This window comes from Salvelinus fontinalis, chromosome 5 (genome assembly GCF_029448725.1).
Source record: "Salvelinus fontinalis isolate EN_2023a chromosome 5, ASM2944872v1, whole genome shotgun sequence".
Classification (NCBI taxonomy): domain Eukaryota; kingdom Metazoa; phylum Chordata; class Actinopteri; order Salmoniformes; family Salmonidae; genus Salvelinus; species Salvelinus fontinalis.
In genome coordinates, this window is record NC_074669.1 from 37,114,765 (window position 1) to 37,258,943 (window position 144,179).

The 144,179-nt window shown below is 43.4% G+C and overlaps 4 protein-coding genes across 5 annotated transcripts; all 4 read left to right on the forward strand.

Moving 5' to 3' along the window:
• Positions 1-3,405: 3,405 nt before the first annotated feature.
• LOC129855535 (tyrosine-protein kinase receptor Tie-1-like) lies at positions 3,406-39,764 on the forward strand. Of its 2 annotated transcripts, none has more exons than XM_055923307.1 (23): positions 3,406-3,700; positions 4,505-4,813; positions 4,910-5,020; positions 5,270-5,425; positions 5,778-5,909; positions 6,233-6,373; positions 8,115-8,243; positions 8,422-8,567; positions 8,782-8,926; positions 9,196-9,354; positions 9,562-9,699; positions 10,024-10,314; positions 10,606-10,896; positions 11,415-11,608; positions 12,988-13,198; positions 26,267-26,380; positions 27,112-27,302; positions 29,144-29,257; positions 30,585-30,655; positions 34,079-34,119; positions 34,556-34,652; positions 34,904-35,003; positions 37,068-39,764. In XM_055923307.1, exons 1-23 carry the CDS (start codon positions 3,658-3,660, stop codon positions 37,137-37,139), a joined length of 3,396 nt encoding a protein of 1,131 aa, XP_055779282.1. In that variant the 5' UTR covers positions 3,406-3,657; the 3' UTR covers positions 37,140-39,764. The 2 variants fall into 2 exon arrangements, with proteins under 2 accessions (XP_055779282.1, XP_055779283.1); XM_055923308.1 differs by having other exon boundaries at positions 26,270-26,380.
• Positions 39,765-42,951: 3,187 nt separating this feature from the next.
• On the forward strand, positions 42,952-48,227 carry LOC129855542 (thrombopoietin receptor-like). The gene is made up of 12 exons (XM_055923317.1): positions 42,952-43,152; positions 43,788-43,908; positions 44,050-44,225; positions 44,433-44,584; positions 44,823-44,988; positions 45,090-45,201; positions 45,328-45,488; positions 45,761-45,903; positions 46,096-46,255; positions 46,345-46,423; positions 46,539-46,626; positions 46,804-48,227. The coding sequence occupies exons 1-12, from the start codon at positions 43,029-43,031 to the stop codon at positions 47,314-47,316; spliced, it is 1,995 nt and encodes a 664-aa protein (XP_055779292.1). The 5' UTR covers positions 42,952-43,028; the 3' UTR covers positions 47,317-48,227.
• Positions 48,228-55,669: 7,442 nt separating this feature from the next.
• LOC129855543 (pre-mRNA-splicing factor 38A-like) lies at positions 55,670-59,439 on the forward strand. The gene is made up of 10 exons (XM_055923318.1): positions 55,670-55,883; positions 56,315-56,474; positions 56,645-56,766; positions 56,868-56,953; positions 57,036-57,146; positions 57,299-57,408; positions 58,438-58,464; positions 58,668-58,753; positions 58,935-58,983; positions 59,151-59,439. Exons 1-10 carry the CDS (start codon positions 55,754-55,756, stop codon positions 59,194-59,196), a joined length of 927 nt encoding a protein of 308 aa, XP_055779293.1. The 5' UTR covers positions 55,670-55,753; the 3' UTR covers positions 59,197-59,439.
• Positions 59,440-76,347: 16,908 nt separating this feature from the next.
• On the forward strand, positions 76,348-110,221 carry LOC129855544 (protein O-linked-mannose beta-1,2-N-acetylglucosaminyltransferase 1-like). Its single transcript, XM_055923319.1, has 21 exons — positions 76,348-76,503; positions 80,240-80,501; positions 80,607-80,709; positions 80,899-81,014; positions 81,252-81,317; positions 81,957-82,070; positions 82,283-82,400; positions 83,634-83,732; positions 95,273-95,400; positions 95,512-95,582; positions 95,736-95,811; positions 95,936-96,019; positions 96,236-96,277; positions 96,373-96,431; positions 100,075-100,147; positions 104,285-104,413; positions 104,546-104,671; positions 104,864-104,973; positions 105,243-105,378; positions 106,636-106,745; positions 106,963-110,221. Exons 2-21 carry the CDS (start codon positions 80,367-80,369, stop codon positions 107,042-107,044), a joined length of 1,977 nt encoding a protein of 658 aa, XP_055779294.1. The 5' UTR covers positions 76,348-76,503; positions 80,240-80,366; the 3' UTR covers positions 107,045-110,221.
• Positions 110,222-144,179: the final 33,958 nt, after the last annotated feature.

Below are 144,179 nucleotides of genomic sequence, written 5' to 3' on the forward strand. Positions count from 1 at the left end.
ATATCCTACACTCTTGGGGGGGAAAAACTGCTATCTAAGAACATAAAAGGGTTTTTCGGCTGTCCCGGTGGGAGAACCCTTTGAGTTCAAAAGAGTTCTACCTAGAACCAAAAAGGTTTCTCCTATGGGGACTGCCCAAGAACCCTTTTTGGAACCCTTTTTCTAAGAGTGTACTGCTCTTTACAATAACAGTAACAGAATACAATCATCATGTGATATGAGCCAATGTAAACTCCATAAACGTGATTGTTTGCTCTCCCACCGATGACCTTGTGCGAGGTAAGCGGAGACCGGGCGCTTTGCCTTTGTCTGGCGGTGCCATCTAAAGCAAACCGAAGTAATCAGCAGCCATCGCTCTTACAACAAACACTACTGATAATTACCTCAGGACAACAAAGAGCTCGCTGGACAATGGACCATGTCTGAGGAGGGCCTGGTTTCCACCCTTTATATCCCCCTAAAACACGCACGGAGGAAAGCACACACGTACATGCGCACCACACATACATGTAAATGTATGGGTGCACACACACACGCAAGCGCACACACAAACACCCTGTCTCATGCTTCTTGAAGCCTCACTGCAGCCAGCAGTCAAAGTAACTATGTTGACACAGCATCCAGTCTTTTCCCCTGTGGGCTTCCTCTCAGAGTCCACTCTCCCTGCAACTCCCAAGATGTCTGTTTGTCTGTCTGCCTGTCTGTCTGCCCATGTGTTCTACCCTCGCTCCAACTACCTCTGAGAGCACACAATACCAACTTTTGCACAAAGATTGCACGAATTTCCTCCAAAAAAACATGTATGAAAAGGATTTATTTATTTGCATTTTTATTTTCTTCTGGGAACTAGTGGTGCAACATGTTTCATTCTTTCTGGGAACAAGCAGTGTAAACTCAGTACTGATGCAAACAAAAGAAGTGTGGGAATTCAAGTGACCCTGAGAGAGCCTAGTAGTGTGACTGATTAGATGAGTCTCTGTCCTCATTGTCTTCAGAGATAAGTCAGTCTTGCGAGCATCATTTTTGTGACCTTGTGTAGAGGAAATAGGAAGGCCCTCTTAAGGTGATGGTCTATTTACATTATCAGGGACATGGAGGTCTCTGTCATGGAACCGAAGAGCCAGCAAACCTGAACCAACATGGTATAGTCCTCTGTTTGGACTGTATCACAAAGGAAACATTCTGACCTGGAGACATAACAATAGTCTCCTGCTCTGGGCACCTCATCATAGTCTTTGCGTAGCAAAGTCTTTGTATTATCCTTTGTGTGATCACATACAATGTTACAGTGAAATGTTGTTTCCTCATCTATTTCAAGCTGTTTAATACAATGACATAAGACAAGCGTAACAAGTGAATTGTAGATTATATCGGAAGAGTATTTATCTGAACCAAGCCCTCCAAACCCTCAGAAATAATTATGCTCTGTATAAAACCAGTTAAATGTAACTAAATGCAATTGAAAATGTAATCTACGTAAATCCCCAAAAGTAACTATTTATCATGAGAGGGCCATAAACAATAACTAGTAATTCTGCATACTCCAAGAAAGGTTAAGATCTCACCTTTCTGGAAAAGATAGTTGTAAATTGCTGAAGTGTACCGGTAGTCACTTTTGAGGGACTCAAGCTCAAGTGCACAGTACAAATATTGTAAAATATTTTATGATGTATTTCCTATTTCAACAAAACTTGTATGAATGAGGCTTGAAATTACTTATATGCTTTTTAAATATAAGATAATCAAATTATAAAATGACTAACTACAAGATTTCACCTTCCTTATAACTGTAAAATACATATTTGTATGTTTAGTGTTAGAGAGAATGTGCATGTTTTCTGAAGGTCTCTCTTGTTCAAAACGTCTGCCTCCATCGCTGTGAACGTCTCACAGAGCTCTAGCTTGGCTTCCTGACCTCGTTAGGAACTCGCCTTTGATCTCATATTACTTTTGTCCAACAGAAAGTGTTTTTTTGTTTAAAATCGATTCATTGTTTTAGATTACTGGTTCTAAATCAATCTGAATGTGCTACAGAGACGAAGCTACTCTCTCCTGCTGTGGTATGATGTAAGGATTCCAGGCATATGTGTTGTTAGTGGCTGTGATGTAGGGTTCAGCCAGGAGTTGATGGACAGTTGGAAGAGCGAATGCAAAGGTTGGCGTCAAGTGGTGTCAGATTTCGCATCCTGCTTCACACAGGCAAAATAGACATAATCCTGTATCCATGAGAATCAGGGCTCCCGCTCAATGCAAGCCATTTCGATCTATGGTGTCCACAGATCGATCTATAAGCGAAAATGTCGGTTGGAACCGGTACCAGAACATCACAGGTCCCCAAAACAGGGGATTTTACATCTAAGAGATTGTTAAAGAAAATCTTGAACTCTTTCATCGAATACAGGACATTTCAAACAATTAGAAGTTGGGTCAACTTCAATTGTCTGGGGCCATCAGGAAACATTAAGAAAACATTACATCTCAAAGCCTGCCCCTCCAGAAATGAGAGAAGTGTGTGGTGCTTTTAAGTTTCTCATAATGAGTGTTAAAAAGTGAGAGAATGGACCTGATCCATCTGATTGCAGCTGTGAGTATAGATACAACAAGCAGAATGTTCATAATCTTTTGGACCCTAACCGAAAGGTTGCTGGATCGAATCCCGAGCTGACAGGGTACATTTCTGTCGTTCTGCAAGGCAGTTGACCCACTGTTCCCCGTGCGGCGATGACGTGGATGTCGATTTAAGGCAGCCGACCCCGCACCTCTCTGATTCAGAGGGGTTGGGTTAAATGCGCAAGACACATTTCAGTTGAATGCATTCAGTTGTACAACAGACTAGGTATCCCCTTTTCCCTTCCCTTTCATCAGACTGGTTGGAGCAGTGAAGGATAGGCCAAATGACCACAATCTGCATGGATCACAACTAACTTACTTGAGGGAAAGAACACAGCTATTACATTACCCAGCTGTTGTTATTTCATAGACTTTGAAGTTTCAGAACATATCTGCAGAAAAACAAAATTGTGCATACTATTAGCATGGCAAAATGACGTGTCAGCATTGTGCATGTAGAAGCAGAACGTGATAGAATTATGTCTGAGGGAAATGAAAAAGGTGCATTTTTTTTGTTTTTGTTGGGCATCTTCAAAATAGTGTGCAAATACATAAAACAATGAAGACATTTGTTGCTAGATCATTTTTCAATGATTGACTTGGCTAACAATGCATTTGGTGGACAAATGGAAATCGATTGTGAAAATAACTCCAATTCTATGACAAGTATAAAGTCTACCCTATAAAATTGTGCAACATTCTCCTCCAGATCCTGAAATCAAAACCAATCTTGGCTGGAGAGTAAAAGCGACCTCTTTCCCCTCATGACGCTCTTCCTTCCTCTCCCACCCAGAGTAACCCAATTTTACGAACAACAGATTCACAGAACACTCAGATTGGAGAGGAGAATGTGAAACGGTCTGGAAAAGAGACAGGGACAGAGGTATCGTTAAAAACAATTACGGGAATCTATGGAAGTGCCCAAGACGCGCGCGGTTCTTTGGCACACTGGGGACCATCGATGGAATGTAGAAGTGTCTACTTTTAATTAAACAATTGGATTAGACACGACTGATTTCGGAAATCGTCGCTGCGTGGATTGCAATTATGATATACGTCTTATTTTTGTTGTGCCTCATCCATGTGTCAGGTAAAAGTCAAACTATCTTATTTGTATCCTAGAAATAATAGGTCAATCAATTGTTATTTTCTAAAAATACAGTACATGGCTCAAGGTGCTTGTCCTTATTATATTAACAATGTCTACAGAGAGTGTAACCTCTAGTAACCCCAGAAAGTATAACTTTTGCAAGGCAAACCTAACTACGATTTCTGAACATCAAAATGAATTTGGCACAACAAATGACGGGCTACAATAAAAGTCAAAGTGGAAAGCAGAAGGCAGCAGCCCCTTGAGAGAGCAGGAGCTCATACCAGTTTCCTGCCATTGTTCTGTAGATCAGGTCTAGAATGCCACAGAACAGGAATGTCATTGGATTTAATGGAGCAAAATGACCCACCATATGACTGGTTTTGTTATTTAGCTCACAAGGATTTAAGTTGGGGGAACTGATCCTAGGTCAGAATGTAACTGGAATGTGTCAAAAGGTGGTTGTGTTATGCCCGGCCTAAGACCTTCAAATTAAATTCTGGACCTTATTTTCATTATTTCCTTGAAATCAGGGACGGATTTAGACCTGGGACACCATGTGGGTGCAATTAATTATTAGGTAGAACAAAAAAACAGCAGTATTCTGGACCTGGTAGTCGTAGGGTAAGATTGAACTACCCTTGCCCTAAGGTCTAGTAATGTTCATTTGGATTAGAGTAGATAAACTGATTTTACATCAGATTGTAATAAACAATAGGTCATTACAGTAGCTGCCCTTTGTTGTTTTACCTCATAACAGTTTAGAATGACTATCAAATGAGTGGCGCCATCTCATCCCTACAGGTGCGGTGACAGACCTGACCGTCATCTCCAACGCTGAGGCCTCCACCCCTCAGCTCTTCTCCATCTCCTGCCTCACTGGGGAGCGGGATGCAGCAGAGCTAGACCTGGACATCAAGAAGGACAACAGCATCCTCATCCTCTCCTCACGGCCACGTTACAGAGTCAAAAGGCCCAAGACCAAGGAGGTGGTGGCGAACGAGTTCGTGGGTGTGATGGACCAAACAGGCATCTTCTACTGCCATGCGTCCCAGGGAACTGATCCTCTTATAAACCTGGGTAAAGTGACACTCATCAACAACTTTGCCAAAGGTAAGGAAGAGGCTCTAACTGAAAGATAGAGAGTGTGTGTGTGTGAGAGAGAGAGACAGAGAGTTAACTTGTCTTCTTCTGTATTGCTCCTATCAGCCCTGTTTGTCCCGGCCCACCTCACGGTGACAGCAAACAGAGGAGACACAGTTCACCTGGCCATGCAGGTCCTGAGCTCCCAGAGAAGAGACGTCACCTGGAAATACAACGGTGAGTCACACAGGGATGGAGGGAGGCATGGATGGGTGGATGGATGAAGGGCAGGCATTTATGTGTGAGCAGGGCATTTATGTGTGAGCAATCGATTCTTCTAAATGAGACGATGGCAATATAGGCATTGTTTAATCGTTCCCTTTGTATTTTATAACAAGTATCAAGTAGCCCCACCATGTGGATTATAACGTATTCACATTATTAAGAGCTTGTCCTATGTGCTGACTCGCTGTGTCGTGAAACCAGGTAACTACTTCTACACGACCCACTGGGGTGATGTGTCCAACAGTACGGCTGTACTAACCCTGGAGGAGGTGGCTAAAGCCAACGAGGGCATCTACAGTGCCAGCTTCGTGGGAGACAGTCCCATCAATGGAGCCTGGATGAGGCTGATTGTCAGAGGTACAGTAGGGCTGTTCTCATTACACACACTTCCCACAAGACGTACACACTTGATATGTGTGGATGAGGGTGTTGATACACTTTACTGAGGGTATACTAGTCCGTGCTGTTGTTTATCTATTTTCCATCTGGATATGAGCTTGACCAATACATATATATTTTTTTCTTCCTCTGAAACATTTTGGATTGGTTGTATCTTTGAATGTACATTGTTAGTACTCAGTTAATAGTGTTATTAACTTATTTATTACTGCTGACCATTACAAGAGTATGTATGATGATTCACATATGGATGAAGGTGCTTGTATTTGGTGTGGGTTGGCCACTGACGCTCCTCCACTGTCCTGCACAGACTGTGGCAGTAAGAAGTGGGGTGCCGACTGTGACAAGGACTGTCCAGAGTGTCTCAATGGAGGGGTGTGTCACCACCGGGACGGGGACTGCATCTGCCCACCGGGGTTCATGGGGATGCGCTGTGAGACAGGTGTGTGTGTGTGTGTTTGTGTAAGGAGGGGGGGGGGGGCCAATATGTTTAAGCATAAGATTATAGTCGTTGAAGCTGACACATACTACAAATTAGCAGTAGTGTGTGTGTGTGTGTGTGTGTGTGTGTGTGCGTGCGTGCGTGCGTGCGTGCGTGCGTGCGTGCGTGCGTGCGTGCGTGCGTGCGTGCGTGCGTGCGTGTGTGTGTGTGCGTGCGTGCGTATAAGTGCATGTTTGTAAAGACAAGTATATTATATTGCCAAACTGTCTGAAGTAACTGTACCAGTCCAGTACTGTATCTATGTGTACTGTATTCCCTCTCAGCCTGTAGAGAGGGAATGTTTGGGCTTAATTGCCAGGAGTCATGCAGGGCAGAGATGGACTGTAGAGGGCTGAGGTTCTGCCTGGCTGACCCTTACGGATGCTCCTGTGCCAGTGGCTGGTCTGGGAACCACTGCAACAGACGTGAGTTCATTTGTTATGCAGTGCATTCGGAAAGTATTCAGAGCCATTGACTTTTTCCACATTTTGTTACGTTACAGCCCTATTCTAAAATGTATTTTTTTTCCCCTCATCAATCTACGCACAGTACTCCATAATGACAAAGCAAAACAGGTTTTTAGACATTTTGTGAATGAAGCTCCTGTGATTACAGCCTTCTTGGGTATGACACTACAAGCTTGGCACACCTGTATTTGGGGAGTTTCTCCCATTCTTCTCTGCAGATCCTCTCAAGCTCTATCAGGCTAGATGGGTCGCTGCACAGCTATTTTCAGGTCTCTCCAGAGATGTTAGATCGGGTTCAAGTCCGGGCTCTGGCTGGGCCACTCAAGGACATTCAGAGACTTGTCCCGAAGCCACTTCTGCGTTGTCTTGGCTGTGTGCTTAGGGTCGCTGTCCTGCTGGAAGGTGAACCTTTACACTGAACCTTGCCCTGAACCTTTGCCCTGAGCGCTCTGGAGCAGGTTTTCATCAAGGATCTTACTTTGCTCCGTTCATCTTTCCCTCGATCCTGACTAGTCTACCAGTCCCTGCCACTGAAAAACATCCCCACAGCATGATGCTGCCACCACCGTGCTTCACTGTAGGGATGGTGCCAGGTTTCCTCCAGACGTGAGCTTGGCATTCAGGCCAAAGAGTTCAATCTTCGTTTCATCGGACCAATTAGTCTTGTTTCTCATGGTCTGAGAGTTCTTTAGGTGCCTTTTGGCAAACTCCAAGCAGGCTGTCATGTGCCTTTTACTGAGGAGTGGCTTTCGTCTGGCCACTCCACCATAAAGGCCTGATTTGTGGAGTGCTGCAGAGATGGTTGTCCTTCTGGAAGGTTCTCCCATCTCCACAGAGGAACTCTGGAGCTCATTCAGAGTGACAATCGGGTTCTTGGTCACCTTCCTAACCAAGGCCCTTCTCGCTAGATTGCTCAGTTTGGCCGGTTGGCCAGCTCTAGGAAGAGTCTTGGTGGTTCCAAAATTGTTCCATTTAAGAATGATGGAGGGCACTGTGTTCTTGTGGACCTTCAATGTTGCAGATATTTTTGGTACCCTTCCCCAGATCTGTGCCTCAACACACTCCTGTCTCGGAGCTCTACGGACAATTCCTTTGAACTCATGGCTTGAATTTTGCTCTGACATGCACTGTTATTTGTGGGACCTTATATAGACAAGTGTGTGCCTTTCCAAATCATGTCCAATCGATTGAATTTACCACAGACCGACCCCACCAATCAAGTTGTAGAAACATCTCAAGGATGATCAATGGAAACAGGATGCACCTGAGCTCAATTTCGAGTCTCATAGCAAAGGGTCTGAATACTTATGTAAATAAGTATTTTGTTTTTTATTTTTAATACATTTGCAAAAACTTCTAAAAACATATTTTTGCCTTGTCATTATGGGGTATTGCGTGTAGATTGATGAGGAATTTTTTTTATTTAATACATTTTAGAAAAAGGCTGGAACGTAACAGAATGTGGAAAAAGTAAAAGGGGTCTGAATACTTTCCGAATTAACTGTATGTAGGGTTATGGCTTATCTTAGATTGCCCAATTAATATTGATTGTAATTGTACAACCAACCTATCAACATGATTGCATGTGTTGAAATAGATACATAGAGTACATAACATGATTAGCCATATCAGATAGCAATTCCATCACGACAGATCCAAGCACCTTGGTTTTCCCATCCTAATGTCACCATTTCCCCAGTCTGCCACAGGGACATGTACGGGGCAGACTGCAGGCTGAGCTGTAAGTGTAAGAACGGCGGAGTGTGTAACCACTTCAGTGGATGTCAGTGTCCCACTGGCTGGAGAGGACGGCACTGTGAGAAATCAGGTGGGAAGCATTACTTCCTCTTCGTCCTCCTCTTCCTCCCCTTTTTCATCGCCACTGACACTACCAACATCAATATTAATAACATCATCACAAGTAGCAGTAGCATCTTCGTCATCAACATCATAATCATCACCTTATTTATCATCCTCCTCTTCATCATCTGTTTTTCAACCATCAGACCGCGCCCCCCAGATCTTGGACATGGCCAGTAGTCTAGAGTGGAACCTTCACTCCAGCCCCAAGATCCTGTGTTCTGCCACAGGCAACCCCCTGCCCAGCCACACCAGCATTGAGCTGCGCAAACTGGACAGCACTGTGCTCAAGGTAGAGGCAATGGAAGGATGGGCAGTCATTTTTACATTTGATTATCCATTTACTGGGAAACAAACTGTGATGGTGTAGTCAGTGAGATTTGTGAAATTCAATGTTTTTGTAATAGTGAAAATATGTCAATATTTCTTATGATAATGTCAGTTGGCTCAACATTACTTCAGACTGTAAGCAGCCTTACCGAAATATTTTTGGACCTCTAATTCAGGCGTCTCGTACCACCATGGACTCCAATAAGAGCACAGCCCAGTTTGATATTCCCCGTCTGTCCACTGAGCATGCTGGGTTATGGGAGTGTAGGGTTTCCACCAATGGGGGACAAGACTCAAGGAAGTTCAACCTCATTGTCAAAGGTGAGAAGAGAAAAGTATTTTACTGGTCTATATCAGTCAAGGTGAGGTGCTTAACATTGAGGGCAGCTTTCCCAGACAAAGACGAAGCCTAGTCCTGGACTTGAACATGCTTTTTAGTCCAGGACTAGGCTTGATTTTCTGTCTGGGAAAACCAGCCCTAAATATACACTGAGAAATGGTCTAGCGATAAGGATTTAATGTTCTGGTTGAGACTCATCAGATCACCCATTACTCAAATTCTCAACCACTTTACTCCCCTCTCTGGCCAGAGCCGCCGTGCCCCAGCACCCCTCCCAGGCTGCTGGAGAAGAGGAGTAAGCAGCTGGTGGTGATGCCTGTGGAGTCCTACAGAGGAGACGGACCCATCGACTCCACCAAGCTCCTCTACAAGCCCATGGAGACAGGAGACTCCTGGTCCTCCATCATAGGTGCACACAGAGGGCGTTTGATCTCATGTAAAGTCACGGGAGTTACAACGACTATCCTGGCAACGTAACATATCATCCATTTCACAGGAAAAATGGCCTTGCCTCAAAACAATGCAAGACAATTTGCCAATTTGTCATTATCGATATTAGATCCCTACTCTCTGTGGATAATCCTGTCTGATCTCTCTCTGTTTTCCTGTCTCTTAGTGTACAGTAGAGAGCCTATAACGCTGATGAATCTGAAGCCATCTACACGCTACCACGTCCGTGTCCAGCTGAGCCGCCCTGGGGAGGGAGGGGAGGGGACTCTGGGGCCTGAGGCCATCATGGAGACTGACTGTCCAGGTGAGCAGCAACAGTACGCCGGGATTCGTTTTTGCGGTGTCGAAATGCAATAGTCAGAGCAGAGGTTTGTAGGAAATTGGTGATGTTGCAGGTGGGGAGTGTGTGTGTGTGTTTTTAAGTTGAAGTAGAGATTTGTCCAAGTGGACAGCTGAGTGCGGGTTCTAAATCTGAAGGAATGGTTCTTTAATTCTATCTAGTGATCTAATCAGAATGTTCTTTGCCCGTCTGTAAACGAGAGGTTGTGTCTAAGTAAATAGGAGAAGGAGAAAGTATCCCAGGCTGGAGGACCTTTCCATGACTGCGTGTTCTGTGTTGCTGCTGTAGAGCCCACTCTTCGACCAGAGATTGACTTCAGCTCGCTGGAGGGCCGCAACGCCACTGTGCGCTGGCTGTTGCATGGCAACGCGGACAGGGCCAGCGGGTTCTTAGTGCAGCTCTTCGGGCCCTCTCCCTCAGGAGAGAAGCTGAGAGAGGAGACCACCCTGCTCAATGTGCTCTCCACCAAGTTCTACAACCTGCAGTACCACCAAGACTACACAGTGGTCGTCAGGCTGCTCAACTGTGGCAGTCTGGGGCCCGCCTCTAAGCCGTACAACGTCCGCATAAACAGCCAGGGTAACTAACAAGAGCTCCTCCTATTGGCTTAGCAGTGAGTGTTGACGACTGTCATTGGTGGATGGATGGTGGATGGTTGGTGGCTCCTCCCTGCCCTCATATTGTGTCAGGGTTAAAGATGGGTGCATAAAGGAAAGGACATTTAGGAATGGATGACTTACTAAGGAAATCCAGAAAGAAATTCAAGCACTTTAATGGTACAGTTTGGCAATAGCCAAGCCAACACCTTCTGACCAATACTAACCCCGCTGATGTCTCCTCTCTGTCCCTGTCCTCCCCTCTTTCCCCCAGGTCCCTCGTCTCCTCGGAACGTCCAGGCCCTGCCCCTGTCTGTGTCTGCGGTGCAGGTGAAGTGGCAGCCCCCTGAGGACCCTAACGGGGGCATAGTAAAGTACATCATAGAGTACCAGCCGGTGGGTCAGGGCAGCCTGCACCCCTGGGTCGACACAGACGATGGCAACAAGACAGCTAAAGATGTGACAGCGCTCAACGGGAGTACCCTCTACCAGTTCAGAGTGAGGGCCTTCTCTAAAGTACCTGGGGAGTGGAGCAAGTTTGTCCATGCCAGGACCCAGGCAGATGGTGAGAGATGGTTTAAAAAAACAACATGTATGGAGTAAAAGGTGTTAAACAGGTTAAAAAAAGCTTCAAAGTACATGGGTTTAAAGTTTTCCACTTGAAAATCAATTTTGTTTTAGACCTTTTCAGAAATCAAAAGCGGTCAAATGTCGAGGTTTGTTTGAATCCCACACGATCTGTTGTTGAGATCAAGCAATGCTGTAATCCCAAAGGAATAACAAAGAAGGGTACCTCCATCTCGTTTAATCACTTTAGATGCCAATCTTTCCCACTCGTTTGGGATTGAAGTGTAAAGCTGGATCTAAACAACAGATAGTATGGGACATGGACTCATTTTGACATTTGAACACATTTGAGGTCTGAAAATGTCCCAAAAACGTTGAGTGCAATTTTTGAGTGAACATATATTTTTTTTGTGAACTACCACTTTAAAACGTGAGGATACTTACATAATAAATAGGAGATAGTCAATGTTCATCTGCATAAGAGTGTGCATCTCCTCATATCACCTCTCCCTCTAGGTCCCCAGGACTTCACTCCTACCACCCAGGGTGTGGGGGGGCGTCCAGGCAGTGAGGGCTACCATTTGTTGGTAGCTGTGGTGGGGTCTGTGACGGTCACCTGTGTCACCATCCTGATGGCCCTGCTGGCTCTCTTCTGCATCCGCAAAACTCTGCTCAACCGCAGACGCACCTTCACTTACCAGTCTGGATCGGTGAGAGAGAAAGACAAACACACAAATATGCCATAAAAACACACCTAAACTACAGTACCAGTCAAAAGTTTGGACACACCTACTCATTCCAGTTTTTTTCTATATTTTTACTATTTTCTACATTGTAGAACAATAGTGAAGACATCAAAACTATTAAATAACTCATATGGAATCATGTAGTAACCAAAAAAAGTATTAAACAAATCAAAATATATTTTATATTTGAGATTCTTCAAAGTAGCCACCCTTTGCTTTGATGACAGCTTTGCACACTCTTGGCATTCTCTCAACCAGCTTCATGAGGTAGTCATCTGGAATGATTTTCAATTAACAGGTGTGCCTTGTTAAAAGTACATTTGTGGAATTTCTTTCCTTCTTAATGTATTTGAGCCAGTCAGTTGTGTAGTGACAAGGTAGAGGTGGTATACAGAAGATATCCCTATTTGGTAAAAGACCAATTCCATATTATGGCAAGAACAGCTCAAATAAGCAAAGCGAAACAACAGTCCATAATTTCTCTATGACATGAAGGTTAGTCAATCCGGAAAATGTCAAGAACTTTCTTCAAGTGCAGTCGCAAAAACCATCAAGCGCTGTGATGAAACTGGCTCTCATGACGACCACCACAGGAAAGGAAGACTTACCTCTGCTGCAGAGGATAAATTCATTTGAGTTACCAGCCTCAGAAATTGCAGCCCAAATAAATGCTTCACAGAGTTCAAGTAACAGACACATCTTAATATCAACTGTTCAGAGGAGACTGCGTGAATCAGGCCTTCATGGTCAAATTGCTGCAAAGAAACGACTACTAAAGGACACCAATAAGAAGAAGAGACTTGATTTCTGCCAAGAAACACGAGCAATGGACATTAGACCGATGGAAACCTGTCCTTTGGTCTGATGAGTCCAAATTTGAGATTTTTGGATCCAACCTCCGTGTCTGTGTAAGGGGTAGAGTAGGTGAACGGATGATCTACACATGTGTAGTTTCCACCGTGAAGCATGGAGGAGGAGGTGTGATGGTGTGGGGGTGCTTTGCTGGTGACACTGTCTGGTGACACTGACAATATCAAGAAGGACAGTGATGAAGTGCTGCATCAGTTGTCTTGACCTCCACAATCACCCGACCTCAACCCAATTGAGATGGTTTGGGATGAATTGGACTGCAGACTGAAGAAAAGCAGCCAAACTGTCCAAACTTTTGATTGGTACTGTATATTTCTTCACTAACAAGTTGGATAACCTGATTAGATAAATAAACATTCCACACTATCTCAAACTTTACATATAGACATGTTATGAGAAACACACCTCAAATCTGATCACTTCTATGCTTTGATAAAAAAAAATCTAAACAAATATATCACTGCAACCCGTAGGGAGAGGAGACCATCCTCCAGTTTAACTCTGGGACCCTGACCCTGACAAGGAGGCCAAAGCCTACCTCTGAGCCCCTCACCTACCCCATCCTGGAGTGGGATGACATCAAGTTTGAAGATGTGATCGGAGAGGGCAACTTCGGCCAGGTCATCAAGGCCATGATCAAGAAGGACGGGGCCAAGATGAGCGCTGCTATCAAGATGCTAAAAGGTAGTAGGTACCACACACACATGTACCAACGCATGCACGCAGGCAAGCACTCACACACACACCAGTGGCGGTCGGTGATGTTTAAGATGGAGGATGATATATTTTTAATGAGCATGGCCTTATTTCTATTACAGCATATTGGATGACTGTTATTCATATTCCATTCACCCAGCTCAATGTAACATCAATAGGTTTAGGCTACTACATGATTCTCAAATGTTCCCTATACCCATCATGATGTTGCTACAACCTAGTCTATGAATGACAGTTTACAACGTAGGTGCACAGGTTGAGAGAACATTTTGAGTAATCATGGTGACAGACAGTGACACATTCAATACCAGCTTGCACACTATTGCTTGCATCTAGCTGATCTAGGGTGTAATCATTAGTCCAACAGTTGCAAACAAGAGTTTCTATTGGACAAATTCAGGTATGTTTATCTCAATTTTGTTCTGTTTGCTTCCGTTTAAGAAACTTTTTTCAACAGAATCGGCAGAATGAATACACCCCTGATCACACGCAAACACAGTTCACTTTCATAGCAGCCACAGACAAACAGTATGAACATTTTGCTCGTTGTATAATTCCTTCTCGCATCTACGCGCTCTCCTCTCAACTTTTCCCTTCACTTGTGGACTTCAGTGCACAACACATCAGCTGTCTGTGACCAGGGGAAAAAACCTTTCCAAGCCAAACCTAATAACTGCTAACCACTAAACACAGCCTACATCGTCGTCACCATATTAGCTAACGACGTTAGCAATGTCATAGTCAACATAGCTAATAGAACTAATGTTTTAGTAAACCCGCTACAATCATGCAGTACAGTATACAGTCAGCATCAGTTTAGCAGTTACACCAGCGGGCCCCGGTAGCAATAAATTAATAAAACCAAAAGCTTACCATGACTTGGAAGAGTTCCAGTGTTGGATAGCCGTAGCCAGCTAGCTAACATAGCATCACTCTCTGTTTGAGCTGGGTGTTTGAGTAGGCTAAACTAGCTAGCTAAGTGAAAGTAAAAAAAAATTATCTCTCTCTCTCGCTTCGCATTAATTTTTAAAGAAATGAATAATTTGTTAAAAACTGTTCAACTATTGTTTTTCGCTCTCTTTGCGTCACCTACTGACCACATTTTATGCAATGCGGTGCTATCTGTAGCTTATCTTCTACCGATTCTAAAACCCGGATCCGGGAGCACCCCCCCCCCCCCCCCCCCCCCCACTGATTAGCATCGCTAGCATAGCGTCACAATTAAATAGTAGCATCTAAATATCATTAAATCACAAGTCCAAGACACCAAATGAAAGATACAGATCTTGTGAATAAAGCCACCATTTCAGATTTTTAAAATGTTTTACAGGGAAGACAAAATATGTAAATCTATTAGCTAACCACGTTAGCAAAAGACACCACTTTTCTAACTCCATCAGTTTCTTACTCCATCAGGTGCTATCACCAATTCGACCAAATAAAGATATAAATAGCCACTAACCAAGAAAAAACTTCATCAGATGATAGTCTGATAACATATTTATTGTATAGCATAGGTTTTGTTAGAAAAATGTGCATATTTCAGGTATAAATCATAGTTTGCCATTGCAGCCACCATCACAAATCTCACCAAAGCGACTAGAATTACTACAGAGAGCAACGTGTATTACCAATTTACTCATCATAAAACATTTCTTAAAAATACACAGCGCATAGCAATGGAAAGACACAGATCTTGTGAATTCAGACAACATTTCAGATTTTCTAAGTGTTTTACAGCGAAAACACAATAAATCGTTATATTAGCATACCACATATGCAAACGTTACCCGAGCATTGATTCAAGCCAAAGAGAGCGATATCGTTATCATCGCCAAAATATATAAATTTTTTCACTAACCTTCTCAGAATTCTTCCGATGACACTCCTGTAACATCATATTACTACATACATATAGAGTTTGTTCGAAAATGTGCATATTTAGCCACAAAAAAACGTGGTTATACAATGAGAATAGTAGCCAACCTGGGCCGAAAACGTTGGCCGCCATCTTTGACAGTGATCTAGTCTAATGCATAACTAATCATAAACTTTACTAAAAAATATAGGGTGGACAGCAATCGAAAGACAAAGTAGTTCTTAATGCAATCGCTGAATTACATTTCTAAAATTATCCTTACTGTGCAATACAGGGTTCGCCAAGCGAAGCTACCCCAAAGAAAATGGCGGAATATGCGTTTAACATTTTTCTACAGAACAACGATTTATTTTTTATTTTTTATTTATTTCACCTTTATTTAACCAGGTAGGCAAATTGAGAACACGTTCTCATTTACAATTGCGACCTGGCCAAGATAAAGCAAAGCAGTTCGACACATACAACAACACATAGTTACACATGGAGTAAAACAAACATACAGTCAATAATACAGTGAAAAATAAGTCTATATACAATATGAGCAAGTGAGGTGAGATAAGGGAGGTGAAGGCAACCAAAATATATATATAAATAAATAAAAATATTAAAAGGCCATGGTGGCGAAGTAAATACAATATAGCAAGTAAAAAATAACACTGGAATGGTTGGTTTGCAGTGGAAGAAGGTGCAAAGTAGAGATAGAAATAATGGGGTGCAAAGGAGCAAAATAAATAAATACAGTAGGTAAAGAGGTAGTTGTTTGGGCTAAATTATAGATGGGCTATGTACAGGTGCAGTAATCTATGAGCTGCTCTGACAGCTGGTGCTTAAAGCTAGTGAGGGAGATAAGTGTTTCCAGTTTCAGAGATTTTGTAGTTCGTTCCAGTCATTGGCAGAAGAGAACTGGAAGGAGAGGCGGCCAAAGGAAGAATTGTTTTTTGGGGTGACCAGAGAGATATACCTGCTGGAGCGCGTGCTACGGGTGGGCGTTGCTATGGTGACCAGCGAGCTGAGATAAGGGGGGACTTTACCTAGCAGGGTCTTGTAGATGACCTGGAGCCAGTGGGTTTGGCGACGAGTGTGAAGCGAGGGCCAGCCAACGAGAGCGTACAGGTCGCAGTGGTGGGTAGTATATGGGGCTTTGGTGACAAAACGGATGGCACTGTGATAGACTGCATCCAATTTATTGAGTAGGGTTTTGGAGGCTATTTTGTAAATGACATCACCGAAGTCGAGGATTGGTAGGATGGTCAGTTTTACAAGGGTATGTTTGGCAGCATGAGTGAAGGATGCGTTGTTGCGGAATAGGAAGCCGATTCTAGATTTAACTTTGGATTGGAGATGCTTGATGTGAGTCTGGAAGGAGAGTTTACAGTCTAACCAGACACCTAGGTATTTGTAGTTGTCCACATATTCTAAGTCAGAGCCGTCCAGAGTAGTGATGCTGGACAGGCGGGCAGGTGCAGGCAGCGATCGGTTGAAGAGCATGCATTTAGTTTTACTTGTATTTAAGAGCAATTGGAGGCCACGGAAGGAGAGTTGTATGGCATTGAAGCTCGCCTGGAGGGTTGTTAACACAGTGTCAAGAGAAGGGCCAGAAGTATACAGAATAGTGTCGTCTGCGTAGAGGTGGATCAGAGACTCACCAGCAGCAAGAGCGACATCATTGATGTATACAGAGAAGAGAGTCGGTCCAAGAATTGAACCCTGTGGCACCCCCATAGAGACTGCCAGAGGTCCGGACAACAGACCCTCCGATTTGACACACTGAACTCGATCAGAGAAGTAGTTGGTGAACCAGGCGAGGCAATCATTAGAGAAACCAAGGCTGTCGAGTCTGCCGATGAGGATGTGGTGATTGACAGAGTCAAAAGCCTTGGCCAGGTCAATGAATATGGCTGCACAGTACTGTTTCCTATCGATAGCGGTTAAGATATCGTTTATGACCTTGAGCGTGGCTGAGGTGCACCCATGACCAGCTCTGAAACCAGATTGCATAGCGGAGAAGGTATGGTGGGATTCGAGATGGTCGGTAATCTGTTTGTTGACTTGGCTTTCGAAGACCTTAGAAAGGCAGGGTAGGATAGATATAGGTCTGTAGCAGTTTGAGTGTCTCCCCCTTTGAAGAGGGGGATAACCGCAGCTGCTTTCCAATCTTTGGGAATCTCAGACGACAGGAAAGAGAGGTTGAAAAGGCTGGTAATAGGGGTGGCAACAATTTCAGCAGATAGTTTTAGAAAGAAAGGGTCCAGATTATCTAGCCCGGCTGATTTGTAAGGGTCCAGATTTTGCAGCTCTTTCAGAACATCAGCTGACTGTATTTGGGAGAAAGAGAAATGGGGAAGGCTTGGGCGAGTAGCAGAGGGGAGGGCAGTGCTGTTGACCGGGGTAGGGGTAGCCAGGTGGAAAGCATGGCCAGCCGTAGAAAAATGCTTATTGAAATTCTCAATTACAATGGATTTGTCGGTGGTGACAGTATTTCCTATCTTCAGTGCAGTTGGAAGCTGGGAGGAGGTGTTCTTATTCTCCATGGACTTTACAGTGTCCCAGAACTTTTTTGAGTTTGTGTTGCAGGAAGCAAATTTCTGCTTGAAAAAGCTAGCCTTGGCTTTTCTAACTGCCTGTGTATACTGGTTTCTAGCTTCCCTGAAAAGTTGCATATCACGGGGGCTGTTCGATGCTAATGCAGAACGCCATAGGATGTTTTTCTGTTGGTTAACCTGTCTAGGATCAGCGTGGCGCTAGCGGCACACCCCCCCCCCCCCCCCACTGAAAAACCAGTGCCGCGAAATTCAAAAAATTTTTTTTTTTTAAATATTTAACTTTCACACATTAAAGTCCAATACAGCTAATGAAAGACACAGATCTTGTGAATCCAGTCAACTTGTCCGATTTTTAAAATGTTTTACAGGGAAGACACAATATGTAAAGATGTACATCTATTACCTAAAAACACATTAGCATAATCCACCATCTTTTATTTGTCCACCAACACCAGTAGCCATCACCAATTCGACTAAACTAAGATATTTATAGCCCCTAACCAACAAAAAAACTCATCAGATGACAGTCTGATAACATATTTATGGTATGGGATAGGTTTTGTTAGAAAAAAGTGCATATTTCAGGTAGATGGCATTGGTTACAATTGCACCCACCGTCACAAATGGAATAGAAAAACTACTTAGAGCAACGTGTTTACCTACTTACTAATCATCAAACATTTCGTAAAAATACACAGCATACACGAATCGAAAGACACAGATCCTGTGAATACAGACAATATCTCAGATTTTCTAAGTGTCTTACAGCGAAAACACAATAAATCGTTATATTAGCTTAGCACATAGCAATTAGCAGCCCATCATTGATTCTAGCCAAAGTGAGCGATAAAAGTCAACATCGCCAAAATATATTAACCTTCTCAGAATTCTTCCGATGACACTCCTGTAACATCACATTACAACATGCATATACAGTTTGATCGAAAATGTTTATATTTAGCCACCAAAATCATGGTTAGACAATGTGAAATGTAGACAAGCTGGTAAAGAAAAAGTCCTTGCGCCACTTAGACAGTGATCTACTCTTATACATAAATACTCATAAACGTGACTAAAAAATATAGGGTGGACAGGGATTGATAGACAATTTAATTCTTAATACAATTGCGTTATTACATTTTTTAATTTATCCTTACTTTTCAATACAGTTTGCGCCAAGCGAAGCTACGTCAAAAAACATGGCGTCCTAAGCCACTAAAATGTTTCGACAGAAACACGATTTATCATAATAAAAATGTCCTACCTTGAGCTGTTCTTCCATCAGTATCTTGGGCAAAGGATCCTTTCTTGGGAGGAATCGTCTTTTGGTGGAAAGCTGTCCTCTTGCCATGTGAAAATGCCAACTGCGTTCGGGATGAACTGAAAGCGTGCCCACCTATTCACAGCGTTAAAGAAATAAATGTCCCAAAATCGCACTAAACGGATATAAATTGCTATAAAACGCTTTAAATTAACTACCTTATGATGTTTTTAACTCCTATAACGAGTGAAAAGATGACCGGAGAAATATAACAGGCTAAACTAACGCTTGGAACAGGAGCGGGTCGGTGTCCAGCACGCGCGTTACGCAGCAAGGAAAGACTTGCTAGCTACAGGGTTTTTTGATTTATAGGGCCTGTGAACGCGCAATCGACCCCATTGGAATCGTCATCACGTAAAGGCATCCAGGGGAAGACGTAAGAAGTGTCCGTACAGTCATAGCACTATCAGTGCCGTTTTAACTGACTTCAGAACAGTGGCCAACATTTCTGAAATCTGAATCCATGTCAGGGAAATTGCTGTAGAATGGGCTCTGTTCCACTTAGAGACAAAATTTCAACTCCTATAGAAACTATAGACTGTTTTCTATCCAATAATAATAATAATATGCATATTGTACGATCAAGGATTTTGTGGGAAGCCGTTTCAAAAATTAGCCAAATTAGCATAAATAGTCTAAACAGCGCCCCCATCCCCAACAGGTTAAGGGCAGTCAGGTCAGGAGAGAACCAAGGGCTATATCTGTTCCTGGTTCTAAATTTCTTGAATGTGGCATGCTTATTCAAGATGGTGAGGAAGGCATTTTAAAAAAAATATCCAGGCATCCTCTACTGACGGGATGAGATCAATATCCTTCCAGGATACCTCGGCCAGGTCGATTAGAAAGGCCTGCTCGCTGAAGTGTTTCAGGGAGCGTTTGACAGTGATGAGTGGAGGTCGTTTGATCGCTGACCCATTACGGATACAGGCAATGAGGCAGTGATCGCTGAGATCTTGGTTGAAAACAGCAGAGGTGTATTTGGAGGGCAAGTTGGTTAGGATGATGTCTATGAGGGTACCCGTGTTTACGGAATTGGGGTGATACCTGGTAGGTTCATTGATAATTTGTGTGAGATTGAGTGCATCAAGCTTGGATTGTAGGATGGCTGGGGTGTTAACCTGTTTGGGGTGCAAGCCCGACCTCGGACCGAAAATGACAACAGCTGCAGAGCGCGAAATTCAAAATCTATTTTTTAAAAATATTTAACTTTTACACATTAACAAGTCCAATACAGCATTTGAAAGATAAACATCTTGTCAATCCAGCCAACATGTCCGATTTTTTAAATGTTTTACAGAGAAAACACCACATATATTTATGTTAGCTCACCACCAAATACAAAAGTGGACAGACACGTATGAATTATGATTATGAAGTATGAATTATGATTGAAGTAGCATGCACAACCAACCGAAATAAACTAAAACCAACCTAAAGAGCCCAGAAAAAACGACCTCAGATGACAGTCATATAACATGTTACACAATAAATCTATGTTTTGTTCATAAAAAGTGCATATTTTAGCTATAAATCTGTTTTACATTGATGCTACCCAAAAATGCTAATACATAGCTACAGTCTGAATCCAGCCGGGAGTAGCCAGAGAAAATACATACACCAACGTCGGCTACTAATTACACCTCATAAAACATTTCAGAAAAACATATGGTGGATAACTAATGAAAGACAGATATCTTGTGAATACAGACAACATTTCCGATTTTTGAAGTGTTTTACAGCGAAAACACAATATATCGTTATATTAGCTAACATCATAAGCTAGCATAAGGCAGCATTGATTCTAGTCAAGCGCTAGCCTAGCATAGTTAGCAGCGTTAGCATTCAACAGTTCGACATATATATGAAAAAGCATCCCAAATTGGGTCTTATCTTTCTTGGTACTCCATCAGAATGTTGTAACGGGGTCCAATGTCCAGTAGAGTCTTTAGTTGGGTTCCAGAACGAATGATTTCCCTCTTTGGTTAGCTAGCACGGTAGCATTGCTGCGCCAGAAAGCGTTTCTTCAAAAAATTCTTCCGTCGTTTCACATCTAAAGTCCAGAATAAATTGCAATAATATAATTAAAGTATATTGAAAAAACAACCTTTAGGATGATTTTGTGACATGTAGCAAATAATATCGTAGTCAGGCATCATATTCAAAGTTATCTACCTTGTTCCAGAAGCCGAGATCAAATTATCCTTCGCGCCCGGATTTTTATTTTAACTGCGCATGTCTCACAAGAAGTTCTGTTATTCAGTCCAGGGACGAGATATTCGACCCCTTTCAATTCTCACTTCCGCATTACAGTCTGACGTACGCCTCTGACGTGTTAATATGGTCCCAAGTCAAATGGCCTTTTATAGAGAAGGTCTTAAAGAGACACATCGCATTTTGGGAAACTCAATTCGGCTGGGAAAATGGCTGTAAAAATATTTCTGTTCGACTTAGAGAAACAATTCAAACCTTTTTAGAAACTACAGACTGTTATCTATCCAACAGTAGTAAATATATGCATATTGGAAAATAAAAAGTTTCTTAGGAGGCCGTTTGAAAATGTGCACACATTTTCCAGTTTTTTCAATATTCAGCGTGCAGCCCAAACAGGTTTTAAGCATGTTCCAATTTAGGTCGCCTAGCAGCACAAGCTCTGAAGATAGATAGGGGGCAATCAGTTCACATATGGTGTCCAGAGCACAGCTGGGGGCAGAGGGTGGTCTATAGCAGGCGGCAACAGTGAGAGACTTGTTTTTAGAGAGGTTGATTTTTAAAAGTAGGAGTTCAAATTGTTTCGGAACAGACCTGGATAGTAAAACAGAACTCTGCAGGCAATCCTTGCAGTAGATTGCAACACCGCCCCCTTTGGCCGTTCTATCTTGTCTGAAAATCTTGTAGTTAGGGATGAAAATGTCAGAATTTTTGGTGGTCTTCCTAAGCCAGGATTCAGACACGGCTAAAACATCTGGGTTGGCAGAGTGTGCTAAAGCAGTGAACAAAACAAACTTAGGGAGGAGGCTTCTAATGTTAACATGCATGAAACCAAGGCTATTACGGTTACAGAAGTCATCAAAATAGAGCGCCTGGGGAATAGGAGTGGAGATAGGCACTGCAGGGTCTGGATTCACCTCTACATCACCAGAGGAACAGAGGAGGAGTAGGATAAGGGTACGGCTAAAAGCTATGAGAATTGGTCGTTTAGAACGTCTAGAACAGAGAGTAAAAGGAAGCTTCTGGGGGCGATAAAATAGCTTCAAGGAATAATGTACAGACAAAGGTATGGTAGGATGTGAATACAGTGGAGGTAAACCTAGGTAATGGGTGATGATGAGAGAGATATAGTCTCTAGAAACATCATTGAAACCAGGTGATGTCATCGCATATGTGGGTGGTGGAACTGAGAGGTTGGATATATAGTGAGCAGGGCTAGAGGCTCTACAGTGAAATAAGCCAATAAACACTAACCAGAACAGCAATGGACAAGGCATATTTACATTAAGGAGAGGCATGCTTAATCGAGTGATCATAAGGGTCCAGTGAGTAGAGGTTGGTTGGGGTCACGGCGATCCAGACAGCTGGCCGGGTAGCTGGCTATCGGTAGCAAGATAACATAGGATGGAGGTCTGTTTTTTTTTTTTTTTTTTTTTTGTCACCTCGTTCGTTTCCGTCAGTAGATTAGTGGGGTTCCGTGTGGTAGAGGGGATCGATCCAATTGGCAAAATAGATATAGTGACCCAGGAAAAAAAGAAAAAAAAAATTGTCCGGTATATTTATTTAGATAGCAGCCGATAAGACAGCTAATAATTAGCAGATGGGTATTCAGAAACGTCGCAATGGAAAAGCCTGTTGAAACCACCTCGGACAATCACGTCGGCAGACCAGTCGTAATGGATCGGCGGGGCTCCGTGTCGGCAATAAAGGGTCCAGTCCAATTGGCAAAAGAGGTATTGTAGCCCAAGAATTCGCTGGTAGGCCTCTTCGGCTAGCCGGCAGATGGGCCTAGCTCGAGGCTAGCTCAAGGCTAACTGGTGCTTGTTTCGGGACAGAGGTATTAGCCAGTAGTAGCCACTTGGTTGCAGCTAGCTAGCGACGATGATCCGGTGTAATTGTCCAGAGCTTGCGTCAGGAATCCGGTGATGTGGTAGAGAAAAAGCAGTCCTATATTCTCTGGGTTGATATCGCGCCTGCAGACTGGCAGGTATTGGCCCGAGCTGAAGCTGGCTGGTGTCCGAGTTAAGGGTGAAGACCGCAGCAGTGGCTAACTGACTACTAGCTAGTAGCTAGTTATCTGGCTAGCTTCTGATTGGGGTTACGGTTCTAAAGTATAAAAAATAGCAGATCCGTACCACATTGGGTGAGGCGGGTTGCGGGAATGTATATTCAGTTCCAAGATGGAAAGTGAAATTAAAATATATACGAAATGTATACAAAAAATACGAGGACTATTTACGCGGGACAAGACGGGACAAGACAAGACAAACACACGTCCGACTGCTACGCCATCTTGGAAACATTATCATCATAAATAGTTCTTACTATGAGCTGATCTTTCATCAGAATCTTGGGCAATGTATCCTTTCTCGGGTCTAATCGTCTTTTGGTCGAAAGATGTCCTCTTGTCCCATCGAAATGGCCACTAACGTTCGACCGGTACTGGAAACGTGCCCAGCGCTTCAAAGGTCATCACAAAGAAATGCCTCAAAATCGCACTAAACGGATATAAATTGCTATAAAACGGTTTAAATTAACTACCTTATGATGTTTTTAACACCTATAACGAGTAAAAACATGACCGGCGATATATAAGTGGCTAAACCAAAGCTTGAAAAGAGAGCCAGTCCGACGTCCATCGTGCGTCAGGCGCAGCAAGAAAAGAAAGCTACTTTCGCCTTGTGCTCTTTTATACAGGCCCTGATTGCGCAATCGACTCCATTCAAATTGTCACCTCTTAGTGACATCTAGAGGAAGGCGTGGGCAGTGTTTGTATCCTCATAGCATTTACAGGGACATTAAAACTGACCTGGGACCAGAGGCCAAGATTTCTGAAATCTCACTCCCTGTCAGGAAAAGTGCTGTAGAATGAGTTCTGTTCCACTCAGAGACATAATTCAAACGGCTATAGAAACTAGAGAGTGTTTTCTATCCAATAATAACAATAATATGCATATTGTACGAGCAAGAATTGAGTACTAGGCAGTTTAATCTGGAGACCAAATTTATGCTAATGCGAAACAGCACCCCCTATACTCGCATGAAGTTATGATTTCAGTACTAGATTCATTTTCTGATCCTTTGATTGGGTGGACAACATGTCAGTTCATGCTGCAAGAGCCCATATAGGTTAGAGGACGTCCTCTGGAAGTTGTCGTAATTACTGTGTAAGTCTATGGAAGGGGGTGAGAACCATGAGCCTCCTAGGTTTTGTATTGAAGTCAATGTACACAGAGGAGGACGGAAGCTAGTTGTCCTCCGGCTACCCTATGGCCTTACCCTACAGAGTGCTGTTGAGGCTACTGTAGACCTTCATTGCAAAATATTGTGTTTTAATTAATTATTTTGATTATTATGTGAATATACAGTATCGTTCAAAAGTTTGGGGTCACTTAGAAATGTCCTTGCTTTTGAAAGAAAAGCTAATTTTTTGTCCATTAAAATAACATCAAATTGCTCAGAAATACAGTGTAGACATTGTTAATATTGTAAATGACTATTATAGCTGGAAACTGCTGATTTTTTTATGGAATATCTACATAGGCGTTCAGAAGCCCATTATCAGCAGCCATCACTCCTGTGTTCCAATGGCACATTGTGTTAGCTAATCTAAGTTTATCATTTTAAAAGGCTAATTGATCATTAGAAAACCGTTTTGCAATTATGTTAGCACAGCTGAAAACTGTTCTGATTAAGGAAGCAATAAAACTGGGCTTTAGACTTGTTGAGTATCTGGAGCATCAGCATTTGTGGGTTCGATTACAGGCTCAAAATGGCCAGAAACAAAGACTTCTGAAACTCATCAGCCTATTCTTGTTCTGAGAAATGAAGGCTAATCCATGCGATAAATTGCCAAGAAACTGAAGATCTCGTACAACGCTGTGTACTACTCCCTTCACAGAACAGCGCAAACTGGCTCTAACCAGAATAGAAAGAGGAGTGGGAGGCCCCGGTGCACAACTGAGCAAGAAGACAAGTACATTAGAGTGTCTAGTTTGAGAAACAAACGCCTCACAAGTCCTCAACTGGCAGCTTCATTAAATAGTACCCGCAAAACACCAGTCTCAACGTCAACAGTGAAGAGGCGACTCCGGGATGCTGGCCTTCTAGGCAGAGTTGCAAAGAAAAAGCCATATCTCAGACTAGCCAATACAAATAAAAGATTAAGATGGGCAAAAGAACACAGACACTGGACAAAGGAACTTAATTTCTCAGAACAAGAATAGACTGACGAGTTTCAGAAGAAAGTTCTTTGTTTCTGGCTATTTTGAGCCTGTAATCGAACCCACAAAAGCTGATGCTCCAGATACTCAACTAGTCTAAAGAAGGCCAGTTTTATTGCTTCTTTAATCAGAACAACAGTTTTCAGCTGTGCTAACATACTTACAAAAGAGTTTTCTAATGATCAATTAGCCTTTTAAAATGATAAACTTGGATTAGCTAACACAACGTGCCTTTGGAACACAGGAGTGATGGTTGCTGATAATGGGCTTCTGCGCGCCTATGTAGATATTCCATAAAAAATCTGCCGTTTCCAGCTACAATAGTTATTTTAAACATTAACAATGGCTACACTGTATTTCTGATCCATTTGATGTTATTTTAATGGACAAAAGATTTGCTTTTCTTCCAAAAACAAGGACATTTCTAAGTGACCCCAAACTTTTGAACGGTAGTGTATATGAATATATTTAGTACAGTTTTATCTAAAAAGGATATATTTTTTAAATGTTTCACTATTTTTACACTTACACTACCACACAAGCATGTACACACATGCACACACATGCACACACATCCACACACACACACACACACACACACACACACACACACACACACACACACACACACACACACACACACACACACATACATACATACATACATACATACATACATACACACACACACACACACACACACACACATCACTAACTCATACTCACACATATAACAGTCAAAGAAACAAAACACACATTCTAACACATTCCTACACACACATGTAGTCAGTGATATAATGTAACAAAGCCTCTTTCTCTGTACATGTTTGTAACTTGCTGTGTGTGCTGTTTTGTTTTAAGCAGAGTTTGCCTCAGAGAATGACCACAGGGACTTTGCAGGAGAGCTGGAAGTGTTGTGTAAACTGGGCCAACATCCCAACATCATCAACCTCATAGGAGCCTGTGAGAATAGGGGTGAGCACACCACCTACTGGCCATGCTGGGCAATGCTCTTAATTGATACTATACTAAAGTATGGACATTGTAATCTCAAGGGAATACTTTTAAAGTACTGTATCTCTTTAGGAAATATTTAAATAAATAAGTCTGTAGTCTTATATGATAGCTATAGTATGTTGATAGTGATTTTAATATTTAAATTTGAAACTCAGTTACACTACATTGTGTTAACGTATAGGCTTACTTTATATACATTTGGACCAAGCTCTGAGCATGACATTTATTTTTCCTAACCACTTCTGACAGTTTTGGGAAATAATTGAATTGCCTGTTTCTCTTTGTATAAAGATCTACGATTGATAACATATTGTGGGGAGGAAGTTTAGAGTGGAAAGTACATTACCGGAGATAAAAAAAAAGACATCCTACTAAACCACTGTGTTTCACAATCCTAATGGTTCTCAAGTAGCCTTGACTTAGCATTGGTGGCTCTCTCTCTCTCTCTCTCTCTCTCTCTCTCTCTCTCTCTCTCTCTCTCTCTCTCTCTCTCTCTCTCTCTCTCTCTCTCTCTCTCTCTCTCTCTCTCTCTCTCTCTCCCTCTCCCTATACAATTATGTATAGGGAGACCTCTCCATGGCAAACTTTTATGCAAAGGATATCTCGCTCAACAACCTTCTCCATACAGTGTACCAGTAAATTATAAACTTTCTTTACTTTCCCCTAACTGCCTCTCTATACCTGTGTAGGGTACCTGTACATTGCTATTGAGTACGCCCCATATGGAAACCTGCTTGACTTCTTGCGTAAGAGCCGAGTCCTAGAGACAGACCCTGTCTTCGCCAAGGAGCACGGCACGGCCTCCACCCTCACCTCACAACAACTGCTGCAGTTCGCTGTCGACGTGGCTACTGGCATGCACTACCTTAGCGACAAACAGGTAGAGTATACACACAGGCATAGCCGCGGGAAGTAGGGGTGCTGAGGGTGCTCCAGCACCCCCTGAAAAATCAGAATAAAAAAATGTATTGGGAAAAAAAGGGGGAAAGAATTGTGTACTTGGTCTTTACAAGTCTTGTATTAGCGGAACAGTAAAATAAAGTATATTACCAAACTTGGATATAAACAACATAGAATTGGAACGCGCCTCCCCCCCCCGCAAACTACTTTCCGCGGCTATGATTAATAAACATACGGTTGAAGTTTACATACACTTAGGTTGGAGTCATTAAAACTCGTTTTTCAACCACTCCACAAATTTCTTGTTAACAAACTATAGTTTTGGCATGTCGGTTAGGACATCTACTTTGTGCATGACACAAGTCATTTTTCCCACAGTTGTTTACAAACAGATTATTTCATTTATAACTCCCTGTATCACAATTCCAGTGGGTCAGAAGTTAACATACACTAAGTTGACTGTGCCTTTAAACAACGTGTAAAATTCCAGATAATGATGTCATGGCTTTAGAAGCTTCTGATAGGCTAATTGACATCATTTGAGTCAATTGGAGGTGTACCTGTGGATGTATTTCAAGATCCTACATTCATACTCAGTGCCTCTTTGCTGGACATCATGGGAAAATAAAAATAAATCAGTCAAGACCTCAGAAAACAAGTTCTATATCGACATAACCTGAAAGGCCGCTCAGCAAGGAAGAAGCCACTGCTCCAAAACCGCCATAAAAAAGCCAGACTACTGCACATGGGGACAAAGATTGTACTTTTTGGAGAAATGTCCTCTGGTCTGATGAAACAAAAATAGAACTGTATGGCCATAATTATCATTGTTATGTTTGGAGGAAAAAGGGGGATGCTTGCAAGACAAAGAACACCATCCCAACCGTGAAGCACAGGGGTGGCAGCATCATGTTGTGGGTGTGCTTTGCTGCAGGAGGGACTGGTGTACTTCACAAAATAGATGGCATCATGAGGTAGGAAAATGATGTGGATATATTGAAGCAACATCTCAAGACAATCAGTCAGGAAGTTAAAGCTTGGTCGCAAATGGGTCTTCCAAATGGACAATGGCCCGAAGCATACTTCCAAAGTTGTGGCAAAATGGCTTAAGAACAACAAAGTCAAGGTATTGGAGTGGCCATCTGTGGGAAGAACTGAACAACCGTGTGCGCGCAAGGGGGCCTACAAACCTGACTCAGTTACACCAGCTCAGTCAGGAGGAATCGGCCAAAATTGACCCAACTTATTGTGGGAAGCTTGTGGAAGGCTACCCAAAACGTTTGATCCAAGTTAAACAATTTTAAAGGCAGTGCTACCAAATACTAATTGAGTGTATGTAAACTTCTGACCCACTGGGAATGTCATGAAAGAAGTAAAAGCTAAAATAAATCATTCTCTCTACTATTATTCTGACATTTAAAGTAAAATAAAGTGGTCATCCTAACTGTCCTAAGACAGGGAATTTTTACTTGGATTAAATGTCAGGAATTGTGAAAAACTGAGTTTAAATGTATTTGGCTAAGGTGTATGTAAACGTCTGACTTCAAATGTATGCCTGTGAACTCTAAGTTGCGTACTTGAGTTGGGAGGGTGGTTGCCAATTCTATGTTGTTTATATCCAAGTTGGGTAGTATCCATTATTTTTTTTACATCAATGCTATTCAATACACAAATGATGATTGATAAATATGACAGGGAATCTACAGGAACCTACATCAATGTAGATTTCCTCCCAGCATAAATTCACATGATATTCCCAGATGTGAGCTTCATGTTCTCACCCTCTCCTCTCTCTCTCTCTCCTCCTCTCTCCCTCTCTAGTTCATCCACAGAGACCTGGCAGCGAGGAACGTTTTAGTGGGAGACAACCTAGTGGCCAAGATAGCAGACTTCGGTCTTTCCCGAGGGGAGGAGGTTTACGTCAAAAAGACCATGGTAGGAGCTCAGCCACATACAGCACAGCACATTAAGGAACAATCGCTAGGATTCTAGTCTGTATCATCATTGGTCAGCCAACATCAAATAGAACATTCTGAAGAGAATGTGAAAGTGTTGCACGGTGTCTCACACAATAGCACTACATACACTCCCCTTGGTATGCGTTTGGACACAGAAGCTACATTTTTATATTTGGCTAATTACTCCAGCATTTTAGATTTGAGATGAAATGTTTAATATGAGCCGACGGTACAGAACATCACTTTTTATTTGAGGGTATTTTCATGCATATCTGTTTTACCATTTAGAAATTAAATCACTTTATGTATCTAGTCCCCCCTTTTGAAGAAGTCCTAAGTATTTGGACAAATTCACTTATAGTGTATTCAAGTAGTCAAAAGTTTAGTGTTTGGTCCTATATTCCTAGCACACAATGACTACATCAAGCTCGTGACTCTACACACTAGTTGGATGCATTTCCAGTTTGTTTTGGTTGGGTTTTGGGTTATGTTTTGCCTAAAAATAACTGAATGGTGAATGATGACTGGAGTAAGTGAGTGGATAGAGATAGATAGAACACTTCTAAATTAATCCTGATAATGCCATGATTAAGTAACAGAATTAATGAATCATGAATAATGATGAGTGAGAAGATTACAGAGGCTACAACAAAACATTGTTTACTGATATATTGGGCGGTTGATCTTTGTGCCTCTAACTTTCTCACTTGTCATTACTCACAATTCAGCCACGATTATCCATAACCATGGTAGCATCCACATGAATGTAGAAATCTTCAGAAACATCTCCTATTCTTACTTACAATCAAATGGACTCCAAAATGACACATTATTCACCATTTTGTTGCTATTTGATCAAATATAATCCAAAAGACAACCAAAACAAACTGCAAATGTATCCAATGAGTTTGTGGAGTCACAAGCTTGACGTAGTCATTGAGTGCAAAAAATATGGGACCAAATACTAAACCTTTTGAAAAAGTTTGCTGGAGTATAGAGCCAAATGTAAGAATGTAGCTTTACTGTCCAAATACTGTACATATTGAGGGGAGAGTATGTCAGAAATGGGAAATAAGACTCATGTAAAAGTATCAACTGAAGAGGGCAGTAGTGTTTGACATGGCAACAAGTTACCTTACAAGACCAATGTTCCCTTACAACTAGTAATAAGAAGAGAGAAGCACAGGACTTTTATAATTCTGTACCAGACATACTCCATACTGTCAGTTAAAACCACATTTTACAACTGAATTATACCACGCTTTCTAATGGGATGTCTTGGCTTTTTCCTCTTTGCGTTGCAGGGGAGGTTGCCAGTGCGTTGGATGGCGATAGAGTCCCTAAACTACAGTGTGTACACCACCAAGAGTGATGTGTGAGTATCTGACTGGGAAACGTATATTCAACTATACTGAACAAAAATATAAACGCAACATATAAAGTGTTGGTCGCATGTTTCATGAGATGAAAGAAAAGATCCCAGAAATGTTCCATACGCACAAAAAAACGTATTTCTCTCAAATGTTGTGCACAACATTTGATTACATCCCTGTTAGTGAGCATTTCTCCTTTCTCAAAATAATCCATCCACCTGACAGGTGTGACATATAAAGAAGCAGATTAAACTGCATGATCAATACGCAAGTGCACCTGGTGTTGGGAACAGTAAAAGGCCACTCTACAATGTGCAGTTTTGTCACACAACACAATGCTACAGATGTGTCAAGTTTTTAGGGAGCGTGCAATTGGTATGCTGACAGCAGGAATGTCCACCAGAGGTATTGCCAGATAATTTAATGTTATTTTCTCTACCATAAGCCACCTACAACATTTTAGAAAATTTAGCAGTACATCCAACCAACCTCACAACCACAAACCATGTGTAACTACACCAACCCAGGACCTCCACATCCAGCTTCTTCACCTGCGGGATTATCTGAGACCAGCCACCCGAACAAACTGTCAGAAACCGTCTCAGGGAAGCTCATCTGCGTGCTCCTCGTTCTCACCAGGGTCTTGACCTGACTGCAGTTCGGCTTCGTAACCGACTACACACTGGAGAAGTATGCTCTTCACGGATGAATCCAGGCTTCAATTGTACCGTTTTAGATGGCAGACAGCGTGCGTGGCGTCATGTGTGCGAGTGGTTTGCTCATGTCAACGTTATGAACAGAGTGCCCCATGTTGGCAGTGGGGTTATGGTATGGGCAGGCATAAGCTACGGACAATGAACACAATTGCACACATTTCACCCATTGAGCATGTTTGGGATGCTCTGGATCGACGTGTACGACAGCATGTTCCAATTCCAGCCAATATCCAGAAACTTTGCACAGCCATTGAAGAGGAGTGGGACAACATTCCACAGGCCACAATCAACTGATCAACTCTATGTGAGGTAGTCACACCAGATACTGACTGGTTTTCTGATCCATGCCCCTACCTTTTTCTTTTAAAGGTATCTGTGACCAACAGATGCATATCTGTATTCCCAGTCATGCGAAATCCATAGATGAATTTATTTCAATTGACTGATTTCCTTATATGAACTGTAACTCAGTAACATCTTAAAAATTGTTGCATGTTGCGTTGATATTTTTGTTCAGTATAGAACAAATCTTTAATTTATCTTAAACACTTATGCCATGTCTTACACAGCTTCCAGTAAGGGCTAGAAGATAATACAATGCCAGCAGTCACATATTTATGCTCTCTCTCTCTACCCGGCTGTCCAAAACAACAAATCATGTTCCCGTGCTTCCTCCTCCCCCCTAGTCGATGGTGAACTGCTAATTTAGTGCAGAGGAACTGATAACAGAACCCAGGAAGCCTAGAGGCATGGCCGGCCCACTCATTAGGCAGGATTAGGATTAGGCTTTTTAGGTGAGTGCTGATGCCACCCTGTGATAAGCAGTGCCCACTTTGTCAAAGGCAGGGGCGCAAAATATTTTGCTTGTCCATTCCCAGCTTTCCTCTCCAGGGTGCTGTTGGAGAGACACATTGCTCCTGCGTTCCACCAAACGTTCTGTCAAAGACAAAAATCCTCTAACAGAAATCATGTAGCAGATCAAGGATGTGATAGAAAGAGCATGTGGCCTTTTCTGTAGTCTACAGGCTGGAGATAAAATGTATGACAATGGAATGAGACGGACACTTTTGACATCATGCGGGTTTCTCCGATCAAATAGCGTAACCTAAAATGGCGCCTAATAAAATACAAAATGTGCTGTCATGTTAACAAACAACATATCCTAAAACCAGGACTGGTCAAAGTCAAATGAACAACATGGAATGGACAGTTACAACTGTTGTCAATGAGTTTCACCCCATTGTCATGATTAGTGGTTTCAAGTTTGTACCTGTACATTTTGGACAAGCTGATCATAGCGAAAAAGAAAATAGGCCTACTTCTGCATTTCCTTCTATGTAAACACATTGCAAATAGGCTCAAGATAACTCCTGATAAAGGTTGGGTAGCTGATATTCTGAGCTTAAATAACCACGTTGATTAGTCACAGGAATAAGGACTAACAAAGCCAATGCAACAGCTTGTTTTACAAATGGCGGGCCTACCACACGGATGGGCGTTCATAACATTTCATAGTGAGCGACATGGTAGGCTACACCACAGTAAGCACGAGTCAATATCTTTTTTTTGTGTTTTACAAATGTTTGGCCTACCACATAGATGGGCATTCATAAAATGTTATTTCAGGCAACACTGTAAGCACGGACCAACACTGAAGCTTTTTGGATGTCTTTTTTTTGGTGCGGTCCTGACCGGCCTTGATTTCTACATCCACGGTTGTTAGTTTTTGGTCTGGTCCGTACCAAATCTGAACCAATCATAGACGTTTATCTGGAAAATATGTATTTTCTACTTTCATTCAGAACTTAAAAGGAACCTAACTTCATTGTCTGGAAAATACGTATTTTAGACGTCTTTGACTTAATTTTGCTTACTGGGACTATTTTAGTTTTGCAGGGGCACATTTGTTGGTCTTGCCTAGGGTGGCACAATGGCAAGGACCGGCCCTGCCAAGAGGAACATAGAGCTAGTGGACGGCCACACTACCACATAGAGCCTGTCAAACAGACTATTTATACCCGGTTCAGAATTGACTGGAAGGCCCTAGGACAGCTACAGGAAGTGGAAAGAACGAGGCTGGTTAGGTTAGCAAAGAGGAGAGACGTTTCTGTAGTAAACAAGTTGTTAACAAGCTAGCTACAGCACTAAGTGTGTATGTATGTGTGTGTGTGTAGAGCCTTGTTTTGACTAGAGCAAAGGCACTCATTTTGTGACACACCACAGAATATAAACAAAGATAACCAGACCGCTACTCTGTGTTTATGTTCTAGAGAAAGGTAGAGAGAGAGAGAGAGAGAGAGAGAGAGAGCAAGCCATAGAGGGAGAGCAGGAGAGATTGTTTACCTCAAGCTGAGTCAATGGGTTCATCATTGTATTTGTACAGAATGACTGACAGTTAACTGATTAACTTGCAGTGAGTTGGCTACATTATCTTGTTAGTTGACAATCACATAGTCAGATGGTGGCTCTGTACAGATAGTGAAGAGTACTTGTTGTTTCTCTCTCTGCTTTTACAGTTGTGAGGCTGCTACAAAGTCATCTGATTCTCCTGTAATAAGACACGAGGATGTGTATACATGTCGTGCTATTACAAAATTATTTGGTATCAGTCAATTGCATTATCAAGCTAATGCAAAAAGATGTAATTAACATATATAAATAATTTAATTTTCCCTCTTCCTCTTTCCTCTCCCTCTTTCTTTTTCTCAGGTGGTCTTTCGGTGTACTTCTATGGGAGATAGTGAGTTTAGGTAAGTTGACGTATAGTGATGCTGTGTGAATGTTATACATATTATTAAATGAGGAACAGTAATAGCCCATATTCCTAGCAATGTGGGTTGTCACAGTGAGAAAATATATAACCAGTTCCCCCACAGCTTTCACACCAGAGAGAGAGAGAGGGGGAAGGTTCCCCAGCTGAGAGTTAACAGAGTAGGCATGCACAGAGAGTCAGCAGAACATCCCCCCCTCACTCTGGGAAATATACTGTATCACATGAAAGGAAATAGTTACTTTGCATGCCCGCCTGTTGATGATGATGATGATGATGATGATGATGATGATGATGACAATCATGACCATGACAAAGAATGACGAAGACAAAGATGAGTCAATCAACTCCTTTCTCTGTGTCATTGTATCAACGTAAAAGTGACCCGCTCCCCCTGTCCTCTCTTTGTGTATCAGGTGGTACTCCCTACTGTGGGATGACCTGTGCTGAGCTCTATGAGAAACTCCCTCAGAGCTACAGGATGGAGCAGCCCAGGAACTGTGACGACGAAGTGTAAGTGATGACCTGTGCTTGGACCTGTGTGTTTGTGTGTGCATACATGCGTGTGTGTCTGTGTCTGTGTGTGTGTGTGTGTGTGTGTGTGTGTGTGTGTGTGTGTGTGTGTGTGTGTGTGTGTGTGTGTGTGTGTGTGTGTGTGTGTGTGTGTGTGTGTGTGTGTGTGAGAGAGGGAGGGAGGGGGTGTGTATATGTGTATACTGTATGCGTGCACCGTTATAGCTGATTCATTAGTTGTTTTTTCCCAGGTATGAGTTAATGAGGCAGTGCTGGAGAGACCGGCCGCATGAGAGACCTCCTTTCTCTCAGATCTCTGTACAGCTCAACAGGATGCAGGAGGCCAGGAAGGTAAGGAGACATTCACCTACAGTTTCACTTAGGACTCATCTTTTCAATAAGCTAGCAATTCCCTGATCTATCCCATAGGGCACAGAGGTAACCTGGTTCCAGACCTGTTTGTGTTGTCGTTCAGGAGTTGGCTGAGAGGGTCCTAGTTAGATAGAATTCCTCTTCAAATTGCATTCCTCACCCTAGTTCTCTAAATCATTCTGCAGTCGTGGCCAAAAGTTTTGAGAATGACACAAATATTAATTTTCACAAAGTCTGCTGCCTCAGTTTGTTTGATGGCAATTTGCATATACTCCAGAATGTTATGAAGAGTGATCAGATGAATTGCAATTAATTGCAAAGTCCCTCTTTGCCATGCAAATGAACTGAATCCCCCCCAAAACATTTCCACTGCATTTCAGCCCTGCCACAAAAGGACCATCTGACATCATGTCAGTGATTCTCTCGCTTACACAGATGTGAGTGTTGACGAGGACAAGGCTGGAGACACTCTGTTATGCTGATTGAGTTCGAATAACAGACTGGAAGCTTCAAAAGGAGGGTGGTGCTTGGAATCATTGTTCTTCCTCTGTCAACCATGGTTACCTGCAAGGAAACACGTGCCGTCATCATTGCTTTGCCCCAAAAGGGCTTCACAGGCAAGGATATTGCTGCCAGTAAGATTGCACCTAAATCAACAATTTATCGGATCATCAAGAACTTCAAGGAGAGCGGTTAAATTGTTGTGAAGAAGGCTTCAGGGCGCCCAAGAAAGTCCAGCAAGCGCCAGGACCGTCTCCTAAAGTTGATTCAGCTGCGTGATCGGGGCACCACCAGTACAGAGCTTGCTCAGGAATGGCAGCAGGCAGGTGTGAGTGCATCTTCATGCAAAGTGAGGCGAAGACTTTTGGAGGATGGCCTGGTGTCAAGAAGGGCAGCAAAGAAGCCACTTCTCTGCAGGAAAAACATTAGGGACAGACTGATATTCTGCAAAAGGTACAGGGATTGGACAGCTGAGGACAGGGGTAAAGTCATTTTCTCTGATGAATCCCCTTTCCGAGTGTTTGGGGCATCCGGAAAAAAGGTTGTCCAGAGCAGACAAGGTGAGCGCTACCATTAATCCTGTGTCATGCCAACAGTAAAGCATCCTGAGACCATTCATGCATGGGGTTGCTTCTCAGCCAAGGGAGTGGGTTCACTCACAATTTTGCCTAAGAACACAGCCATGAATAAAGAATGGTATCAACACATCCTCCGAGAGCAACTTCCCCCAACCATCCAGGAACAGTTTGGTGATGAACAATGCCTTTTCCAGCATGATGGAGCACCTTGCCATAAGGCAAAAGTGGCTCGGGGAACAAAACATCGATATTTTGGGTCCATGGCTAGGAATGTGCCCAGACCTTAATCCCATTGAGAACTTGTGGTCAATCCTCAAGAGGCGGGTGGACAAACAAAAACTCACAAATTCTGACAACTCCAAGCATTGATTATGCAAGAATGGGCTGCCATCAGTCAGGATGTGGCCCAGAAGTTAATTGACAGCATGCCAGGGCGGATTGCAGAGGTCTTGAAAAAGAAGGGTCAACACTGCAAATATTGACTCTTTGCATCAAATTCATGTAATTGTCAATAAAAGCCTTTGACAATTATGAAATGCTTGTAATTATACTTCAGTATTCCATAGTAACATCTGACAAAAATAACTAAAGACACTGGATCAGCAGACTTTGTGAAAATGTATATTTGTGTCATTCTCCAATCTTTTGGCCACGACTATACACAATTAGAGAAAAAGGTGCTATCTAAAACCTTAAAGGGTTATTTGGCTGTTCCCACTGGAGAACCCCTTGAAGAACTAGTTTTGGTTCTAGGTAAAAACCCTTTTGGTTCGAGGTAGAACCCTTTTCGGTTCCATGTACTGTAGAGCCCTTTCCACAGAGGGTTCTACCTGAAACCAAAAAAGGTTCTACCTGGAACCAAAAATGGTTATCCTTCGGGGACAACTGAAGAACCCTTTTGGAACACTTTCTTCTACGAGTGTACTATCTAACTACCATCATTTCTCTTAACCTCCCTCCCCAGGCCTACGTGAACATGGCGCTCTTCGAGAACTTCACCTACGCCGGGATAGACGCCACGGCCGAGGAGGCCTGACTACCAGCCCCCACAGCCCCCAGGAGGTCACGTAGCCCACGGGAGAGGCCCCGAGGCTCAGCCCTGCGTTACTGCCGCCCCCCTGCTGCAGCCCAACGTGGGGACCGATGGAGTAGCAGACAATCCACCTGGACCACAAGGGTATAGAGGGAGGACTGTGAAAGGACACTGTGGAGGTCTTATGGGGGCTGGGAAGGGAGATGTGGAACTGGACACTGCAGTCCTTTCTGTAGGAAAGTACAGAAGAATAAGGGGCTGCATGATGTGCTTAACAACCCTGCCAGGTAGGTTGGCGGGTGGGGCTGAGGGTTGCCTTTGGGCGTGTTTGGGAGATGTGACACTAGACTTGGGACACGTTGCGGTCCTTGTTTGAAGGACAGGATGGACAAGGAAGATGCTCCATGACATGATACTACACGGCCGGAGTCACATGCTATTACACTGCCAGAGTCTGATGGGTGCTCGATGAACTTTCAGCCCTTCATCCAAACGGAGAGAGGACTCTTTTTGCGGACATATGCTCACACGTGTAGTTAGCTGTCCATTCTGAGATGGATTGAGATGGATCCGACTGGGGGGGAAAAACTATGTAGCACGTGTCTATTCACTTATTTCTTGTTTTGTTGTAGGGGAGAGTGGGGTAAGTTGAGCAATTTTTTACATTCATCATCACTCCGTTAAGGGAAATATAGTATCTTTCCATCAACGATATTTACATATATTTCAGGATGTTGTGTATCCCTGGAAATAATAAATATGCATGTAAACATTAGTTTTGAAAACATAGCATGACAAAAAAAGTGGTCTCTTGGTGCCATTTACCTCTGTACTGAATTGACTATTAACACTACGTTTTAAAAAAATCATCGTAAGCATATTTTAACACAGGCTTAACACCTAACAAACACTTTTGACACTTTTAACATAGGCCCTGTCGCTACCTCATATCCCAGTGATAATGCCATGTATTATGCCTGGAAAGAAAACACTTGAATTTGCTCAACTTGCCATTGGCTCAACTTAACCCAAGGCAAACATTTTGACTATATTAGCCCACACAGCTACAAGGATGCACTTTCATGCTAGGTTTAGGCCCTCATATTGACGCTCCCGTAGGGTGGTGCACAATTGGCCCAGTGTCGTCGGGGTTAGGGTTTGGCCGGGGTAGGCCGTCATTGTAAATAAGAATTTGTTCTTAACTGGCTTACCTAGTTTAAATAAGGGTTCAGTAAAATGTTTTTAAAAATCTAGAAACCCCAACTGATGCATAGAACAATCTTAAAATGATCTACTTTGGTTTAGATAAAAGCATCATGAAATCTCTAACACAATAAATGTATTTGACTTGGTGAAAATCCGTTTTTTGGACCTAACTTGCTTATCTTTTTTTCCCCATGTGGTTTCTTCCTTCACAGACTCCTTGAAATGATGACCTCTTCCTAAATATTAGGTCAAATTATGAATGTTGTGTATTGTTTCCTAGAAACAAGGGTGGCTCAGCTTACCCCTTTGGCTCAACTTACCCCACTGTTCCCTATATCGTTTGCATTACATAAGAATGTACCTACTGTACTGTATTTGTTCCTTAACGTGTCCTTATAGAATATATCATCCTCTCGTAAAAGTGTAGTATAAATCTTATATACAGACCATTTGTTTACCTTTGTGACATACTGTATGCTACCTGTATCCCTTTGGATGGTGTATCTACTGTATCTACTACTCTGTGAGAAAAAGTTTTGTTTTTAGTTTTCTTAAATAAAACCTCTCAGTGGTGACTGACTGGACTGAGGCACATAAATAACTTGAGCTTTGAATCGAAAGTAGTACATTTTACTCTTTAATTTATCCCCCCTGTTGGATCTAACCTAGCATCGCCGGGAACCCGGTTTTGTGACAACGATGTGATTTTTGGAGGTATGGCAATGCGAGACTAGATCTAACCCATCAACAACGCCCCTATTGCCACTGTTTCTCAGAGTCCTAGAGTAAGGTAGAATAAAGTGTTGTTTTTACTCATGGTGGAGAGTGGGGGCACACTATTGGCTTACTATTGTCTATCTGAATGTCAGCGTCTTTGGTATTCAGGGCTAAACCGCAGCCCAGGCTCTGACCGGGGAGGCCTGAGGTTGACAGGGCCCTGGCCTCTTCCCTGGTGCACAGAGCTGATCTTTTAGGACAAACACCCACACCAACACACACACACACACACACAGGGCATGGCCTCTTCCCTGCTGCAGGGAGCTGATCTGTCATTGGATTTCCTCCTGCTGACAGGCAAAGCACTGAGGACTGACTCGCAGGGCCCCGCTGACTTGAGCTTCCTGACAGCAGAACACATACACACATACCGTAGACGGGCACACACAGACGAATATATACACACACACATGTTTGTTTTAACAAACAATTGATTCCCATTCAAACCTCACCTTAACCCTGAACCTAACTCCTAACCCTTAACCCTAACAGTGAATGTGCTTTAAAGATGGCGACTCCCATGTACTTACCACAAATGCCTAGTTTTCTAAGTCCGCCCTATTCTACATTGCTCTCCATTAGCACAGTATGCATTATCTAAATTATAGCTCCAAGATGGAGTCAGTAAAAAAAAAAAATGAAAAAGTAGATTGTGCTGATTTACTGGCACATTGAACCAGAGCATTGTAGTTGAACTCTGTGGGTAGTGCTAAAACGATGACATCATATCTGAATTCCTCCATCTTTCTGTACCTTTGCCATTCTAACCCTAACTGTAACCCTAAAATAGCCTTTTTCCTTGTAGGGGCCTTCAAAATGTCACCACGAATTTGCCTTGTTTTAATGTCCTTAGGACTTCTGTCCCCACAAGGCTAGTCAAACCAAAAACACTATAACATAAACTGGACCTAAGAGACAGTGCACACAGGAGAAACGCACAGCTGTATCCTGCTATCTACACAGATGCCCCTTTCAAACTATTTAAGATTTCAGCCCTTCTACCAGGAAATAGGAACTGAATAAGGATGCAACTTCTACAGAAGCACCTCTGTCTATCATCGCTGTCTGCGGTCCTCTTTGAGGCAATGCTCCAGCAGACCTAGCTGTCTCCGGTCAACTGACCAATAGACTAGTTGGAAGAGATAGTTGCTGAATTGTGGTCACAATGTGTTGACACAGTGCCTTCAGAACGTATTCACACCCCTTTACTTTTTCCACATTTTGTTATCTTACAGCCTGAATTTGAATTGGATTACATAGGGATTTTGTGTCACTGGCCTACACACAATATCCCATAATGTCAAAGTGGAATTATGTTTTTAGAAATGTTTACAAATGAATAAAAAATGAAAAGTTGAAATGTCTTGAGTCAATAAGTATTCAACCTGTCTGTTATGGCAAGCCTAAATAAGTTCAGGAGTAAAAATGTGCTTAAGAAGTCACATAATATGTTGCATGGACTCACTTTGTGTGCAATAATAGTGTTTAACATGATTTTGGAGTGACTTCCTCATCTCTGTACCACACACATACAATTATCTGTAAGGTCCCTCAGTTAAGCAGTGAATTTCAAACACAAGCTGTGTTCGAATACCCATACTAACATACTGTATACTACATACTATATACTATTAGTTCATTTTAGTATACTGTACACGAACGGTATCTTTTCAGTTGAGCGTACTAGCGCTACATCTGTCTTCCAGAAGTTGATGCTGTTGCAATGCAACCTCTTGCTAGCATGACAAATGACTAGCTAGACATTTTACAACTTTGCGTATGTTTCGTAAATTCAATCTGGAGTGCCAGAGTGCGCTCTGAGCGTTTGTAAATTCAGAGCGTTGTCAGTTTGTCCATTCATGAATTCAGAGCGTTTCGCTCTCGGAGCATTCAGAGCTCACACTGGACGCTCTGGCGGAGGAGTAGGACCTCACAACGGCGGTCAGGCACTTAAGCTAACTGGCTAATGTTGGCTAGCGAGAGAAAACCTCAGACTGACCATTTTACTCACCCTAGTATAGCTGGTTAGGCTGTTTTCATGTTATCAAGAGCGTTGGGGACTGTAACTGAGCTGTTGGCAACCATTTAATTATGCTTTTTTTACTGACACCAGCCATATTCAACAGATGTTGAGCGTGCATAAATTCAGCAGTGATTCTGCGCTCTGGCGCACTCAGACGAAAGTGCTCTGAAACCGGAGTAGATAGCCAAAGTGAATTTACGAACGCACCCGAATGTTAGCATATAGTTAATATATTGGCAAGTTCGATATATTAGTGGCCAAAAAATTGTCAGCCAGCATGACATGTAACGTATTTGAAAAGTCATTACTTTATTACATTGCTCAACATTTTCTTAACATTTGTCATAATTAGTTAGCAATGAAGTTGTATCCACTCTCGTCGGACTTCGGCTGTATATTTTCCACCATTTTCTTCAAATCTGAAAATGTTATGAAGCCACGTCCATATTCGGAAGAAATGCATTATGGGCCTAACTGTCCACTGCTTGTATACTTTGTATTTAGGCGAATGTAGTACGACATCCGGGAACTTTTGGCATAATAACTATATCCATACTAGGACCAACAAGCATACTACATACTCAATTTACTTCACAAATAGTAGGGTTAGTGCGGCTAGTATGAGTATTCGAAAACAGGTACAGATTCAACCACAAAGACCAGGGAGGTTTTCCAAATCCTTGCAAAAAATTATTAATTATACATTGGATGGTGTATCAGTACACCCAGTCACTACAAAGATACAGACCTCCTTCCTAACTCAGTTCCTCCTCAGGGATTTTACCATGAAGCCAATGGTGACATTAAAATAGTCACAGAGTTTAATGGCTGTGATAGGAGAAAACTGAGGATGGCTCAACAACACTGTAGATACTCCACAATACTAACCTAAATGACCGAGTGAAAAGAAGGAAGCCTGTACAGAATAAAAATAGTTTAAAAAAAACATGCATCCTGTTTGCAACAAGGCAGTAAAGTAATAATGAAAAAAATGTGGCAAACCAATTCACTTTTTGGCCTGAATACAATGTTTTTTGTTTGGGGAAAATCCAATACAACACATTACTAAGTAACACTTTCCATGTTTTCAAGCGTATTGGTGGCTGCATCATGCTATCGGTACGCTTGCAATCATTAAGGACTGGGGAGTTTTTCAGGATAAAAAAGAAATGGAATGGAGCTAAGCACAGGCAAAATCCAAGAGGTAAACCTTTTCACCAGACACCGGAGTTGCTTAGAAGTAGTCAGTGAATGTTCCTGAGTGGCCAAGTTAACTTTTGATTTAAATCTACTTAAAAATGTATCGCAAGACCTGAAAATGGTTGTCTAGCAATGATCAACAACTAATTTGACGGCTTGAAACATTTTGAAAATAATAATGTGTGGAAAGCTCTTAGACACTTACAGAGAAAGAATTACAGCTGTAATCGGTGCCAAAGGTGCTTCTACAAAGTATTGACTCAGGGGTATGAATACTTTCTGAAGGCTGTATGTGTCATATAACTGACTTTTTCTGCAGACTCTGAATAAAGGATGACATGTTCAAAGATTTCCATTTGATCTAAGATTTTTGGTGAGAGAGTTTAGAGTAGCCATAATGGCTTATAGTGTAAGAGAGGTATGTATTGAGTGTGTGAAAATATCAACTAAGTTTACAATGTGTGTCAGAGGCCAACCTCTCTTTCACCCCCATCTGGACGACTGACTGGCTCAATCCACACAACACACACTTCCTGTAGCATGAGGACCTGTCAGATAGGGCCTCCCCTCATTACTAACCCCCAGACCACAATGCTATGTTGACACACAACACACTGACACTCTCAGACATAGAGGTTCATGGATAGTGATGGGGTAGGTTAGACATACCTGTGGATGTATATGTCATGGATCTCAATCTCACCCGGAGGATACTCTGCGTCTGGCTCTGGACCATAGCATGCTGGGTGAATGTTCTGGGGCAGGGGACCAGGCCTGGGGATGGGGCTGTCCCTCATCTGTCAAAGAAAGGTATGACATTGGAGCACCTGTTTTATCTTAAACAACAAATCAATAACAATAGTAAACTGTCCACCAGTATGTACAATATCTGAAATAGTGTCACTGTCAGAGCTACACAAATCAAGGCAATAATGTTGATCCTCTCACAGATGTCGCTTGTTCTCTGCTGAGGATTTATGCCAATTTTTCTGTTAAACACTGATATGACATGTTCACAAACAAGTGCATCAGTAGACTAAAGGAAAATACCACTCCAAAACAATATTTTGGTATTTGTTTCATTAGTCCACTGTTGATAAAGTACCAAAACGTTTTGCATGTCAGCAATCAAGTTTTCAAAATATAGAACTTTCAAAATACAGAAAGTGTCACAGTCTACCACAGAAAACGCATCATACTGTGACACTTTCTGTATTTTGAAAGTTCTATATCTTGAAAACTTGATTGCTGACATGCAAAACGTTTTCAACAGTGGACCAATAAAACAAATGCCAAAATGATCGTTTTTGAGTACTATTTTCCTTTAACGACCTGGGATTCTATGTTAAAGTGTTATACTAAGTGTTATACATTATATGCATAATGTTTATGAATGTATATTTCATGAAACCCATCCTATCGGTATGCACTACACTCCATAACAGATGTTCTACTGTTGGCGGATGATGCAGATCCAAAGTGTTTTACCAGGACACAGTATGACTTCACCTGTTTCTGGGAGATGCCAGACAACAAGTCTTATGACTTCTTCTATAGTAACGATGAGTATGTTCAGTGTATTCTGGTTATTTACAAAACAACAATATTTTCAGCAAGAAATTAAATACACTAACAGTTGAAGTGGACCTGACATACACTCCAGTCTGCCAGTCACCGATGCCAGTCATATTCTCTCTGTCTGTTCAGTCGGGAGGAGAAGAGGTGTAATCTGATTCTACAGAGGACAGAGGAGGGGCAAATCCTCCATGTCTGCTCCTTCCCCCCCTCTGATGTCTTCCTGTTCACCTTCACACACATCAGAGTGATGGAGAGCAGCTCCAACTACACACTATATGCACGCACTGTCAGCGTCGAGGACCAGGGTGAGAGAGAGAGAGAGAGAGAGAGAGAGAGAGAGAGAGAGAGAGAGAGAGAGAGAGAGAGAGAGAGAGAGAGAGAGAGAGAGAGATAGAGAGAGAGAGAATGCAAATTTTAGTTGTTTGAAATCTAAAGTTCTTACTTTCCCGTAATGGCATATCCTCTCTGCTTCATTCTTTATTCTCTCTTATTTCTCCTCCGCCTCTCCTCAGTTCTCCTGGACCCCCCTGTGAATGTATCCCTTCACCCGACAGGGCAGACTGGGCAGTTCCAGGTGGCGTGGCACACACCCAGAGAGTGGGAGAACAACATGCAGTATGGGATACGTTACTCTTCCCAGAGCCTGAGGGAGAGAACGGAACTGGTAGGCCTACTGAAACACGAAATCAACACCAATTCAAACAGTCAGATTAGCTGCTAGGGGAAAAAGACAGATGAACGGTTGGTAAAAAAATCTATCATGACTGGGACATTCACTATTAGTTTGTCTACTCAACTTGATAGTTGGCTACAGGGCATCCATTTGTGTCAGAAAGTCCTCATCACCCAAACCCCATGCTGGTGTAGAACTCCTATGATTTCTGTACCCTCCCTGTCCCCAGATAAAGCCAGTGAGGTCCCAAATCCACAGCCTGGTCTCTCTGGCGCCAGGGGAGGTGGTCAGCGTCCAGCTGAGGGTCAAACCCAACGGCTACAGCGAGAAAGAGACCAGCGGTCATTGGAGCGACTGGTCGGTCACCAAAACTGCCATGGTTCCCCAGAGTGCAGGTCTGTGGTAGTATTGCTGTAAATGTGGCATAGAGAAACTAAATATGGTCACTTTACATTACTGAGTTAGGTGATCGAGTTTTACTATAATTTTTCCCCAGCTGATATCTCATTGTTGTGCCACACTTCTGACCTGCAAAACATCACCTGCCAATGGAATGGGCAGGCCTACAGAGATGATACTTACACCATATACTACAAGCTGGGACCCAGGTATTAACAAATTCATTTCTCCAATGAGCTTCCTGGAAAACCCTCCTCAGAGTCATCTAAATGTAGTTTTACAGCCAAAACATGATCATTGGCTATTTAACCTCTCTTGTTGTGTATTCTCTGCAGTGAACGTGAGGGCTGGAGAGAGTGTATGCAGAATGAGAACATCTCCTACCGTTGCAGTTTCCATGGAGCAGAGTCCAGTGAGATACGGGTCAAACTCAGCGCTGGTCCTGCTACTCCCAGGCGGACCTTCTACACTGAGCCTTTCAGACTCAACAACAGCAGTGAGTCACACTGATAAAATACCAACTGGCAGCTGTGAAATCCTCCCTTCATTTAAAAAGGAGGCCAAAGTCTACCGGTATACTACGTTTCCATTGAGTAAAAAATGGAAAGTGGTCGAGTCTAGCATGCCTCTTACTGTATTGCTGACAATGAAGTAAGATATTGATAGTCATCTGTAACAGACAGTACACTCTGTATTGCTGGACATGCACTAATCATCTCTGCAAAACTCCTGTTATGTCTCTCTCTCCTCTCCCTATGTTGCGGTCAGTTCAAACAGCCCCTCCTGGGAGGCTGAGGGGACAATGGGAGAAGGGCAGGCTGTGTCTGAAATGGGACACCCCCCTATTGGCCCTGTCTGTCCACCTGATGTACCAGCACCGCTACCAGCCTCGAGAGGAGACTGTCTGGAAGGTACAGTATTATCTAAATGATCTTCTTCTGTTTACTTCATTCTGTTGTGTGGTAGAACCCTGCCTCTGTCCTTATCGCATGTAAACAGAGAACTACATGTTTTGTCACGAGTTTGTATTTTGCAGTACAGTACACATACCAATCACCCACCAATAACTGGGTGCAATTGTGTGTGTTGTCCTCTCTCTCCAGCTGGTGATCCTGCAGGGCCCAGAGACCAGTACTTGTCTGGACATTCAGACTGGAGTTCAGTACTACATCCAGGTCAGAGCCAGACCCAACGGGTCAGTCTACGCTGGCTACTGGAGCGACTGGTCACCCCGACTCACTGTGGACACGCCCTCCGACATAGGTACAGTAAAGCAATCACTTATTATGTTTCACTTCTGGAGATATCCTCCTTCTCAAACTCTTCTAGAATTCTTTAATGTAACTCAACAGGTGCCCTCATCTCCTGCATCCCTCTCATGGTGCTCGTTGTATCAGTCGTCTTTATCTCCATGTTCTCCAGGTATCTCAGGTAAAAATGCATTAAAAAAAAAAAAATTCATAATAAAATCTGTTTTACCATGAATGTATTCTTACCACCCTATTCATGGACACGTGTACTGAAAAATGTTATCTTCTTCCACCAGTAAGCTCAAACAGTATCTGTGGCCACCAGTCCCTAACCTTGACAAAGTACTCCACGGCTTCCTGACAGATATCAACGGACAGACTTGGGTAAAAACGTAATTCATTACAGTACACCGTGGATTAACGGACCTAGGTCAATTGAAAGGATCAAGTTTTAACAATGAAATGTGTTCAATATGCAACACATTTCGTTTATCATTGTGTGCACGCATTGGAAACCATTGGATCTGAGTATGTCTGTACGCTCCTGTGTTACCTCCATAGGACCCTCCCTTCAACATCAAGCAGTGTTCAGAGGAGACCGCAGCCTGTGTCGTGGAAATCATGTCTGAGAGGGAGGCTCCAGGCAGAGGGATGCTTCCCAGGGAGTCCCCCTTACTACTCTCCCCAGAACAAGGCACTTCAGGCGGGGAGGAGGAGAGCCTGCCTACCCTGGTCCTGGAGGTCAGTCCGGAGTACGTGACCCTGACCATGGATGACGTCATCCCCCGTCTCGGAGGGAACGAGTACGTGTACGATGGGGAGGTGGGGGCGGAGTCTCCGAGTCTGGGGGTGGGGGGAGAGGGGGTGCTCCAGGTGAGGTGTCACTGCTCCTTTACTAGGTCCTCCAGCTTCCCATCATCCTCCAGTACCACGGACATCCACAACCACTCCTACCTACTGCTGGCCGAGCACCCCATAGAGAGACTGGACTATCCAGGGCAGCAGGGCGCCCCCCAGGGCTGCAGGGTCTATGTCAACCTGGAGGGCACAAGCTCAGCAAACACAAATGCCTGATTGGCACTCTGGCACAGCACAACACAACAAGGGCACACAAATTCATGAAAAAGACATGGGAAAAATAGATGAAACCAAGTACAAAATACAAGGGGGAGGCTTTAAATATCAAATGTGCTATTCTCAAAACAAGGATATATTTAGGATACTTTGCACAATGCTGGATGAAATATCTTAATGTGTCTAGGAAAATGTAAGACACAGCTCAAGTGTGCTTGTGGATATAAAAGGGACTTCAGACAGTTACAAAACGTCAACCCAATATCCATTACATCACTAATAAAACAGGTCATTGAATATGTCATTCATTTGTAGCATGTACAGTACATTGTAAAAAGGTGTGACTATTATTATAGATTTAGTTTGGGATTTGTGGGATAACATGCCAGGTGTACCCAAATCTGGACGGACTTTGATATTTTCCTTGGACATACTATAAATATATATCTATTTTTCTTGTCTTATGCCTAGCTGTACAGTATATGTCTATCGTTATATTTTCACCCTACAAACTATGCTATCTTCATTCGAGCCATGTCTGGAAAGCCGTACCTGTGCAAGTAATGTGTTCAAGTAATGTATTCATGAGTACATGAAGAATGGAAAAGTAAGCCTACAAGTATTGTTAAATATCTTTATGACATTTGTATATTCAAACAAAAAGAATACAGACAATCATAAAACAAACAAAAGCAACATTAAAAGGTTTGAATAAGGATAAATGAGGAAAGTCAAATGGCTAACTCTGATGAGGAACTCTAGTTCTCCCTCCAACACAATGAGTTGAAGCCAGATCTAAATTTCCTTCCAAAAGTTTGTAACAAGGGTAATTTTCAGCAAACACACACAAAGCCAATTAAGTCATGATCTCTTGTGTGCTTGGATTAAAACATAATTCTATAATAAAATACGATGCAGTTTCCCTTTCAAATGCTTCCAAAAACGAATGGTGCTGACAACAATGACAACATTCAAATCAAATCAAGTTTATTTTATATAGCCCTTCGTACATCAGCTAATATCTCGAAGTGCTGTACAGAAACCCAGCCTAAAACCCCAAACAGCAAGCAATGCAGGTGTAGAAGCACGGTGGTTAGGAAAAACTCCCTAGAAAGGCCAAAACCTAGGAAGAAACCTAGAGAGTAACCAGGCTATGAGGGGTGGCCAGTCCTCTTCTGGCTGTGCCGGGTGGAGATTATAACAGAACATGGCCAAGATGTTCAAAATGTTCATAAGTGACAAGCATGGTCAAATAATAATCAGGAATAAATGTCAGTTGGCTTTTCATAGCCGATCATTAAGAGTTGAAAACAGCAGGTCTGGGACAGGTAGGGGTTCCATAACCGCAGGCAGAACAGTTGAAACTGGAATAGCAGCAAGGCCAAGTGGACTGGGGACAGCAAGGAGTCATCATGCCCGGTAGTCCTGACGTATGGTCCTAGGGCTTAGGTTCTCCAAGAGAGAGAGAAAGAGAGAAGGAGAGAATTAGAGAGAGCATACTTAAATTCACACAGGACACTGGATAAGACAGGAGAAGTACTCCAGATATAACCAACTGACCCTAGCCCCCCGACACATAAACTACTGCGGCATAAATACTGGAGGCTGAGACAGGAGGGGTCAGGAGACACTGTGGCCCCATCCGATGGGCCCCATCCGACATTGAAAAGCATTCGTAAAATAAATATTAAAAACAGAGGATCCTTGTCCTAAAACAAAACCCCTGCCTCTCAGAAGACAGCATCAAACCAAACTGTGGGCCTCTAAAAGAGCCACCATATCACCTTGTATATATGGTCAGATTCGTGGACACAGCCAGGGGTGTCTGTGGGATTCATGATCCCAGTCCTGAGTGGTACAGTAGTATTGGCTGTGGTCAAGGGCAGGCATGGGACTATGTGGTCCAACGGTGGACATGGAGAGTTTCAGTGTGAGAGAGGGATCTTGGTTCTCACAAAACAGTACATCAATCAATTGACCGGACAGAGATAGTCCTGATAGAGCCAGTTTCCTTTCCCTACCTGGCTCAGGAACTGAGATACTTACAGTTTAATGCTTGACTGCAACTGAAACCTGGTGATACTGCAGCTCTCCCGAACTGAGAATTTTTTTTTGTTACGTTAGGACCAATCTTGTCAGAAAACACAGGGTGGACCCCTGCCTGGACCCCTGGTGGATTCTCTGTTGCCCTTGCGTGCGTAGAGCACATCGTCCTGGCTGACGTCGAGTCTGACCCGCTGTAGTACGTCTAGATGGCTGGCCTCCAGCAGCAGCAGACAACACGCCCTCAGGTGCTGACACACCTCAGGTGCTGACCCTCGGACACACTGATGGGCTGCAGGCCCTCCACACGACACAACGCCTGGTGCTGCACTAACACCTAGAGGGAGGGTGGAGGACAGTGGCCTTTAGATAAGGGAATCTCGGGAAAAATTCACAATGCAAGTAAAAGAGGGAAAGATATGTGTTGAGCAAGAGCTGTAGTAAATCAATGTTGACCTCAGTAGGGTCTACACCTGTTGGAAGGTGGCCGCCTCCAATCCCAGCCGCCTGAACTCAGCGATGACCGCCCTCAGGAAGAGCTGCTCCTACACCAATGCACACCTAACACACATAGATTTCACATAGATCGACAGCTCTCTGGGCCAATGGGAACTAATTGACAGCTCTGTGGGCCAATGGGGTTTATCTTACCTGATGGCTTTGAGGTAACAGAAGGAGAACTTCTCATCCAGGGCCACCATCACATGATGCCCACCATTCCTGTGGAGGACGGGAGAGGGACAGCGGTCAGAGACAGACACACCACTCACCGATAGGTACTGCCAAATAGAACACTTCACAGTATCACTAGCAGACCTTTCCAATTCATGGTTCCAATCGATTACATTAACTGATCAATTAAGAGGCAGGAAGAAAAAAAAACAGAAGGACTGGAACGCAGTTGTGCACCCCTTGGGATGGATAATAAAATGACAAAAAAGGCCTACCTTTCTGGAGATGAGCTGCAGAGCATCCTCCTCAAAGGCCTTGAACTTGTTCAGTCTGGACGTGATGATCTGCTGCAGCTGTACACGGCTGGAACGACATCCTGGTCAGGCCCTGGACGCACAAACAGAGAGAGAGACACACACACACACACACACACACACACACACACACACACACACACACACACACACACACACACACACACACACACACACACACACACACACACACACACACACACACACACACACACACACACACACACACACACACACACACACATACACACAGTTTTAAACACTGTAAGATGCGGTTAAACACACTCAAACACTTTCATCCACACTGCACACACCATTAGAGTTGCAAGAATGCAAAATTACATTTCATAAGCAACACAGAAACAGAATATATAAAGTTGAAGACCTTTCAGAAGCTCATTAGTAAGCTCCTTAGTAAGTACAAATGCAATGAAAGTAGAGGTGATTGAGAGCCTAGACACACTAGTAGAACAGCGCCCTCATGTGGTGGTGGACGTGACGCCTCTTTGGCCAATCAAACAGGTTGTATATGATGGTCTGCTTCCTAAGGAGTGTAACACAGGGTCAGTCATAGAAATGGAATGACTAGAACAAGCATCCCCATTCAAGTCAATGATGTGTAATTATATTGCAATGGGTCCAAGAAATATGTAGAGTAGAAATAATGAGACAAATATAGAATGGGAACAATCCTCTATCTTGATATCTATCATCGGCATCTCCCACTTGGGGTCAACGATGGTTACAACCAAAAAGTCATTCTCCTATCCTTACAGAGTTGAGACAGAGTCTCAGCCAATAGCACTGTGGTCTCCTTCTTGGGGGCGGGGTTACTGAAACTCTTTTCCAATAGGGCTGCAGTGTGGTCAGCGGTCGCCTTCTGGTCAGTTTCTGGAGGAGGAGACCCAATCAGGACTTGCACTGATACACTAAATATATAAAAAGTATGTGGACACCCCTTCAAATTAGTTATTTTTTATATAATTTGGCTATTTCAGCCACACCCGTTGCTGACAGGTGTATGAATTCCAGCTCACAGACATGCAATCTCCATAGACAAACATTGGAAGTAGAATGGCATTACTGAAGAGCAGTGACTTTCAACATGGCACCGTCATAGGGTGGCACCTTCCCATCAAGTCAGTTTATCAAATTTCTGCCCTACTAGAGCTGCCACGGTCAACTGTAAGTGATGTTATTGTGAAGTGGAAACGTAGAGTGGTAGGCCACACAAGCTCACAGAACGGGACCGCCGATTGCTGAAGCGTATAAAAATCGTCTGTCCTCGGTTGCAACACTCACTACTGAGTTCCAAACTGCCTCTGGAAGCAACGTCAGCACAAAAACTGTTCGTCAAGAGTTTCATGAAATGGGTTTCCGTGGCCGAGGGACAAATCTGGGTTAGGCGGAAGCCAGGATAACGCTACCTGCCTGAATGCATAGTGCCAACTGTGAAGTTTGGTGGAGGAGGAATAATAGTCTGGGGCTGTTTTTCAGGGTTCGGGTTAGGCCCCTTAGTTCCAGTGAAGGGAAATCTTAATGCTACAGCATACAATGGCATTCTAGATGATTCTGTGCTTCCACCTTTGTGGCAACAGTTTGGGGATGCCCTTTCCTGTTTTAGCATGATAATGCCCCATGCACAAAGCGAGGTCCATACAGAAATGGTTTGTCGAGATCGGTGTGGAAGAACTTGACTGGCCTGCACAGAGCCCTGACCTCAACCCCATCAAACTACTTTGGGATGAATTGGAACGCCGACTGCGAACCAGGCCTAATCGCCCAACCTCACTAATGCTCTTGTGGCTGAATGGAAGCAAGTCCCCGCAGCAATGTTCCAACATATAGTGGAATGTCTTCCCAGAAGAGTGGAATCTGTTATAGCAGCAAAGGGGGGACCAACATCATATTAATGCCCATGATTTTGGAATTAGATGTTCGACAAGCAGGTGTCCACATATTTTTGATCATGTAGTGTAGTTCCTCACGGAATTACGTTTCAGTGGACACGCCGCTCTGCTGGGATACGGATGTAAAAATCCCTCAAAATCTGCCACTGGTGCCCATACAAATTAGCCCCAAGATTGCCTTGTTAAATCTTGTTCGTTCTCTTATATTTAACACCATGACTGGTTTCTCATTAGCTGGGAATGTTGCTTGAAATGTTTGATACAACACACTTTGGTGATATTGTGATTTTGTAATAGACTGTCATAGACCCAATTAAAAAAGTTAACATTGGCCGTTGATTATATAAAAATTTTTACATGGTGGGGTTGCAAAACATTTTTGAACTCAAAACGGTGCCGCGGACATGCAGATAGTTCATTAGCACAGGTACACGTCTGTCGGTTTTCCGTGCTGTAACCTGGAAATATGTGGGAACCCTCAAATCCTCAGACCCCTTGTGAGACCATATGCTGACACATGCACATTTGTGGCCTGCTGGAGGTCATTTTGCAGGGCTCTGGCAGTGCACCTCCTTGCACAAAGGCGGAGGTAGCGGTCCTGCTGCTGGGTTGTTGCCCTCCTACGGCCTCCTCCAAGTCTCCTGATGTACTGGCCTGTCTCCTGGTAGCGCCTGCATGCTCTGGACACTACGCTGACAGACACAGCAAACCTTTTTGCCACAGTTCGCATTGATGTGCCATCCTGGATGAACTGCACTACCTGAGCCACTTGTGTGGGTTGTAGACTCCGTCTCATGCTACCACTTGAGTGAGAGCACCGCCAGCATTCAAAAGTGACCAAAACATCAGCCAGGAAGCATAGGAACTGAGAAGTGGTCTGTGGTCACCACCTGCAGAATCACTCCTGTTTTGGGGGGTGTCTTGCTAATTGCCTATAATTTCCACCTTTTGTCTATTCCATTTGCACAACAGCATGTGAAATTTATTGTCAATCAGTGTTGCTTCCTAAGTGGACAGTTTGATTTCACAGAAGTGTGATTGACTTGGAGTTACATTGTGTTGTTTAAGTGTTCCCTTTATTTTTTTGAGCAGTGTATATATTCATGAAAAACAGTGTTCTGTTGTTGAACGACAACAAACACTTAATTGAATAATCCCTACTGCTGACCAATCACCAATGAAGGACGTAGACTTCGGCTACTGAACTGTGACAAGCATCAAGAGAAAATGTGTGCAGAACAACAACAAAAATCTCTTATTAAACTTTTCAAATTGTACAAACATATACGGAAGTTGAATTACACATTCAAATACATGTTTAGCAAATGACATATCCAAGCACACAGGATTAAGAAAAGGAAATAGAAAAAAAATATATATAGATATATTTATATATAGCTAGCATGCTAACCTTATTTAGCCAGCTAATGTTATTTGTTGTTACTACACCTTATTCAAAATATTAGCCAGCTTGCTACAGTTGGTTCTGGAGCTGGATTAAGCATTTAGGGAAATGTTCACCAGATGGATAAGGGAAACCAGTATCTTTGACTTTGCCATCTATTGTTATATCCAAAGTCCTGGCATATTTCATAAATTGCGGCTCCGAATCCGCCATAGAAATAGAAAAAGTAATATGGAAAGCCTAACTATTGAACGATTTGGATTAGTGTCGCGTTGTTCTACATTGTAATGGACACGGTGGTAGGCTGCTGGCAGGCTATTCAGCTGCGCTATAGCAGTGACAAGTCAGCCTGTGCGCATGTCATGGTTCTCACAGCTAGGGGAAGTCAAATCATAGGCTACAATGACTTTGCATCATGATGCACTCCGCAAATGATATGTAAAACCACCCAGTTTATAATACAGGATAAACACTTGTGATTTCGAGCTGCACCAATAAAAAGCAGTGAAGCATGGTCAAAACCATTCATCTTGGGGTGGTGGGGGGAACAGGGTTCCAAAATGCAATCATGTTACATGCAAGTTTACCATTTATAAAATGGTCTTATACACTCAGTGTACAAAACATTAAGAACACCTTCCTAATATTGAGTTAGGCACCTGGTCAGTCTATAGTGTGGAAAGAAAAGGTGTTCTTAAAAAACAAAATTCTACACTTAGTGTATATAAACTCAGCAAAAAAAGAAACGTCCTCTCACTGTCAACTGCACTTATTTTCAGCAAACTTAACATGTGTAAATATTTATATGAACATAAGATTCAACAACTGAGACATAAACTGAACAAGTTCCACAGACAAAACTGCGACTTGTCAGTGAAGAGCACTTTTTGCCAGTCTGTCTGGTCCAGCGATGGTGGGTTTGTGCCCATAGGCGACATTGTTGCCGGTGATGTCTGGTGAAGACCTGCCTTACAACAGGCCTACTGGTGTAACTCGGGCAGTTGTTGTTGCCATCCTGTACCTGTCCCGCAGGTGTGATGTTCAGATGTACTGATCCTGTACTACAGGTGTTACAAGTGGTTTGCCACTGCGAGGACGATCAGCTGTCCACCCTGTCTCTCTGTAGCACTGTCTTAGGCGTCTCACAGTACGGACATTGCAATGTATTGCCCTGGCCACATTTGCAGTCCTCATGCCTCCTTGCAGCATGCCTAAGTCACGTTCACGCAGATGAGCAGGGACTCTGGGCATCTTTCTTTTGGTGTTTTTCAGAGTACGTGGAAAGGCCTCTTTAGTGTCCTAAGTTTTCATAACTGTGTAACTGTGACCTAATTGTTTATACTTTATTGAACAAGCATGGGAAACAGTGTTTAAACCCTTTACAATGAAGATATATGAAGTTATTTGGATTTTTACGATTTATCTTTGAAAGACAGTGTCCTGAAAAAGGGACATTTCTTTTTTTTGCTGAGTTTATATAATTTCTCGCTGGTATGAAAGATAGCGTCAGGGCTTTTAACAAACTTCCCTGGACAGAAAATACTATTGTCAATATGCGCTAACTAGCTAGCTGCCATCCTCACAAAGAGACGGGAACTCATTTCTGAGTAAATGGCTAAATTGATCAAATTCCAAGCAGTTTAAAATAAATAAAAGACAGGACAAATAATAGAGCTAAATCAAGATGCACATATAATGTAACCACAGGGCTCCTGAGTGGCGCAGCGGTCTAAGGCACTGCATCTCAGTGCAAGAGGCATCACTACAGTCCCTGGTTTGATTCCAGGCCGTATCACACCCGGCCATGATTGGCCCAGTGTCGTCCGGGGTAGGCCGTCATTGTAAATAAGAATTTGTTCTTAACTGACTTGCCTAGTTAAATAAACTTTAAAAAAAATAGTTATCCTTAACACGTAGTTAGTTACCTTACACGAGAAAATTGCGTGTTTGGCATGTGACTGAAAAGTTTCATCCAATGAACGCCTTCGCAATCTGCCCCGGAAGTGTAAATTGTTGCACCGGAAGATATACTGTAAAAATGCGAATTCGTTTCGCAAGGGAAAAACATTTTCATTCAGTTTTGAGCTGTGAAGATGGCAAATAGGACTGTTAAAGATGCCAACAGTATACATGGAACAAATCCACAATATTTGGTGGAGAAAATTATTCGTACTCGAATCTATGAATCAAAATACTGGAAAGAAGAATGCTTTGGACTGACGGGTGAGTTGTGGCCATAAAGAATAATAGAGGCCCTGTGTGGCCAAAATGACTTTTTAGCATGGGCCGCGCCATTGCGGGCTTCCACTATTTTAAAGGAGTCAAAGTATTCAACCGGGTGGGGATTCCTATGGGTTGTAGCCTCAATGCCACTGTCCATAGACGCAATAATGCCACAGATATAAGACGAGTCCTCTGAGTCCTCTATCTATCTCTATGGTGTTAACTAGCTAACGCTAGTTAGCTTGAAATACAAATACCACAAATGTAAACACTACTAGGAAGTGCGCTAGCTAGCATCTAGTCAATTTTACCCTGTTACATTTAGTTAGTTACTCTCAATTGAGGTTTATGCACATCAGAAGTACTAGCTAGCGAACTATGCCTGGTCCATATTGATTCTTTCTCCTCACTGGTTTCTCTCTGATCAACAGCTGAGCTTGTCGTTGACAAAGCCATGGCGCTGAAGTTTGTCGGTGGCGTTTATGGCGGAAATATCAAACCTACACCGTTCCTGTGTCTCACTCTGAAGATGCTGCAGATCCAGCCAGAGAAAGACATCATTGTAGAATTCATCAAAAACGAGGATTTCAAGTAAGATGTGGCTTTCAAGCAGGTTGTAGTATAAGAAGCCTTTCTGTGTTTCGTTTTTTAAAACTTTTAATTTATCACTATCTTCTAACTCCCAACTTGACAAATATGATTTTTAAAAATCGGAACCTAAATACCTTACACGCGTCACTGTGATGGTTTCCACACCATAGATATGTCCGCTTGCTTGGCGCCATGTACATGAGGTTGACTGGGACTTCAGTGGATTGCTATAAATACCTGGAACCGCTGTACAACGACTACAGAAAAATCAAGAGTCAGAACCGAAATGGGGGTGAGTCCTTACGTTTACGCGTATCATGGAATGATTACACAATGCCGAAATGGTCTACTTTTGATTTAAATGGCACTTTCTCCCCTCACCCTCTGTTTCAGAGTTTGAGCTGCAACACGTTGATGAGTTTATTGATGAACTGCTACACTCCGAGAGAATGTGTGACATCATCCTTCCCAGGCTTCAGGTAAGTCTTCTACCCGTGTACGTGCTCACGTGCGTTGTTTCACTGACCTAGATCACTGATTGTGTGTGTGTGTTGACTACAGAAAAGGCAGGTTCTTGAGGAGGCGGAGCTGTTAGACACACGCATCAGTGCCCTGGAAGAAGACCTGGATGAGGTGGAGACCAGCGACGAGGAAGATGAGGAAGAGGAGAAGGTAGTAGTCTTAACTTTATCCCCCTATCCACCAATAACCTGCATAAGCGAACTGTAAAGCTGCGTAAACCTACACTGGTGTAGTGGGTGGAGGAATTCTGTTTCACTGTCCATGTCTGTCTCTTGTCTACCTGTCTGTTCAAATGTCTACAGACAGAGAGAGTTCAGACCCCAGAGCCCCACAGGCGGAGTTACCGAGACAACGATCGGCCTCGCCGCTCGCCCTCTCCACGCTACAGACGCAGCAGTCGTTCACCCAGACGGTAACTAACCAGCAATGCATGTATCTCAGTTTATAGTAGGGATGTAATGAATGTTTACGATACGAGTGCATCGATCCGCGAGACCCCTAACCGATCCAATTCTAGCATGCGTCAGTCATAAAATCGCTTCCTTTTTTTTTTTTTTTTTGCTCATTACTTTCTTTCTACCTTCTGAAAATAACTCATCTTTTGTGACAACTTATGTCATTTTTAGAAATCTTGGGAAACGTTAATAACTTCATAATGAGGACCACAATCACGTTGTGAACCGCACTGCATGACCAAAAATGGAGAGAAGAGAAGCTCCGTAAAAACTTCCAAATGTTTAATACCTTTCGGGTTTTTTTAGACTGGGAAGAAATCCGAAGTTGTGCTATACACTGAGTGTACAAAACATTCGGAACACCTTCTTAATATTGAGTTGCATCCCCTTTTGACCTCAGAACAGTTTCAATTAGTTGAGGCATGGACTCTACGAGATATCGAAAACATTCCATAGGGATGCTGGCCCATGTTGACTCCAATGCGTTTCAAAGTTGTCAAATTTGGCTGGATGTTCATTGGGTGGTGGACCATCCTTGATACACACAGGAAACTGTTGACTGTGAAAAACCCAGCGGCGTTGTAGTTCTTGACACTCAAACGGGTACCCTTTCTAAGGCACTTAAATATTTTGTCTTGCCAATTCACCTATACACAATCCTAGTCTCTTCTTTAACCTATCTCCTCCCCTTCATCTACACTGATTGAAGTGGATTCATTGGCTATGTCATAGCTAATTTCTTAAGATAAATGTTGACACATTACTAGCTCAAACACTTGTCATTTTTGCAAAAATGTATTAATTAGCAGGTGGTAATTTAAGATCAAAAGTGTGGGGGCAAACATGCATGACCCCCCCCCCCCCTTATGGTTCAGTGTAGGTGCCGACATACACTAATAGATGTCTTGAAAGATTCCTAGTTCATAGTCATTTCCTATAACATCCTCGAACCACTAAAGATTGTGCATCCTTTTTATTCCGTCTAGGAGGAGCAGATCACCTAAGAGACGAAGGTATGTAGCCATGTTCTCTGCTGGATTTCTTATTTTCCTTTGTTTGAATTCCAAACTGATGGTATTGAATATAATAACACAGAACCTACTTGAAGTGTTTAATTTATACATGAACTGAGACTTCTTCACCGGGGTCCTGGTTACTTGCAAACAGTGCCCTGTATTAATGATGCCTGTATTGTTTGTCTCTCCTTTGCACACAGCCCATCCCCCAGACGAGAACGTCACCGCAGCAAAAGCCCCCGTCGCCACCGCTCCCGAGAGAGACGTCACCGCTCAAAGTCCCCAGGTATCATAGCAATGGCTACCATACCCGTCCTGCAACGCACAAGATTAACAAGTCAAACCAGTGTTTATATTTGTGATGTGTGACATATATATTTTCAGCTGTAATCATTAGACTTTAAGATGTTTGAAACAAAAGTTCCCCCTGCCCAGTCTGACCTCAAGCTGTCTCCATTTTGTCCCAGGGCATCACAGAAGCCACAGGCATCGCAGTCACTCCAAATCCCCAGAGAGGTGAGTGATGGAAGAAGAGAAAGACCCTCACCACTATACTAGTATCTGCAATATTTTTTTAAACGCTGCTCTGTGTTCATGGTGTAGTTGAGCTGTCTGAATAGCATCAAATGAAACATTTTAGTGAGTATATCACCAACTTTTGTTTTGCTTCATCTCTATTCAAGGAGTTCAAAAAAGAGCCACAAGAAGAGTCGAAGAGGAAACGTGTGATCCACTTTGTATTTTGTTCTCTTCGACAGTTCCCTTTTCTGACTTGTACAAATTTGGCCACATAAATGTCCATCTGTGTATGGAATCCCTTGTATTTTGTTTTCGAAAGTAATTGCATTTTAAGATATTTTCAGACCATGTTGCAGAAAGAACCAATCTCAATTTTATTTCTAACATCTGCAGCTCATATGGAACTGTCCACAACCCTATGCATCGGTGAATAAAGTTGCTTGGTGGTTTGAACATAGACTGAGAATGTCATGTCTGCACAGTCTCCTTGTATGAATTTTCTGGCCAAGCAGGTTAGGGACCATGGTAACAATGGTTGTTAATCCCAATTATATTAGTTTTAATAAAACCATTATTGAGAGCTGTTGTAAAAACAATTGGTAATGTGATGCGTCTCACTACAGAAGTGGGTAAATAGTTGCATTTTATTATGGATGGCTGTCATCGGTGCATGTAACAATGTCCTCATTTGAATGTGTGACTGGTTTGTGGTATGAGTTGCACCCTGAAAGTGTTAGCCACATTTATACAAATAAATAACTTATGTGCTTTTGACAAAACATTTGTCACAAATTGCTTAACAGTAACCCGGCAGGGACCAAAGACAATCGAAACAAGACACACAGTATGTCACCTTCAATTTGGTTAACCTTTTTGATTGGTTAATTTTACTCCTTGCTCTTATTTTTATGTTAAGTGTTTTGGATATTATAATAAATAAAAAAATCTCCTGGAGTCCAAGTCAAACCAAGATTTTATTTCTGAGCTCAGAGAGAATAACAGTTACAAAGCACAGTGTACAGCCAAGTCCAAAGCTTTGGGTGATATCACATATTTATTGTTCGTAGGCAGGACTCTGTTCCGTTTCTATATATACAAGGACACAGAATTACACTCCCACATCTTAACATTTTCCCCCTTCTCTGATCTTCCTCAAAATTTTTATACTCCTTCTACCATATTTGTTAGAATTTGGTATTTCTGCTACTTTCTTGTGATAATCAATTGATCCATTGTAATCCTTAATGTCGGAATACAGGTATGTAGCGTATTGGTTGTAGAGCAACTAACTTGGATGGCTCCTGTACGCTGGCGAGTAATTCCTCATAGATCTGATTGGCTAATTCCCTCTTGTCAATTCTTGATTTTGCGTAGATGCTTGCAAGCTCCAGTTTGACCTTAATTGATGTCTCTGGGTAGAGTAAGACCACTTCCATATAGACACTGATGGCTTTGTTGATCAAGCTCTGGCTCGGACTGTCACCCTTAGGCCATCTACCTCCTGAATTGATTTTCCATTTGTAGGACTTTGCAAGCCGCTTTTTCAGGTAACGCACATTTGGATGTCTTTCCAGAGCCTTGTGTGCAAGGTCAATAGCATCATCATGTGAAAAATATTGCCTGTAAAAGCAAAGTAAGGGTCTAATACCATTATAGCAGCTGGCAGGCTTCTTTAAAATATGCTTGGCTAGCCATTGTGCTTCCTCTCTTCTCACCTGGCCACTCCTGCCAAGTCTTAACAGGTAAACACTTGCTACATACAAGTTGTCTGGATCGTGTTCCTTGGCAAGTCTCAACTTCTCTAGAAACTGTTTTGTGTTCTACGTGTAGCCCTTGTTATCCTGAAAAGAAAATGGTAAAACACTTCATTGTGAGGCGAAAAATAAGGGCTGGACATGCAGATGAATAAAAGTCCGTTAATTGAAAAGCCAATTTTTGCTGGAGTCTCAGGACTGTGCATCTGAAAATGTACTTAAAGTGCATCTAAAAATGTATTTAAAATGCATTTAATATATTTTTTACAAATATATGATTTGGCCATTTCTTTATAATATTTTAGAATGTTTTCTAGAAATGCATCTAAAAATATATTTGACATTTATATTTTTCATTAAATAAACACTGTGTTACTTCTTAATCGGTCAATATTTTTATTTGAAACCATTCTGGAACTGAATCTGGGTTATTCATTGCCTTTGGTGGGGTGTTATTCTGATTTCATATCTGTAAAGAAAAAGGAAATGCTTGAGCATTTATTGAACACATATTCAACTTAAGTTCAATCTTACCTTAGAAAATGACACAGCTATCATTAAGATATCAGGCAGGCACCATCAGTTTGCACCATAGATGTTGCTGTGGAAAGTGGAATTAGTAATTAGGGGGGTTCATTGCATTGTTTTGAAAAAGGATTGCAAGCAGGACAACATTCGTAGCATTATCTCATAAATCCAAGCCCTATTAATCTCTGCTTACATTTATGTTATAAACCTCCGGGCTGCACGGCACATTCTTTCCATTAACTTCAGCCTATGGAAACAAAATGGGACAGACACATTTTAAGACATTTATTGAAGTCGTTAGAAACATGACAGTCAAAACTTGCAAAGTCATACATAGAACTATAAATATCTTCAACTCTGTGAAGAAAAGAGACATGGTGAGTCACACTTGAAATAAATATACATTGCTTGACTGTTTATTGAACCTTATTTAGCCAAAGTTCAATCGTACCTGAATAAATTATGCTGCTATCTTTAGGACCCCAGGCACCATCAGTTTGCTCCATCAGTGTTGCTGTGGACAGGTTAATTAATAATTAGCGAGGTGTATTCATTGATCAGCAATTTATAATTAAAAGTGGCTGCATGGTTCTGCAGATTTGCAGCTTGTTCAGCATTCTTCTGTCACATTTTGTCCAAAAGAAATATGTGATAATATGGTTTAGGTGTTCCTTTTTAAAATCGAAAACGTACTTATTTTAGAAGATAATAGCGTTAGTTAGCGAAATGTAGGCATATGTGTTCATTTTAAAATCGAAAACTTACTTGACAGTGCTTTTCCCGCCTACCCTCTTGGAGCTGTGGCTGTGACTCTTCAGTTATTCATTCAAATAAAAATAAAAATCCCGTTTGGAGCAGTGACATCACCGTGTCACTTTTGAATGATCAATGTAGCCTTTTCTGAAATATAAACTGCTGTATTTTTTTAAAGAGTAAACTATGCAGTATGTAGTACTCACTGGCCCATATGACATACAGTAATTGCCCTCTTTTAACATTCACCTTTGAACTCTGAAATCAAGAATGTGGCTGGACAAAATATCAAATGTAATCATTCTTACGTGTACTGTTTGGGCGTCAATTAGGGTGTTGTCAGATACTGTACAGGTGGATATTTTGCAACATGTGATGAAAGGTTGATTGTTTCATGATCCGGTCTGTTGTTTTTTTTGTTTTTTTCTACCTTTATTTAAACTAGGCAAGTCAGTTTGGAACAAATTCTTATTTACAATGACGGCCTACCAAAAGGCCTCCTGCGAGGCCGGGGGCTGGGATTAAAAATGAAAAATACAATAAAAATATTGGACAAAACACACATCACGACAAGAGACACCACAACACGACATGGCATGTTCCAGGATGCAATACTTTATCTTTATGACTTCTATGAAAGCGAAACTTGAAAATAGAACTCATATCGTGACCAGACCAAAACTGACTCACATGAAAAAGGAATTGGATGTTGATAGATCTTCTCTTAGCCTACTCCTTTCATCTTCAATGATGTGAAAGAACTCATCCACTTTATATGGAAGTACGACATCTGTTTTAGACCCTCAGCTTCCTGAAGTAAATGATGCTCTCTATCAATAGTAGAGGTCAATTATTCTTCAATTCAACCACAATCCAGTGAACATAGAACAGGAGTGCAAAGCAACTTCTATTTTATAAGACCTTATTGTGTAACTAATCTATTTCTTATTCTTTGGCGCTCCCTGTTGACCATAACGTTGTTGAACATAGCTTGCATTTTTTTCTGTGTAGTACCACATTCTGACCAGTTTGAGGAGCTGTTTGTTGAATGCTGAGTACAGGCAGGAAAGTTATGCTACCCGTCATTTATACAGTAATTGATGCTACCAAAGCACTTAGCTTGCCTGGCTAGCCAGACTCCTTGCTCCGGCCAAAAGCTACGCCACGTGAATGACTAGCCTCACAAAGCCACCTGATCCTGCGAGCTTACATAAAATGCTGTGCAGCGTTTTAATGCAGGGGAGAACAACTACCCTCTCTCATTGAAGCCACAAAGTTCAAGGCCGACCGCTTTCATGGTACCAATAGTTACTTCTATAACACCAGATGTAAGTCCTTGAACCGATTATTTACCAAAATCGCACACAGAATAAGTTATAAGAATCATTTAGTAGCTAATAGCAGCCTGCAGTACCCCGGTCAGCCTTTAATTTGAAAAACTCAATCAAATCAAATTTTATTGGTCACATGCGCCGAATAAAACGGGTGTAGACCTTACAGTGAAATGTTTATAAGCCCTTAACCAACAATACAGTTTTAAGAAAGAGAAGTGTTAAGAAAGTATTTACTTTAAACTGAAGTAAAAAAATATGCTTGGCCCCAGTGATGTACTGGGCGGTGATGCAACGAGTCAGGATGGTCTCGATGGAGCAGCTGTAGAACATTTTGAGGATGTAAGGACCCATGGCAAATCTTTTCAGTCTCCTGAGGGGGAATAGGCATTGTCGTGCCCTCTTCACAACTGTCTTGGTGTGTTTGGACCATGATAGTTTGTTAGTTTGTTGGTGATGTGGACACAAAGGAACTTGAAGCTCTCAACCTGAGATGAGAATGGGGGCGTGCTCGGCCCCCTCCTTTTCCTGTAGTCCACGATCATCTCCTTTATCTTGATCATGTTGAGGGATAGGTTGTTATCCTGGCACCTCCTCCCTGTAGACTGTCTCATTGTTGTCAGTGATCAGGCCTTCCACGGTTGTGTGATCGGCAAACATAATGATGGTGTTGGAGTCGTGCTTGGCCATGCGGTCATGGGTGAACAGGGAATGCAGGAGGGGACTGAGCACACACCCCTGATTTGTTGTTACCTATCCTTACCACCTGGGGGCGGCCCGTCAGGAAGTCCAGGATCCAGTTGCAGAGGGAGGTGTTTAGTCCCAGGGTCCTTAGCTTAGTGATGAGCTTTGAGGGCACTATCGTGTTGAACACTGAACTGTAGTCAGTGAATAGCATTCTCAAGTAGGTGTTCCTTTTGTCCAGATGGGAAAGGGCAGTGTGGAGTGCAATAGAGATTGCATCATCTGTGGATCTGTTGGGGTGGTATGCAAATTGGAGTGGGTCTAGGGTTTCTGGGATAATGGTGTTGTGAGCCATGACCAGCCTTTCAAAGCACTTCACAGACGTGAGTGCTACGGGTCGGTAGTAATTTAGGCAGGTTACCTTGGTGTTCTTGGGCACAGGGACTATGGTGGTCTACGCTACAGACGTGAGTGCTACGGGTCGGTAGTAATTTAGGCAGGTTACCTTGGTGTTCTTGGGCACAGGGACTATGGTGGTCTGCTTCAAACATGTTAGTATTACAGACTTGGTCAGGGAGAGGTTGAAAATGTCAGTGAAGACACTTGCCAGTTGGTCAGCACATGCTCGGAGTACACAACCTGGTAATCTGTCTCTGAATGTTGACTTGTTTATGATTGTCTTGCTCACATTGGCTATGGAGAGCGTGATCACACAGTCATCCGGAACAGCTGGTGCTCTCATGTATGCTTCAGTGTTGCTTGCCTCGAAGCGCACATAGAAGTAATTTAGCTCGTCTGGTAGGCTAGTGTCACTGGGCAGCTCACGGCAGTGCTTCCCTTTGTAGTCCATAAAAGTTTGCAAGCCCTGCCACATCCGATGAGCGTCGGAGCCGGTGTAGTAGGATTCAATCTTAATCCTGTAAGATTGACGCTTTGCCTGTTTGATGGTTCGTCGGAGGGCATAGTGGGATTTCTTATAAGCGTCCGGGTTTTAGTCCCGCTCCTTGAAAGCTGCAGCTCTACCCTTTAGCTCAGTACGGCTGTTGCCTGTAATCCATGGCTTCTGGTTGAGGTATGTACGTACGGTCACTGTGGGGACAACATCATCGATGCACTTATTGATGAAGCCGGTGACTGATGTGGTATACTCCTCAATGCCATATTCCAGTTTGTGCGAGCAAAACAGTTCTGTAGCTTATATCTGCGTCATCTGACCACTTCCGTATTGAGCGAGTCACTGGTGCTTCCTACTTGAATTTTTGCTTGTAAGCAGGAATCAGGAGGATAGAATTATGCTCAGATTTGCCAAATGGAGGGCGAGGGAGAGCTTTGAACGTGTCTCTGTGTGTGGAGTAAAGGTCTTCTAGAGTTTTTTTCCCCTCTTGTGGCACAATGATTTAAAAAAAATGTTTTTATTTAACCTTTATTTAACTAGGCAAGTCAGTTAAGAACAAATTATTATTTACAAACCAGGACGACGCTAGGCCAGTTGTGTGCCACACTATGGACCTCCCAATCACGGCCGGCTGGGATACAGCCTGAATGTAACATCCCGGTAGAAATGAGCTAAAACAGATTTAAGTTTCCCTGCATTAAAGTCCCCGGCCACTAGGAGCGCTGCATCTGGATGAGCATTTTCTTGTTTGCTTATGGCTTTATACAGCTCGTTGCGTGCGGACTTAGTGCCAGCATCGGTTTGTGGTGGTAAATAGACAGCTACGAAAAATGATAAATAGTGTGGTCTACAGCTTATCATGAGATACTCTAGCTCAGGTGAGGAAAACCTAGAGACTTCCTTAATATTTGATTTCACGCACTAGCTGTTATTGACAAATAGAAACAGACTGTCTTACCAGAGGCAGCTGTTTTGTCTGCCCTATCCACGGACAAATCAGCCAACTGTATATTTTCCATGTCGTTGTTCAGCCACGACTCAGTGAAACATAAGATGTTTCTAAAAAAAAAAAAATGTATGTCCCGTTGGTAGGATAGTCTTGACCGGAGCTCATCCAGTTTATTCTCCAATGATTGCACGTTGGTCAATTGGACGGATGGTAGAGGCGGGTTACCCACTCGCAGATGAATTCTCACAAGGCATCCAGACCTGCGTCCCCTGTATCTGCGTCTTCTCTTCACAGGGATTTGGGCCTGGTCGGGTATCTGGAGTAAATCCTTCGCGTTCGAGATGAGTAATCTCTGTTTTGATATCCAGAAGCTCTTTACAGTCATAAGAGACAATGGCAGAAACATTATGTACAAAATAAGTTACAAATAACGCAAAAAACCACATAAAATATTACTATTATACATACAAATTATACCTGTACACCTGGTCACTGTGTCAGCGTGCATGCGCCTGGCCCGACACAGGAGTCGCTACAGAGCGATGGGACAAAGACTTCCCTGCCGGCCAAACCCTCCTCTAATTCGGATGACGCTGGGCCAATTGTGCGTCGCCTCTTGGGTCTCCTTGTCATTACCGGCATGGGTATCGAACTAGCATCTGTAGTACTGCGGTGCGGTGCAGTGTCTTAGACCGCTGTGCCACTCAAGAGGCTCGATCCACAAAGTTTTGTGAATCAATTGCCTTGCACAAAGTATCAAAATACTAAATTACTACTTAAACAGGACTCTTAAAGAATTTAATTGAAATGTTAATTTTATTTTTTTGATCACAGAAACAATGAGAAAATGTGAAAAAATAAATAAATAATGAAATGTTATATAAAGCAGCCCGTGTAATCATCTGCCAGAGAGTAGCCCCAATCGGCCCGAGACCCAAAGTAATACATTTGGGCCAGATAACTCACGCCGGAATCGGCCCGAGCTCAATCCCTGCATCCTAGCCATAAGTAATACTGTCTAAGGCGGCCCAGACCGGAATCGGCCCAGATCGACTGTGCTAGCTGGGGTACGTTCAACCATTTGGCAGCTATCTCGCTCCATATAATGAACTTACACGCCAGAACGGTAGGTGGAAACAGTGCTACATAAGAAGAATAAGCAGGCTGTGAATGGCCTCATGTAACAGGGTTATATTGGTGATTCCCCTTGCCACTTTATTGTTAAGCCAATGTTGTTGTTTTTTGTCTTGCCTTCACCTACTCAACATGGCATCTTATTGGCTGGTTTGCGTGGCTTACTTACGAGGGAGGATGTTTCAGTTAGAATCGTCCCGGTGAACAAGCACCAAACCAGCGGTAAATTGTTGGTTGCAAAGCACTGTATGTCAAAAGTGATTTTTATACTCCCAAGTGATGATTTGAATGTACAATTTATATAAATTAGTTTGTAAATGTTATTATAACATTACACAAGATGCAGCGTTTTTTTTGCATATTTGTTGTAGAGAATTCCAGCTAATGCTAGCTAGCAACTTACTGTGTCTGGTAGTGGAGATTCGTACATTTTGTACAGTGCGTGAGTGCAGAGTTGGATGGTGAGCCGTGCAATTTTGTGCTGTTTCTATCAGGTACATTGTTAAAAATAGTATATTGTATATTGTATATTGTAATTGCTGTATTATTTTTGGTAACAATGTTTCCCAATGAACAAGCACCAAACCAGCATGCGTGAGTGCAGAGTTAAAAAAAAAAAGTGTATTTTTATTTTTTATTAACAACAAATCAATACTGGAAGTACATGTGGGAACACAAGTATATATAAATAATATACAAAGGACAATTGGGCTAGGGTACAATATCACATTACACAAGGACCTTAAGGGACATACATACACTTATTATTCTAACGGCTTTTTTGTTAGTAGAGTATTTAATTGTCTTAAAATACAGTTCAATTTCTTTTTTGTAAGGTAAGAAAATGTGGTTTTGTTTGTAAATTTACATTTGTGAATATTTGGACAAAAGAATAATGAAATTAATTACATAAAAATGTTTCAGCTTATTTATATCGTAGTGCGTAAGAGCAGAGGTTTAAAAAAAAAAATATATATATATATATTTATTTTATTTTATTTTAATCAACAACAAATCAATACATAAAGTACATGAGGGAACACAAGTATATATAGATTATATACAATGGACAATCGAGCTAAGGGGTACAATATCACATTACAATTACACAAGGACCTTCATTTAAGGGACATACATATACTTACAATTCTAACAGATTTTTTGTTAGTAGAGTATTTAACTGTATTAAAATACAGTTGAATTTCTTTTTGTAGGGTAAGAATATGTGTTTTTTTGTTCGTAAATTTACATTTGTGTATATGAAATTTGGCCAAAAGAATAATGAAATTAATTACATAAAAATGTTTCAGCTTATTTCTATCGTATGTAAAGAATCCAAGCAGTACATCTTTCCACAATAGTGTAAAATCTTCATTAATGTGAATACAATGCCAATACAATGAATACAATGCCAAAAAAGATGCAACACTGTTTCTGGGTGGTCATTACAAAAGGAGCAATTTGAGTTGATGTTTTCCTTAAACTTCTTCATATAGTGGTTGGCATGATAATATTTATGAATAATTTTAAAGGAAACTTCCTTAATTTTGTTAACAAGTAGGTATGTGTGTGGCAACATCCAAACTTTTTTCAACAGATATTATCAATAAATCCATTCCAATAAGGCATGACATAAGGTATAGATACAACATCCTGCTGAAACAAGGTTCGTATCGCTCTGTTGTTGAATGGACCAAAAGAGAAACAAATCTTTCCTACTGATGAGTCAACAAGGTCAATAGAAGGTAGGCTCTGAGGGTCAGGTCTTGACACGTTCCTGAATAACAGAGCAACACCTGAGGGAATGGTGTCTAAAACAATTGCAAAATCTTTAGGTGTTACAGGGACCTTGTAAAGTGATAAGAATTCCTTATAACTGATTAAAAGACCCTCTGCATTTACCAGTTGGCTCACCAATAGGATATTATTTCGGAACCAATATTATAAAAACAAAGATGTATTTTTATACAATATATCCCGATTATTCCATATATAATATCTGTGTGGAGAAAAATTGTGTTTATAAATTAAGGACCATGACAAGAAAACCTGCCAAAGAAAAGCAGAAAGTTTCACTGGAATTTTGTCAATATTATAATTGCAAAACAACATGAGGTTATGGCCACCAAAAGTAGAGAAGACATGATGAGGAATAGAATTCCAGATAGAAGTGGGTCTTCTTAGGAATTGTTTTATCCAATTGATCTTAAAAGTATTAATTAAAGTAGTAAAGTCCAGAAAATTCAGTCCACCATTCTCATAAGTGTTCATTACAACAGTTTTCCTAATGTAATGCGTACGGTTTCTCCAAAGAAAGTTGAAAAGCATCTGGTCTATCTCCTTGCTTATTTTACTGTCAAGATATAAAGATAGAGCGCCATATGTTAGTCTAGAGATACCTTCGGCCTTGGTTATTAGGACTCTACCGTTTAAAGATAAGTCCCTCTGTAGCCATTGATTTAACTTCTTCTGGGTATTTTTAATAAGAGGGTTAAAATTTAGTACGCCTCTAGACTTCTGATCCTTTGTAATGATTATGCCTAAATTTGTAAGTTCTTATTTTACTGGAATACCATAATATGAAGGTGTCACACAATCTTTCACAGCTATGAGTTCACATTTATTAATGTTAAGATATAGACCAGACGCTTTGGAAAATAATTGTATCACATTGATCGATATGGGAATTTGGTTAGCGTCTTTCAGAAAAAGCGTAGTATCATCAGCCAGCTGGCTTATAATAATTTATTTAACAGCTATGGAAATGCCTTGTACAGGACTATTATTTAATGAATTTGCAAGAAGTTGGGTGATTAATAAAAACAGGTACGGGGAGATAGGACAACCTTGCCTAATTCCTCACTTTAACTCAAATCTAGGTGAGGTGCCATATTTCAATTTGATAGAGCTGTTACCATTTGCATAGAGAGTCTTAATAGCCTTACATAAAAAAATCCCCAAAGTCTCTCAAGAGAGTGGAAGAGAAACTGATGCTCTACTGTGTCAAATGCTTTATAAAAATCTAAAAATAATATGAAGCTATCCTTAGTTATTAGGTCTGAGTAGTCAAGTATTTTTTATTTATTTAATTTTTTATTTAACCTTTATTTAACCAGGTAGGCAAGTTGAGAACACGTTCTCATTTACAATTGCGACCTGGCCAAGATAAAGCAAAGCAGTTCGACACATACAACAACACAGAGTTACACATGGAGTAAAACAAACATACAGTCGATAACACAGTAGAAAAATAAGTCTGTATACAATGTGAGCAAGTGACGTGAGATAAGGGAGGTGAAGGCAAAAAAAGGCCATGGTGGCGAAGTAAATACAATATAGCAAGTAAAACACTGGAATGGTAGATTTGCAGTGGAAGAATGTGCAAAGTAGAGATAGAAATAATGGGGTGCAAAGGAGAAGAAAAAAAAATACAGTAGGGAAAGAGGTAGTTGTTTGGGCTAAATTATAGATGGACTATGTACAGGTCCAGTAATCTGTGAGCTGCTCTGACAGCTGGTGCTTAAAGCTAGTGAGGGAGATAAGTGTTTCCAGTTTCAGAGATTTTTGTAGTTTGTTCCAGTCATTAGCAGCAGAGAACTGGAAGGAGAGGCGGCCAAAGGAAGAATTGGTTTTGGGGGTGACCAGAGAGATATACCTGCTGTAGCGCGTACTACAGGTGGGTGCTGCTATGGTGACCAGCGAGCTGAGATAAGTGTGTTTGGCGACGAGTATGAAGCGAAGGCCAGCCAACGAGAGTGTACAGGTCGCAGTGGTGGGTAGTATATGGGGCTTTGGTGACAAAACGGATGGCACTGTGATAGGCTGCATCCAATTTATTGAGTAGGGTATTGGAGGCTATTTTGTAAATGACATCACCGAAGTCGAGGATTGGTAGGATGGTCAGTTTTACAAGGGTATGTTTGGCAGCATGAGTGAAGGATGCTTTGTTGCGGAATAGGAAGCCAATTCTAGATTTAACTTTGGATTGGAGATGTTTGATGTGAGTCTGGAAGGAGAGTTTACAGTCTAACCAGACACCTAGGTATTTGCAGTTGTCCACATATTCTAAGTCAGAGCCGTCCAGAGTAGTGATGTTGGACAGGCGGGCAGGTGCAGCTAGCGATCGGTTGAAGAGCATGCATTTAGTTTTACTTGTATTTAAGAGCAATTGGAGGCCACGGAAGGAGAGTTGTATGGCATTGAAGCTCGCCTGGAGGGTTGTTAATACAGTGTCCAAAGAAGGGCCAGAAGTATACAAAATAGTGTCGTCTGCGTAGAGGTGGATCAGAGACTCACCAGCAGCAAGAGCGACATCATTGATGTATACAGAGAAGAGAGTCGGTCCAAGAATTGAACCCTGTGGCACCCCCATAGAGACTGCCAGAGGCCCGGACAACAGACCCTCCGATTTGACACACTGAACTCTATCAGAGAAGTAGTTGGTGAACCATGCGAGGCAATCATTTGAGAAACCAAGGCTGTCGAGTCTGCCGATGAGGATGTGGTGATTGACAGAGTCGAAAGCCTTGGCCAGGTCAATGAATACGGCTGCACAGTATTGTTTCTTATCGATGGCGGTTAAGATAGCGTTTAGGACCTTGAGCATGGCTGAGGTGCACCCATGACCAGCTCTGAAACCAGATTGCATAGCGGAGAAGGTATGGTGTGATTCGAAATGGTCGGTAATCTGTTTGTTTACTTGGCTTTCGAAGACCTTAGAAAGGCAGGGTAGGATAGATATAGGTCTGTAGCAGTTTGGGTCAAGAGTGTCCCCCCTTTGAAGAGGCGAATGACCGCAGCTGCTTTCCAATCTTTGGGAATCTCAGACGACACGAAAGAGAGTTTGAACAGGCTAGTAATAGGGGTGGCAACAATTTCAGCAGATAGTTTTAGAAAGAAAGGGTCCAGATTATCTAGCCCGGGTGATTTGTAGGGGTCCAGATTTTGCAGCTCTTTCAGAACATCAGCTGACTGGATTTGGGAGAAGGGGAAATGGGGAAGGCTTGGGCGAGTAGCTGTGGGGGGTACAGTGCTGTTGACCGGGGTAGGGGTAGCCAGGTGGAAAGCATGGCCAGCCGTAGAAAAATGCTCATTGAAATTCTCAATTATAGTGGATTTGTCGGTGGTGACAGTGTTTCCTATATTCAGTGCAGTGGGCAGCTGGGAGGAGATGTTCTTATTCTCCATGGACTTTACAGTGTCCCAGAACGTTTTTGAGTTTGTGTTGCAGAAAGCAAATTTCTGCTTGAAAAAGCTAGCCTTGGCTTTTCTAACTGCCTGTGTATATTGGTTTCTAGCTTCCCTGAAAAGTTGCATATCACGGGGGCTGTTCGATGCTAATGCAGAACGCCATAGGATGCTTTTGTGTTGGTTAAGGGCAGTCAGGTCTGGAGAGAACCAAGGGCTATATCTGTTCTTGGTTATAAATTTCTTGAATGGGGCATGCTTATTTAAGGTGGTGAGGAAGGCATTTAAAAATAATAACCAGGCATCCTCTACTGACGGGATGAGATCAATATCCTTCCAGGATACTCCGGACAGGTCGATTAGAAAGGCCTGCTCGCTGAAGTGTTTCAGGGAGCGTTTGACAGTGATGAGTGGAGGTTGTTTGACCGCTGACCCATTACGGATGCAGGCAATGCGGCAGTGATCGCTGAGATCTTGGTTGAAAACAGCAGAGGTGTATTTAGAGGGCAAGTTGGTTAGGATGATATCTATGAGGGTGCCCGTGTTTACCGTGGTACCAAGTAGGTTCATTGATAATTTATGTGAGATTGAGGGCATCAAGCTTAGATTGTAGGATGGCTGGGGTGTTAAGCATGTTCCAGTTTAGGTCGCCTAGCAGCACGAGCTCTGAAGATAGATGGGGGGCAATCAGTTCACATATGGTGTCCAGAGCACAGCTGGGGGCAGAGGGTGGTCTATAGCAGGCAGCAACAGTGAGAGACTTGTTTTTAGAGAGGTGGGTTTTTAAAAGTAGCGGTTCAAATTGTTATACCTTATCATGGAACAGACCTGGATAGTAGGACAGAACTCTGCAGGTTATCTTTGCAGTAGATTGCAACACCGCCCCCTTTGGCCGTTCTATCTTGTCTGAAAATGTTGTAGTTAGGGATGAAAATGTCAGAATTTTTGGTGGTCTTCCTAAGCCAGGATTCAGACACGGCTAAAACATCCGGGTTTGCAGAGTGTGCTAAAGCAGTGAATAAAACAAACTTAGGGAGGAGGCTTCTAATGTTAACATGCATGAAACCAAGGCTATTACGGTTACAGAAGTCATCAAAATAGAGCGCCTGGGGAATAGGAGTGGAGATAGGCACTGCAGGGTCTGGATTCACCTCTACATCACCAGAGGAACAGAGGAGGAGTAGGATAAGGGTACGGCTAAAAGCTATGAGAATTGGTCGTCTAGAACGTCTAGAACAGAGAGTAAAAGGACGTTTCTGGGGACGATAAAATAGCTTCAAGGAATAATGTACAGACAAAGGTATGGTAGGATGTGAATACAGTGGAGTTAAACCTAGGTATTGAGTGATGATGAGAGAGATATTGTCTCTAGAAACAATCATTGAAACCAGGTGATGTCATCGCATATGTGGATGGTGGAACTGAAAGGTTGGATAAGGTATAGTGAGCAGGGCTAGAGGCTCTACAGTGAAATAAGCCAATAAACACTAACCAGAACAGCAATGGACAAGGCATATTGACATTAAGGAGAGGCATGCTTAATTGAGTGATCATAAGGATCCAGTGAGTAGAGGTTGGTTGGGGTCATGGCGATTCAGACAGCTAGCCGGGCTATCGGTAGCAAGCTAGCATAGGATGGAGGTCTGTTTTTAGCCACCTCGTGCGTTTCTGTCGTTAGATTAGTGTGGTTCCGTGTGGTAGAGGGGATCAATCCAATTGGCAAAATAGATATACAGTGGGGCAAAAAAGTATTTAGTCAGCCACCAATTGTGCAAGTTCTCCCGCTTAAAAAGATGAGAGAGGCCTGTAATTTTCATCACTTCAACTATGACTGACAAAATGAGAAAAACAAATCCAGAAAATCACATTGTAGGTTTTTTAATGAATTTATTTGCAAAATATGGTGGAAAGTAAGTATTTGGTCACCTACAAACAAGCAAGATTTCTGGCTCTCACAGACCTGTAACTTCTTCGTTAAGAGGCTCCTCTGTCCTCCACTCGTTACCTGTATTAATGGCACCTATTTGAACTTGTTATCAGTATAAAAGACACCTGTCCACAACCTCAAACAGTCACACTCCAAACTCCACTATGGCCAAGACCAAAGAGCTATCAAAGGACACCAGAAACAAAATTGTAGACCTGCACCAGGCTGGGAAGACTGAATCTGCAATAGGTAAGCAGCTTGGTTTGAAGAAATCAACCGTGGGAGCAATTATTAGGAAATGGAAGACATACAAGACCACTGATAATCTCCCTCGATCTGGGCTTCCACGCAAGATCTCACCCCGTGGGGTCAAAATGATCACAAGAACGGTGAGCAAAAATCCCAGAACCACACGGGGGGACCTAGTGAATGACCTGCAGAGAGCTGGGACCAAAGTAACAAAGCCTACCATCAGCAAAGGCATTGAATATGAAACGTGGCTGGGTCTTTCAGCATGACAATGATCCCAAACACACCGCCCGGGCAACGAAGGAGTGGCTTTGTAAGAAGCATTTCAAGGTCCTGGAGTGGCCTAGCCAGTCTCCAGATCTCAACCCCATAGAAAATCTTTGGAGGGAGTTGAAAGTCCGTGTTGCCCAGCAACAGACCCAAAACATCACTACTCTAGAGGAGATCTGCATGGAGGAATGGGCCAAAATACCAGCAACAGTGTGTGAAAACCTTGTGAAGACTTACAGAAAACATTTGACCCCTGTCATTGCCAACAAAGGATATATAACAAAGTATTTAGGTAAACTTTTGTTATTGACCAAATACTTATTTTCCACCACAATTTGCAAATAAATTCATTAAAAATCCTACAATTTGATTTTCTGAATTTTTTCCCCTCATTTTGTCTGTCATAGTTGAAGTGTACCTATGATGAAAATTACAGACCTCTCTCATATTTTTAAGTGGGAGAACTTTCACAATTGGTGGCTGACTAAGTACTTTTTTGCCCCACCGTAGTTATAGTGACCCAAGAAAAATTGTCCGATAGACTTATTCAGATAGCAGCCGATAAGACAGCTAATAATTAGCGGGCACCAGATGAGCGTTCAGGTAACGTCGCGACGGAGGTGCCAGTTGGATAACTCCCTCGGTCATATAACGTAGGTAGTCAGTCGTGAAGGCCCGGTGGGGCTCCGCATTGGCCGTAAAACGGGTCCGGTAGGTGATTGTAGCCCAGGAGTGGCTGAAGTATGTCTAATACTAGTCTGACATTGTTAGAAATATGTCTGTTCCTCATGAAGCCAGACTGTGTTTCATCAATGATTGCATCCATGACTTCTTTAATTATTTTTGCAAGTAGTAAGGCTAATATCTTATAGTCATTATTAAGAAGACAAATGGGACGGCAGTTATCGATGAGTAGCACTTATTTTTTAGGCTTAGGTATCAGTGTTATTAACCCCTGACTCATTGTAGGAGGGAGAACATTGTTTTTAATACTCTCTAAAAAGACTTCAAATAGGAAGGGAACTATTTGTTCAGAAAATAATTTGTAAAATTCTGATGTAATTCCATCAACACCTGGCGATTTATTGTTCTTTAGATGTTTGATAGACTCTATAATCTCTTCAACTTTGATGGGTTCATCACACTGTTTAGATTCTATATCACTGATAGGGTGAACATTATTCAGTGAGTTAAAAAACATATCTGTGGATTCCTGACAGTACGTAGAGCTATACAATTTTCTGTAAAAATTGCTACAGTATTTAGTGATTAATTTTTGGTCATCTGTAATAACACCATCAATGTTTATCTTATGGATAGTATTATTTTTAGAGTGAAATTTCTCAAGTCTAAAGAAATAGGATGAATTCTGTTCTCCCTCCTCAATCAATTTTTTCCTAGGTCTAATAAAGGCTCCTTCTGCTTTTAATCTATATATATTATCCAGTTCCGTGAGTGCAGAGTTAGATGGGAAGCCGTGCATTGCATGACGTGCTGTTTCTATCAGAATATATCTCCATGACTGGTGCTACAAGTTGGATGGGTGTGGATAATTGATCGTACACCACGCAAGAAGAGTACTGTTACACTCACACTCCAGTACAGTGGGAGGCGGTGTAAGCACCCCACGGTTGCGATACGACAATACAAATTTGAGGAGGAAGAAGAAGAACGAATGGTTCATGAACTCCACGTCACTAAAACTCGCAGGATCAGGGGGCTTTGCGAGACTAGCGACCGACAGAGCAGCGGAAGAATTTAGTGTGAGAGTCGTCAGTCTAGCAGTTCGCAGCCGATAGCCAGCTGCCTTTTACACAAAAGCAACTCCAGCGATTGTCCTGCACGCTACGGCCGGCGTAAGTGTTGAGTTATTACTTGCTAGCTAGATAAATTGTGGTAGCTAACTTAAGTTGTTATGCAACTAGATACATATCAGACAACCAGCCAGCAACGAGTGCTCTTTTTACCGTTAGCTAGCCAGCCAACGTTAGCTGCATTGGTGTGTTAAAACCTCATTACCGTTATCCTGGCAGCAGGATATTATTCTGGCATTATGATCGCGGATATTTATTCAAAATAAGAGTCCCCATACAAAGACATGCTAAACTTAGGCAATATCGTTTTTTTCGCACTCTAGTGCAATACAACTGTTTTCACAGCGTTGCAGCAATCAGAAGTTGAAACCATAACAAAGCGTAGTCCCCACAGCCTTTTACTGAAACAGGGAAGGGATGGGTCTGGAGAAGTGTTCCACTCTCAACTTAATTGACGGAGCTATGGATGCAAGGACTGACCATCCATGATATCAACATGATAGTTTTAAGCATGTTTTAAGGCTAAATTAATGGAACATATGGCCAACTTTTATTATTTATATTGTATTATTTATACCAGCATTTCTGTAGAAAGTGTACACCAGTACTAGTATGTTGAAAGCTATTATGTAAGGCTATATGTTGCCTAGTTAAATGAAGGTTATATATGTAAATAAATACACTTTTAATCAAATATAAATATATATGTAATTGGAACTACTCCAGTCTAAAAAAACTTTAATTGGTCTATTGTGTTGGGCAAAGGGTTTAATAGAGTGTGCTGGTGATTCCTTGTACCCCCTCACTCCATTCACTGCAATGCAATACGCTGCATATGAATTACATATTGGTTTATAGAGAAAAAACGACTCTGCCGACGTAAAAGTTGGGTTGGGATTACTCCGTAGGGTCTGTAGATATGGTGTTATTTATTGGGGGACAGGTTTACATACCCAGCAGCACTTTTAAATCCACCCATTCCAGTGGTCCAATGAATTAACTGTAGGCCTATAAATTACATATTGGCCTACATAAAAATACCTGCTGTGTAAAAGTGGGGTTGGGAGTACTCTAGGGTCTGTAGAAACCATATAGTGTTATTTCATGGGGCACTGAATAATACGTAGTGTTGCTGACCTTATATGCCACCCATTACATTGGCCACAATGCAAGTCACTGTATATGCGTTACATATTGGGTTAAAGATATATATATTTTTTTACAAATGATTTGTGCCAATGTAAAAGTGGAGATGGTGTTTTAGTTGTCGCTGGTGGGCCATCAGGTGAGGTTCTAGGCTGGGGTCCCTGGAGATCTGTCCGACCTTGTCCCCACCACCATCATTAACCTTTCTGGCGTAGGCGTTCCGCAAGCGACCCACCTCGACAACATCCTGTGAAATTGCAGAGCGCCAAATTCAAAATAGTCATAATAAACATTCATAAAAAATACAAGTGTTAATCTTTAAGCCAATGTATAACTTCTTGTTAATGCAGCCGCTTTGTCAGATTTCAAAAAGGCGTTACGGCGAAAGCATACCATGCGATTATCTGAGAACAGCGCCCCTCATACAAAAGGATGAAAAACATTTTCCAACCAAAGTCAAAAATAGCGATAAAATAAATCGCTTACCTTTGAAGATCTTCATCTTTTTGCAATCCCAAAGGTCTCAGTTACACAATGAATGGTCGTTTTGTTTGATAAAGTCCTTCTTTATATCCCAAAAATGTCTGTTTATTTGTCGCGTTTGATTCAGAAATACACCGGTTCCAACTCGCCCAACATGCCTACAAAGGATCTAATAAGTTACCTGTAAACTTGGTCCAAACATTTCAAACAATGTTTCTAATCCAACCTCAGGTACCCCAAAATGTAAATAATCTATACAATTTAAGACGGAATAAACTGTTTCCAATACTGGAGAAAAACAACACGGAGCGCGCTCTCATTCACGAGTGACACTTAGAAAGAATACAACTACTTCTTCATTAAAAAAAACTAAAAAACATCGAACAATTTCTAAAGACTGACATCTAGTGGAAGCCATAGGAACTGCAATCTGGGACCTTATAATTTGGCTTCCACATAGAAAAGCATTTGGAAAATGCTTTCCTGGATGGATTGTCCTCGGGGTTTTCCCTGCCAAATCAGTTCTCTTATACTCAGACATTATTTTAACAGTTTTAGAAACTTTAGAGTGTTTTCTATCCAATACAACCATGCATATGTATTTGTTAGCTTCTGGGCCTGATAACAGGCAGTTTACTTTGGGCACCTCAGTCGTCCAAACTTCCGAATACATAACAAAACAAACAACATTTATGGTCTGGACAGTGCAGAGAAAATCTTACACTTAAGATCCCACCATAAGTATGAGCAGGTGGGCCATCAGGTGAGGCTGGAGGCGAGGGTACTAATGGGGTCCACTAGAATTGGTAGTCCTGGAGATCTGACCAGCATTACTTCCACTCCCAGAAGTCAAAGTTGCACCCATGCACCGCAGTTCCTCGAACAAAGTGTCAAAATTGGCATAATCATCACTCAGGTGTACTTTATCGTGGCACAAGAGGCACGGTGAGCCCTTCTGTAAGTCACACCCAGCTCCCATGCTTGGCATTCATACTCCAATGCTAGCTGCTCCTGGTACTTTAGATATTTTGGGAAGTCAAGGACACAGACCTATAATTACAAGTGGCATTGCAGGGTTTTAGTAATTTGCAAGACATCATCTTGGAAATTGTTTGTCATGTTTTGATGCAACTAGTAATGGTAATTAAGGATTTACCCGAGTCCACTTCAACAGAGCAACACAGAGAAGTTCCTTAAACGCCTTTCCTGCGTAAGCCATGGATGGACTGTATATAAGGTTGTTGCCAGGAGCTAATAGACAGACAATGTCCGGGATAAGGCTTTGTGGGGTACTAAGGCTTTGTGGGGTACTAAGGTTTTGTGGGGTACAGCATTGAAGCTCTAGCTCCAGGAGTGGACAGGAAGCCAAAAGCCAGGCCAGCATGACCTGTGCGACCCTTGCGATTTGGCATCGGCACAATGCCATCCACTAAGGCACCAAGGTGGAAACCACCAGCACAAACTGAAAGAAAAGGACGCACATTATATTTAGAGATGAATGCCAAGTTTTTGTGACACTAATTATTTTGTGCAAATTAAACCACTTCTCACCTCATTATTCGAGATCTGTCTCGGCAAGACCGTCTTGTAATGCTTGCTGAGGTTGACTGTTGATTTCCCCCCCATCCACTGGTGCATGTTTTGGTTTTTGCCCTAGCACTATACAGCTGATTCAAATAATCAAAGCTCGATGATGTTGGTTATTTGAATCATAAATTCCTTCTTGCATTCTTCAACATTGATTAAAATGTAATATATTTTCAATGAGTTGGCCATCTTTCAATGTTTTGAAATACAGGCTTTTATTTTAAAGGTTTCCTCAATACCATAGGAAAGTGACATCTTCGTTAGTTTTGCCAGCAGAAAAATTGTTAAGACCTCCTAGCTAGCTAAATACAGTATCTATGGGTGTGATGAACCTGTGGTGGTGTTCATTTTTTTTTTATATCCTTCATTAGTTAATTTGAATTATCTTGGTGTGTCAGCTACTAATTAGTTATACTACTAGCCATGTTATGTTTGTTGTCAACAAAAATGGGTTATTTATTTTGCACAATCAAATATTTGTTGTTATGCTACCGTTCGCTAATTGTGCACATAAACTAGCTAGCTACTGCATTCTTCAACATCTGCTCTCTCTGTTTTCAAGATGACGAGGTGATTGCAACTAATTAGTCACTGCAATTGGTCATCAGCTTGGACTGGATGCTGTGTAGGCATATGCGCTATTGTTGTAACGTGCTCAGCAGCAGGAGGTGGAGAGGGTTTACAGTCTCATGCCACAGTCAGGTATGGACACCTGGACACCGAATCCTCGAGCAAAACCGTTCATCCCTCGCCAGCAACGGAGCCTCTACCTCACCTGGAAGTACAAATTAACTAACAAGCGAGCTCTCCGTCGAGGCTGCCAGGTGAACCCAGATACATGCCAGTTCAGCTACCATTGACTGTCACTTTTGGTTAGCCTACATTTGAGGTATTTTTGAGAAATCAACTTGACTTTTTCCTCTGTGCAGGCTGGAGCTGTTCTATTTCTCCTGGTCACAGTCATTGTGAATATCAAACTAATCTTAGACACAAGAAGAGTAGCCAATGAGGAAGAGGCAGTGCAGGAGTATGGTGAGTCTTGTCAGTTCTTCCATTTCTTTCACACTTTTCCATTTTCGATGTCAAAAGCTGTTTCTCACTTATTATAGCCTATCGAAGTTGTTGATCTATGGAATTTGTACGGCTGAGCAATGTTATGTCAATTTATGAAGCAACTTTCCACAATTCAAAATGGCTGAACTTTCCCATGCTGGTTTAAAGACGACGCCCTGCCCAACATGGAGACCCCGCGCAAGACGGCGAGCGGTAGGAAGGTCCTGGACATTGAGGTGTACTCCAGCCGCTCCAAAGTCTATGTGGCAGTGGACGGAACCACTGTGAGTACTTGTAGGCATTTCACTATAAGGCTACCCTTTTCACACTACTGAGCCAAACCCAGTTGAGCTGCACTGACCTAGGTACGCATCCTCTCCGTAGTTGCTTGGAAAAACAATAAAAACAACAATCTGGCTTATTGTTGATGTGTGTCCTATAAACTGGGTTTCATAGTGTGATTTATGATGTAACTATTGATATTGAAAGGTGCTTGTGTTGTCTGTGGTATCCCTCTCCAGGTGTTGGAGGATGAAATGCGGGAGCAGGGCCGAGGTATTCACGTGATAGTCCTCAACCAGGCTACAGTAAGTGAGCATTTCTGACTCTTCACCTAGAGACACACTGAATCTGGTGTTTTTTTCTCTCTGCACTTGCAATTTAGCCTTTGTTTTTCAAGCGCTCATGAAGCGCAGCACGTCGACAACATAGTGAGATGAAACTACTAGTCTTGGTAGTAGGCAATTCCATGGTAAGAGTGATACTGAGACTCAGGTTTTTTCCACTTTTTAAAATGTCAAACAAAAACCAATCATTGTAAAGTTAAACAAACCACACAACTGTATGCACAAGGTCTACTTTGAACAATTCCCACGTTTTGCTGAAACACGTTTACTTGAGGAACAGCTAAGATACAAAGTTTGTTAAGAGAATGGTTTTGGCTGTTTGCGCCGTCATTCAGTTCCCAAACTTTTCATTTGCACTGTTCTCCAAGTAAATGTGTTTTTGTAAAATGTTCAGTGGAAATTGTTAAAAGTAGTCCTTGTGCATAGAGCTGTATGGTTTAACTTTGCCGTCATTGTTTTTTAGTTTAACATTTTAAAGTGAAAAATCTAGTCTCCGTTTGTTACTGTGGAATCGCCCTATTGCTAAACCAACCTCTCTTCTCTAGACAAGGTCTATTTGTAGATCTGCAGCATAAATGTCACTTCGTTGTGTGTGTGCAGGGCCATGTGATGGCCAAGAGGATATTTGACACCTACTCTCCCCATGAGGACGAGGCCATGATCCTCTTCCTCAACATGGTGACGCGTGGCAGGGTCCTCATCTTCACCATCAAGGTGAGTCACTCGTTAACTCCCTTCCGGCTTTGCGTATGTATATACTATAAGCTAGTTCTTGATGCACCAGTAGTGACTTGCATCAAAGCTATTGTATTTGCATGCAATAAACTTGATGCGCTAAATGGGCTAATGTAGAGTAAGGCTAATGATTTAGCCTGACGATGCAGTGCTTTGTGCCTGTCTGTTTGTGCTGTATTGTTTACCTTTAGGATGAGGGGACGTTCCACCTGAAAGAGTCTGCTAAAAACCTGCTGAAGGGGCTTGGGAGCCAGGCGGGCCTCAACCTCAGCTGGAGAGACATGTGGACCTTGGTGGTGAAGAAAGGAGGTATAGGAACAGATGTTCCCTCACTCTTGAAACACACACACACACAGAGATCCATTTTCACACAAATGACAGTTACTGCTAGGGGTGTGAATGTTTAAATGAAATTGGGATCTTTACGTTAAGAAAAATCCCTAACCAAAGACTTGTTTTTCCCCCACAAAATGTAAATCACAGTGCAGTTATCACAAAACGTATTCTTTTCCGTGTTATAGCATAACTTGATGACCGGCTATAAAGGCCTTGGGGAAAGTTGTAATTTAAATAAAACCAGAGAGGAAGAAGCGAACGTAAGGCTACTTTGGTGAATTTGCAAGGCATACCTTGACATTGCAAGGTAGAGATGAATTATTTCTGCCTGCCCTCCTCTCTCTCCCACGCGCTGGCTCGCCTGCTCTTTCTCTTCAATAATGATGTGAGTGTGTTCGGTCTTTGGTCTGTTGCATGTAGAATATCCTAAGCTATTCATTGATGATAAGCCCTGCTTTACTGAAGTTGCGTGAAATTGCAGCATATTGCATTGCGAAATACAGCTTTTTTTTAATGTATTGAAGATGGGCCTAGTGCACGGTCCTGACTGTCTGCCTGGTGGTCGACCTGCCTGTACTGTGCCCCTCCCCTCTCCGTCCCTCGCTAGTTCGCTGTAAAATATGCAAGCGTTTGATTAGTTGCCGTACTAATTCCTAGCGGAATCGAATCTTGATATTCAGAAATGGGAGTCGACACCGGGAGTATCGACTCCACCGCTACGTCATTGTTTTAAGTTGGAAAAATGCCAGCGACCGCAGTGAATTCCTGTATGGCAATACTTCGAGAAGTAAATGCAAATTTTGCGAGGTGGAATTGAGGTACAGTAATGGTATTTAAAAAAATATATATAATAATAATAATTTAACATTTATTTAACTAGGAAAGTCAGTTAAGAACAAATTCTTATTTACAGTGACTGCCTACCGGGGAACAGTGTGTTAACTGCCTTGTTCAGGGGCAGAACGACAGATGTTTACCTTGTCAGCTTGGGGTTTCGATCCAGCAACCTTTCGGTTACTGGCCCAATGTTCTAACCTCTAGGCTCCCTGTACTACCATTACAACAGCAAAGGGGCACTGGCAGCAGCGCAGCTGCATTGTGAAATGTTATGAATTTTTCTTATCTCTTTATCATAGTTTTTGTCCATTTGTGTGTCATGCGATGTGGGTGTGTTGATGATGAGCTGCTTGGGATGTTTGTTTTCAGGTCAGTTGTATGGTGAGAAACACTCCAAGTCCCCAGCCCTGTCCACCTGGGGAGATCCTGTTCTACTGAAGACTGAGGTGCAGCTCACTGCCTCTGAAGGTACCTACCTACCTCGCCTCCCATCCCCTCTTCTCCCTCCTCACCTTGCTCCACGCTCAACAATGACCAATCATCCTTTATATGCAGCTATTAAGAGAAATGATCTCAAATATACAGTCGCCAGTCGAAAGTCTACACAACCCTTGTGCAGTCTTCAAGTTTTGCTGCCTTAAGAATATATCTAAAAAGGGATTACATTAGAATTTTGTCCTACTGATCTTTACAACCTACTCCACACTTTCAAAGTGAAAGAAAAATAATATAAAATTTTCCATATGAAAATCAAGATGTGCTGATTGCATGTCTTCTCACCACATAGTTAATCATTGGTGAAAGCATCTTTTTAAAAACAGAATCATTTTGAATAAGATTCTACCAACCTTGCACACCTCTTAAGGCAGTGTATATCAATTGTTTTTGTCAAAAATGGCTCAAGCTCAGTAAATTTGGTTGGGAATCTTTGATGGACAGCTGTATTCAAACCTTGTCTCTAATCTTCAAGCAGATTTAAGTCAGGACAGACTGGAACATTCAGGAACATCTCACCAGCTCTTGGAACGCCATTCTGGTCTGTCTTTGGCATTAAACTGTGTGTAATTGTCTCTCTGAAAAATACAACTATTCTTGAGTTAGGTTTTCAAATCAAATTGTATTTGTCACGCTTTGTAAACAGGTGTAGACTAACAGTGAAATACTTAGTTGTGGGCCCTTCCCAACAATGCTAAGAAAAATAGAAAAATAATAACCCGACAAATATACAATTTAAAAAAAAATAAAAAAATATTTCACCTTTATTTAACCAGGTAGGCTAGTTGAGAACAAGTTCTCATTTGCAACTGCGACCTGGCCAAGATAAAGCATAGCAGTGTGAACAGACAACAACACAGAGTTACACATGGAGTAAACAATAAACAAGTCAATAACATGGTAGAAAAAAGAGAATCTATATACAATGTGTGCAAAAGGCATGAGGTAGGCAATAAATCGAATAATTACAATTTAGCAGATTAACACTGGAGTGATAAATCATCAGATGATCATGTGCAAGAAGAGATACTGGTGTGCAAAAGAGCAGAAAAGTAAATAAATAAAAGCAGTATGGGGGTGAGGTAGGTAAATTGGGTGGGTAGTTTACAGATGGACTATGTACAGCTGCAGCGATCGGTTAGCTGCTCGGATAGCAGATTTTTAAAGTTGTTGAGGGAGATAAAAGTCTCCAACTTCAGAGATTTTTGCAATTCGTTCCAGTCGCAGGCAGCAGAGAACTGGAAGGAAAGGCGTCCAAATGAGGTTTTGGCTTTAGGGATGATCAGTGAGATACACCTGCTGGAGCGCGTGCTACGGGTGGGTGTAGCCATCGTGACCAGTGAACTGAGATAAGGCGGCACTTTACCTAGCATAGCCTTGTAGATGACCTGGAGCCAGTGGGGTCTGACGACGAACATGTAGCGAGGGCCAGCCGACTAGGGCATACAGGTCGCAGTGGTGGGTCGTATAAGGTGCTTTAGTAACAAAACGGATGGCACTGTGATAAACTGCATCCAGTTTGCTGAGTAGAGTATTGGAAGCTATTTTGTAGATGACATCGCCGAAGTCGAGGATCGGTAGGATAGTCAGTTTTACTAGGGTAAGTTTGGCGGCGTGAGTGAAGGAGGCTTTGTTGCGGAATAGAAAGCCGACTCTAGATTTGGTTTAGATTTTGGATTGGAGATGTTTGATATGAGTCTGGAAGGAGAGTTTGCAGTCTAGCCAGACACCTAGGTACTTATAGATGTCCACATATTCTAGGTCGGAACCGTCCAGGGTGGTGATGCTAGTCGGGCGTGCGGGTGCAGGCAGCGAACGGTTGAAAAGCATGCATTTGGTTTTACTAGCGTTTAAGAGCAGTTGGAGGCCACGGAAGGAGTGTTGTATGGCATTGAAGCTCGTTTGGAGGTTAGATAGCACAGTGTCCAGGGAAGGGCCGGAAGTATACAGAATGGTGTCGTCTGCGTAGAGGTGGATCAGGGAATCGCCCGCAGCAAGAGCAACATCATTGATGTATACAGAGAAAAGAGTCGGCCCGAGAATTGAACCCTGTGGTACCCCCATAGAGACTGCCAGAGGACCGGACAACATGCCCTCCGATTTGACACACTGAACTCTGTCTGCAAAGTAGTTGGTGAACCAGGCAAGGCAGTCATTAGAAAAACCGAGGCTATTGAGTCTGCCGATAAGAATATGGTGATTGACAGAGTCGAAAGCCTTGGCCAGGTCGATGAAGACGGCTGCACAGTAATGTCTTTTATCGATGGCGGTTATGATATCGTTTAGTACCTTGAGCGTGGCTGAGGTGCACCCGTGACTGGCTCGGAAACCGGATTGCACAGCAGAGAAGGTACGGTGGGATTCGAGATGGTCAGTGATCTGTTTGTTGACTTGGCTTTCAAAGACCTTAGCTAGGCAGGGCAGGATGGATATAGGTCTGTAACAGTTTGGGTCCAGGGTGTCTCCCCCTTTGAAGAGGGGGATGACCGCGGCAGCTTTCCAATCCTTGGGGATCTCAGATGATACGAAGGAGAGGTTGAACAGGCTGGTAATAGGGGGTGCGACAATTGCGGCGGACAGTTTCAGAAATAGGGGGTCCAGATTGTCAAGCCCAGCTGATTTGTATGGGTCCAGGTTTTCCAGCTCTTTCAGAACATCTGCTATCTGGATATGGGTAAAGGAGAAGCTGGGGAGGCTTGGGCGAGTAGCAGCGGGGAAGGGGGCTGTTGGCCAAGGTTGGAGTCGCCAGGAGGAAGGCATGGCCAGCCATTGAGAAATGTTTGTTGAAGTTTTCGATTATCACGGACTTATCAGTGGTGACCGTGTTACCTTGCCTCAGTGCAGTGGGCAGCTGGGAGGAGGTGCTCTTGTTTTCCATGGACTTTACAGTATCCCAGAACTTTTTGGAGTTAGAGCTACAGGATGCAAATTTATGCTTGAAAAAGCTGGCCTTTGCTTTCCTGACTGACTGCGTGTATTGGTTCCTGACTTCCCTGAACAGTTGCATATCGCGGGGGCTCTTCGATGCTATTGCAGTTCGCCACAGGATGTTTTTGTGCTGGTCGAGGGCAGTCAGGTCTGGAGTGAACCAAGGGCTATATCTGTTCATGGTTCTCGGGATGAGGTCAATATCCTTCCAGGGTACCCGGGCCAGGTCGATTAGAAAGGCCTGCTCGCAGAAGTGTTTTAGGGAGCGTTTGACAGTGATGAGGGGTGGTCGTTTGACCGCGTACCCGTGGCGGATACAGGCAATGAGGCAGTGATCGCTGAGATCTTGATTGAAGACAGCAGAGGTGTATTTGGAGGGCAAGTTGGTCAGGATAATGTCTATTAGGGTGCCCATGTTTACGGATTTAGGGTTGTACCTGGTGGGTTCCTTGATGATTTGTGTGAGATTGAGGGCATCTAGCTTAGATTGTAGGACTGCCGGGGTGTTAAGCATATCCCAGTTTAGGTCACCTAACAGAACAAACTCTGAAGCTAGATGGGGAGCGATCAATTCACAGATGGTGTCCAGGGCACAGCTGGGAGCTGAGGGGGGTCGGTAGCAGGCGGCAACAGTGAGAGACTTATTTCTGGAGAGATTAATTTTTAAAATTAGAAGTTCGAACTGTTTGGGCATAGACCTGGAAAGTATGACAGAACTTTGCAGGCTATCTCTGCAGTAGATTGCAACTCCTCCCCCTTTGGCAGTTCTATCTTGACGGAAAGTGTTATAGTTGGGTATGGAAATCTCAGAGTTTTTGGTGGCCTTCCTAAGCCAGGCTTCGGACACGGCAAGGACATCAGGGTTGGCAGAGTGTGCTAAAGCGGTGAGTAAGGCAAACTTAGGGAGGAGGCTTCTGATGTTGACATGCATGAGGCCAAGGCTTTTTCGATCACAGAAGTCAACAAATGAGGGTGACTGGGGACATGCAGGGCCTGGGTTTACCTCCACATCACCCGAGGAACAGAGGAGTAGTAGGATGAGGGTGCGGCTAAAGGCTATCAAAACTGGTCGCCTAGAGCGTTGGGGACAAGGAATAAAAGGAGCAGATTTATGGGCGTGGTAGAATAGATTCTGGGCATAATGTGCAGACCAGGGTATGGTGGGGCACGGGTACAGCGGAGGCAAGCCCAGGCACTGGGTGATGATAAGAGAGGTTGTATCTCTGGACATGCTGGTCTCAATGGGTGAGGTCACCGCATGTGTGGGGGGTGGGACAAAGGAGGTATCAGAGGTACGGAGAGTGGAACTACGGGGTCCATTGCAAACCAAAACAATGATAACTAGCCTGAACAACAGTATGCAAGGCATATTGATATTTGAGAGAGACATACAATAAGGCATAAAGTGATTGCAGGTCTTGATTGGGAGAGCTAGCTAAAACAACAGGTGAGATAACAGCAGCTAGTCAGCTAACACAGCAACAGAAGGTAAAAAAATGGCGACGACTAGGCAGAGAGGGTCGGATTAACTACACACAGATCCTGAGTTAAAGCACAGAGCCGACAGATAAAACACAAATAAACAGAATGGAGTACCGTGAATTAATGGACAGTCAAGCAGGCATCAGCTATGTAGCCAAGTGATCATAGTGTCCAGGGGGCAGCCGTAGATGGAGCAGTGATGCCTCCACTAAGCTAGCACGCGTTTAAAGTTAGTAGCCCGGGGGGTGGTCTGCTCAGACGGAGGGGGGTTGAGGGCACAGCGGATGGGGTATTCGTCTGCAGACCAGACGTGGTCGTGTCGACAGAGAATCCAAGCCGGATGGCGATGGCAAAAGAGAGGTTGTGAATTGTAGAATTGTGTTTGCTAACTGGTGCTAGCTTCCTGGCTGCGCTAGCTGCAAGATAAGCTAGCAGTTAGCAGACCAGGGCAGGCAAGCTAGCAGTTAGCAGACCGGGGCTAGCAAGTTAGCCTTTGGGGGACGTCGCGATGGGGGGGGAGTCTGTTTTTGCCTCTTCGTGCGGTGACGTCGATAGACCAGTCGTGGAATTAGTAGGGTTCCAGGTAGCTCTAGGTAGCTAGCAGGCCTAGTAGGTTAGCAGAATGGGCCTTCAGCGGGCGTCACGCCTGAGGGGCCTGTTGGAGTCCTCGGGCAGATTATGTCGGTATTCCAGTCGTAGAGGATCGGCGGGGTTCCGTGCTCCGTACCGGCAGTAAAGGGGTCCGGATATTGTAGCCCAGGAGTGGGCTTCAGTGGTAGCACAGGAGCCCTAGCCGGGCTAGCTTCAGGCTAATTGGTGCTTGCTCCGGGATGGAAACGCTAGCCAGGAGTAGTCACCCGGGATTCTGGTTAGCTAGTTGCGAAGATCCAGATGAAAATGTTCAGAGTTTGCGGTAGGAATCCGGGGATATGGAGAGAAATAGGTCCGTTATGCTCTGGTTTTAGTCACGTTGTTCGAACTAGCGAGAGCTTTCCGAGCTAAAGGTTAGCTGATGACCGCTAGCAATGGTTTGCTAACTGATAGCTGGTAGGTAGTTAGCTGGCTATCTTCAGTTGATGGATTCCAGATCAGAAGTAAATAGAAATACTTTAGAAAAAAGCAGATCCACGCCACATTGGGTGAGGCGGGTTGCAGGAGAGTATTTAGAAGTTGAGGTTTAAGAAAATATTTTTAAAAAGATATGCGAAGAAAAAGATGTAAAAAGATAAATACAAGGGACACGGGACACGACAGGACAAAGACGTCTACACTGCTACGCCATCTTGGAAATGAGTAACGATAACTTGGCTATATACATGGGGTACCGGTACCGAGTCGATGTACAGGGGTACGAGGTAATTGAGGTAGAGTAGTATTCACACCCCTTGGCTTTTTCCTCATTTTGTTACAATGTGGGATTAAAATGGATTTAATTGTAATTTTTTGTCAACGATCTATACAAAATACAGCATAGCAGACTGAACCAGGTTTTCCTCTTGGAGTTTGCCTGTGCTTAGCTGCATTAGGTTTATTTTATCCTGAAAAACTTCCCAGTCCTTAACGATTACAAGCATACCCAGAGTATGATGCAGCCATGCTTGAAAATATGGAGAGTGCTACTCAGTAATGTTTTGGATTTTCCCCAAACATAACACTTTGTATTCAGGACAAAAAGTGAATTGCTTTGCCACATGTTTTGCGGTATTACTTTAGTGTCGCGTTGCAAACAGGATGCATTTTTTGGAAATGTTTTATTCTGTACAGGCTTCCTTCTTTTCTCTCTGTCAGTTAGGTTAGTATTGTGGAGTAACTACAATGTTGCTGATCCATCCTCAGTTTTTTCCTATCACAGCAATTAAACTATGCAACTGTTTCAACCCTCTAGTCTAAGCTGGGGGGGAATTGTTTTAAGATGGTCATACCAAGGATAATTTCTCTATTTGATTTAAAATTGTAGGCATCTACAACCCCCCCCCCCCCCTGCCATTCAAAAGTTTGGGGTCACTTAGAAATGTCCTTGTTTTTGAAAAACACTTTAAAAAACAAACATTAAATTGATCAAAAATACAGTGTAGACATTGTTAATGTTGTAAATTACTATTGTAGCTGGAAATGGCAGATTTAATATATATTTAATAATTTAATAGAATATCTACATAGGCATACAGGGGCCATCATCAACAACTATCACTCCTGTGTTCCAATAGCACGTTGTGTTAGCTAATCCAAGTTTATAATTTGAAAAGGCTAATTGATCATTAGAAAACCCTTTTGCAATTATGTTAGCACAGTTGAAAACTGTTGTTCTGATTTAAAGAAGCAATAAAACTGTCCTTCTTTAGACTAGTTGAGTATCTGGAGCATTAGCATTTGTGCGTTCGATTACAGACTCAAAATTGAAACTCGTCAGTCTATTCTTGTTCTGAGAAATTAAGGCTATTCCATGCGATAAATTGCCAAGAAATTGAAGATCTCGTACAACGCTGTGTACTACTCCCTTCACAGAACAGCGCAAACTGGCTCTAACCAGCATACAAAGAGTGAGAGGCCCCGGTGCACAACTGAGCAGGAGGACAAGTACATTGTCGTGAGGCGTCTGTTTCTCAAACTTGACAAGTCTTCAACTGGCAGCTTCATTTAAATAGTACCTGCAAAACACCAGTCTCAATGGTGAAGAGGCGACTTCGGGATTCTGGCCTTCTAGGCAGAGTCCCGGTGTCTGTGTTCTTTTATCCATCTTAATCTTTTCTTTTTATTGGCTAGTCTGAGATATGGCTTTTTCTTTGATTTAGAATGACAATAGTGTCATGAGGGTGTTATTTATCAGCAGCAAATAATTTGACCACGTGCCTTGCTGGTTGATATCATTCTGTTTTACGTTATGAAAATAATCTGGTATGGGACTGTTTTATGTACTATAACTCTATTGCTAATCACATTTTATTGTAAGGGACTCACAAACACGCTACGTGTTGCAGTAGGCCTTTTTAGAATATTGCAAAACCTATCCTTGACTCTATCCAAGTTGAGGAGCAGGAAACAAACGATGCCAGTCAGCCTGTACAGCCGGGCCATCGAAACTACACCTAAAGCACAGGAGGTTGGTGGCACCTTAATTGGGGAGGACGTGGTAATGGGGAGGACGTGGTAATGGGGTTCTAGGGAGTTTTTCCTAGCCACCGTGCTTCTACACCTGCATTCTAGCTGTTTGGGGTTTTAGGCTGGGTCTCTGTACAGCACTTCGAGATATTAGCTGATGTACGAAGGGCTATATAAAATAAACTTGATTGATTGATTGATGGCTGGAGCGGAAGAGGGGGAATGATATTAAATACAGCAAACACATGGTTTCCATGTGTTGATGCCATTACATTTTTTTGCTCCATTCCAGCTATTAATGAGCCATCCTCCCATCTGCAGCCTCCATTGACCTAAACTATACCGAAACAAATTTCACACACAAATGGTTGGCCTATAGACGAGATTAAATTGACAATCTGATGAGTGACAATATTATCAGTTGTCAAATTGTACATGAAGAGAGAGGTGCGTCTTGTAATTGACAGATGCAGGGAAAGGAGCATCACTTTATCAATACGCATGCAGGTAAAACATTTTGATTTCTATATCGTATCAGAAAGAAACTGCAGAATTTGCTCTATGACACTTACCTTTGTCAAATAACGCAAACTTCGTCAAATAACGCAAAATTCAAGAGGTGCAGCTCCAGTTCCAAATGTAACTTTTTCCAAGAATATCCGTGCTGTCAATGTGTTCAGCACATGACCACTCGCGCGGCAGCATTGCTCTGACTACTAAGCAAAAACGAGTAACTTAATAAAATATGCTATTTTGTCTTCAATGGATGAATGGGTGGTAGAAACCAGAACTGATAATGGTGCAAGTGACTTCAATGAACTGAATGATGAGGGTGATTGAATTTGATTGTGTTAAGTTCATGTTTTATGTATCCCTATATTTCTGTTATTACGGGGCTGTTACTCTGTCAAGAGTGCGCCTGCGCGGGAAGTTTGGTTGTTAATGGACCTAGCCTTGGAATGGCTATCTTGTAGTGTGTTCATACAGTATAGTAAACTTTGTTCAACTGGAACCTTGTCGTTGTGTCATTTCGAGTTAACAGATTGATCTGAATGTTGAGGGTGACGAGGATGATTGAATTTAGAACAATCGTGTAATGATGAAGAATTGTGGGCGGTCTAATTTATTTGATTATGAAAGCCTGGAAATGGTGTATATAATCTCTCATCGGAGTCAAATCGGACACTGTACAATATACAACGCGTGTAGTTCACAATGGCAAACCGAACCAAACTAATTGATGCACTGACAGCATTGCAAATGCTGCAGAATTTATGAGTTGGAGGATCGGAAATTGAGCTTAAAATTGACGTTGCTGACTGTGGACCCGACGCATAAAGAGAAGACGATGCTTAAAAGCGCAGGTATAAGGGCACAATAGTGTCCGATACACTCAACAAATGACTTTTTATATCTTGTCATTAATATATTTCCACATATTTCTTTATGCATTTCATCCTTGACAATTGTTCATGCGCTGGTGCTTTTGTTTAGGAATACGGCCAATAATTCACCTGCTCACTTGGTTATCTTTTTTGTTTCTACTTTGTAATAGTTTATGCTCTATTTATCAAGCATTGGTGTCGATGTTTGCACGCCTTGCGGGTTGATATGCATCTGATGCATATGCTAAAGGAGACGCCCGGCAACGTTCTTCAGTGTGTACTTATAGGCTGGAAGGTTAGGTTGTTCTAGCATTTTATAATTTTTTTTGGTACTAAACTACTTCCATATGTGCTTCCATACATAAAAAAAAAAACTGGTACCGGGCTGCCTTCAGGCGAGGCTTGTGGGTATCCTAGAGCAAAACAGGTGGGGTTTCCTATAACTTTTTACCTGGGCTTTGCTTCGTTCATCTTTATTTTGCTTCTGACAAACTTCCCAGTCCCTGCTGGTGACAAGCATACCTATAACATGATGCTGCCACCACAATACTTGAAAATACAGTGATTTTTCACTTTCACTGTTATATTGGATTTGACCCGAACCTGAAGTTTTTAATTTAAGCCCAAACGTTTATTTATTTGCCGTGTTGTCTTGCGGTATTAATTAATGGCCTTGTTGCAAACAGAATGGATGATTTGGAGTGGATTTTTTATTTTTAACACAGGTTTCCTTCTGATGGGTTCTGACTCCTAAACTTGAAATAATTAACAATATCAGGTATCCTATGGAAATGAGGAGTGCCATAGTCTGGTTTCTAAACCGGAAGTTAATTTGGAGGAGGAATGTATATGGTGGGGGCAATTAAGTTTGCCTTTCTTTTACTCAATACATTCCAATCACATAGTTGCAGGCACTGATAAGGGTGGAGAGATGTGGTTTAGTGAGGAATGGGTGCCGAGGTCAGGTCGCATTAAGAGAGAAGGAACAGTTTATTGTCCGCATCGCTTAACTTCTTGCCTAGCAATAAAGATATAATGTTAAGAGAGGAGGATATTGCACCCAAATTGGGGTGTATATACCTGTGCTTGTCTGTTTAGGTGTCCGACCCTTTGGGTGAATAAGCTTGGTTTGAGCTTTTATAGTTGTCCATCAGTTTTCACTCGGTTCGTTTAGAATGGGGGTGGGCAAACTTTTTGGCTCGAGGGCCACATTGGGATTAAGAAATTCAATGGAGGGCCGCATTTTTGGGGGGATTAATTGTTTGCTAAAATCAATTTGCGGGTGCCTCCTGAGTGACGCAGCGGTCTAAGGCACCGCATCACTACAGACCCGGGTTCGATCCCAGGCGGTGTCACAGCTGACCGTGACTGGGAGACGCATGAGGCGGCGCACAATTGGCCCAGCGTCGTCCGGGTTAGGAGAGGGTTTGGTAGGCCTAGATTTCCTTGTCCCATCGCGCTTTAGCGACTCCTGTGGCGGGCCGGGCGCATGCATGCTGACACGGTCGCCAAGTGTACGGTGTTTCCTCCGAACATTGGTGCGGCTGGCTTCCGGGTTAAGCAGGCATTGTGTCAAGAAGCAGTGAGGCTTGGCGGGTCGTGTGTCTTAGGACGCATGGCTCTCGACCTTCGCCTCTCCCGAGTCCGTACAGGAGTTGCAGCGATGGGACAAGACTGTAACTACCACTTGGATACCACGAAATTGGGCGAGAAAAAACATTGGGGGCGTACTTTGCCCCCTTGATTTAGAACCTAACACTTCTTTTCACTTTATCATACATGGCAGTAATGTGGTGTGAATGCAGTGTTGTTGATCCTCTGTGTCTTTAAGTATTGTGGTGGGAACATCATGTTATGGGTATTCTTGTCACCAGCAGGGACTGGGAAGTTTGTCAGGATCAAATAAATATGAGGAGCAAAGCCCAGTTAAAAAAGTTAGAGGAAAACCTGCTGTAGTCTTCTGAAAAATGACACTATCCCAGGGTTAGGGTTTCAGCTGGACAATTACACAAATGTTAATACCAAAGGCACACCAGAATGGCTTTCCAAGAGGTGGTGAGTGTTCCAGAAAGGTGCTTTCTCAGTCCTGGTTTAATCTGCTTGAAAATCAGGTTTTTAAATATTGCTGTCCGTCAATGATTCCCAACCAAGTGTACTGAGCTTGAGCAATTTTGAGAAAAACAATTGATTTATGTTTCCCTAAGAGTTGTGCAAGGTTGGTATTATTAAAAATGATTCAAACTTATTTACAGCTGTGATGGCTGCCAAAGGTGCTTCCACCAAGTATTAACTCGGGTGTGAAGGCAAATGCAATCAATACGTCTTAATTTTTTATGAAGGTTCATTTTCAATATTTTGTCTTTTACTTTGAAAGTGTGGACTAGGTTGTGTAGATCGATTTAAAAATCGTGTGTAGACTGCAAGGGGTGTGTATACTTTCACTATGCATTGTAAGGTGGCTTTATGCTCTTGCACCATGTCAACCACCATCTCAACTCCTACTTGTCATGTGTGTTTTATACTGAATGCCACACTCGAAGTTCCCCTGTGGGGAAAAAATGTAATAAATGTGTCAGTTAATTGTAATTGGGTACCATTCTCCTCTCTCTCCCCCTGCAGATGCAGAGTGCCATTGGGCTGACACAGAGCTGAACAGGAGGAGGAAACTCTTCTGCAGTAAGGTGGAGGGCTACGGCAGCATCTGTAGCTGCAAAGACCCGGCCCCCATTGAGTTCAGCCCAGACCCAGTAAGGCCACGTTCCAAATGGCACCCTATTCATTGCACTAGTTTTTTTTTTTATAAGGGCCCGTCTGGATGATTGAACTCAAGCTGTCCCCCTTCCCCCTCCTTTCTCTAGCTCCCCAACAACAATGTGTTCAATGTTCCTGTGGCGGTCATCGCTGGGAACAGACCTAACTATCTGTACAGGTATGACTGTGATCCTGACGGGAAGGGGTCTGGAAGTAGGGTTCAGACCAGAAACATTGTTTTGATCTTACAAATCAGTGCTGGTTTTCTGAGGCCAAATAGCAAACCAAAATCTAATCAGGCAAACATTGTCTGATGTCCTATCATTATTAGGATGCTGAGGTCTCTGCTCTCGGCCCAGGGGGTCAACCCACAGATGGTCACAGTCTTCATCGATGGATACTATGAGGTACCGAGTTCCTTCTCTTTATCGTCACCCTCCTCCTTAACCATCTTCTCAACTGTAATGGTATTTCATTTATTGCGCTTAAAGTTGCATGCGTGCTTGCGTGCGTGTGTGTGTGTGCGTGCAGGAGCCCATGGATGTGGTGGAGCTGTTTGGACTGAAGGGGGTTCAACACACTCCCATCAGCATCAAGAATGCCAGAGTATCACAGGTGAGATGTCTCGTCACACTCAGAGCAGCCTCCATCACAGACCAGCTGAAACGGAGTCAGTCATACAGTCATTAGTCAACTAGAAGTCACTTATTTTGTCAAACACCAACAAATGAGACAATCAAAGGCAATGTCGTGTTGTAATGCACACAGTGTTTTGGCATCCATCACCCAGTCACTACCGCCTCCATGCATCTGTCTGCTCTCTCCTTTCAGCACTACAAAGCCAGTCTCACTGCAACCTTCAACCTACACCCAGTGAGTATTTTCACCTTTCTGTGCATCAAATCCAGATCAGTTATTATGGTGTGGTTGATTTCTGCCATTGCGGTTGACTTGTGATTGATTTGCAGGATGCTAACTTTGCCGTAGTCCTGGAGGAAGACCTAGATATCTCCATAGATTTCTTCAGGTAAGATCTCTATTGTTTTAGATTGATGGATTTGGATTTCACATGACTGGGAATACAGATATGCATCTGTTGGTCACAGATACCTTAAAAAAATAAAAAAAAGTAGGGACGAGGATCAGAAAACCATAAAGTTTGCATGGAGTTGATCAGGCTGTTGATTGTGGAATGTTGTCCCACTCCTCTTCAACGGCTGTGCGAAGATCCTGGATATTGGCGGGAACTGGATCACAGTGTTGTTCATGTCGATCCAGAGCGTCCCAAACATACTCAATGTGTGACATGTCTGGGTAGTATGCAGGTTATGGAAGAAATGGGACATTTTTAGCTTGCAGGAATTGTGTACAGATCCGAATTGTGTACAGATCCTTGCGACATGGGGCCGTGCATTATGCTGAAATATGAGGTGATGGCGGTGGATGAGTGGCACGACAAAGGGCCTCAGGATCCTGTCATGGTATCTCTGTGCATTCAAATTGCCATCTATAAAATGCAATTTTGTTCGTAGTTTATGCCTGCCCATACCATAAACCCATAGCAACATGGGTCACTATTCAAAACGTTGACATCAGCAAACCGCTCGCCCACACGATGCCATCTTCCCTGTACAGTTGAAACCGGAATTCATCCGTGAAGTGCACACTTCTCCAGTGTGCCAGTGGCCATCGGAGGTGAGCATTTACCCACTGAAGTCAGTTACAACGCCACGGTCAAGACCCTGGGTAGGATGACGAGCACGCAGATGTGCTTTCCTGAGACGGTTTCTGAGTTTGTGCAGAAGTTCTTCAGTTGTGAAAACCCACAGTTTCATCAGCTGTCCGGGTGGCTGGTCTCAGACAATCCCGCAGCTGAAGAAGCCAGGTGTGGAGTTCCTGGGCTGGTGTGGTTACACGTAGTCTGCAGTTGTGGGGCCAGTTGGACGTACTGCCAAATTCTCTAAAATGACATTGGACGCAGCTTATGGTATAGAAATTAGCATTCATGATGCAGTCAGCATGCCAATGCACGCTCCCTCAACTTGACATCTGTGGCATTGTTGTGTGACAACTGCACAGGTGCACCTGTGTAATCGTGCTGTTAAATCAGCTTCTCGATATGCCACACCTGTCATGTGGATGGATTATCTCGGCAAAAAGGAGAAATGCTCACTAACAGGGATGGATGTAAACACATTTTTGCACACCCTTTGAGAGAGCAGCTTTTTGTGCGTATGGAACATTTCTGGGATCTTTTATTGCAGCTCATGAAACATGGGACCAACACTTTACATGTGTGTATATACAGTGCATTCGGAAAGTATTCAGACCCCTTCCCTTCTCCACATTTTGTTACGTTACAGCCTTATTCTAAAATTGATCAAACAAATTCCCTCAATCTACACACAATACCCGATAATGACAAAGTGAAAACAGGTTTTATTTTATTTTTGAAAATTTATAAAAAACAGATACTTAAGTTTTCAAACTTTGCTATTGAGCTCCAGTGGATCCTGTTTCCATTGATTATCCTTGATGTTTCTACAACTTGATTAGAGTCAACCTGTGGTAAATTCAATTGATTGGACATGATTTGGAAAGGCACACACCTGTCTATATAAGGTCCTACAGTTGACACTGCATGTCAGAGCAAAGCAAAAGCCAAGCCATGAGGTTGAAGGAATTGTCCATAGAGCTCCAAGACGACAGGATTGTGTCGAGGCACAGATCTGGAAAAGGGTACCAAAACATTTCTGCAGCTTTGAAGGTCCCCAAGAACACAGTGGCCTCCATCATTCTTACATAGCATAAGTTTGGAACCACCAAGACTCTTCCTAGAGCCCTAACCCAGCCAAACTGAGCAATCAGGGGAAGAAGGGCCTTGGTCAGGGAGGTGAGCAAGAACCCAATGGTCACTCGTGATAGAGCTCAAGAGTTCCTCTGTGGAGATGGGAGAACCTTCCAGAAGGACAACCATCTCTGCAGCACTCCACCTATCGGGCCTTTATGGTAGAGTGGCCAGACGGAAGCCACTCCTCAGTAAAAGGCACATGACCGCCTGCTTGGAGTTTGTCCAAAGGCTCCTAAAGGACTCTGACCACGAGAAACAAGATTCTCTGGTCGGATGAAACCAAGATTGAACTCTTTGGCCTGAATGCCAACTGTCACGTCTGCAGGAAACCTGTCACCATCCCTACAGTGAAGCATGGTGGTGGCAGCATCATACTGTGGGAATGTTTTTTAGCGGCAGGAACTGGGAGACTAGACAGGACCAAGGCAAAGATGAACGGGGCAAAGGACAGAGCGATCCTTGACTAACACCTGCTCCAGAGGGCTCAGTACCTCAGACTGGGGTGACGGTTCACCTTCCAACAGGACAACGACCCTAAGTACACAGCCAAGACAATGCAGAATTGGCTTCGGGACAAGACTCAATGTCATTGAGTATACAGGTGTGCTAAGTACACCCAAATACAGGTGTGCTAAGCGTTTAGCGTCATACCCAAGAAGCCTCAAGGCTGTAATCCCTGGCAAAGGTGTTTCAACAAGTACTGAGTAAAGGGTCTGAATACTTATGTAAATGTCATATTTCAGTTAAAATTTTTATAAATATGTTAACATTTCAACAAACCTGTTTTTGCTTTGTCATAATGGTGTATTGTGTAGATTGTGGGCGGAAAACTACTTAATCCATTTTTTAATAAGGCTGTAACGCAAGAAAATGTGGAAACTGGAATCTGAATACTTTCCGAGTGCATTGGAAAGTATTCAGACCCCTAGACATTTCCCCCCCCCCCTTTTTTTTTTTACTTAACAGCCTTAAAATAGATTTGAAAAAAATCCAAATTCCTCATCAAGCTACGCACAATAACCCATAATGACAAAGCAAAAACAGGTTCCGAAATGTTTGCAAATGTATAAAAAATACAAATAAGTGATATGCCATTTACATAAGTATTCAGACCCGGGTCCTTGCTCATGACGAATTGAGGCTGTTCTGAGGGGTGAGGTGCAACTCAATGTTAGTAAGGTGTTTTTAATGTGTAGTACACTCAGGTGAGAGGGAGCGCGAGAGAGTGAGACTTCAATCTCAGCGCAAAGATCATTGGAAGGTTGTCAGTGAGTTTAATGTAGCCAAGTATGTGCTTTAGAATGAATATTACCATTATTGACCAAAAGGGGGCAGTAGATCCACATGCTTCCTGCTTTACTAAATCTCTCTCTCCTTTGTGTGCCCCAAGCATTAAATGTATTAACTGTTGAACATGTGCTACTTCTCCAGCTCTGTCCTCCGTTAACTAATGAGAAATGGCTCACAAACAGTTGGAGTATGGGGCCAACTGAATTCAATGCTTGTGTAACCTCGCAAACATGCTCTTCGAAAGAACTGGAAGAGATGGTTCAACTGTCACATACTGGAATGGAATGTATTTGTGGTAGGGAATCATAGACTCGGATCAGGTTTATTCATCCCCAGCATGAAGACATCCAAGTGTTGTGGTGAACTCATGCTGTTGTGGTAGTGACCATCGTCTTAAGTCAGATGGTGGTCATTCCGATGCGACTCTTGTCCCTCAACCAATGTGACAGATCAGTGCAGGCGGAATCGACGCGCCGTCTGAAATAAGGCAATGGTTGGTGACATTGTTATGGTTGTTGTTCCTGTCCAGTTTCCTGAGCCAGACCGTCCATCTGCTCAACGAGGACGACAGCTTGTACTGCATCTCAGCCTGGAACGACCAGGTCAGTGTCCTCCTCTCGATACTTTCCACCCTTTTTAAACGGTTTCTTTTCGTTGCTGTAGCTCAGTTGGTAAAGCATGGTGCTTGCAGTGCCGGGATAGTGGGTTCAATTCCCTTGGACCACTGTAACGTAAAATGTATGTATGCATGCATGCCATTTGCAGGCCCAAAGTGAGATTTGGTTAGGGGGCCCCCCACATGGAAAAACATTTGTGGCCCCTCTTGATGACGGAAAGAGAAATGAATGTTTTTAAAGTAAATTTCCTGCAATTCTACACATTTTGCCATACAGAGAATTCTTTTTTTTAAATGCCCACGAGTAGAATTTTACTTTTTTTCAGCTGAAAGACGATGCCAATAGCTTACCAATGATGTTGCACAACAATTTAAGTCAAGTCATTGTTTTAGTATGATATACTGTATTTGGAGTTGGAAATGGGAAATCCCGAAGTGGTAACTTATGATATTTTCAGTGCCAATGCCGTGTGTTTCCCCTACATGACGTGCTAATACTTTTCAGTCTCTTTCTTTTCAGAGCTGGGTTTTATTTGAATGTTACCACCCACCAGCATGGCATTGTTTATTAATCCGAAACACCTGCAAAGTTCTTTCTCTTCGAGTCGCGACTGAGCTGAGCAATATAATAGATGACGTTTGGCTGTACCAAACAGCTTTTCCCATAGCCTACACTTAGCTGCCTGAGATAGGGAGCAAATTAAACATATGTTTTTGCACCTCCACTTTTTTACCAGGAAATTATCATAATCCATTGGATAATTTGTCAAGTTTCACTTATTTTTGAGCTAGTCTGTATACAAAAATAAACTCAGCAAAAAAAGAAACGTCCCTTTTTCAGGAGCTTGTCTTTTAAAGATAATTCATAAAAATCCAAATAACTCCACAGGTCTTACTTGTAAAGGGTTTAAACACTGTTTCCCATGCTTGTTCAATGAACCATAAGCAATTAATGAACATGCACCTGTGGAACGGTCGTTAAGACACTAACAGCTTAGACGGTAGGCAATTAACGTCACAGTTATGAAAACTTAGGACACTAAAGAGGCCTTTCTACAGACTCTGAAAAACACCAAAAGAAAGATGCACAGTGTCCCTTCCCTGCTCATCTGCGTGAATTTGCCTTAGGCATGCTGCAAGGAGGCATGAGGACTGCAGATGTGGCCAGGGCAATAAATTGCAATGTCTGTACTGTGAGACGCCTAAAACAGCGCTATAGGGAGAAAGGATGGATAGCTGATCATCGTCGCAGTGGCAGACCACGTGTAACAACACCTGCACAGGATCGGTACATCTGAACATCACACCTGCGGGACAGGTACAGGATGGCAACAACAACTGCCCGAGTTACACCAGGGAACGCACAATCTCTCCATCAGTGCTCAGACTGTCCGCAATAGTCTGAGAGAGGGTGGACTGAGGGCTTGTAGGCCTGTTGTAAGGCAGGTCCTCATCAGCAATCACCGGCAACAACGTCACCTATGGGCACAAACCCACCGTCGCTGGACCAGACAGGACTGGCAAAAAGTGCTCTTCACTGTCGAGTCACGGTTTTGTCTCGCCAGGGGTGATGGTCGGAATGAGCGTACACCGAGGCCTGTACTCTGGGGCGGTGTGTCACACCATCATTGGACTGAGCTTGTTGTCATTGCAGGCAATCTCAACGCTGTGCGTTACAGGGAAGACATCCTCCTCCCTCATGTGGTACCCTTCCTGCAGGCTCATCCTGACATGACCCTCCAGCATGACAATGCCACCAGCCATACTGCTCGTTCTGTGCGTGATTTTCTGCAAGACAGGAATGTCAGTGTTATGCCATGGCCAGCGAAGAGCCCGGATCTCAGTCCCATTGAGCACGTCTTGGACCTGTTGGATCGGAGGGTGAGGGCTAGGGCCATTCCCCCCAGAAATATCCGGGAACTTGCAGGTGCCTTGGTGGAAGAGTGGGGTAACATCTCACAGCAAGAACAGGCAAATCTGGTGCAGTCCATGAGGAGGAGATGCACTGCAGTACTTAATGCAGCTGGCAGCTACACCAGATACTGACTTTTAATTTTTACCCCCCCCCACCCCTTTGTTCAGGGACACATTATTCAATTTCTGTCACATGTCTGTGGAACTTGTTCAGTTTGTCTCAGTTGTTGAATCTTGTTATGTTCATATAAATATTTACACATGTTAAGTTTGCTTAAAAAAGGGCCGTTGACAGTGAGAGGACGTTTCTTTTTTTGCTGAGTTTATATACACTAAGTGTAGAATCTCTTTTATTTAAGAACACCTTTTCTTTCCACGTTATAGACTGACCAGGTGCCTAACTCAATATTAGGAAGGTGTTCTTAATGTTTTGTACACTGAGTGTATATGACCATTTTATAAATGGTAAACTTGCATGTAACATGATTGCATTTTGGAACCCTGTTCCCCCCACCACCCCAAGATGAATGGTTTTGACCATGCTTCACTGTTTTTGATTGGTGCAGCTCGAAATCACAAGTGTTTATCCTGTATGATAAACCGGGTGGTTTTACATATCATTTGCGGAGTGCATCATGATGCAAAGTCATTGTAGCCTATGATTTGACTTCCCCTAGCTGTGAGAACCATGACATGCGCACAGGCTGACTTGTCACTGCTATAGCGCAGCTGAATAGCCTGCCAGCAGCCTACCACCGTGTTCATTACAATGTAGAACAACGCGACACTAATCCAAATCGTTCAATAGTTAGGCTTTCCATATTACTTTTTCTATTTCTATGGCGGATTCGGAGCCGCAATTTATGAAATATGCCAGGACTTTGGATATAACAATAGATGGCCAAGTCAAAGATACTGCTTTCCCTTATCCATCTGGTGAACATTTCCCTAATTGCTTATGACAAATTCAGCTCCAGAACCAGCTGTAGCCAGCTGGCTAATCTTTTGAATAAGGTGTAGCAACAACATAATATTAGCTGGATAAATAAGGTTAGCATGCTAGCTAAATACACTGACAGCTGTTAGGGCCCTAGTTGTGATTTCTCCACACCATGTGGAAATCAACACAACGTTCCCACCCCCAATTCGCGAATATGTATTAGCAGGCTGCGTCATTCTTCGGAGGTGGAACCTAAATGAGAATTTCCTCTATAGGACAGTAATTATGTAGAAATAGGGTTGGAATTGCCCTCTGGTGGGGGCCTTTTTAAAGTTCCAATTCTACACATTTTGCCATGACAATATGATATCTGAGTGAGAATGACTAACAAAATCAATGGGCCCATGGAGGACAGGGTCCCTGGGCACGTGCCCAGTCGGTATTTGGCCATGATTACTACAAGTTTAGATGGCTGGTTAGACTACCTACCAATCAAAACATTGACATGGCTAATCGAATGACTGACATAACAAAAAAAATTGCTGTTGCACAACCAAATTTCAAAATTGCACCTGGTATATTTGACTATTCTTCCTCTCAATAGTAAGTTGAGACACTGACTGAGTTCTGCCTTAAGGGTCTGGGGGCCCTAAAGGCGTCAGCATGCTTCAGTTCGGCTGGCGGCTAGCCGAACCAACGAGTGTGCTAACATACCCCCTTAATAGACCTTCGCTTGAAAAAAGAGAAAAAATGTACACTTACTCAAATTAGTCAGACTCAATCTAAAATAACTCAAGAAATGTCATACATTTTTCTGTTTTTGCAGAGGATCTTAGTTGTAAAAATAAACATCTAACTAAGCTGTTTGGTGCAGTATTTCTCAATTAAAACATTTGCATGAAAATGAGTCTCAATGAATGACAACAAAGACTTTATTGAAGAATCCCTACTCTTGGCCAATCACTGATGAAGGGGCGTAGACTTCGGCTTTGAACTTCGGCTTGCCTCTAGAAAAAAATGTTGTGTGCCCAAACAGCCTTAAAACCCACAATGAACAAAAACGTTACGAAATGTCATAATATATGCACTAACTCTTCCGAACTGTTTTGGCTGGGAAGCATGCAGACACCGCTTATTTCGCTTATGCCTTGAGCTGGCCCTGCACGCATGACACTAAGTTGCTTTGGATAAAAGCGTCTGGGAATTGCCATATATTACTGTAATGTGTGGAAATAGTGTTTTATGTAGTTTTTAATATCTGCTATGCAGGGTTATGAGCACACAGCAGAGGACCCAGCTCTCCTCTACAGAGTGGAGAGTATGCCAGGCCTGGGCTGGGTGCTGAAGAAGAGTCTCTACAAGGACGAACTGGAGCCCAAGTGGCCCACGCCTGAGAAGGTACTAGCACATGTGCGTGCAGTGTTTCCGAAACTGATAGTTAATATTTTCTCTGTGTGATAATGACAACACGTGTGTGTGTGTGTGTGTGTGTGTGTGTGTGTGTGTGTGTGTGTGTGTGTGTGTGTGTAGCTGTGGGACTGGGACATGTGGATGCGTATGCCAGAACAGAGGAAAGGCAGAGAGTGTATCATCCCTGACGTGTCCCGCTCCTACCACTTTGGCATCATCGGACTCAACATGAACGGCTACTTCCACGTAAGGCCCTCTTCTTCACTACTAGAATACTATGGTATAGCCTTTCATGCCGTCTGCTCAGCCTGGTATCCATTTTAAAGTGAACTTGATGAATCGGGATACTGACATATTTTCTCAGTGGGTTTTCATAAGCTGATTACGGGTTTGACCGGTCTTGCAATTGAGTGTTACTTCCTAATTGATCTCCTCTAGGAAGTGTATTTCAAGAAGCACAGGCTCAACACGGTTCCTAATGTCCAGCTGAAGAATGTAGACGGCTTGAAGAAAGATGCCTACGAGCTGGAGATTCAGAACTTACTTAAGTGAGTGAGCATGTATCAGATATAGTCCACAAATTAAGCTGTGTGTGGGTTTAAAAAAATATGCATGTATTTCCACCGAGATTCGCTTTTAAATGGATAGTCGTTGCCTCAATAACTGTACGTCTATGGGAACAGCTAGCATGTCAATGCTCTAACGCTAGTAGCAAAGTACACCCCCCCCCCCCGCTACCCTTGCCACCACTGCTGAAATAAATCCTGGGGAAAACATTTTGGTGACTAACGTGTGTGTTATTCTGTGTTGTGCTCAGGGAGGCTGATGTACTGGACCACAGTAAGAACCCATGTGAGGACTTGTTCATCCCCGATACAGAGGGGAAGACCTATGTCATGTACATCAAGATGGAGCTGGAGACTGACACATCCACCTGGACTGAGCTTGCCAAGGTAGAGGGGGAGGGATTGAAAGGGAGGGAGGGGAGATATCGAGACAAGCTCTTTTCAATATACAGTGCCTTCGGAAAGTATTCAGATGAGACGTTTCTACAACTTGATTGGAGTCCACCTGTGGTCAATTCAATTGATTGGACATGATTTGGAAAGGCACACACCTGTTTATATAAGGTCCCACAGTTGGCAATCCAAGACTCTTCCTAGAGCTGGCCACCTGGCCAAACTGAGCAATCAGAGGAGAAGGGCCTTGGTCAGTGAGGTGATCAAGAACCTGATGAACACTCTGACAGAGCTCCAGAGTTCCTCTGTGGAGATGGGAGAACCTTCCAGAAGCAAAACCATATCTGCAGCACTTTACCAATCAGGATTTATGGTAGAGTGGCCAGACTGAAGCCACTCCTCAGTAAAAGGCACATGACCGCCCACTTGGAGTTTGCCAAAAGGCTCCTAAATGACTGTCGGACCATGAGACCCAAGATTCTCTGGTCCGATTGAACTATTTGGCCCTATTGAACTATTTGGCCCTCACGTCTGGAGGAAACCTGGCACCATTTCTACAGTGAAGCATGGTGGTGGCAGCATCATTCTGTGGGGATGTTTTTCAGCGGCAGGGACAGGGAGACTAGTCAGGATCGAGGGAAAGATGAACGGCGCCAAGTAGAGAGATCCTTGATTTAAAACCTGCTAAAGATTGCAACAGGACAACGACCCTAAGCACACAGCCAAAACAATGCAGGAGTGGCTTTTGGAGCCCAGACTTCAACCCGATCGAACATCTCTTGAGACCTGAAAATAGCTGACAGAGCTTGAGAGGATCTGCAGAGAAGAATGTGAGAAACTCCCCAAATACAGGTGTGCCAAGCTTGTAGTGTCCTACCCAGGAAGACTTGAGGCTCTAATCTCTGCCAAAGGTTCTTCAACAAAGTACTGAGTAAAGGGTCTGAAAATGTATGTACATGTGATATTTCTGTTTTTTATGTCTACAAACCTGTTTTTGCTTTGTCATTATGGGGTATTGTGTATATATTGGTGAAGGAAATAACAATTCAATCAATTTTAGAATAAGGCTGAAACGTAACAAGATGTGGAAAAAGTTAAAGGAATGCACTGTAGGTAGAGGTTTTTAACCTTAAAACGAATTCGTACGAAACTCGTGGCTGTTTTTTGTTGTATTTTTTATAGTTTTTTTTCTTTGCCTGGTCTTTCTCTGAAGAGTGTTTTGTGGACTAACGTGTGTGCTGTCCTCCTCAGTGTCTCCATGTGTGGGATCTGGATGTGAGAGGGTACCACAACGGCCTGTGGAGGCTCTTCAGGAAGAGGAACCATGTCCTGGTTGTGGCCGTTCCTATCTCGCCATACTCGTAAGTTATTATAGTGCGTCACTGTGGTTATGGTTAAGGCCCCTCGGCACATTTTTATTTGATTTAACTCGGCAAGTCAGTTAAGAACAAATTGCAGTACTTCACAATAGAATGACAATTTATACTCAACTTAAAAAAACACAAACAGAACAGAATCCCATCCAATTTATTTTCAACTGCTAATATCTATATTTTTTCCCTCTCTTCAATTGTTCAGTGTGAAGAAGCCAGTGAACGTTACACCCATCCACCTAGAGCCTCCGCCCAAAGAAGAGGGAGCCCCCATGGAGCAGCGTTAGCCCAACACCACCACACACCCTCTCACAATGCTCTCGACTGGTATTACGGTCATTCTTGCAGGGGCTTGGGGCGTCGGAGAGCCATTCTTTCTTTACACTACAACACTCAGAGGGGGGTATGTGGTGTAGATGTGATCCACTGCCTACTGAGGTAGCTTGAGAATCTTGATTCCTGAGGTCAGATTTGGCGGCAGATCCGTTTCTTTACACTGCAAAAATAGTCTCTTTTGAGACCGGTTTCAAAATAGTGTCGTGTAAAAGGTGGAGTAGCTCAACACCACCACACACACTCTCTAGCCTGGCCTTAACGCCTGCACCCTTACACTACTACCAACACCACCCTCCTGGCCTTAACACAGACAGCAAGGCTTCTTGGAAGTGGTGCTTTTACGGTGGTGGTCAGACACTGACTGGACTGAACCACGGATCATCATTTGTCTTTCACTGTGTGGAGGTTCCCTAAAGGTTTTTGACGAAGTTGGAGATTGACCGTATTAGGCTGTGCCACAGGATTCCGTCCAAATGGTTACGTGTATATATAGCTATGCCCCTTACTGACACTCCACCTGTGAATTCTCGGAGAAGAGGAGAGGGGACAGAGGCTGGACCAGGGAGGAGTACAAAAGGGATCTGTTAACATTTACTGCGTCTCCTTTACGACGGTTGGATGATGTATGGAAGAAACAAACTGGATGAAAAGGGAGAGGGAGGATAATTGACGCTCAAATCTCAACCCCAGCTTTGTGGGGACACACCCGCATAAATAAGTGGCTTCTGATGAAACTTGCCCAACCAGAAAATATTGTATTTTTATTTTATTTCCAAGTGCTTTGTCAATCCTGTATACATTTTAACTTATTTTAATTTATTTAACTTGCCAGTATATCAACGAACAAGTGGTTGAAATGTTTTATTAATATCAATATTTTTTTAGGCCTAACGTTTGCAGATCTGATATACTAATGTACAGTTGAAGTCAGAACCTTACATACACCTTAGCCAAATACATTTAAACTCAGTTTTTCACAATTCCTGACATTTAATCAGAGTAAAAATTCCCTGTCGTTTCAGGGTAGCCTTCCACAAGCTTCCCACAATAAGTTGGGTGAATTTTGGCCCATTCCTCCTGACAGAGCTGGTGTAACTGAGTCAGGTTTGTTGGCCTCCTTGCTCTTACATGCTTTTTCAGTTCTGCCCACAAATCTTCTATGGGATTGAGGTCAGGGCTTTGTGATGGCCACTCCAATACCTTGACTTTGTTGTTCTTAAGCCATTTCGCCACAACTTTGGAAGTATGCTTGGGGTCATTGTCCATTTGGAAGACCCATTTGCGACCAAGCTGTAACTTCCTGACTGACGTCTTGAGATGCTGCTGCAATATATCCACATAATTTTCATACCTCATGATACCATCTATTTTGTGAAGTGCACCAGTCCCTCCTGCAGCAAAGCACCCCCACAACATGATGCTGCCACCCCTGTGCTTCACGGTTGGGATGGTGTTCTTCGGCTTGCAAGCCTCCCTCTTTTTCCTCCAAACATAACGATGGTCATTGTGGCCAAGCAGTTCTATTTTTCTTTCATCAGACCAGAGGACATTTCTCCAAAAAATATGATCTTTGTCCTCATGTGCAGTTGCAAACCGTAGTCTGGCTTTTTTATGGCGGTTTTGGAGCAGTGGCTTCTTCCTTGCTGAGCAGCCTTTCAAGTTATGTCGATATAGGACTCGTTTTACTGTGGATATAGATACTTTTGTACCCGTTTCTCCCAGTATCTTCACAAGGCCCTTTGCTGTTGTTCCGGGATTGATTTGCACTTTTCGCACCACAGTACGTTCATCTCTAGGAGACAGAACGCGTCTCCTTCCTAAGCGGTATGACGGCTTTGTGGTCCCATGGTGTTCATACTTGCGTACTATTGTTTGTACAGATGAACGTTGTACCTTCAGGCGCTTGGAAATTGCTCCCAAGGAGGAACCAGACTTGTGGAGGTCTACAATTTTTTTCCTGAGGTCTTGGCTGATTTCTTTTCATTTTCCCATGATGTCAAGCGAAGAGGCACTGAGTTTGAAGGTAGGCCTTGAAATACATCCACAGGTACACCTCCAATTGACTCAAATTATGTCAATTAGCCTATCAGAAGCTTCTAAAGCCATGACATAATTTTCTGGAATTTTCCAAGCTGCTTAAAGGCACAGTCAACTAGTGTATGTAAACTTCTGATCCACTGGAATTGTGATACAATCTGAACAGCGGAAATAATCTGTCTGTAAACAATTGTTGGAAAAATGACTTGTCATGCACAAAGTAGATGTCCTAACCGACTTGCCAAAACTATAGTTTGTTAACAAATTTGTGGAGTGGTTGAAAAACGAGTTTTAATGACTCCAACCTAAGTGTATGTAAACTTCTGACTTCAACTGTTAGATTTATCTATCTATATATGTATCTGAATAAAAAGGCTCCTCTTATTATAATTTTTTCATTAACCTATGTTTAACGTGCTAGTCGTTGCAGATTAGGCACATAAGAGATATGGCACCCTATTCCCCATATAATGCACTGAGATCTGAGCCCTGTGGGTCCCGGACAAAAGTCGTACACTCTTTAAGGAATAGGGTGCCATTTGCCACGCAAAGAACAGTGGTTAACATCAACCCGTGAACACTAAAGTCTGTTTCTGCACATATATGATGGTCTCTGCACAGTGTGGTTGAGAGACATTTCAAGGTACTACTAGTGGAGTATTTCAGAAAGCCTATCACTTTTTAAATTTTTTTTGGGATATGTTATCAGTATCTACTGTAGGGTTGAATGGTGATGAAATTGTTTGTAAAAGTAGGTATACTGTATCTCCGTTTTTGCAGTGTGGCTGCAGTGCGTTTCATCAGTACCATGCCGATATCCTGCAGCTAACAATGTTTTTCATTTCAGTCATAATAACCACTTGTTATTTTGCTGTGTGTGTGTGTGTGTGTGTGTGTGCGCGCGCACGCGCAATGGACATTTCAGTGGGAAGAACTTGGTCATGAGATCATCTCGTTGTCTAGCTCTACAGTCCTCTAATTTCAAAGACGGATCTATTATAATGGAAGCTTGTCTGCTTGATAATGGTCCATAAAATATTTGTTTTGCAGTATTAGTCTTTCTCAATGAAATGAATAAATATGTTTTTTAATTCTGGTGTCAGTTTTCCTTGCAGTGTTTGTATTATTGATTGGGGGAGTTGCAGTGAAAGAATGCTTAGGTGTGTGATTAACATAAGCATGTGAATTTTTAATAGAGGTGAATCTACAGCAGGCATAACATTGATTTATTACTTTGGAGTATTTGTAATTTTCTCGTTCTTGGTTTGGTTGTTTTCTCTTATTCTGTCTCCCATACAGTGTGGAAAGTAATACAACCAAGACTAATACAAAACTGCGCGCACACACTTTGTAATCAAAACTTCCTCCATCTACAAATCAGTATATGTTGTTGCGAACTGATTTAATACCCGGGTGTGTATTATCTCTCATATATGTAGGAACATACTGTTAAAAAACAATCTGATAACACCAAGGCAACCTATCAGACACGGCACTACAATTACAACCATTCAACAAAACATCTCGGCAGACATTTTTGGCCAGGTAACAACACATGTACCTGGACCCCACCGTGGCTTCCACCTAGGAGAGGGAAACGTGTTCGGAAGATTAGATTACAGCTATAATGACATGGCTTTAATTACATGTAACAGCCTCTGTTTCCAACACTAGCTGTCATTATGGCCACAAGGTTTTCCTGATATGACCAGACCCACATATGACTGAACCATAACAGGACAAAACCCTTAGTCCTTCCCTAGTTGAAATATCCTATAGGATGAGTGATTTTCCAATAGGATTCTCACAATCCTATAAGATATGTCACCTCTACCAGAATCCTATTGGACAACTTTTTTCCTATTGGATCTTATAGGATTTTGTCACCTGTATCGGAATCATGGAATCCCATTGGACAACGTTTTCCCTATTGGATCTTATAGGATTTTGTGTCACCTGTATCAGAATCATGGAATCCTATTGGACTACTTTTTTTCCTTTTTTCACCCCATTCAGAATCCTATTAGTCCTTTTTTTCTTCTTAATTGAACCCAATAAATTATAGTTTGTCATAAGTTCCAGCACAATACAACAACATTAATTACTTAATTTTCGTTAATTGGGAACAATATTTTGATATTAATTATTCACCTTTAAGGCTGACGATGTCACTGAGTTTGAAGGTAGGCCTTGAAATACATCCACAGGTACACCTCCAATTGATTCAAATTATGTCAATTAGTCTATCAGAAGCTTCTAACGCCATGACTTAATTTTCTTGAATTTTCCAAGCTGTTTAAAGGCACAGTCAACTAGTGTATGTAAACTTCTGACCCACTGGAATGGTGATACAGTGAATTATAAGTGAAATAATCTGTAAACAATTGTTGGAAAAATTAATGGTGTCATGCACAAAGTAGATGTCCTAACCGACTTGCCAAAACTATAGTTTGTTAACAAGAAATTTGTGGAGTGGTTGAAAAACGAGTTTTAATGACTCCAACCTAAGTGTATGTAAACTTCCGACTTCAACTGTATTTGCATCAGATGCAAAGGTTGCATCTGTTTTTCCTTTAGATAAATGTAAGGTTTTTGAGGACGTGAGTGAAGAAGGTGTAACAAATATAGGTTTTTGCTTTGTCTCATCTATCCCTTTTATTCATGAGGAAAACAATGGCACAAAAAACAGGTACATCTGGCCTATTGTTTGGTATCCCTCTGTGGGTGTCTCACCCTATTACGTTTATGGAATGCATCCTAAATGACACCCTATTCCATATATAGTGCACTACTTTTGACCAGAACTTTATGAGACCTGGTCAAAAGTAGTGCACTATTTAGGGGATATTGAACCATTGGCTGCCATGGTCTCACCTGAACAGCACTGAGCCGTGCCTGTTCCTGGCTACAGTGTCTAGTCGGCAGCAGGTGGGTGGGTAGCTGCCTCACTCTGTTCGGAGTAGTACGAGTCAGTAAAGTCTGTGTAGTTGGTGAAGCCACAGCAGTTCATCTTCAAGGACATGGAGAGAAAGAGAGAAAATCTGAGATACTCTGTAATGTTGTAGCATTTTCTCAGCAATCGCTTGAGTGACATGCTAACAACAATGACTGGGGAATTGAAAAGTGTTTTAGGTGGATGGGTATACTAGCTAGTGTTCACCACAATGAAGGCATTCTTCCATGAGTAGTTATTGATTTATCGTTCAATAAAAAGCAACATGACATTGACGGTTATGTAACGAACAGCTTTTCTTTGGCACTCTGAGTAGACCAGAGGTATCAAAAGTATCCGGCCCGCGGGTGGTTTGTGAGGAAACTAACTCAATGTACTTTAAAATGACTAAAACCAAACCGAAACTGTGTAGAAATAATGTACCTACAGTGCCCTCAAAGTATTCACATCGCTTTACTTTTTACACATTAGGTTATGTTACAAAGTGGGATTAAAATGTATTTCATTGTCAATTTTTTGTCAACGATACACACACAATACTCTGTCATGTCAAAGTGTAAGAAAAATTATATCTATTTTTTTATGTATGAAAAATAAAACACTAATATATAACTGCTCAGCCGCAAAGTAGTAGGCCACACAAGCTCATAGAAAGGGACCGGCAAGAGCTGAATCGTGTAGCGTGTAAAAATCGTCTTTCCTCGGTTGCAACACTCACTACCGAGCTCCAAACTGCCTCTGGAAGCAATGTCAGCACAATAACTGTTCGTCTGGAGCTTCATGAAATGGGTTTCCATGGCCGGACAGCCACACACAAGCCTACGATCACCATGAGCAATGCCAAGCGTTGGCTAGAGTGGTGTAAAGCTCGCTGCCAATGGACTCTGGAGCAGTGGAAACGTGTTCTCTGGAGTGATGACTCACGCTTCACCATCTGGCAGTCTGATGGACAAATCTGGGTTGGTAGATGCCAGGAGAACGCTACCTGCACGAATGCATAGTGCCAACTGTAAAGTTTGGTGGAGGAGGAATAATGATCTGGGGCTGTTTTTCATGGTTCTGGCTAGGCCCCTTAGTTTCAGTGAAGGGAAATCTTAACGCTACAGCATATAATGACATTCTAGACGATTCTGTGCTTCCACCTTTGTGGCAACAATTTGGGGAAGGCTCTTTCCTGTTTCAGCATGACAATGCCACCGTGCACAAAGCGAGGTCTATACAGAAATGGTTTGTCGAGATCGGTGTGGAAGAACTTGACTGGCCTCCACAGAGCCCTGACCTCAACCCCATCGGACACCTTTGGGATGAATTGGAACGCCAACTGCGAGCCATGCCTAATGGCCCAACATCAGTGCCCGACCTCACTAATGTTCTTGTGGCTGAATGGAAGCAAGTGAATTTGGAAGGATGTTCGACGAGCAGATGTCCACATACTTTTGGTCATTTAGTGTATCTTGATTAGATAAGTGTTCAACCCTCTGAGTCAATACATGTTAGAATCACATTTGGCAGAGATTAGAGCTGTGAGTCTAGGAGCTTTGCATACCTGGATTGTACAACATTTGATTTTTAAAATCCTCTGTCAAGATGGTTGTTGATCATTGCTAGACAGCCAAGACCATTTTCAGGTCTTGCCATAGATTGTCAAGCCAATTTAAGTGAAAACTGTAGCTAGGCCACTCAGGAACATTAAATGTTGTCTTGGTAAGCAACTCCAGTGTATATTTGGCCTTGGGTTTTAGGTTATTGTCCTGCTGAAAGGTGAATTTGTTTCCCAGTGTCTGTTGGGAGCAAACTGAACCAGGTTTTCCTATAGGATTATGCCTTTTGCTCTATTACGTTTATTTTCTATCCTAAATAACTCCTTAGTCCTCCTTGCCTAGATGACAAGCATACCCATAACATGATGCAGCCAACACTATGCTTGAAAATTTGAAGAGTGGTACTCAGGGATGTGTTGTGTTGGATTGGCCCCAAACATAACACTTTGTATTCAGGACAAAAATATAATTTCTTTGCCACATTTTTTTGCAGTATTCCTTTAGTGCCTTATTGCAAACAGGATGCAAGTTTTGGAATTTTTGTTTTCTGTACAAGCTTCCTTCTGTCACACCCTGGCCTTAGTTTTCTTTGTTTTCTTAATTATTTTAGTTAGGTCAGGGTGTGACATGGGGAATGTATGTGTTTTTGTAGTGTCTAGGGTGGTTGTAAGGTTTAGGGGGTTTATTAGAGTAGTTGGGTTTATGTTTAGTATAGAAGTCTAGCTGTGTCTATGGTTGAGTGTAGGTATCTAGGAAAGTCTATGGTTGCCTGAATTGGGTCTCAATTAGAGACAGCTGGTTATTGTTGTCTCTGATTGGGAGCCATATTTAAGGCAACCATAGGCTTTAGCTGTTTGTGGGGAATTGTCTATGTTGAACGTAAGTAGTTTGTGTGTGCACTTGCGTTTGTAGCTTCACGGTCGTTTGTTGTTTTGGTTAGTTTGTGTATAGTGTTTGTTTTGTGTTTTTTCCCTCTCTTACAAAATAAAGAGATGTATTTTGCATACGCTGCGCCTTGGTCCAATCTCTCATATCAAGACGATCGTGACAGAATTCCCCACCAACATCGGACCAAGCAGCGTAAATCAAGGCAGAGTGGCTGGAAGCCCGAGAGGCTCCCCCAAAAATTTATCGGGGGAGGGCACACGGGGAGTGTGGCTGGGTCAAGTGGGAGAATTGAGCCAGTTCCCCGTGCTTACCATCAGGAGCAGTTGGCTAAACTAAGGTATGAGTCGGAGAATGTGGAGGAGTTATTGGACAGATTGGAGGAAAGTGAAAGGATGGGAGATGAGACATTTGAGGAGTTGTTGGTGTTATTGGAGGAGAGCGAAGAGAGAGAGATGTTGATATGGGGGAGCATACAACCAGGTAAGGTTGGGAAGCCTCCTGTGCATCTCCTGAGCCCTGTACGCACTGTTCCTTCTCCCCGCACTCGCCCTGAGGTGCGTGCCCTCAGCCCGGTACCTCCAGTTCTGGTACCACGCACCAGGCCTATAGTGCGTCTCGAGAGTCCAGTGTGCCCTGTTCCTGCTACACGCAATCTCCCTGTGGTACGTGTCTCCAGCCCAGTGCCTCCAGTTCCGGCACCAAGCCTCATGTGCGTCTCCAGACCCCTGTACGCACTGTTCCTTCTCCCTGTACTCGCCCTGATGTGCGTGCCCTCAGCCCGGTACCACCAGTGCCGGTACCACGCACCAGGCCTATAGTACGCCTTGAGAGTCCAGTGTGCCCTGTTCCTGCTCCCCGCACTAGCCTTGAGGTGCGTGTCTCTAGTCCGGTACCACCAGTTCCGGCCCCACGCACCAAGCCTCATGTGCTTCTCCAGAGCCCTGTACGCACTGATCCTTCTCCCCGCACTCGCCCTGATGTGCGTGCCCTCAGCCCGGTACCACCAGTTCCGGTACCACGCACCAGTCCTATAGTGCGCCTCGAGAACTCAGTGTGCCCTGTTCCTGCTCTCCGCACTAGCCTGAAGGTGCGTGTCCTTAGCCCGGTACCTCCAGTTCCGGCACCACGCACTAGGCCTACAGTGCGCCTCAGCCGGCCAGAGTCTGCCGTCTGCACAGCGGTGCCTGAACTGCCCGTCTGCCAAGCGCCATCTGAGCCACCCGTCTGCCAAGCGCCATCTGAGCCACCCGTCTGCCAAGCGCCATCTGAGCCACCCGTCTGCCAAGCGCCATCTGAGCCACCCGTCTGCCAAGCGCCATCTGAGCCACCCGTCTACCCAGCGCCATCTGAGCCATCCATCTACCCAGCGCCATCTGAGCCATCCGTCTGCCCCGAGCCATTAGAGCCGCCCGTCTGTCCCGAGCCGTCAGAGCCGTTAGTCAGACAGGATCTGCCAGAGCCGCCAACCAGACAGGATCTGCCAGGGCCACCAACCAGACAGGATCTGCCAGAGCCGCCAACCAGACAGGATCTGCCAGAGCCGCCAACCAGACAGGATCTGCCAGAGCCGCCAACCAGACAGGATCTGCCAGAGCCGCCAACCAGACAGGATCTGCCAGAGCCGCCAACCAGACAGGATCTGCCAGAGCCGCCAACCAGACAGGATCTGCCAGAGCCGCCAACCAGACAGGATCTGCCAGAGCCGCCAGCCAGCCATGAACAGCCAGAGCCGCCAGTCAGCCATGAGCAGCCAGATCCGCCAGTCAGCCATGAGCAGCCAGATCCGCCAGCCAGCCATGAGCAGCCAGATCCGCCAGCCAGCCCGGTACCACCAGTTCCGGTACCACGCACCAGTCCTATAGTGCGCCTCGAGAACTCAGTGTGCCCTGTTCCTGCTCCCCGCACTAGTCTGAAGGTGCGTGTCTTTAGCCCGGTACCTCCAGTTCCGGCACCACGCACTAGGCCTACAGTGCGCCTCAGCCGGCCAGAGTCTGCCGTCTGCACAGCGGTGCCTGAACTGCCCGTCTGCCAAGCGCCATCTGAGCCACCCGTCTGCCAAGCGCCATCTGAGCCACCCGTCTGCCAAGCGCCATCTGAGCCACCCGTCTGCCAAGCGCCATCTGAGCCACCCGTCTGCCAAGCGCCATCTGAGCCATCCGTCTGCCAAGCGCCATCTGAGCCATCCGTCTACCCAGCGCCATCTGAGCCATCCGTCTACCCAGCGCCTTCTGAGCCATCCGTCTGCCCCGAGCCATTAGAGCCGCCCGTCTGTCCCGAGCCGTCAGAGCCGTTCGTCAGTCAGGATCTGCCAGAGCCGCCAACCAGACAGGATCTGCCAGAGCCGCCAACCAGACAGGATCTGCCAGAGCCGCCAACCAGACAGGATCTGCCAGAGCCGCCAACCAGACAGGATCTGCCAGAGCCGCCAACCAGACAGGATCTGCCAGAGCCGCCAACCAGCCAGGATCTGCCAGAGCCGCCAACCAGACAGGATCTGCCAGAGCCGCCAACCAGACAGGATCTGCCAGAGCCGCCAACCAGCCAGGATCTGCCAGAGCCGCCAACCAGACAGGATCTGCCAGATCCGTCAGCCAGCCATGAGCCATCCAGCCAGGATTCGCCAGAGCCGTCATCCAGCCAGGATCCGCCAGAGCCAGCCAGCCAGGATCCGCCAGCCAGCCAGGATCCGCCAGAGCCAGCCAGCCAGGATCCGTCCCTCAGTCCGGAGCTGCCGTCCCTCAGTCCGGCGCTGCCGTCCCTCAGTCCGGAGCTGCACCTTATCCCGGTGCTGCCCCTTAGTCCGGTGCTGCCCCTTAGTCCGATGCTGCCCCTTAGTCCGATGCTGCCCCTTAGTCCGGTGCTGCCCCTTAGTCCGGTGGGGTTAATGTGGAGGGTGGCTATTTGGAGGAGGCTACGAAAGCGGGTAGTGACTATGGTGGGGTGGGGACCACGACCAGTGCCAGAGCCGCCACCGTGGACAGACGCCCACCCAGACCCTCCCCTAGACTTTATGCTGGTGCGCCCGGAGTTCGCACCTTAAGGGGGGGGGGGGTTATGTCACACCCTGGCCTTAGTTTTCTTTGTTTTCTTAATTATTTTAGTTAGGTCAGGGTGTGACATGGGGAATGTATGTGTTTTTGTAGTGTCTAGGGTGGTTGTAAGGTTTAGGGGGTTTATTAGAGTAGTTGGGTTTATGTTTAGTATAGAAGTCTAGCTGTGACTATGGTTGAGTGTAGGTATCTAGGAAAGTCTATGGTTGCCTGAATTGGGTCTCAATTAGAGACAGTTGGTTATTGTTGTCTCTGATTGGGAGCCATATTTAAGGCAACCATAGGCTTTAGCTGTTTGTGGGGAATTGTCTATGTTGAACGTAAGTAGTTTGTGTGTGCACTTGCGTTTGTAGCTTCACGGTCGTTTGTTGTTTTGGTTAGTTTGTGTATAGTGTTTGTTTTGTGTTTTTTCCCTCTCTTACAAAATAAAGAGATGTATTTTGCATACGCTGCGCCTTGGTCCAATCTCTCATATCAAGACGATCGTGACAGAATTCCCCACCAACATCGGACCAAGCAGCGTAAATCAAGGCAGAGTGGCTGGAAGCCCGAGAGGCTCCCCCAAAAATTTATCGGGGGAGGGCACACGGGGAGTGTGGCTGGGTCAAGTGGGAGAATTGAGCCAGTTCCCCGTGCTTACCATCAGGAGCAGTTGGCTAAACTAAGGTATGAGTCGGAGAATGTGGAGGAGTTATTGGACAGATTGGAGGAAAGTGAAAGGATGGGAGATGAGACATTTGAGGAGTTGTTGGTGTTATTGGAGGAGAGCGAAGAGAGAGAGATGTTGATATGGGGGAGCATACAACCAGGTAAGGTTGGGAAGCCTTCTGTGCATCTCCTGAGCCCTGTACGCACTGTTCCTTCTCCCCGCACTCGCCCTGAGGTGCGTGCCCTCAGCCCGGTACCTCCAGTTCTGGTACCACGCACCAGGCCTATAGTGCGTCTCGAGAGTCCAGTGTGCCCTGTTCCTGCTACACGCAATCTCCCTGTGGTACGTGTCTCCAGCCCAGTGCCTCCAGTTCCGGCACCAAGCCTCATGTGCGTCTCCAGACCCCTGTACGCACTGTTCCTTCTCCCTGTACTCGCCCTGATGTGCGTGCCCTCAGCCCGGTACCACCAGTGCCGGTACCACGCACCAGGCCTATAGTACGCCTTGAGAGTCCAGTGTGCCCTGTTCCTGCTCCCCGCACTAGCCTTGAGGTGCGTGTCTCTAGTCCGGTACCACCAGTTCCGGCCCCACGCACCAAGCCTCATGTGCTTCTCCAGAGCCCTGTACGCACTGATCCTTCTCCCCGCACTCGCCCTGATGTGCGTGCCCTCAGCCCGGTACCACCAGTTCCGGTACCACGCACCAGTCCTATAGTGCGCCTCGAGAACTCAGTGTGCCCTGTTCCTGCTCTCCGCACTAGCCTGAAGGTGCGTGTCCTTAGCCCGGTACCTCCAGTTCCGGCACCACGCACTAGGCCTACAGTGCGCCTCAGCCGGCCAGAGTCTGCCGTCTGCACAGCGGTGCCTGAACTGCCCGTCTGCCAAGCGCCATCTGAGCCACCCGTCTGCCAAGCGCCATCTGAGCCACCCGTCTGCCAAGCGCCATCTGAGCCACCCGTCTGCCAAGCGCCATCTGAGCCACCCGTCTGCCAAGCGCCATCTGAGCCACCCGTCTACCCAGCGCCATCTGAGCCATCCATCTACCCAGCGCCATCTGAGCCATCCGTCTGCCCCGAGCCATTAGAGCCGCCCGTCTGTCCCGAGCCGTCAGAGCCGTTAGTCAGACAGGATCTGCCAGAGCCGCCAACCAGACAGGATCTGCCAGGGCCACCAACCAGACAGGATCTGCCAGAGCCGCCAACCAGACAGGATCTGCCAGAGCCGCCAACCAGACAGGATCTGCCAGAGCCGCCAACCAGACAGGATCTGCCAGAGCCGCCAACCAGACAGGATCTGCCAGAGCCGCCAACCAGACAGGATCTGCCAGAGCCGCCAACCAGACAGGATCTGCCAGAGCCGCCAACCAGACAGGATCTGCCAGAGCCGCCAGCCAGCCATGAACAGCCAGAGCCGCCAGTCAGCCATGAGCAGCCAGATCCGCCAGTCAGCCATGAGCAGCCAGATCCGCCAGCCAGCCATGAGCAGCCAGATCCGCCAGCCAGCCCGGTACCACCAGTTCCGGTACCACGCACCAGTCCTATAGTGCGCCTCGAGAACTCAGTGTGCCCTGTTCCTGCTCCCCGCACTAGTCTGAAGGTGCGTGTCTTTAGCCCGGTACCTCCAGTTCCGGCACCACGCACTAGGCCTACAGTGCGCCTCAGCCGGCCAGAGTCTGCCGTCTGCACAGCGGTGCCTGAACTGCCCGTCTGCCAAGCGCCATCTGAGCCACCCGTCTGCCAAGCGCCATCTGAGCCACCCGTCTGCCAAGCGCCATCTGAGCCACCCGTCTGCCAAGCGCCATCTGAGCCACCCGTCTGCCAAGCGCCATCTGAGCCATCCGTCTGCCAAGCGCCATCTGAGCCATCCGTCTACCCAGCGCCATCTGAGCCATCCGTCTACCCAGCGCCTTCTGAGCCATCCGTCTGCCCCGAGCCATTAGAGCCGCCCGTCTGTCCCGAGCCGTCAGAGCCGTTCGTCAGTCAGGATCTGCCAGAGCCGCCAACCAGACAGGATCTGCCAGAGCCGCCAACCAGACAGGATCTGCCAGAGCCGCCAACCAGACAGGATCTGCCAGAGCCGCCAACCAGACAGGATCTGCCAGAGCCGCCAACCAGACAGGATCTGCCAGAGCCGCCAACCAGCCAGGATCTGCCAGAGCCGCCAACCAGACAGGATCTGCCAGAGCCGCCAACCAGACAGGATCTGCCAGAGCCGCCAACCAGCCAGGATCTGCCAGAGCCGCCAACCAGACAGGATCTGCCAGATCCGTCAGCCAGCCATGAGCCATCCAGCCAGGATTCGCCAGAGCCGTCATCCAGCCAGGATCCGCCAGAGCCAGCCAGCCAGGATCCGCCAGCCAGCCAGGATCCGCCAGAGCCAGCCAGCCAGGATCCGTCCCTCAGTCCGGAGCTGCCGTCCCTCAGTCCGGCGCTGCCGTCCCTCAGTCCGGAGCTGCACCTTATCCCGGTGCTGCCCCTTAGTCCGGTGCTGCCCCTTAGTCCGATGCTGCCCCTTAGTCCGATGCTGCCCCTTAGTCCGGTGCTGCCCCTTAGTCCGGTGGGGTTAATGTGGAGGGTGGCTATTTGGAGGAGGCTACGAAAGCGGGTAGTGACTATGGTGGGGTGGGGACCACGACCAGTGCCAGAGCCGCCACCGTGGACAGACGCCCACCCAGACCCTCCCCTAGACTTTATGCTGGTGCGCCCGGAGTTCGCACATTAAGGGGGGGGGGTTATGTCACACCCTGGCCTTAGTTTTCTTTGTTTTCTTAATTATTTTAGTTAGGTCAGGGTGTGACATGGGGAATGTATGTGTTTTTGTAGTGTCTAGGGTGGTTGTAAGGTTTAGGGGGTTTATTAGAGTAGTTGGGTTTATGTTTAGTATAGAAGTCTAGCTGTGACTATGGTTGAGTGTAGGTATCTAGGAAAGTCTATGGTTGCCTGAATTGGGTCTCAATTAGAGACAGTTGGTTATTGTTGTCTCTGATTGGGAGCCATATTTAAGGCAACCATAGGCTTTAGCTGTTTGTGGGGAATTGTCTATGTTGAACGTAAGTAGTTTGTGTGTGCACTTGCGTTTGTAGCTTCACGGTCGTTTGTTGTTTTGGTTAGTTTGTGTATAGTGTTGGTTTCGTGTTTTTTCCCTCTCTTACAAAATAAAGAGATGTATTTTGCATACGCTGCGCCTTGGTCCAATCTCTCATATCAAGACGATCGTGACACCTTCTTTTCACTCTGTCATTTAGGTTGGTATTGTGGAGTAACTACAATGTTGTTGATCCTTCCTCAGTTTTCTCCTATCATAGCCATTAAACTCTGTAACTGTTTTAATGTCACCATTGGCCTCATAGTGAAATCTCTGTGCAGTTTCCATCCTTTCTGGCAACTGAGTTAGGAAGGACACCTGTATATTTGTATTGCCTGGGTGTATTGATACACCATCCAAAGCGTGATTGTTAACTTCACCATGGTCACAGGGATATTCAGTGTCTGCTATTTTCATTGTTACCCATCATCCAATAAGTGCCCTTCTTTGCGAAGCATTGGAAAACCTCCTTGGTCTTTGTGGGTTGAATCTGTGCTTGAAGTTTACTTCTTGACTGATGGACCTAACAGATAATTGTATGTGTGTGGTACAGTCAACAATCATCTTAACCACTATTATTGCACACAGAGTCCATGCAACTTTTTATGTGACTTGTTTAAGCACATTTTTACCATTGCAATTATTTAGGCTTTCCATAAAAAAAGGTGTTGAATACTTATTGACTCAAGACATTTCAGTGTATTATTTTTTATTAATTTGTTAAAAACTATTTAAAACAACATTCCACTTTGGCATTATGGTGAATTGTGTGTAGATCAGTGACATAACATCTTAATTTAACTCATTTTGAATAAGGCTGTAACTCAACAAAATGTGGAAAAAGTCAAGGCGTGTGAATACTTTCTGAAGGCACTGTACAATTTCTTGACTGTGTCCAGCTCGCTAATAATCACCGAAATGAAAGCTAGACAGGGATCATTGAAAATTCCAAAAAAGATAGATAGAGGACTATTGTTTGCAAATGTTGACGGCGAGGAAATATAACCAAATATCACTGCGGCCCTCCGAACCTTGTTGATGACCGAATGTGGCCCCCGGGGCAAAATGAGTTTGACACCCCTGGTTTAGGCTATACATTTTCCTCTGTGCTTTCTTGCCGTTTGGCTGCTTATAGATGCTTGTCATGGTTGTTGAAAATTACATACTATTCTGAACAAAAATATAAATGCAATATGCAACCATTTCAACGATTTTACTGAGTTACAGTTCAAATAAGGGAATCAGTCAATTGAAATACATTCATTAAGCCCTAATCTATCGATTTCACGTGATTGGGCAGGGGCACAGCCTGGGACGGCATAGGCCCACCCACTTGGCAGTAAGGCCCACCCACTGGGGAGCCAGGCCCAGCCAATCAGAATTAGTTTTTGTCCACAAAAGGGCTATATTACAGACAGAAATACTCCTGTTTCATCTGCTGTCCGGGTGGCTGGTCTCAGATGATTCTACAAGTGAAGAAGCTGGATGTGGAGGTCCTGGGCTGGCGTGGTTACATGTGGTGTGCGGTTGTGAGGGATTCATCCGATGGCATTGAGGAGTATACCACTTCTGTCACCGGCTTCATCAATAAGTGCATCGACGACGTCACCCCCACAGTGACTGTACGTACATATCCCAACTAGAAGCTATGGATTACAGGCAACATTCGGACCGAGCTAAAGGCGAGAGCTGCCACTTTCAAGGAGTGGGACACTAATCCGGAAGCTTATAATAAATCCCGCTATGCTATCAGATGAACCGTCAAACAGGCAAAGCATCAATACAGGACTAAGATCGAATCCTACTACACTGGCTCTGACGCTCATCGGATGTGGCAGGGCTTGCAAACTATTACGGACTACAAAGGGAAATCCAGCAGCGAGCTGCAAGGTGACAAGAGCCTACCAGATGAGCTAAATTCCTTTCATGCTCGCTTCGAGGCAAGCAACACTGAAGCATGCATGAGAGGACCAGCTGTTCCGGACGGATTACCAGGACGTGTACTCAGAGCATGCGAGGACCAACTGGCAAGTGTCTTCACTGACAACCTCTCTCAACCTCTCCCTGACCGAGTCTATAATACCTACATGTTTCAAGCAGACCGCCATAGACCCTGTGCTAAGAAAGCGAAGGTAACCTGCCTAAATGACAACCACAGTCATGAAGTGCTTTGAAAGGCTGGACATGGCTCACATCAACACCATCATCCCGGAAACCCTAGACCCACTCCAATTCACATACCACCCCAACAGATGATGCAATCTCAATTGCACTCCACACGGCCCTTTCCCACTTGGACAAAAGGAACACCTATGCGAGAATGCTTTTCATTGACTACAGCTCAGCATTCAATACCATAGTCCCCTCCAAGCTCATCACCAAGCTCAGGATCCTAAGACTGAACAACTCTCTCTGCAACTGGATCCTGGACTTCAGCAGCTGGTTCTCCTCCCACAGGCGGTGAGCAGGGCATAAAATTAACACTCACCACCTGCCAAATGCAGGTAAATGTAGGTATTGGCAGATAAGAATGTCTATTTCACCAGCCACGTTGGCGGGTGGTCGATTTGCAGGGCTCTACATTGCGAGCATTACATTTGTAAATAAAAATAGTCAAAAGTCAAATAGAAGCACATGTACGATTTATAGTAGAACAATTCTGCAGTAGCTGTTTTCAAAGTATTTCTGCTGTTTTGTTTCATAACTGCTAATCGCAAAGTATTACAAATACAAACACAAAACTGCCTGGCGGGAGACCTGTGCACTCTGAGTGAAGTGCTGATAGATACATTTTTGGAAGAGCTGCGCACAGGCATAAAAGTTGGTCTAATTCTTTGTGTTCTTGGCTATTTACATTTTGTTCACAAGCACAGTTGTTTTTCAACATTAGTTTGAATCTGCTGCTTCAAATAATAGTTAAGAGATGCCCTAGTCAGATCCCAAATCTCACACACAGACACAGGTGACACAACTCGAGTTGCCCCATTACCACTGTCACCTCGTGCCCTTAAAGGGGCAGCTGAACATTTGGTCTCATCTGATACGTTTGGCTCAAATGAAATGAAATGTCCCACCTAGCTAAATGACTAAAATGTCAAATGTAAAGCATGGTCATCAGTTTTTTTTTGTGTATTTGTATGAACAGTGCTTTTTCCACATTTTGCTATGTTTCAACCTTGTTCTAAAATGTATTAAATACATGTTTTTCCACATCAATCTACACACAAAACCCAATAGCAAAGAAAAAAACAGGTTTTTAGAAATTTTTGCAAATTTATTACAAATAAAAAACAGATACCTTATTTACATAAGTATTCAGACCCTTTGCTATGAGACTTGAAATTGAGCTCAGGTGCATCCTGTTTCCATTGATCATCCTTGAAATGTTTCTAAAACTCGATTGTAGTCCACCTGTGGTAAATTCAATTGATTGGGCATGATTTGGAAAGGCACACACCTGTCTATGTAAGGTCCCACATTTGCCAGTGCATGTCAGAGCAAAAACCAAGCCATGAGGTCGAAGGAATTGCCCGTAGAGCTCCGAGACAGGATTGTGTTGAGGCACAGATCTGGGGAGGGGTACCAACAAATTTCAGCAGCATTGAAGGTCCACAAGAACACAGCGGCCTCCATCTTTTTTAAACGGAAGAAGTTTGGATCCACCAAGACTCTTTGTAAAGGTTTTCTTCCAGGGGTGAAGGAGAGGACCAAAGTGCAGCGCGGCTAGTGTTCAACATGTTTAATACAAGAACAAGTGAACACTACAAACAACAAACAAAATAACAAACCGTGAAAACCGAGACAGTCCTATCTGGTGCAGAACAAACACAGAGACAGGAAACAAACACCCACAAAATCACAACACAAAACAAGCCTCCTATATATGAGTCTCAATCAGAGACAACGACTACCATCTGTCTCTGATTGAGAACCCACACTAGGCTGACATAGAAACAGACAAACTAGACACACAACATAGAATTCCCACCCAGCTCACGTCCTGACCAACTAAACACATACAAAACAACAGAAAACAGGTCAGGAACGTGACACTCTTCCTAGAGCTGTCCGCCCTGACCAACTGAGCAATCGGGGGAGAAGGGCCTTGGTCAGGGAGATGACCAATAACCTAATGGTCACACTGACAGAGCTCCAGAGTTCCTCTGTAGAGATGGGAGAACCTTCCAGAAGGACAATCATCTCTGCAGCACTCCACAAATCAGGCCTTTATGGTAGAGTGGCCAGACGGAAGCCGCTCCTCAGTAAAAGGCACATGACAGCCCACTTAGAATTTGCCAGAAGGTAAATGGACTAAGAGCATGGACCTTGCACCATCCCTACGGTGAAGCATGGTGGTGGCAGCACATCATGCTGTGGGGATGTATTTCAGCGGCAGAGACTGGGAGACTAGTCAGGATCAAGGGAAAGACAAATGGAGCAAAATAGAGAGATCCTTGATGAAAACCTGCTCCAGAGCACTCTTGATCTCAGACTGGGGAGAAGGTTCACCTTCCAACAGGACAACTCTAAGCTCATAGCCAAGACAACGCAGGAGTGGGGCAAGTCTCTGGATGTCCTTGAGTGGCCCTGAACCTGATCAAAAATCTCTGCAGAGACCTGAAAATAGAAAATAGCTGTGCAGTGATGCTCCCCATCCAACCTGACAGAGCTTGAGAGGATCTGCGAGAAGAATGGGAGAAACTCCCCAAATACAGGTGTGCCAAGCTTGTAGTGTCATACCCATGTGGACTCAAGGCTGTAATCGCTGCCAAAGGTGCTTCAACAAAGTACTGAGTAAAGGGACTGAATACTTATGTAGATGTGATATTTCATTTTTTTTGCTTTGTCATTATGGGGTATTGTGTGTAGATTCAGGGGGAAAAAATGATTTAATCCATTTTAGAATAAGGTCACGAAACAAAATGTGAAAAAAGTCAATGGGTCTGAATACTTTCAAATGCACTGTATTTATGGCGCAAAAATATTTTGAATGTTAAAAAATGTGAGTGGCTGGTTGATTTTTTTTTCATCTAACTGGCTGGAGGACCAAAACATTTATTTTAGGCCCTGGAGGTGAGGGTAGGCAACAATATATCTGCCACGCTGGCCATCAACACGGGGTCCCCTCAGAGGTGTGTGCTTAGTCCCCTCCAGTACTCCCTGTTCACACAACTCCAACACCATCATCGAGTTTGCTGACGTCACGCCGGTGGTAGGACTGATCACTGACAATGATGATGCAGCCAATAAAAGGAGGTCCGAGATCTGGCAGTGTGGTGCCAGGACAACAACCTCTCCCTCAACGTCAGCAAGACAAAGGGGATGATCATGGACTACAGGAAATGGAGGGGCGAGCACGCTCCCATCCACATGGATGGTGCTGTAGTGAAGCGGGTTGAGAGCTTCAAGTTCCTCGGTGCCCACATCACTAACGAATTAACATGGTCAAAACACACCCACACCTCTTTCTCCTCAGAAGGCTGAAAAGATTTGGCATGGGCCCTCAGATCTTCAAAAAGTTCTACAGCTGCACCATTGAGTGCTGGATCACCGCTTGAACCAACAGGACCCTGAACAGCTTTTCCCACAAGCCATGACTGCTAAACAAGAGTGCTAAATAGCTCATCAAATGGCTACCCGGGGTGACTGGTAGCCTAGAGGTTAAGAGCGAATCCCAGAGCCAACTAGGTGAAAAATGTGTTGATGTGCCCTTGAGCAAGGAAACCCCAATTGCTCCAGGGTTGCTGTCAATAATGGCTGATCCCTGGCCGTGATCCCACTCTCCGATATGCAAAACAAACACATTCCCATTTCACACGTGTATAATACACACTTACTACCTGCGTTTACCCTTTTTTTGCACTGACTGTAGGCCCACACACTGGACTTTACCCCCCCCCCCCACACACACACACACACACACACACACACACACACACACACACACACACACACACACACACACACACACACACACACACACACACACACACACAACATCCAAACTGATGCCACATACACACACACTTTCACACTCGCCACATACACTGCTGCTACTGTCTATTATCTATCCTGTTGCCTAGTCACTTTACCCTAACTATATGTATATGACTTCCTCAATTACCTCATACCCCTGCACATCAACTCGGTACTGGTATTCCCTGTATATAGCCATGTTATTTGTTATTCACTCTGTATTTATTGCTTGTGTCACTTTCTACTTTTGTTTTTGTGTGTCTTTAACTCTGCATTGTTGGAAAAGGACCCGTAAGTAAGCATTTAACTGTTAGTCTAGACCTGTGTCGTGACGTTGGTACCATTAATGCGATGACGATTAGTTTATAAAATCAATTAACTATGTTTAAATATTACGATGATTAAATTAATAATGTAACAATTAACTCATTAGCAATCTTGGGGCACCACAGAACAATTTTGTTTAATGAGTTACTGTTTCCTGAATTAACTCTAAAGATATATATTGTTATACAAGTCATCTATTACCTCATCAGTCTCATTCTGAACCTTGTTGACTTCATATCTGCACAAACCCTAGTCTCCATGATGAATCAGCGATACACAAATTGGCTTAATTATTTATTTACTAACTAACTAAATAATCACACAGAATTACATAAACACACACACAGGATAGATATACATTGGTTACTAACATGATGCAATGAAAAGTCCCTAGTGGACTAACCCGATATGATGGCTTGTTACACAATGAAAGGGGGGGGGGGGGGGTTGAGGAGGAGAGACAAATGAATTCAACTATCGTACATACAGTTGAATAATACACTCATCGTAAATATGGATATTTAGTATGCCAACAACCGCTCATTCGGATTTAGAAATGCAAGGTACATATTTACGCTTGTATGTCTTTGTCGTCTCGCTCTGTTGAAAACGCCCAATCAGTCTGTGGAGTCAGTCGACAGAAAGTCTCTGGTTGTATAAGTCTCTGGTCGTCGTAGCTTCTTGGTCTCGGAGAGTCTGGTAGAACGGTTCTTCCAGAGGTGTACCATGCGGTGTTCATTGGGCTTTATTCTTCACTCTGTTTGTTTAAAATAGATACCCTAGAGATACCTATAGTGGTGAAAGGAAATTGTTCTATGTCTCTCGTCTTCATTTGCGTTTCCTAGGCTAACAGTGCATAAACAGCTGGAGAGGGACTTTGTGTTGGGAATATTGTCTCAATGTCCAATCTTTTGAAGTTACAGTACTGCAAAGTCTCTCTCTGTTGTAACAAAGGTATTTTTACTTCCATTTCTGCAGAGTGGGAGAGAGAGTTCCTGCAAGGTATTTACGACCGTCATAAAACTGGCCAACTTCCCCCCCTCCCCCTCCTCTTTGGTGGGAGAGAGGGGGGCTCTCTCTGATCCTCACCCAGGAGGGAAAGTCACGACACCTGTTGTTTATGAAGCATGTGACAAATGCAATTTGATGGACTTGAATTGTGTGCAAGTGAAAACACTATTGATGGTAAGGCACAATACAGGAGCCCTATAATAAAATGAGTCAAAGCCATGTCATTATTACAGGTTAGAATGTGTTGACTAGTATATGGCAAACTCAGCAGGTATGGGTCAAAATGTCAGTCATGAGGACTCCCCAAGGACTTGGATGGTTAAGGCTCACCATTCTCTAAGAACGATGGTACCTGTTTGTCTTGGTTTTGGATATACTGTGGGTAGCTGTGAGTTCACTCTGATCAGGGAAATTAGATTTAGGTTAACATACCTCTGTCATGGTGTTGTTCCAGATGTTGAGATCTTTCAGGATTCCCTCAGCCTGGAGACAAGACACACACACAAATACCTGTAGTGCACATACACACACTGCAGCACATAGGGCCACTAAACTCCTACTGTCAAGGACCGCAACACACACACACACACACACACACACACACACACACACACACACACACACACACACACACACACACACACACACACACACACACACACACACACAATCCACGCCACCGAACAAACCCACAATATATAGGCTGCTTTTATTGGCTTGAAGGGTAGATCTCAGGCAGTCACCTATGCATCAATAATGAAATACATTTATATCTGAACCAAACAAAGCACCTGGGAAATAAACCGCCATAGCCTGAACCTCAGAAAATTTAATGGGCCATTTTTTCCATTTTCTCTTTTGTGCTTGTAAGTGGGCACATTTACATATATATTGATGCTTCTGGTCGTTCTGTCAGGACTTTTTTCCCCCCACTGTGTTTTATACCATATCTATTTCATGCAGAGAGAGCACATCTATAAAATACAAAGGGATATGTTCATACCAGGGCTCTTATTGTAGAGAGAGTGGATTCCTGCTTGTCATCAGCAAGGACAAGTTTTTTTTATTTTTTACTCGGGGTAGTGAATACTTAAGTAAATTATATTTTTATATTTTTCATTTCTAAAAACATGTTTTCACCTTGTCATTATGGTATATTGTGTGTCGATGAGTGAAGAAAAAACATATTTAATCCATTTTGAATTCAGGTTGTAACAACAAAATGTGGAATTAGTCAAGGAAATTGAATACGTTCTGAAGGCAGAGGGTTTTCTTTAATGGAAACCCAGATAGAGTGTGGTGTTCCTCAAGGCAGCTGTCTTGGCTCTCTACAGTTCTCTATTTTTACTAATGACCTACCACTAGCATTGAATAAAGCCTGTGTGTCTATGGGCTCCGATGACTCAACACTATACATGTAAGCAAGTTAAATCACTGCAACCCTTAACAAAGAGCTGCAGTCAGTTTTAGAATGGGTGAAGCTAGTCCTAAATATATTAAAAAACTTAGCATTGTATTTGGGACAAAATATTAGTTAAACACTAAACTTCCTCTAAATCTAGTAATCTAGTAATTAATAATGTGGTTGAGGAGAAGACTAAATTGCTTGGTGTAACACTAGTGTAAGTGCTGCAAAGAGGGACATAGGCTAATTGCAGTTGGCCCAGAACAGGGCAGAACGTCTGCCCTTAAATGTACATGGAAGGCTAACATCAACACCATGCATATCAATCTCTCCTGGTTCAAAATAGAGGAAAGATTGACTGCATCACTACTGGTCTTTGTGAAAGGTATTGGTGTGTTAAAAGTACAAACTGTCTGTTCAATCAGTTAAAGCACAGCTCAGAAACTCATACATACCCCACAAGACATGCCACCAGAGGTCTCTTCACAGTCCTCAAGTCCAGAACAGAGGCTAGGAAACATACAGTATTCAGCCATGAGTACACGGAACTCTCTTCCACCTCAGGTAACTCAAGCTAACAGTAAAAAGAGATTTAAAAAACATAAAAACAACACCTCACCGCACAACGCAAACTGTGGAGACACACACTAAAACACACACACTACACACCCACACACCATTCTTAGTAATATAATGTAGTATTGTAATGCAATAATGGAGCAATGTAAATTGGGATAATGCACAATGTTTTGTATGATATGTTTTATCTCTTTTTGGACCCCAGGAAGAGTAGCTGCTGCCTTGGTCAGTAAAGAATTGTGGTCAGTAGAGAACTTTAAGCTCGTCTCTCAATTTAAAAAAAAACGTGTCAATACTTTGCCCCTTGATAACCAGCGCACTTCTGTATGTTGTAAAAGCGTTACATGGTTGCAGAAAATACACGACAGTTCAGGTGCCTTGCTTTAACAAAGTTAACCATTTTCACTGTAGTGTCCAAAATGTCTTTCAAGCTGTCAGGCATTCCCTTGGCAGCAAGAGCCTCTTGGTGGATGCTGCAGTGTACCCAAGCGGTGTCGGGGGCAATTGCTTGCACGAGCGTTACCATTCCACTATGTCTGCCTGTCATGGCTTTTGCGCCATCAGTACAGATGCCAACATGAGCAGCAGCTACGTTTGGCTACATACGGACCGTTAGTGGAATTCCCGTGAGAGAGGAATGGTTAATGTGATTGGATGTAAATTATTTGACTAGGTTACCTGTATTTGACATTATGCTGTTATTTTGCTGAACACTAGATGGTTTCTGTAACGGCTGTCGAAGTCGTTCTCCTCCTCAGACGAGGAGGAGCATGGATCGGACCTACACGCAGCGAGGTATGTAGACATAATGAATTTAATTATAATAACGAATACGAAAATACAAGACAAACAGCAAAACAACAAACGACGTCAACAGACCTGAAAATGCGAACTAACATAAAACGAAGAACGCACGAACAGACTAAACAAAACGAAACAGTACCGTGTGGTGCGCAAACACAGACACAGTAACAATCACCCACAAACAAACAGTGAGAACAGCCTACCTTAATATGGTTCTCAATCAGAGGAAACGTCAAACACCTGCCTCTAATTGAGAACCATATCAGGCAACACATTTAACCCAACATAGAAACACATAACATAGAATGCCCACCCCAACTTACCAACTAAACACATACAAAAACAACAGAAAACAGGTCAGGAACGTGACAGTTTCATATTATTTTTGGCAGTGAAACGAGGCTACTCAGGAGAGAATGTATAGCATCTTTGGAAAATATAAATGGACTGTTTTAAAAATATATTTTTTATGTGAATCACATTTTTATTTGGCGTACCCCCGACGGTATTGCGCGTACCCCTGGGGGAATACCTGCTCTTGGCCTTCCTTTGACACTGAGTGCTGTAAATGTCTTGGAGTGGAATTTTGAATGATGGTAATTGGCCAGCCACATGACCGCGGTCCCCGTACTAACTGTTCGAATAGCAAAACCGTTCGAAGACACACATTTTCTCTTCTCCTCCACTCCTGACTGCATGTGCTGCCATAGAAATAGAATGGTTGCCTAGGCAACCGAAGACTCTTGTTGTTTGTTTCAGTAGGGACCATGAAGTTGTTAAGAGTCCGTGTTATATTACCGCAAAAACGAATGCCCGGTTGTCCCGTCTTCAGTCAGCTGTTAGTTCCAAAAAGCATTTTACATTTTTTAGGATGGTTATGTTCATGATGGACTTCATCCATAAATGTCAGTTAGGTAAAGGATAATCATTGAGGGGCTATGCGTTCTCTGGAAAATAATGCACATGTGGAAGGTGTGTTCCACGATGCATTAGTGGAGTGGAACTGACCTTCCACAGAGTTGCATTATTTTCCACAGAATGCATAGAGCCCTGAGTTGATTATTTATACCATGGCTATAAGTGAACACATTTGCCGCTAAAAATGTATTCATTTACCAGTAGAAATGTGACAGCATCCACTGAAGTAGCTAGCAATTTCACTTGCTAGCTAGATAGCTACAGTAGTTGCCTTGGTAACCAAACAAACACTTGCTAGTTTAGCTTAACAAATAATCATCCTAGCTTGTTATTATGAAAAATCGAATTCAACAATGCCAATAATGTTTTCAATTTGACTTTTGCTTTCAATAGCAGCTCAAAAATAGAACATGTAAGAATGAACTTCATAGCCATTGAATTATTCTGTGCGTTATAGGGAAATAATGCACACTCTAGAATGCCCTTCAAGCCAATCAGAAACGAGTATTCAACAGTGCTATGCTATAAACAGTTATACGTAATTGTGCCACTCCTATGTAGAAGTTTGTCAGGGTGTTAGGTGCCATGACAATTTTTTTGAGGGAGAGGCTATTTTCCTGGCACCACTCCGCCAGGGCTCTCACCTCCTCCCTGCAGGCTGTCTCGCCGTTGTTGGTAATCAAACATAACACTGTCATGTCGTCAGCAAACTTTAAATCGGCGCGTCAGGAAGTCTAGAACCCAGTTGCACAGGGAGGAATTCAGACCCAGTGCCCTGAGCTTAGTGACAAGCTTGGATGGCACTATGGTGTTGAAAGCAGAGCTGTAGTTGATGAACAGCATTCTCATATAGGTTTTCCTCTTGTCCAGGCGGGATAGGGCAGTGTGCAGTGCAACGGCGACTGCGTCGTCCATGGATCTGTCTAGGGTGTCTGGTAAGGTGGAGGTGATTATTGTCCGTGACTAGCCTCTTTAAGCACTTCGTGATGACATAGGTGAGTGCTACATGGCGATAATAATTTAGTTCAGAAACCTTAGCTTGCTTAGGTACAGGAACAATGGTGGACATCTTGAAGCAAGTGGAGACAACGAACTGGGATAGAGAGAGGTTGAATATGTCCATGATCACTCCAGCCAGCTGGTCTGCACATGCACTGAGGACGTGGCTTAGGATGCCATCTGGGCTGGCAGCCTTGCAAGGGTTAACACGCGTGAAAGTTTTTTAAATCTTTTACAACCAAATCTCTATTGTTGACATAAATGACATGTTATAGAAGGATCCAAACATGTTTTCTGTGATTTCACTTTTGATAAACTAACCCCAAACAGCAAATCACTTCCTCGTCCTCGTTGTGCAGTACGGGGGCCCTCGAAAAACATGAACAAAGGCTCCAAAAACACACAAATACGTCATTTTAGAAACAGCAAAGTTCTCAGTATAGTGATACAGGTCTTTAGATGTTGTACAAATGAAATTGTGTCATTCCCAAATTTATCCGCACCGATAATTTAATGGGCATGCATAGCACTGTTGTACTTCCTCGTTCCCAATTCCTAGGGGAGAGTGCTACCGGTACAGGTATAGCTAGCCAACGTTACATTGTCAGTCGCTCACAAGATCAGGAAACACTCAGGCCACAACAAGTGTAGCAATATTAATGTGACTCATATTGATGTTACACAGGAAACGGAAACCAGTTGTTACTTACTTTATTAATGTGCTGGTTGACAACATGCCTAGTAAAGTTTGCTTAACTATATATCTTTGTCTGTCGTGACTACAACACAAAGCATATTGAAACATGGTGGCAGCGGTACTCAAAAGAACCTGGATCTCATCGATGTAAATGAAGAATACATCCCAAAAGGCAGAGAGATTTGTGAGACCCTATGTGTGGGCAGTACAAAAGACAATCTCTCTGTTGAGGAAGTAATTGCAGCACTGGATGCATTTTGTGGTCCCAAGAAAAATGAAACAATTGAGAGATATCATTTTTTCATGCGAAGTCAGGGCGAAGATGAGAGTTTAGACAAATATCTCACTGAATTGAGGACTCTAGTGGCCCCCTGCAACTTTGGAGTAATCACAGAATCTCTTATCAGTGACAGGATTGTGTCTGGCACGTGTGACCACACTTAAGAGAGCGCTTACTCAGAGAGACTGATCTCAGTTTAGAGAAATGCATACAGATTGGAAGAGCTGCAGAACTGTCCAGACAGAGAGCTAAAGTCATAAATGTGCAGGGCCCTGTAGCAGTGCATGCAGTAACACAGAAAGAGAGACTGAGAGGGAGAGGATACCCTACAGAGGGACAGAGCATTATACAATGCAGATACTGTGGACGGACACATGAGAGAAAAAATAATAATAATAATTTAAAAAAATGCCCTGCATATGGACAAAATTTTAAATCCTCTGGAAAAAACAATCACTTTTCTACGGTTTGCAAAAGTGCAGGTACCAGCAAGAGAAAAAGAGTCCTGGCAATGGAAAATGCATCAGCTGACTCAGAGAGCAGTGAGGATGTTCTGTGCATCACACTAGGGCCAAAGTCAGAGAGCATCAACGTGGTGCAGGAGAAAACCACAGACCCCAATTCAGCTCTCTTTGCAACCATGCTGGTCAACAAAAGATTTCAGCTAGATTGTGGTGCTAGTTGTAATGTTATCCCTACAAACCTCACAAAAGCCAGTCACCTAGAGCCCTGCAGTCAGGTATTGGTGATGTATAACAAGAGTACTCTGACGCCACTGGGGAAGTGATCAATCCACGCAATAAGAAAACCTACCGGGTTGAGTTCATCATAGTAAACAAGAATGTGCACAGGCCCATTCTAGACAGCAAGGCTATCCAGGCAATGGATTTGATTACTGTGCAGCATCACAACATCCTGGTCATCGAGAAAACAGGATCCTGGACTAAAGAGCAAAGTAAACAGGAGTACTCTGATGTATTCCAGGGAGATGGATGCTTACCCGGCAAACTGAAGCTGGAAGTGGATGAGCGAGTGGAGCCCGTCCAGCTGCCAAAGATAAGAGTGCCAGTAGCACTATATTAACCACTCAAAGAGGAGCTCAGTGGTCTAGAGAAAAGGAGGATGAGAAAAGCAGTTGAGAAAAGCACAGATTGGATTAGCAGCCTGATCGTAGTGAAGAAACTGTCTGGAAAACTAAGAGTGTGTATTAATCCGAAACCTCTCAACAAGGCGCTCGAGGAGCCATTACCCACTTCCCACTATAGAAGACGTTCTGCCAGATCTGAACAGAGCATGCATGTTCTCTGTTTGTGATGTAAAAAAAAGGATTTTGGCATGTGGAAGTGGAATCCAGCTATCTCACCACGTTCTCTACTCCCATGGGATGCTACAAGTGGCTGCGCATGCCAATGGGAATCAGTCCCGCCCCAGAGATCTTTCAGAGGAAGTTGAACCAGGCAATGGAAGGTCTTCCAGGAGTCAAAATCATTGCAGGTGACATCCTGATTGTGGGAGAAGGAGACAATGATGAAGCGGCGACTCCGGACCATGACAAAAACCGGAAAATGCTCCTGGACAGATGCAGGAAGCTCAATATCAATCTGAATCCGGAGAAGCTGCAGCTCAGGCTGAAGGAAGTGCCCTACATTGGCCACCTGCTAACATCAGAGGGGTTGAAAGTGGACCCAGCAAAAGTGACAGCCATCAAACAGATGCCTAGGCCTACAGATGTGCAGGGGGTGCAGCGCTTCCTGGGCATGGTAAATTACCTAGCCAAGTTCTGCAGCCACGTCACAGAGCTCTGCGAGCCACTGCGACAGCTAACACACGGACTCACTGTGGGAGTGGTCAGAGAGACATGAGCAGGCTTTCAATAAAATCAGGGATACCAATGCACAGAACCCTGTGCTGAAATACTACAACCCAACAGAGCAGCTTGTACTACAGTGTGATGCTTCAGAGAGTGGGTTAGGAGCAGCCTTGATGCAGGGAGGACAACCAATAGCATACGCCAGCAGAACCCTGACAGAGACTGAAAAAGGGTATGCACAGATAGAGAAGGAGCTGCTTGCAGTGGTGTTTGGCATGGAGAGGTTCCACCAATTCACATATAGACGAACTGTGGAAGTGCAGTCATATCACAAGCCTATAGAGAGCATCATGACAAAGCCTCTCCTCAGCGCACCAAAAAGACTACAAAGCATGCTTATGAGACTCCAAAACTACTAGGTCAGTCTCCGATACGTTCCGGGAAACGTGCTGGCCGACATCCTGAGCAGGGCGTACCTCACAGAACAAGACAACAGAGGCCCTGTGGAGGTCGAAGTGTAATCAATCAATATTATACACTACCTCCCTGTGTCAAGCGAGAGACTAAATAACATCCAGAGGGCCACTGAGCTGGACCGGGAGCTCCAGACACTGAAAAATGTGATCCTGCAGGGGTGGCCTGAAGTGAAAGGACATGTACCCTTGGAAGTAGCCATGTATTTTCACAACAGAGATGAGCTGAGTGTGCAAAATGTAGTTATCTTCGGAGGTGAGCGAGTCGTTGTGCCTACTGCCCTCAGATCAGAGATAATGCAGAGAATCCATTCCTCACACATAGGAACAGAGGGATGTCTGAGAAGAGCTCTCGAGTGTGTCTACTGGCCAGGCATGAATGTACAACTGAGAACATACATGGCACAATGTAGACCTGCACTGCATGGGGTATGAAGCAGCAGAAAGAAACGTTGAGGCCACACGAAGCACCAAAGCGTCCCTGGGAAAAAAAATAGGGACTGACCTGTTCCAATTCAACGACAGAGACTACATGATCACAGTTGATTATCTCTCCAACTTCTGGGAAGTGGACCATTTGGAGAACACACAGTCGAAAACGGTCATTCGAAACTGAAGACACACTTTGCACGCTATGGGATACCTGACATCCTTTACTCAGACAATGGTCCCCAGTACTCTTCAGACGAGTTGCGAAGTTTCAGCAAGGCTTGGGACTTTACACACAAAACACCGTCTCCAGGATACCCGCAAAGTAATGGGAAAGTGGAATCGGCAGTGAAAACAGCAATAAGACTGATGGCAAAAGCAAAGAGAGCAGGTGCTGACCCATACCTGGCCATGCTGGATCACAGAAATACCCCGTAACAAGGAACAGACAGCAGCCCTGTAATGGTGCTCATGGTACAAAGACTACTTATAATGAGTGAAAATCTTCTGAGACCGGGGATGGCAAACTGTCAGCTGGAGAGGTTCAAAGAAAGACAACAGAAACAGGCAAAGTACTACGACACCTCTGCTAAGGATCTCACAGAGCTGCAACGAGATGACAGGGTGAGAGTTCAGCCACTCACAGAACAGAAACGGTGGTGGCAGAGGGCCACAGTAGTCAGACCTGTGGAGCAAAGGTCCTACGAGGTGAAGACAAAACAGGGACAAGTCTTCAGGAGGAACAGGCGACACCTGGGGAAGAGCAGAGAAATACAGGATTTCCCCAGTGTTGAGGAGCCTGGCACAGAGCCAGTAAACAGAGCACCAGCTGACGCCCAGCAGGGTGTTGAACACAACCTAGAGGTGAACGCTGCACCTCAACAAGAAGATCCTAACATCTCAGGTCAAGCACCTCCTGATGTAATCAACACTCCCCACACAAGGTCTGGTAGGGCCATCCGAAGACCTATACACCTGAAAGAATGTGTGTGAAATTAAAAAATAATAATAATTAATGGACAGTCAGAGACGGTAAACAAACATTCAGTTCACATTCCAGTTTATTGCAGACATGGACTACAAGCCAAAGTTGGGTGGAGTCTGCCTTTGTTGTAATTTTTCTTTTTTAATAAAGAGCAATATTGATGTTACTCATATTGATGTTACACAGGAAACAGAAACCAGTTGTTACTTACGTTATTAATGTGCTGGTTGACAACATGCCTAGTAAAGTTTGCTTAACTATATATCTTTGTCTGTCGTGACTACAACACAAAGCATATTGAAACAACAAGGATACACTGAAACAGTAGACCGAAGTAGTTTATAGTTGTTAGGTAATTCGCTGAATATTAATGAAAATCCCAACATGCGGCAATGCAATGAAAAAACATAGTCCGATAACTTTTCACAGACTTCCTTTGGATGACCCAGATCTACTTAGGCTTTAGCTAGTTGTTCTGCATAGAAGTCGAATCTATGAGCATTTTTGCAGAGAGCATTTTTCTCATGATGACTTCTGTAAACCACCACGAAGAAGAACAGTAATTGTTACAAGAACACATTTGAAGAAAACAGCATTACCAACCATAGTAGGATGTCGCCGGACCGGTCTATGACCTGCAGAAAGTGAAATCGAGGTAAGAGACTGGCTATAACGTTAGCTGGCTAGCTAGTTAATAAAATAACATCATAGATGAAAGGGGAAACACAGAGTCTGTCGTTAGCTAGCTTACATTAGCTAAAGGTTTGCTTACGTCATGTAGAATGTGCATCTCGCAAATTGCATCCTGAAATGGTTATGTTCAGGTCTTGTGAAAGCAAAACATATTTTATGTAATTATCACAAAAGCTCCATGGAACTTTATTTCAAATGTGCCCCTAAATTGAACAACATGAGCCAGAGGTAGGCTGACAGTGGAATACGGATAGCCACTATTGTATAGTGATTTGATGATTCTATTATTGGGTAGGCTAATGTGTGGAGTGCATGATAGTGTGGGACCCTGGCTAGGGTGGATCCAGTTGTTTTTCATGTAGCTTTTTATCTATGTTGTGCAGGCTGATGTTGGTGGCAGCACAGAAATGAGTGGATATTGCTGCTCTCCAGTCCACAGCAGACAAACCCACGCACAATGTGTTCAACCTCAGGGATCTACCTTGCTTTTCACTTTATCATCTGGGCAATGGTAATTCAGTCCTTTCTTACTGGTTATCAGAAATAATCATATGAACACAGCTCATCAAAACTGTTATCACTGTTTTCTCTTCTATATAAGACTAGACTAATTTGGCATTGTTGTCTTGTTGCTTATAGTTTTCTGTCACAGGACACCTCAAGTTAATTAACCACTGCTCCAAGTCAGCCAGAACCAACCCATGAAGTTGCATCACAAGTAGTGTTGCAAAGGGTCGGAAACTTTCCGGTAAATTTCCGGAATTTTCCCGAAAACTTTCCATGAGAAGTTAAGCCTGGGAATTTTGGGAATTTTTCTTAAATTCATCAAAAAAGTTAGCTTGTAACAGTGAACCTTTTTTTGTGGGATACACCAGCAATTCTAGGTCTTGTGGCATATTTTGGTTAAACTATCCACAATTCAATGGAATTGCAACCCTCTGCATGCACAGTGAATTCTTCCATCACATGTACAGCTGATTCTCAAGGTTTTGCACACTAATGAGATGCTATTGAGCCCACACTGTTACACTGTCTGAGCCAAGGACTACATACTTTCTGTTAAGTTTTGATTACAATACTGGGTGGGGTGAATATATTTTATATGACATACATGATTTTTTTGTTAACTAGTCAATAGTAGCCTACAGCAAAGTGTGTTTAAATAATTTCTAACTTGTTAACAATTTCTGCTTGATAGTTTTTGCTACCATGTGGGTTTTAGCTTGCTTGAGCCTGCTAACTGAAGAGTGTTAATTCACCTGCTTCCATACATGTTTAATTTTAAAACATTTATCTTACAAATGAGTTGTTTAATCTAACTGCTTACCTTACATGGAATTGAATTTGTTTGTTTTTTTACTCATTTTTTCCTGATCTTTACAGGAAAATGCCACGAACACTATCTGATGTGTGGAGACATTTCACTGCAGCTAATGTAGAAGGAAAAGCTGTGTACGTTTGCAAATACTGTGCCAAATCATATGTGAAGAATGCAACAAAGATGCAGAATCATCTGGTCAAGTGCATAAAGTTCCTTCAGAGCTCACAACAAGCAACCTCTGACAAAAGTCCCTCTACTTCTATTCGAGGTGAAAATGATGAATCAGACACCTTATCGATAGCAACAGCTCATGGTCCTCCTGGAATCAGAAGTTTTTTTGACTCAATGGAGGAACGTAGTCAGAGAAATGCTGATGAGTGTCTTGCTCGAGCTGTGTATGCAACTGGTTCACCTCTGATGCTCACAGGCAATGTGTATTGGAAGAGATTTCTGAATGTTCTTTACCCAGCATACACCCCTCCAACCAGACATGCTTTATCTACTAATTTGCTGGATGCAGAGTTCAACAGAGTTCAAGTGAAGGTCAAGCAAATCTTAGAGAAAGCAGACTGTATTGCAATCATCTCTGATGGGTGGTTGAATGCTCGTGGGCAAGGAATAATTAACTACATCATCTCCACCCCTCAACCAGTATTCTACAAGAGCACAGACACAAGGAACAAGAGACACACCAGTCTCTACATTGCAGATGAGCTGAATGCAGTCATCAATGACCTTGGACCACAGAAGGTATTTGCACTGGTGACAGACAATGCTGCGAACATGAAGGCTGCTTGGTCTAAAGTGGAGGACTCCTACCCTCACATCACACCCATTGGCTGTGCTGCTAATGCGTTGAATCTGCTCCTCGAGGACATCATGGCACTGAAAACAATGGATACACTCTACAAGAGAGCCAAGGAAATGGTTAGGTAAGCAAGGTGAGAAGAATAAGAGCACCACATTGAAGCTGCCCAGCAACACCCATTGGGGTGGTGTTGTCATCATGTTTGACAGTCTCTTGGAGGGGAAGGAGTCTCTCCAAGAAATGGCCATAACACAGTCTGCCGATATGGACAGCCCCATCAAGAGGATCCTCCTGGATGATGTATTTTGGGAGAGAGTGGTAAGCAGCCTGAAACTCCTGAAACCTATAGCAGTAGCTATTGCACGGATTGAGGGAGACAATGCCATCCTGTCTGATGTTCAGTATCTGCTTGTAGATGTAAGAGAAGAAATCCGTACTGCCCTGCCCACTTCACTGTTGCTCCAAGCAGAGGAAACTGCAGTTCTGAAATACATCAAAAAGCATGAATACTTCTGCCTGAAGCCCATACACGCCACAGCGTACATTTGGACCCCAAGTATGCTGGCAAGAGCATCCTGTCTGGTGCAGAGATTAACAAGGCCTATGGCATCATCACTACTGTGTCTCGCCACCTTGGCCTGGATGAGGATATGGTTCTTGGCAGTCTGGCGAAGAACACTTCCTAGCAAGGGCTTTGGGATGGAGATGCAATATGGCAGTCGTGCCAACATATCTCATCAGCCACCTGGTGGAAGAGACTTTGTGGATCTGAGGATCTTTCCCCTGTTCCCCTGTTGCCATCATCCTCCAAATCCCACCAACATCAGCTGCCTCAGAGTGCAACTGGTCCTTGTTTGGGAACACACACACCAAAGCACGCAACATGCTGACCAATACAAGGGTTGAAAAATTGGTGGCCATCTATGCAAATTTGAGGCTTTTTGAGCCTGACAACGAGCCATCCTCAGCAAGGTTGGAAAGTGACAATGAAGATGAGGCCTCAGAGTCTGATATTCAAAAGGTCCAGGGAGAATACATGGAAGCCTGAGAGGAAGACAATCAAAGCTTTAGTTTCAAGACTATTATTTTACAGATGTATGTTGAAAATGTTTTTGGGAGATGCGATTGATCATTGGGGATCATTCAACATTCCCTTTCTTTTGTTGTTCAGTGAAATCATCCCATGTGAAGAGTCAACTCATTTAATTAAAGTTCAATTCGTAACTAAATAGTTTTTTTTATTTCTATGTGAAGGATTTAATAATTTGTAATTATGTCTACTTATGATAAGGTGTATAATGTTGATGTTTCTGTCTCCATATGATATGGTAAATACATCCAATGCAAAAACATCTACAGTTAAATGGCATTAATATTAATTTGTATATATTTCCGTTAATTCCCACGGAAAGTTTCCACCTCTGAATATTCCCCAAAATGTACAACATTGTCCTCTGTGGCGGATGAATCAGAATTAGTTGGGTAACATAGATAAATAAGATGTTTTATCTGCATAATATGCTTATGTGAGATACTTGTCATTAGAATGTATCCTTTTGGACTATAGTGTTGGCAGTTGCACTTTTCCCTCTCTAGGGCTCAGTCACTTGGGACCCAGAGAGGGGAGAGGTCAGGCTTGTCTTTCACATGTCCCTGGTGTAATGCAGAATATCAGAAAGGGAAGAGGACAGAATGGAACATTGTCTTCATATGTGAATGTGTCTTTACCTATTCTTAAACCATGTGAAGGGGTGGAGTGATTAATGGGGAACCAATTACTTGTCTCCACAACGTCTGTGCGCTGATCCTGGGATAGTGTATGACCTAAAGGCTCACTCCCCTCAGTGAGCTTGTCCAGGAGTGGGGTCAAGAGGGGTTATACTTGTGATGGGAGTATCTAGAGTGGACAATTGAGTTATGCCTTGGATGAGGTAATGATTTGGTACTATGAAGTACCACGAACGAGATTAGAACCTCGTTTTAGAGACCAAACTGAGTGATAATTTATAGCGAATGCAATCTGGCTAAGGGATACTCCTTTCTCAAGTAAAAGTCCCTTTGTGAAGAGTTCCTAGGATCTGTGGTTCGTCATGTAAGTTGAGAGGGGTGTATCTTGGCTATAAAAGATATTTGTATTCTTCTGTAGTGACTCTCAAAATTCATTATAGATAGTGAATTGTTGAGAGTCAAAGGGCTATTGTAAAGCTCATATTATTCAAGTTTAAGTATAACTGACTGGTGTGTGGTTTGTATTACCAAATGGTTTCCTCATTTGGTAATACTGGAAAATGCCACCACACCTCTTACAAGCATGTCTTTTTCTACGTGTATTAGATTGCGTCGAATTTGTATATCTTACATCTCACACCCTAACATGTGGGTAGATTAACATGGTCTACTTATCTGGCATTCTACATCATGACTGCCGAGGCATAACTGCATACACAGCATCGTTACCTGCAATAATAATAGTTGCAAATTGTACTGAATGATTACATAGGCAGTTCAGTAAAAACCTCACCATTCATAACATATCACAATTTCTTATTCATCTCGTCTTCAACACGGGCGTGTAGAAGATGTTGCTGGCCCTGTCCAAGAAGAAAGAGAACCAATGAAGTTGTTCCATGGCTAAGGTCCATCTGGAACCATTTGTGGTGGTTGTGCTCAGCATGCAATAAAGACCCAGAGGTGAGAAATTAAAACTTGTCCATCAAAACATGCCATTACATGGGGCATAAGCAACTGTTTATTTTTTCCCGGGTAATCAATGTGTTTTGCCTAATTCAGACTGCAAAGCCATTTATCAAGTTAGACATTATACAGCCAGTCACTGTTGATCAGGGGCCATGTCTTTGAAGGGTCTCAGATTAGGATTGTTGATAGGATCAGGCTATCCCCGTCTATACACTGACATGGTGTTATTTACAAAACAAGGCCAACTTTTATTTTCAGGACTTAAAACGTCTGTGGTCAACGCCGCTCAACCATATCTGAGACCTTCAGAAAGTCCTCAATCAAATGGCCCTCTTCAAACATACTGGTGTGTTCTCTCTGCACACAGTGGAAATGAAGGAACGGAGGAAAGTTTAGCCAAAGACAGAGAAACACAAACTTTGCTTCAAGCTCACCCTCTTCCTAACGAGCATGTGAATCACACACACACACACACACACACACACACACACACACACATTGAGGAAGTGATGAGGAAGTGATGAGTCACTGTTTGGGGTAAGTTTATCAAAAACAAGTGAAATCACAAAGGTGTCTGGACCCTTCTATAACATGCCATTTACATCAAAAATAGAGATTTGGTTGAAAAAAATAAAACTTCTCCTTTACGTTTGTCTGGGAGTGAGATGTTGGT

What these genes read in the sequence shown, in the direction of transcription:
- LOC129855542 (XM_055923317.1), top strand. Translation starts at nt 43,029, where the DNA reads ATGGATCTCAATCTCACCCGGAGGATACTCTGCGTCTGGCTCTGGACC. An exon ending in CCCTCATCTGTCAAAGAAAG is followed by an intron (nt 43,153 to 43,787) that starts GTATGACATTGG and finishes ACTCCATAACAG; the next exon opens with ATGTTCTACTGTTGGCGGAT. An exon ending in GAGAGGAGACTGTCTGGAAG is followed by an intron (nt 45,904 to 46,095) that starts GTACAGTATTAT and finishes CTCTCTCTCCAG; the next exon opens with CTGGTGATCCTGCAGGGCCC.
- LOC129855544 (XM_055923319.1), top strand. Translation starts at nt 80,367, where the DNA reads ATGCCACAGTCAGGTATGGACACCTGGACACCGAATCCTCGAGCAAAA. An exon ending in TAGTCCTCAACCAGGCTACA is followed by an intron (nt 81,318 to 81,956) that starts GTAAGTGAGCAT and finishes GTGTGTGTGCAG; the next exon opens with GGCCATGTGATGGCCAAGAG. An exon ending in TCATCGATGGATACTATGAG is followed by an intron (nt 95,812 to 95,935) that starts GTACCGAGTTCC and finishes GTGTGCGTGCAG; the next exon opens with GAGCCCATGGATGTGGTGGA.
- LOC129855543 (XM_055923318.1), top strand. Translation starts at nt 55,754, where the DNA reads ATGGCAAATAGGACTGTTAAAGATGCCAACAGTATACATGGAACAAAT. An exon ending in AAGATGAGGAAGAGGAGAAG is followed by an intron (nt 57,147 to 57,298) that starts GTAGTAGTCTTA and finishes AAATGTCTACAG; the next exon opens with ACAGAGAGAGTTCAGACCCC. An exon ending in AGATCACCTAAGAGACGAAG is followed by an intron (nt 58,465 to 58,667) that starts GTATGTAGCCAT and finishes CTTTGCACACAG; the next exon opens with CCCATCCCCCAGACGAGAAC.
- LOC129855535 (XM_055923307.1), top strand. Translation starts at nt 3,658, where the DNA reads ATGATATACGTCTTATTTTTGTTGTGCCTCATCCATGTGTCAG. An exon ending in GATGAGGCTGATTGTCAGAG is followed by an intron (nt 5,426 to 5,777) that starts GTACAGTAGGGC and finishes TGTCCTGCACAG; the next exon opens with ACTGTGGCAGTAAGAAGTGG. An exon ending in GGATGCAGGAGGCCAGGAAG is followed by an intron (nt 35,004 to 37,067) that starts GTAAGGAGACAT and finishes CTCCCTCCCCAG; the next exon opens with GCCTACGTGAACATGGCGCT.